The sequence below is a fragment of the Macrotis lagotis genome, chromosome 1 (genome assembly GCF_037893015.1).
Source record: "Macrotis lagotis isolate mMagLag1 chromosome 1, bilby.v1.9.chrom.fasta, whole genome shotgun sequence".
NCBI classification, from domain to species: Eukaryota; Metazoa; Chordata; class Mammalia; order Peramelemorphia; family Peramelidae; genus Macrotis; species Macrotis lagotis.
The window spans coordinates 297,240,674-297,348,798 of NC_133658.1; the positions used below are offsets into that span (position 1 = coordinate 297,240,674).

General features: G+C 38.4%; 2 protein-coding genes and 1 pseudogene across 9 annotated transcripts; 2 read left to right on the top strand and 1 right to left on the bottom strand.

Annotated features, from left to right (window-relative positions):
* Positions 1 to 6,930: 6,930 nt before the first annotated feature.
* On the bottom strand, positions 6,931 to 76,278 carry CD40 (CD40 molecule). Of its 2 annotated transcripts, none has more exons than XM_074211213.1 (9): positions 76,155 to 76,278; positions 14,254 to 14,332; positions 13,770 to 13,895; positions 13,367 to 13,513; positions 12,402 to 12,495; positions 9,762 to 9,829; positions 9,239 to 9,325; positions 9,066 to 9,094; positions 6,931 to 8,015 (listed from the first exon to the last, which is right to left on the bottom strand). In XM_074211213.1, exons 1-9 carry the CDS (start codon positions 76,218 to 76,220, stop codon positions 7,866 to 7,868), a joined length of 846 nt encoding a protein of 281 aa, XP_074067314.1. In that variant the 5' UTR covers positions 76,221 to 76,278; the 3' UTR covers positions 6,931 to 7,865. The 2 variants fall into 2 exon arrangements, with proteins under 2 accessions (XP_074067314.1, XP_074067315.1); XM_074211214.1 differs by lacking the exon at positions 76,155 to 76,278 and adding an exon at positions 19,811 to 20,275.
* On the top strand, positions 37,406 to 37,841 carry LOC141516838 (mitochondrial import inner membrane translocase subunit TIM14 pseudogene; annotated as a pseudogene).
* NCOA5 (nuclear receptor coactivator 5) lies at positions 75,340 to 105,199 on the top strand. Of its 7 annotated transcripts, none has more exons than XM_074211206.1 (8): positions 75,340 to 75,605; positions 83,457 to 86,180; positions 96,512 to 96,997; positions 97,739 to 97,875; positions 98,922 to 99,048; positions 99,887 to 100,086; positions 102,411 to 102,743; positions 103,569 to 105,199. In XM_074211206.1, the coding sequence occupies exons 2-8, from the start codon at positions 86,143 to 86,145 to the stop codon at positions 104,186 to 104,188; spliced, it is 1,941 nt and encodes a 646-aa protein (XP_074067307.1). In that variant the 5' UTR covers positions 75,340 to 75,605; positions 83,457 to 86,142; the 3' UTR covers positions 104,189 to 105,199. The 7 variants fall into 7 exon arrangements, with proteins under 7 accessions (XP_074067307.1, XP_074067310.1, XP_074067312.1 ...); XM_074211209.1 differs by having other exon boundaries at positions 83,754 to 86,180; XM_074211211.1 differs by having other exon boundaries at positions 86,114 to 86,180.
* The last annotated feature ends 2,926 nt before the right edge of the window (positions 105,200 to 108,125 follow it).

Below are 108,125 nucleotides of genomic sequence, written 5' to 3' on the forward strand. Positions count from 1 at the left end.
GGGTCCACAAGCTTCACCAGACTTCCAGAGGAATCCATAGCAAAAAAGAATTAAGCTTTAAAATGATAAATTTCAGAGAAAATACATTGGCAGAACTTTCTCATTGGTAACTCCCTGCATCAATGAAATTATAAGTCAGCTCATCATTGTTGTTATTATCATCATCATTATCATCATCCTTGCAACTGCCCACCCCATAGGCTTTTTGCGAATAAATTCCTTGTCTAACCTATAGCAATAGAGAAATGAGAGATATTACTGTTGATTACTATTCTATCTCCTGATATCTCCTGTTGTATGAGAGAGGATTGGGTTTAAGATTAAGGTCAGAGGGGAGGCTAGGTGGCTTGGTGGATAGAGAACCGGCCTTGGAGTCAGGAGTACCTGAGTTCAAATCCGACCTCAGACACTTAATAATTACCTAACCATGTGGCCTTGGGCAAGCCACTTAACCCCATTGCTTTGAAAAAAAAATCTAAAAAAAAAGATTAAGGTCAGAATTGGGAGAGGTTGTATCACACAGTGATGAGGAAGATGGATTTGAAATCAGAGATTTGGCATTCCAATCCTGGTTGTTCCACTTACTCCCTATGTGAATCTTTGGCAAATGAGGCTTTCTTACATGTAAAATTGCATGATGGGCTACATGGCCTCTAAGGTTCTTTTTAGATCCTAAATCTATGACATAGCTGAGCTTGAAAGCTAGAATCCTAGGGTTCAAGCCCAGTTTTTTACTTTGTGACTGGGTCTATAATCACTTAACATCCCAGTGCTCCAGGCAACTCCCTAGGAACATAAATTGTGGTATAGTTCTTGTTTTGCCTTTGAAATGGGGAGTTCCTACACCAATTAAATCAAAAGTCTGTTCCTCTTCCCCAATTCCCAACCACCCCCACCTCCCACCATGGTTATAAATAAGTGAATATATATATGTATATATATATATATACATATACATATACATACATACATACATATATATATATATTTAAGAATGAGGACTACACACAAGTGGCAGTGGGGAAAGGATAATAGGAGAGATGGTGAGGAATACCCCGGGTTGAAATGAATCAGGAACTTGAGGACTGAAGACAAGATGGTTGGGACTATCTTCGAAAACCAGACTACAGATTCTAGCCATTACTACTGCTTTTCCTTTCAGGAATGATCAAGAGTACATGCCCTGCTACTCTTTTTTCCCCATATAGGGAAAAAGGACTGAAGGGAGCAACTCATCAATCATGAAGGCAAAGAAGCCCAGTGGCTATGGTTACAGAAGATGAAGAGGGTTGGAGGGAGAAAAACCTAGAACTCAGCTTTATAAGGAACTTTTTCATTTCCATCTAACCCTTCCCTCTTTCTGTCTGGTACCCATGACTATTCATTTTTCCTTCCATCTTTCTTTTTTTTGGGGGGGGGGGCAAGGTAATGGAGTTAAGTGACTTGCCCAAAGTCACATAGCTAGGTAATTATTAGGTGTCTGAGGCTGGATTTGAACTTAGATCCCCCTGACTCCAGGGCCGGTGCTCTATCCACTGTGCCACCTAGCTGCCCCCCCTTCCGTCCTTCTTAAATCCCAGACCCTGTCACCACCCAGGAGCCTCTACTTGCTTCATATTAACTCTTACAGCTTGACAACTAAAGAACTAGCAGAAGGAGAAGGGAATTAAAATGAGATTAAAATAAGGACTTGTAGTATGGGAGCTGGGAACCCTAGATTTGAAGTCTATCTTGGCTACTTACTATGTAGAAGATCTTGAGCAAGTCACTTTTCCTTTTCTAGACTTCATTTGGCTCACCTGTGAAAAGAGGAGGTTGAACTAGATGGTGTCCAAAGTCTCTTCTAATTCTGACGTCACTTCTATATTCTAAGGTCCTTCCAATCTCTGAATTCTATGACTAATTTTTCGTCCCCTCCAATCATCAGGGGACAGTAGTGAGTGCTCAGCCTGGCTTGGGTCCATCCCACTGCTGTAGTTTTAATTAGTATTCTAAGGAGAACAGACTCCAGAGGCCCCTGGCCTGTTTGCACTCTGGCCAGCTCCCTCCCTCCCTCTGGCTCCCCAGTTCTAAGTGAGTAATTCTGTCCCCTCACAGGCTCATTTAAGGGAGGGTTGGCGCCAAGTGAATAATTAGTTACATTCAATTAGGCCTCAATGCTCTCCCCTCACTTGGGGGGACAGGCAGACTAATGAGACAGCAAGTCAGATGACAGTAGGGAGTGAGTGTTAAACACTGAAACCCCCAGGCTGGAAGGAAGTGGGCCGAGAGATTTGGGAGAAAGTGGTATGGGAAGGTGAGGGAGAAATTTAGAAAATGGGGGGGGGAGGGCACAGAATCATTATCTGAGTTCACATGCCTATAGGATCTTTCAAATTTACAAAGTACTTTCCTCACAAGAACTCTCTGAAGTAGGAAATGCAAGAGGCATCACTCCCCTTTTTATAGATGAGGAAACTGAGACTTTGAGGTGAATCACCTTGTCCTTGATCCAAACAGAATTAAAGTCCAGATTTACTTATTTCCAGTATTCTTTTGGTATGCCATGATGACTCTCAGTATAGCTCTCTCATTCATCAGTCTCGTTTAGATCATATTTGTAACCTTAATTATCAGCAATTCTCATTGATGTGGTTGATGTGTTAAGATTTAAAACTGGCATGGTTTAAACCTGTCTTGTCTGGGGGAATTCTTAAGCTATTTTGCTGTCATAAATACAATTGACAATCTGTTGAAGTCTATTGACCCCTTCTTAGTATAATATTTTTAAATGCATAATACAAAATACATAGGGTTACAAAGAAAAACAATTTTATTGAAATGAAGATGTAATTTTTTCCCCATCCAAATTCCCAAGTCCCCTAGAATCTGTTTATAAACCCAAACCCAGGTTAAGAACTTCTTATTTAGCTCAATCTTCTCTGGGGCCCAGGGAGGGGTAAGGATTTTCCTAGGTTCACACAGGTGAGTGTGTTCACAGGTGAGTTCACACAGGATTTTCATTCTGGTCTTTTTGACTCCAAATTCAATGAGTAGAAAAGAGCAGTACAGTTAGAGTCAGACAACTACAACCCTGTCTGGATCATTCAACATGCTTGGCTCTCCTTTTCCTTAGCTATAAAATGAGATGACTTGACAAGGCAATTTCTAAGGTTCCTTCCAACTTGAAATCTATGTTCCCTCAGATCTCTTGCCATTATACTGCACTGTCAGGGCCCAAGAATCTTTTCAGGGGATTTCTTTTCCTTCTTTTGGAGACCTCACCATTTCCCCTCTGCTCCAGGATATTGAGATCTACTGCCAACTTGCAAGCCCACAGTTCACATTATTGAAGTTTGTCTTTTAAAAGAAGTAAAAAAAGAGGTGCTCTGAAAGAGTAAGACCAAGTCCCAAATATCCACATAAATCATGTGTCATTTTCAGTCTAGGATCTGAAGGTCATAAGTTTTGCTACTTTCTGACAGTCAAAGGGAGTTGGGGACAGAGGTGTTGATTTTTTCTCTCTTTCTAGATTTCTGCTATTCCTTATTGCCTCAGCTCCTTAGTCTAATAGTTGACAGTTTCTCAGGCAATGGGAAGGCAAGTATTCAAGTGACTTGCCAGAGGTCTAGAGTTCAGCAGTCTTTCAATGTCACAGCCCATGAGTTTCTGAGTCATTTTTCTACTGTGAATGACATTGCTTCTCTTTGGAGAAAGTGAGAGAGACAAAGAGAAAGAGGCAGGGGTGGGGGGGAGAGAGAGAGAGAGAGAGAGAGAGAGAGAGAGAGAGAGAGAGAGAGAGAGAGAGAGAGAGAGAGAGGTGGAAGAGAGAGACAGAGTCAGAGAGACAGAAAGAAGCACTTAATATATTTGTGTGCAGCTATCTGGAGGCAGTTAGGTGGCATGGTGGCTAGAATGTCAAATGCTGTCTCAGACATTTTCCTAGTTGTGTGACCCTTGGCAAATAACTGAGCTTCAGTATCCTCATCTGCAAAATAGAGATAATGATAATATCTCAGGATTGTCATGAAGATCAAATGAAATGATGTACATAAAGCATTTTGCAAATGTAAAGTGCTACAGGAATGTTTTTCTACTGTTGCTGCTGCTGCTCCTGCTACCTCTACTCCTACTACTATTTCATATCTTATTCCCCTCACAAAGTTCTTCAGAGTAGGAATACTGTCCTTTTTTATTTTTGAAGGCAAAAGCACAATCTTACATATATATATATATATATATATGTATATATATATATATATATATATATATATAAAATCAGGCACCTAATTAATGTTGAATTGAACCAACATTAATTATACATACATATATATGTGTATATATATGTACATATATATACACATAAACATATATCTCTTACAAAACTATATACACCTTGAGGGCAAGTACTTACTATGTTTTCTACACATAGTAGAAAGTATATTTCCTGAATTAAATTAAATTTTTACATTTCTTATCTCCTATAAATAGCATAGTAAAATGGAAGAAAGGAATGAAGGATACTAAAAAAGAAGGGAGAGATTGAAAGGAAATAGAAGTAACAAAGGAAAGAGTTGGGAATTGAATAAGTAAAGGGAATGAATGGAGAAAGAACTGGAAACTATAGTGCATGGTAGGTAGATAATTGAGAAAATGGGGAAGATAAGAAATGGGATAATAATAATATCATATTTCTATATTGCTTAGTGATTTTTCTAATAATAACCCTCTGAGCTAAATAATTCTTACCATATCATCCCCCCATTTTGCAGAGGAGAAAACTGAGGTATAAAAAGATGTAAATGGCTTGATCAGTCATATAGCTAATAACTATTAGAACTGAGACTTGATGCTCAAATTTAATGTTCTTTATAGCAAGTAATAAAATCATTCATTCATTTATGTCTGTACATAGTTGTTTTCCACCAGAGGCTATTCTGGGTTAGTGCCTTTCCTCTGAGATTGCCTCAACTTTACATATATCTTCTATGTATATAGTTATTTTCATGTTGTCTTTCCAACTAGATTCTGAGCCCTTTGAAATCAAGGTCTGTTTTGATAGTCTTTCTTTTTATTCACAGGGCTTAGCATAATACCCACACATAGTAGGTATTTAATAATTGCTTGTTGATTTAACTTACTCATTCACCATTTATTAAATGTTTTCCATGAGAGTAAATTAAGTGTCAAAGGAGAAAAGGAAGAGAGATATAAATCAATGACAATAAAAGGTAATTGAAGAATGGAGAAAGAGGGATAGAGAGATGGGGAGATGAACAGGGAGGTTGGGGAGGACAAGAAGAGTAGAAAGACAACTAGTGGAGATCTCCCTCAGATTCAGGCAAAGATCACAAAAAGCTGCAGAAGTACTGTATGACTATAGAGAGAGAAGGGAATAGGGAAGAGGAACCAGGTAAGACCATCAATCCTCTCAAACCTCTTTAATTAATGGTCTAGTCCATCCCCTAGTCTCTTTGGGGGAGTATGGAGAGGATTTTATTCCCAATCTAGAGGAGACAATGGATCCTGCATCTATTGCCAGGGCAGATGGTAGTCTCTCCTCGTACAACTAACCCATCAGAAGGAGGAAAGTTAGGGATCTGCTCTCTGGGTTTGAACTTCAAACTGGGGATCACTTATTAACTTCTCACTCCTGGCCCTCTCTCTTTCCTCTTTCCAGGTTTCTCCGATCCAGTTTCCAAGCTGCCTGCCTCCCTCATATCACTCCCTTCCTCATATAACTTTGTTTTCATATTAAAATTGCATTTTCCTCTCCCCCCAACCCCCATCCCCAACAAGCAAATTCATAATTTTCTGTATCTGAGCTGCTTGGGCAGACAGATCCCTGGGGGCAGAGTCTTTAATAACAGAGGCTGCCCTAGGAAACCAGACATAGTGCCAGAGGGCCCTGCTGTGACACATATTTTAGAAGGGAGGGATTCCTGAGGTTGTGAAGGGAAATATCAGAAGTTAACTACTGTCTCCTCCATAGACTCCAGTTCACCCATCTTCCATACCCACTTGGGCAAAACTTCTTCCAGTTTTTTTGTGGGGGGGCGGGATGTAGGGAGCAGATAATGGGAGAATAGGAAGAAAAAGAAGAAAATAGGGGTTGGAGAGGAGGACTATGGAATGATAAGCTAAGGGTAGAGGAGAATCAGTAGGGCATATGACTTAGACCAGGAAGACACCATTGAGATCATCCAATTCCAACTTTTCATGTCACAAAGAAAGAAATGGAGGTCTTCAGTGCCTAAGGTCAGACTGATAGAGACAGCTGGAAATTTAAATCATATCCAGTGATTCAGATAGAGTTGAGCTCAAATGGACACAAAGGATGGGTTAGTTGATATCAAAGGAGAAATGAACTATTGAATGGCAAGAGATAAAGAACTCCCTATATGACCAAATAAGCTTTTTACTTAAGAGTCAAAAGCCCTTGTTTTAAATATTGACTCTGCTACCACCATTTGTATGACCTTTAGCAAGTCACTCTTCTCTGGGACACTTTCTTCCATTGTTCAAAAAAGAGATAGGAGTGGAAGATCTTGAAGGACCCTACCAATTCTAAAGTCTATTATGCTAAGGAACAAGGGAAGAATAAGAAACCCAGACAGAGTGGGGGGGGCCATAGAGAGCAAAACTGGCATGGATGTGACCTTAGTGCCACCTTCTGGCTGCTGTTTGCTTTACAGCCACCGCCTCCATTAGAGAGTGCAAGACCCAGAGCCAGAGAAGGGACTTCACGGTGGAGTCAGTGGCCCTAGCTTTGGGTAAGTAATCTTCACCAAGGGAGAGAGGGACCCCTCTGATCCAACTCTCCTCGTCCTTTTACTTTTCATCTCAAAACATAGTCTGTAATTCCAGGACTGAAAATATACTTTGAATTACATTTTTTTAAGCCCCATATGGAGCGGGACCCTAAAGTATTAACCAAGATTTCCCAATGAATAGATCAAGACCTTAGATTGGACTTCAAAGTTTTATTTAATCAATCTCCAAACTAAATACAAATGCCAACTCTAATACCATTCCAAGCAATGTGTACACATCCCAATCACCTTTCAGTGATCATAAATAATACTTGGAGAGACAGATAGACTCTGACCTGACCATCACCTCTATGCCTTTCTTGTATTTGTGCCCCAACCACCATGGGCTAAGGCAGTCTTCCCACTTCCCCCCATCTTTTCCCTTTCCTTGGCTCTTGCTCCATCTGCTCCTCCTATCTGGTCACCCCCTCAGCTGGCACTGTAAGAAGATAATGGGATATTACATTTTTATCCTGATGTTCTCCCTGAAGATGGGGAGCAGGACACCATTGCATCCAGCAGCCACAGCAACAACCACTCACTCTACAGCTAAGACAGAGAGCAAGGAAGATGGGAAGACCCTGGGCCTTGAGGTGGAGGCTAAAGAGTAAAGTTTCCCCTGTTCTGCATGGAAGAGATGAGAAAGTCAGCCTTAAGATCAAAAGTACTTTGTGAGATATGTGTATTCATATGCCAGAAATTTCCTCTTGTGGTTTCTGGTGAGAGATGTAGGGATTGTGCCAATGGAAATTCCTTTTCTGATAACTGGACCATTTTCTTTTCTACCTTCCTTATACAAAAGCAGCAGGCCAAGAGGGGAACTCTGGGGCCTGGAAATGTTAAAGTCATTACTAAGGGGGAAAAGTCTCCAGATTCCGTGTACCATGTACTTCAAGGATCAAACAGGAAGCTGACAGTCCCCCAGTCCGTCCCCCACCTATCCCTCTGACTCCAAAAAAACAGCTGCCAGGATTGCTGCTCTCAGGACTCTGGAGCTCTCCCCCATATCAAGATGCCCTGAACTTCAATATCTGGCCCCATTCTGGCCCGGCAGCCCCTTAGGCCCACGGCCTCTCACTGTCCCTCTTGTTCGGAAATGCGACTCTCTTTGCCATCTTCCTGGGTGACTGGCTGGCCCCGCAATAAGGTTTCTTGCACAGGGAGTTGTTCTTCATCCTCCTGGGGACTTTTTTCTGTGTGTAAAGTGACCACTTGCAGGAGATCCTGTTCAGGACAAAGTCATTATTGAGGGCAGCAATCTTTACAAATCAAGTGCTCCCCCTGTGAAACAGAAAGAGTGCATTATGCTCAACGTTTTGGGGTAGAAGAGAAAGGGCTGAAGGTGGGAGTGACGTGCAGACTCCCCTCTCTGTTCCTCATAGTCAATCAAGATCTGCAGTCAAAGTGTGGACAGGATCAGGATTCTAGGTTCCTTTCCATGGGTGCCTCCTGCCCCCTGCTGGCCACACCATGAATCACAATAGCCTTTAGCCCTTTTAGGATGGAATCCAAGGTCATAATTTTTCGAGTTAGAATGTATTTAAGACATGATCTAATCCAACCTTTCCCATTTGAAGAAGAGGAAATTAAGGGCCCAGAAAGTTATGACTTGGCCAAGTTCACACAAGTAGGACACAGCAAAACCAGGACTGGAACCCAAGTTTTTTTTGCCTCTAGATCAAAATGCTTTGCCCCTGCTGAAGCCTCTTCCTCCCACAGATCCTGCCTTTGCTGCCTACCTTAAAGCTTGGGGGGGGGGCGGGAATCACAAGTACCTGACTGTTCAGAAGACTGGAAAATAGCCAGGTACATTAGCTGCCAAATCTTGACACCTGGCTTGCCAACAGCTGTGTCGGGAGCTCAGGTACAAGCCCCAGAAGAAGGAATAAGTAGAGAATTATGGAGCTAAAGAAGATGCAGCACAACCCTTTCATTTTACAAAGGAGATATTGAGGCCTGGAGACAGGAAAGGATCTGTCCAAGGTCACACAGAGTCCAGATTCAAACCCAGCTGGCTCAATTCCCAGCCCAATGTGAGCTTTCTGTTCTACCAGAAGGGTGCTAACAACCAGGTTCTGAGACACAAGGGAAAAAAAAGCTAAACCTACATGGGTGGCCCCTATCCAAATAATAAGAGGATACTGGCCATGACAATAGAAAGGGAAGCCAGTTCTTGTCCAAATGTGGATGCCAGTGACTCATTCTCTCTTCTTCCAGTCTGCTGAACTCTGTTCTAGATTTCAGGAAATAAAACTAACTCAGGAAATAACCTACCTTGTCCTTCTGTTTCTTGAAATTCAAACCTGAATAGGAAATTGGTAGGAGAGAAAGAGATTAAGGTCAAGGAAGAGAGACTACACCCTGTGCCCTTTCCTTTCCCTCCTTGGGTCTTTGTCCCACCTCTCCCCAGGAAAACCTCCCATCACCCAGTCCAATCCCAGACTCACATCTCCAGTGCAGCAAGCCGATGAAAAAAAAGATAATTCCTACTGTGATGGGGACCAGTACCAAGAGAACCATTCGAGATTCAGGACCTGGGGAAAACGGGACTGCAGCAAAACCTCCCCCAGCATCTCCCACTCTAAAATGTTTTGTTCTTCCCATTTTTCCCATTCCTGGTCCACTGCTGTATCTCCTCTACCCCACTTCCCATTCAGAATTTTTTTCTTTCACACAGAATTCTAGAACATCTAATCTGGAAAGAGATTTAGTGATTTTTTAAATCTGACACCCCTCATATTACTGAGGAGGAATCAGTGGCACAGAAAGGTAAAATGACTGGTTCACAATCATGCGACCAGTAATTGGCAGAATCAAGGAACCAGAATCCAGGTCCCATGCAATGTTCTTTCCACTATCTCTCCTTTCTACTCTTTGCTGATGCATAACCTCAATATCTATCTCATCCCTTGCACACACACACTGCCCCCCATCTGACATTAGTCTTCTGCCACTGCCATCCATAATTACCATTTTCACAGCGCACATCAGTTTTGTCCGTCCCCTCCTGAATTTCCACCAGTCCTTTGTCTTTGCAGCTAGACACATGAGCACACACACAAAAGGGATTAAGTTTTTCCAGTTCAAGGGGCTTCAGGGCTAGAATTGGTGGGGGGATCATGATCAATTGAGAAGTCCTTACTCCTCCATTCAAGGAACTATGGGAGATGGAAAAAGATAAGCTATGGTCCCTGTGCTCAAGGACTTTATAACCAAGTGGGGAAAGCAACCTAAATTAATCATGCATTCATAATTATGCAATTTATAAACAGAGATAATGCTGTTCATATTTACAAATTTTCAGCATTTTTCCTCACAACAACCCTATGAGCTAGAAATTGAGATTATTGTCTCCATTTTGCAGATGAAGAAGCTGAGTCACAAACACTTTAAATGACTTGTCCAAAGAGTAAGTAAGTGTCAGAGCCAGGATTCATACATGAGTTCAGATCTCTTGACTGACTTCAAGTCCAGGCCATCCTGTACAGAACAATGCATGATCTAAGAGATAATAGATGGACCATGAGTGTTAAAAAAAAAATTTCAGAAAAGGGAGAAGAGAAAAAAGGATGGTGAAGTCAGGGAAGTCTTCCAGAGGGAGATGAGATTTGATTTGAATCTTAAAGGATAGGCAGAATTTGGAAAGGATTAGGGAAGAAAGTGTATTCTAGGCCAGTATACTACATTATATTATAGAATCATAAATTAAGAACCAAAAGGATCATCTAGTCCAACCTCCTTGCTTTACAAATAAGGAAATAGGCCCAGAGAAGAAGTAAATGGCAGAATCAGGACAAAGATCCTCTAGTTTCAAAATGAGTGCTTTTCTCACTGAATCATAAATGATATTAATAAAATTAGGCTTATATTGATATGTCATAATAAACAGTGAGTTAACTGCATGGGGAGAAGACAGAGGACAGAGGATAATTCTGGGACTTGTGCAGAGTAGATGGGAGGAGGGCACTGAGGACAGGAAGACTAGCCAGAAAACTGCTCTAGTAGTCCATCCATGAGCTAATAAGAAAATAGCCAAGAAACGGGGGAATAACTTCAAGGGAATAACCATCAGTCTCAGGGAGTGACTGAGCTTGGGTAAGGAAGGAAGAGAAGGAATCCAAACAAAAAAGTCTGATTTCATAGAACATATACTGAATTTAGACTCAGGGGACCCAAGTTTAAATCCCAACTTTTCCACTAAATGTGTCGTATTTGGTGAGTTGTGTAACTTCCTTGGAACTCAACTTCTGTTTCCATGAAATGAAAGAGTTGGATAAAATGGTATGACTTCTCTTCCAGATCGAAATCTTACAATCTATGTGAAAGAAGATGCCTTAGTGATTCTCTACCCCTTCCCCAAACCTGCCCCAGAAAGGTCATAAGTGATCTTACAGTATGACATAAATTGCCCATTTTGGAAAAGAGAAACAGACCCAGGAAAGTAAAATGCAGGTCTTCTACCTCAAATCCAGTGCTCTTTCTACTTAAAGATTTTTCCCAAAATGAACTATTGGGAAGAGAGACAGGCTAGACTGACAAGTCCAGAAGACTGAGTAGGATGAAGGGGGCTCTTCCTCACTGGGGACTGATGCTGTTTTCTGGACTATTGTTTCTCTGTCAGAGCACTAAGACACATAGATGTGTCATGAAGATGAGCTAGTATATTCTGAGTTTCTCTCAAACTTTTGCTACTTTGTGAACAGAAAAAAATGAAGGGTGGTCAATGGGATGATAGAGAGAAGGGGGATGGAAGGAAAGGAAAAGTAGGGAAGAAAGGAAAAAAGAAGGGAAAGAAGGAAACAAAAAGGAAGGAAACAAAGAAGAAAGAATGGAGGGAAGGGAAAAGAAGGGAAAGAAGGGAAGGAAGGAGGAAGATTGAAGGAAGAAAAAGAAGGAGGAAGGGAAAAGGGGAGAAAAGGACAGAGGGAGAGAGGAAAAAAAGAAAGTTTGTGTAAAATGGCAGAGTAGTAAGTTAATGTGAGCATAAGCATTATGCTATAACTGAATTTGGAGTAAAAAAGACACACATCTGAATCCCAACTCTAATGCTCACTAGAATGACTTTGAGCAAGAAAGTCATTTCATTTCTTGAGACTCAATATCCACATCTATAAAAAGAGTAGAATCATTTTCAAATAGTGACTAGCTGTGAGACCTTGGGCAAGTCATTTAACCTTTCCCTGCTTCCATTACCTCATCTATAAAATAGAGATAATAATAATAACAGCTGCGTGGTAATTGTTAGGACCAAATGGAATAATATATAAAATGCTTTGTAAATCTTAAGGTACCACAGAAATGAACTGTTATTCTTTATATTATTGTTATTATTATCCCTGTACTATCTGCTTCATAAGGGAAAGTTCTTTATAAACCTTGAAAAATGAAGATGAGCTGTTCTTTTCTACTTGAAAGCTTGGATGTGTCAAAGAACACACCCACACCAGTGGTTGGCTAGGAAGGGTAGAAGAGAAAGACCTTGATATATAGTAATGTGTCTTCAATTTCCCAGGTTTATGTATACCATGGACATATGGCCTAGGAAGCATAGCCCCAAATGAATAAATACTCATGGGCCCAGGAAGCAAGAGAGTCAGGAATCCCCAGTACCTGGTCCAGGGAAGGCACTGTTCAAAGGCAGAGGACACATTAGAGAAAAAGCCTTTCTTGCAAGGTTCACAGATGGTGTCAGTAGAACCTGTCCCTGGGAGAAAAGAAGAAAGCTGTGGCTGTTAGAGACAATAGTAGCCCATGAATATTTACTAAGTGTCTACTACTTATCAGTCACTGTGCTAAACACCAGACCTCAAGGGGCTTACAATCTAATGGGGAAAGATAATACATAAAAAGGAAGCTGAAATATGGGGGGGGGGTGTACTCAACATGGTGAGATAATGTTCTTGTAGTCAAAAGCAAGCAGAGCAACTAATGGCAAATGAAGTTAGCTAGAAAAGTCTAAGCCCTTTATATAGGGAGACCTTCAGCCCTTCAAATAGAAGGGCAAGGCTCCTTAAGTTGTCATTTTGAGGTATATCTGGAAGGTTATTACATCAGGGTGAATTATGGAAGCAATGGCCATTCAGGAGCAAGGGTCAGGACCTGTCTCTTGTCCAGCTGCATCCTGCAAAACTTCTAAAAACCCCCTTCTGTTTTCCCCTTTCCTGGAGCTGGGAGTGGCTGGTATCCCTGGCAAGGGAGACAATGGAAGACATAGATCTAATCCCTGTTGAATGGTGCCAATTTAATGTCTGAGGACCTTCCCTCCCCACCCCAAATCCTCTCTTTTCTTTGGAAGAAGTAACAGGAATGGTAAGTGTGAACTGCCCAGCTAAATGCTGACAGAAGAAACAAAGAATACCTTTTCCCTCCTTAGCTTTGACCCCAATCTTCCTCATTCACTTCCACTTCCTGGACTAGAATCTTAGATATGAGAGACCTTAGAACATAGACTATTAGATCTTGAAGAGACCTTAGAATACAGAATGTCAAAACTGGAAGACCTTTGAAACCATCTAGTTTGACCCCTTATTTCATGAAGAAGGAAACTGAGGCACTGCCTGAGTAGAGACACTCACCAATGTGTTTGACACCAAAGCCTGGCTGGCAGGGGCTATGGCTGCTGCAGCTCTCACACTCTGGGCTAGTGCAGTGAAGACCATCTGTGCAAATGCAGATAGTGTCTTTTTCCAAGGAACCTTCCTCCTGAATCTTGAGATGCAAATCTGAGCAGAGAGGGCAAAGAGGAGCCAATGATGAGTGGAAAAGGGTCATATATCCCTGCCTAGTTCTTTTCTGCAGTAGAATCCATTCCCAACAAGTACAGGTATAGTGGAATACATGGTCTCTCCCTTTCCTTGGTTTCCTACCACCACCACCACCACCACCACATCACACCACCACCTCCATCACCATCACCACTACCTCCATCACATCACATCAAACCACCAACACTACCACCATCACTCTCTGCCAACATACTGGGATCACAGTATTTCTGTTGATGGCAGTATTTATCATGGTTCAAGGAAGACTGGAACTCGCCCTCTTGGCAAGGTTCACACTGGGTTTCACTGTCCTCATTGCAATCAGTGACCAGCTTTGTTCCTGAAAGATGTCACAAGAAGAGAGAGTTCTAGTCAGATAAAAGCCTCATATTTCCATGAAACACTGGGTTTACAGAGCACTTTTCTCACAATGGGCCCTAGGAGTTAGGTAGCACTTGTGGTCAATCAGTTCACAAACATCAAGTATCTACTGTGTACCAACCACTGGGCTAGGCATAACATTGTACCTACTTTAAAGATGAGAAAACTGAGGAATGTGGCAGGAGAGGGTCCACAGGGTTAGTACACATTACTATGCCTATGTATATATGTACCTAAAGTCATATGACTTGTATTTAATAGAGGCAGGATTAGAATTCAGGTCTCTTAATTCCCAATCTAATCACTTTTTCAAATACCTGGGGAGCACTTCTTACAGCAGAGTCCATTCACTAAGTACTGGTTATTCTCACAAGAAATGGATGATTTCATGTGAACCTGAAAAGAAAGAAATCACAAAATTCTCAAAGAAATCACGAGATCAGCTGCCTGGACAGTTTAGTTCAGAGGTGTCAGCACCACCCTGGAGAGCCATGAGAACCAGATTAAAATACAATTGGGAAATATTTAAAAATATAAATTTTGCAACATTACTGACCATAATGTTAATAGCTAATTTTCTAAGTCAATAAATCCACTTAGTCAAAATCACTTAGTCAAAAGTAGTCACACTTTGCCTATAGACACAACCAATTCTCCAGGAGTCTAAAACATAGAGGGAGGACAGATTATATTCAGTAAGGAGAGGATAATATTCTTGGAGTCAAAGCCAAGCAGAATAGCTGATGGCAAAGGAAAAGTCTAAGCTCCCTCTATATAGGAAGACCTTGGGAGGAATTCATTTCTTGGCTCTTCCAGCCCTTCATTCAGAGAAGAAAGGCCCCTGAGGTTGGCTTCTTGAGGCAGATTTGGAAGGCTATTATGTCAGGCTTCTTCGGGCTACAGAAGCAATAACCATTCAGGAGCAAGGGTCAAGAGTAAGGTTGACACCAGCTGACCTGCCCCTGTAGTCCAGCTGCATCCTGCAGGAGAAGTAAACCTCCTTTTCTGCCCCCTTTCCTTCTCTCCATTGATCTCCATACTGCCTTTGAAATGACCCCTTTCTCTTCTCTGCCTTTATTATTTTCTTCAAGGCATATATTCCACACTGACATTCATTTTCATTAAATATGACTTCCTGACTCCCCCTTTTTACTGTCTCTATCTGGCTATCTCTGTCTCTGTCTTTATCTCCATGTCTCAGACTCTGTATGTCTGTCTATACCTCCCCCTACCCCCCACCTCCAAAGCTATCACATTCTTTTATTGGATTCAGCTGAAGTTGATTGAGCTTGTTACAGGTGAGCACTGGCCTTCAAGAAAATATATACATATGTATGTCAGTTAATTACACTTTACAGCCCGTAGCAGAACCCCCAGTGACTTATATAGCAAACTTTGAGAAGATTGACTCAGTAACAGCTTACAAAGCAGATGAGTGCACAGCAAATGTTTGTCCCCTTAGCAACATCAACCATCTCACAGTGCAGACAGTCCTAAAAGGGGCTGGCTAAGAATGTGGGTGGCTAAGCGCAGTCATCCGAACATCCCTGAACTGGAAAGAAACTTGAAGCTCATGTAGTTTGTTTTTTAAATTTTATTTATTTATTTTCATCAATATGCACATGTATATGCTTATCTAGTTTAACTGCATCACATCCTTTATTCTTCTGTCCAGCAACCAATGGCAGAGATCCCCTCTGCAGCATCCCCACAAATACCAATCACTTGCTGCTTGAAGAAGCTAGTGATAGGAGGCAGTCCATTCCATCATTGAACAGTTTATCTGCTAATCTGTTACTAAATTCTTAAAACAATAATAATAGCCAGGATTTATGGAGAAAAATATATATTTATACAGAGATTTAAGGTTTATAAAACACTCTATAAATATTATTTTAACTTCACAACAACCCTGGGAGGTTAAGTGTTGATATTATTCTCATTTTACAGTTGAGAAAACTGAGATTGAGACAGATTAAATGACTTTCCCAGGATCACACAGCTACAAAGTGTCTGAGGTCATATTTAAACTCAGGTCTTCTTTATACCAGATTCCACACTCTAACAACTGTGCCACCTAGTTGAATTTAATCCCTCTTCATATGACAAAGCTTCAAGTACCATATTTAAAGAATGCAATCATGATCCTGATAAAATCCATTCTTCCTCCAAGTTTTTCTCCCCAGTTCTTTCAACCTCAAGAGACAGCTGGTGGCTCAATGGACCTGGAATCATGAAGACCAGAGTTCAAACTCAGATAAGTTTTGTGATTCTGGGATACATAATTCCTGTTTCCCTCAACTGTGAAATGGAGAGAGTAGAAGTACCCACTTTGCTGCCTGACAGGTATATAAATGCTGATTCCCTTTCCTCCAATGACACAGTTTTGAATCTTTTCATGTTGGTTGCCTTCCTCTAGATACACTCAAGTTTGCCAACATTACTCCTAAAATATGACATAGGTGTCCTAGGGAACAAAACACAATGCTCCAGATGAGATCTGACAAGGTAAACAAATGGGACTGACACTAATTCCTGCTTCAGAGTCAAACTACTGATATATTGAGCTTTCAAACTATTGATATATTGAGCTTTTAGCTAATTAAAATCCCCAGGTAATTTTCATAAACAATTGTCTGACCCTATCTCCCTCATCTTATATGGGAACAGGTGAGTTTTTGGACCTAACACAGAATTTTATATCTACATGATGAAACAACATGTAAATAAGTAAATTCAAGAATGCTATAATTAATTTTTAAAATTACCTCAATAGCAAAAGCCTTCCAATTCCTAGTGGATTGGAAGATTGTCAATCAGTAATATTGGGTCTGAAATTTAGGAAAGTGCTCTGCACCCCAAATGGGAAACTGATTAGATAAGTCTTGCAGTCTAACTGGTCTCTAAAATACGGCAGTCTGTGAATCTTCCTATACAGTAATCATTTCAGCTACACACATACCCCATTAGATCCAGTTAGAAGGGACTTTAGGGATCACTTATTTCAACTCCCTCATTTAAAGAGGAGGAAACTGAAACCCAAAGAAGAAATGGAGTTCCAAAGAAATTCATACAGAGTATAAGTAACAAAAGCTGAATGAGAACTGGTTTTCTAACCCTAATTTGAGTGCTCTTTATATTGTATGAGAAAGAATAACTGCTAAAATATTAGGTCACATTTACACAGTTAATTGTATACATTACAAAGGTCTTTCATGCCAATATTAGTATCCCTGTTTTACAGATGAACAAACTGATGCTTGAAGTGGGAATGTGACTTACTTAAGATCATATAACTAACAAGTTTTGTAGCTGAGCCCAAAATTTGTGGTTTCTGACTATAAGTCTAGTGCTATTCAATTCAGCAACAAATATCGTAAACTCCATCATAAAACAGAAAAGAAATCATTCTATGAGGAACCTATGATCAACCATGAGCCCTTAGCTCTGCTTTTCCTGAACAAAATTTTCTCAAGGGGAGTGTAAGTAGCTAAGAATTTTTTCCCCTGCTTTGGAGAATTTGGCTCTCGTCCTGTGACAGAACTTGGAATAGAAGGCTAAGGAACCTTGACCCTACATTTGACCTCTTTTCTTCTGGCCTCTTCCTCCCATGTGCTTTCCACAAAAGCTCTTTCCCCCATTTCTGACTCCACCCTCCCTTCTCTCTACCTCTATTTGCCCTTCTAACTTTTAGACTCCGTGAAAATGAAAGCAGAGGGGTAGAAGTGGCTTTCCCTCTTCTCCTCTCACCAAGCACCCAACTCCTTCCCAGAAATCCTCTCAAGCATGTTTATTCATGTATAGCCATCACCCTAGAGTCTCATAGCTTTACTGCCAACCCTCCCCCTCAATGAAATAAGGTAGAGAAAAGTAGGGGAAGTTATGGGGAGGGCAACACAGCAGACCAGGTACGAGGGGGATTCCCAACCTCCAAAATGAGGAACTATCCAAAAAACTAAGAAGGGTGTGGGTCCCTAATGAATTCCCCAGCGATATGCTTGGGCAATTCTGAGAGACACCAGTATCCTGGGGCAATACTATTGGCCCCTCTGAAAGACAGTATGGTTGAGAGGAAAAAGCCTTCACCTAATCCAATGTAGGCAAGTCACTTCATCTTAATGAGTCTCACTTTCCTTTTATGTCAATTGGAAGAGTTGAACAAAACAGTCTCTAACTCTACCATTTCATGTGTCTTGGGTCACTTCCAGTTCTGTCATGGTATGGTCTAAGAATTAGGAAATTCTGATGTTTTTACAATCTACAGGTCCTTCTAACTCTCACATTATATCTTCACAAGATCACAGATATTTGACATGGATTTTAAAAATCATTCTTAAGATGAAGAAATTGAGACTTAGAGGGGGGAAATGATTTGCTCAAGGTCACACAGGTTCTACATGACAGAACAGGAATTTCAATTTGGGTGTCTGATTCCAAATTTACTGTCCCACTTGATTTTACATTTCCCTCAAAAGTCCCTTTCTAGTTTGGATATTCTATTTCTCCCCGATTTTGGCAATTTTCTAAGACCTTTTCAAATTGAGAGCATTCCAGGATTCCCAGTTTAAAAAAAAAACCCTACTGATGTGTTTCCCTTACTGCCCTAATGTTGTCCCTGAAATTTTACCCATGTCTTTCTTTGAGTTAGGGAGTCATGGGGTATTTCCCTGGGCATTTCCCCTGAGACCAAACCAGTGGTCCTATAAAGATGTAGCAGCCTTGCCTCTCCCAATTTCTTCTCTAAGGAGTTTCAACCCTTCACCTATCTTTCCCTCTATCCACAGAATAGGCACAGAAGGGGAATGCTGATAATACTCCCCCTGCTTGGCAAGGATCCCATAACCATGCAAAGAGGTTGTTACCAGATGCAACAGCATCCTGTATCATGGGAAAAGGACAGGAAACTGAACTTTTTCCACCTCTTCCTATCCCATTCCATTTCCTTTCTGGCCTGGAGGCCAACAACCTATCTGTAACCTCCCCAGTTCTTTGGCCAGTTAGTCTCAGAGGTTTACGGCTGAACTAGACTCCTGGGGCCTACCTCTTTGTCAGCTGAGAGGCAGTCTTGCCTCTTTCTCCTTGAAGTGCCAGTGATACTATCCCCAAGTGAAAATATCCCTCTGGACAGGATGGACATAATACATACTCAAGGACTGGGAAATGAATTGCATCATCTCTACTAAGGTACTCATTGTCTTAGACCCTTAAAACTGACTAAGGGAGTGCTAGATGGGTAGTAGAGCATCAGCCCTGGAGTCAGGAGTACCTGAGTTCAGATCCGGCCTCAGACACTCAATAATTACCTAGCTGAGTGGCCTTGGGCAAGCCAATTAACCCCATCGCCTTGCAAAAATCTAAAAAAACAAAACCCCTAAAAATAAATAAATGATTGATTTAAAAAAAAACTGACTGAGTAGCAGTCCACTGATGAATAAACCTGTTCCCTGGAAGCTGGGGGGGGGGGTGACCCACAGCTCACTCCCCCTAATCCGGCAATAAGAATAGTTGTCTTCCATCATTAGGTCATTTCCTTTCCTTTCCCCTTCCCCCTTCTCCCTATACTTTTTGTTCAACTTTCAGCTTCTTCCCATCTTCCATTAGCTGATCACTTTAAAAAGTAAGTCAAATGTTAAGAGTTGGGAAGGAGGAACTTCAGAGACCATCGAGTCAGTTATTCTCATTTCACAGAAGAAGAAACTGAGACCTAGAGAGAGCACCTTTCGAGATCCTCTAGCACCCATCCAAACTACAACCAGATGGTTAAACCCTTTCCAAAAAAATTCTGCTTTTCTCTCCATCCCATCCCAAGTTTGAGATCCCAACCTAGCCTCCCTGGAGGGAGAAGGGGAATGAAGGAATAGGAAGTCAACTCACGGCAGTGAAAAAGCAGCCCCACAGCAGCCAGATCAGGATCATGGCTGGACTGGATGCGCTCTCCAAGGGAGGTGAAGATCTCTAAGAGCCGGCGGCTAATTATCCCCTACATACAAACATAAACCCCACCCATAACACAGGCGGGGCACATCCAGCCAATCGCAGCTAAAGTTAGAGGGAGCTAGAAACGCTAGAGAGCCCCCTGGCCGAGCCTCGGTTAGACTTTTTTTGTGGATATTCCAGTTTCGGACAGTTTTCCGAGAACCAGTTGAGAGGACTCTTTTCCCAGCGCCCGGAGCTTCTCTCCTCCTTTACTTCCAGTCCCTGTAGTGAAATCCCAAAAGTCAGGAAAGGTAGGAGAGATATAGCCTGTCTATACTCTTAAGAGAGATGAACCGGTAGATCCTCTGTGGGGTTAGGGGCGCAAGCCTGCTCCGCCACCAACACCCCCACCATCCACAATCCCGACAGAACTGAAAGTCTGTACCCGGCCCTCTCTGGGCTCTATGCCAGCTTTTTTAGAGGAAGTCCCCTGGGACAACTGCAGCTGAGAGAGGAGAACGGGGGTGTTTGCAAGGAAAGGAGTTTCCCAAGTCGAGTTTCTCTTTCATTCCTAGGGAAATTCCAAATTAAGTGAGGAACCTGCGAGGGTAAGGGAGGAAACTGTTCTGTGCCCCTCTCTGTCCCAACTCTAAGACTGAAACTAACAGGAAGAATAACTAGATGACATTATTTCAGTAGCATTTAATCCTAGTGTGAAAGTTATTACCTCCATTTTAAAAAGAAGAAAATTGAGGAACAGGGAGAGAAGAAACTGGCTTCTCTAAGTTCATACAAGTAGTCTGGAAGTCAGAACCAAAGCTGGATCCCAGATCTCTTGACACCCAGTTGTAGGAATATGGAATACCTACAAGATTTTGAAACCACAGATTTGGGGAGCTGAGGAATGAGGATGTATGTTAACCTTGTGTGTAATAAAAAGATTGCTAGATTTAAAATGAGATGTTCTGGCTTTGATTTCTTGGATTTCAGTAAAGGGGAGCTGTACTAAGTCACTAGACTTACTAGTGAGTCATTGGGTCCAGTGGCCAGATATGAATCAAACTGGAGAGGGCCCTGGATGTGAAGCAATTGGAATTAAGTAACTTGCCCTCTGAGGTCAAATTTGAACTCAGGTCTTCCTCACTCCAGGCCCAGTGCTCTGTCCCCTGGACCACTTGATTCCCTTCCCTTCTGGTCTTCCATTTTCTCTTTAAAATGAAGGTGGTAAATAAATTTTGCATGATCACTGCTCTAGAAATATAAATATGACTGTATTCTTGATTGTTAAATGAAAGCCTGGAGTTGAAACAAGGAGGGAGTCACTAGTAGTCCATAAAATCTCTTAAACACTCATAATCCTAACAAGAAATCGTGATTATATCTATTCTTCATAGCTTCTGAATCTTTCAGTAAATGTGTATTAAATACCCACTGTGTGCCTGGCATTTTTCTGGAAGCTGAAGAGACAAGAATCAAAGTGAAATAGTCCATGCCCTTGGAGACCTTGCACTATGATAAGAGAGGAGGAAAAACTTGTATGCAGAATCAAAAAAAAAAAAGGCGGTGATTTTTTTTAATCAAACTTGATTGATGTAGGGAATTGATGTAGGGAATTCCTAACAATGAACTTTTCTCTACGAATGTAGGTAGCATCTTTTCTGCCAGTTATAGTTTTTATTGCAATTATTATCTTTATTATACTGAGGTCACCTATATGAGAGGTAGGACTTGAAACCAGGTTTTCCTGTCTATGAAGTCAACTATTTATATTACAATCCCAAAAGTCTGAGTGTAGTTTTAAGTTTCAATCACTTCAGTACAAATGCTACAAATTTACCACAAAATGTGAAAAGTTAATGATTTAAAATTTTAAAATATTGATGTTTCTTATTAAAATCCAATATAACCACAATCTTGTGCTATACGTTGCTCTAGTTCATATTCATACTTTGTACAGTTTCATTACCTGCTGATCAGTGACTGAAAAAATTACATGTGTAATTCTAGCCTTAAGATCATCCAAAAAATGAGAGTTTGATACATATCTGATGGCTTTAATGTGACCCCACAAGAAAAAGAGATGAGGTGACCAAAATGACTAAAAAAAGAGAACCTTCTATGCTTGTTCTGAGAAAATGTCATTCCAAAACTATCACACACAAATCATAAGGTCACAGTTCCCTCTCTTATTAATCTTAAAGATAAATTTTATTAAAAATTCACAAAATTAAATATGTTTCAAAGGAATAGAAGCTTTCAAATTACATTTTCTTAAGTGTTTAGCATTTCTGCTTCTGAAGCTATTAAAGTTTAAAACTGCACTTAGACTTTTTAGACATGCTGTGTGTATATTATACATATACATATAAACAGAGGTGCATACATATACCTACATACAGAATAACTCTGAAGTCTTTAGGAGCATAGATATTAGCAACATTGGGGATCAAGAAAAGTCTCATGTAAGATGTCCTTGGGCTGAACTTTGAAAGGGATGGAGAACACTAAGAGGTGAAGATAAGTAGAAATGACACAGCATGGAGAAATGTTCTGCAAAAAGGTCCAGAGATTGGAGATGGAATGTTATCTGTAAGAGACATGAGAAGTCCTAGGAGTTTGGACCAAGGAAGAATGTGAAAGGAAGTAATATTTAATATGACTGGAAAGGGAAAGAGTTAAAACACAAGTTGTAAAAGTCAAATAGAGGATGTTGTGTTTGATCCTGGAAATGTCAAAGAACCACTGGAGTTTATTGAGCAGAGGGATTGACATGATTACAAACCTGTTTTATGATATTTAATTTGGTAGCTGTGTGGAGAAGAAATTGGAGAAGAGAGAGACTGGAGAAGGGGAAATCAAGTACAAAGCTATAACAACAATCCAGAAGACCAGTAACAAGGACTTAAGTAAGGTGATAATTATGTGGGTAGAGAGAAAGAGATAGATGCCAGAGATGTTATACAGATGCCAACAGATTGGCATCTGACTGAATTTATGAATTTATGGAGAATGAGGAATTAATTAGAGCAGAGGCAGGGAACTTCTGGCCTTATGGCTGCATTGGTCTGCCAAGGCAACTACAGGTGAGACTGAATAAATCTAGGAGCTTTTTAGGGTTGAATTGATTAAAAGTTTGACTACATATAGCCTGTGAATGAAATTATAAATACCCTTGCAGGAAAAAAGTTTCCCCACCCCTGACTCAGAGATTGGGGTAGCTAGGTGGTGCAGTGGATAGAGTGCCAGACTCATCTCCTGACTTCAAATCTGGTCTTAGAAACTTCCTAGCTATGTGACCTCATCTGTAAAATGTGTTGGGGAAAGAAATGGCAACCCACTCCAGTATCTTTGCCAAGAAAGTTCCAAATGGGGAATGGAAGAGTTGGATATATCAGAATAAGAACGAAAAAAGATTGAGAATATGGGTAACTTGAAGGATCTTTGAGCCCTTAAGGAAAATATGAAAGTTGGTAAGAGGGAAAGTTGGTAAAAGGGCATAGAAAGAAGATAATGGGATTTGTTTTGGACATATTGAAATGTTGATGTCTGTGGGACATCCAATTTGAAATAGTCAAAGGCATCTGTTAGTGATTCAAGACAAGAGATATTAGGACTGGATAAACAGATTTGGGGATCATCTATATAGAGATAATAATTAAATACATTGGAGTTTATGAGAACACAAAAGAAAATGTATTTAAAAAAAAGTAAGACCAAAGATTAATAAATAAACAAAGATAAAGCTACAGATAGGTGGCACAGTGGGTAGAACAGTGGCCCTGAAGTCAGAAGGATAAGAGTTCAAATCTCACCTCAGACACCTAATACTTACTTAACTGTGTGATCTTAAGCAAATCACTTAACCCCACTGCCTTGCAAAAGAGTAATAAATAAATAAATAAACAAACAAACAAACCAAAAAAAAAAAGTCTTGGTGTACACCTGAAGTTAGGAAGTGTACTAAGGATGATGATTTAGCAAAGGAAATTGAAAAGGAAGAATCATAGAGGTAAAAGATCCAAGGAAGAGCAATAAAAGTAGATACTTTCTAGCAAGTTTGCCTCAGTTTCCTGAACTGTAATGTGAGACCAGCAATAGTACTTGCCTTACAAAAGTGTGAGGATTAAATGAGATAAAATTTGTGAAAAAAATGAATAACAGAGTGCTTGACACCTAGTAATTCTATAATGTCTTCCCCTCCCCCACGGTGGAGAGAGTATCCAGAAAGAGAGTGTGGTCAATACTATCAAATGCTGCAAAGAGATCAAGAAGGATGAGGACTGAGAAAAGGCAGTGGGTAGCTTTGGAGAACAGTTTTATTTGAGTAAGGAGTTCAAAATCCAGACTGCAAGGGATTGAGAAGTGAGTGAGGAAAGTGTAGATCGCTTTTTCTGACTGTGTAAGGAAAGAAACTTTGGTGTTTGCAGCAGCATGGAAGAGCCATCAGATTAAAAAGAAGAATAAATATTAGAGAGGGGGAAGGATTTTAAGGAAAAATCTGCCATAGAAGCTAGGAGGGAATAGAATTAATTAGAGGAGTTGGCCTTCCTGGTGAGAAAAACCACCTTGTCATCAGAGATTGAGGTAAAGAAAGAGAAAGTGGGGGAATGATATAAAGGAGTTTTCAAACATAAAGTAAGGGAGATATGGGAGCTCATGGTGAATTACTGTTGTCTTCTCCATAAAGTATGAGATAATATCCTCTGATGGGGGGAAGAAAGGAACAAGACAGAAGGAATGATGTGGGAGGTTTAAGGAAAGAAGAGAAAGTCTGGAACAACTACTGTGGGGAAGACAATATAGAGTCAATTAGGAGTCAAGCAGTAGTACCAAGATTGCCTTGTTGCCTTGCTTTTAAACTGACTAATCACCACAGGCTAGGAGATGGATAGCCTCCATGATCACTGCCAATAATCCAGTTTCACCACAAACAATAGTAGCTCTTCTTGTAGAATATTCTAAACAAGGTCTCTTCTTTTCTTTATTTCTTTATTTTTTATTTTATTTATTTTTATTTGTTAACATTTTGTTTTCTAATTATATGCAATAGTGGTATCTACCTATCATTTTTGTGAGGTTTTGAATTTTACAATTTTCCCCCACCCTCCCTTCCCCCCCCCACAGAAGGCTATCTGACAGTCTTTACATTGTTTCCATGCTATACATTGATGTAAATTGAATGTTATAAGAGTAAACATAAGAGTAAATATAAACTCCCCCTCCCTCCCAAGAAGATGAGAGACTTAAAGAATAGAAAGAGAGAGAGAAAAAATATATTTCAGTCTGTGTTCAGATTCCAATGGCTCTGTCTCTGGGGTGAGTTGTTTTCTTTATCATAAGTCCACCAGAGAAATTGCTTCAATATTTTTCCCACAGTTGCTATTACTAGCTGTACCTCCACTCTATTCCTCCCTACTCTCATTTATTCTCTTCTTTCTCTCCTTTCATCCTGGTCCTGTTCAAAAGTGTGTCAAATCTGAGTACCCTCTCCCTTGATCTTCCCCCTCTTCTATCACCTATCCCCCCCTTCCCTCCCCCCATTCCCCCTTATCCCATCCCTTTCTTCTCATTTTTCTCTAGGGTAAGATAGATTTCCGCATCCTATTAAGTGTGTATGTTATTTCCTCTCTGAGCCATTTCTGATGAGAATGAAGGCTCACTCATTCCCCTTTGCCTTCCCCCTTTCTACTCCATTGAAAAAACTTTTTCAGGCAGAGCCAAGATGTCCACAAGAGAGCAACACCTCTTAGAAGCTCTCTCATAAAATTTATAAACTAAGGACTCTAACTAAACTTTCGAGAGACAGAACCCACAGAGGGACCCAGTGGGGCAGTTCTCCTACTCAAGGTAACCTGGAAAAGAGCAGAAAATCTCTGCTCCCTGGGGTCAGAGGGGCAGCCTGCCAGAGGGGTGGCCCACTAGAGTGAAAGAACTTCAGCCTCCCGGAGGCAGCCCCAGGGTGCTGAGAGCTGGGGCTCACAGTAGCAGGGGAGTTTCCTGACCTACGCCCCGGGGAGCACTGGGCACAACTTGGGGGAATGGTGGGGGGACCTGTGCCAGAGGGAGCACATGAAGCCCATCCCCCAGGACACACAGCAAGCAGTGTGGCCAAGGCAGTCCAGATTCAGGAAACTGAAGCAGGTGGGCAGTAAACAGGAGCCCCCAGGGCATGAGCCCATTGAACCTAGGAAGGGGAGTGGAGAAAGAGACTGCCATGGAACAGGACCCTAGTTGTTCTGACCACACTCAGATCCTTATCGAAGTCTAGGCACCCCCATAGAATGGCAGGGCCCCCCCATCTCAGCCATGACAGGGGGGGGCACTTATGGTCATTCACAGACCAGGAGGGAAGACAGAGTCTCACACACTGAGATCCTTGTGGGAGTGTCCCAAAAGCTCAGGAAGCACCTCAAAAACAGGCTTAGGCTGGGAAAATGAACAAGCAGAGAAAAAGTAGGAACACCATTGAGAAATATTTTGCCTGTGAGCCCAAGAAGGATCAAAACACTCAGTCTTAAGATGAGGAAGCACAAGCTCCTGCATCTAAAGACTTCAAGAAAAACAGAAATTGGGCTCAGGCTATGACAGAGCTCAAAAAAGACTTTGAAAATCAAATGAGGGAGTTAGAAGAAAAACTAGGAAAAGAAATGTGAGAGATGAAGGAAAAACATAAAAATGAAGTCAGCAGCTTAGTCAAGGAAATCCAAAAAAATGCTGAAGAAAATAGCATGCTAAAAACCAACTTAGGTCAAACGGATAAAACAGTTCAAAAAGTTATTGAGGAGAAGAATGCTTTAAAAAGCAGAATTGGCCAGATGGAAAAGGAGATAAGAAAGCTCTCTGAGGAAAACAAATCCTTCAGACAAAGAATAGAACTCAGGGAGATTGATGAATTTATGAAAAATCAGGACTCAATACTTCAAAACCAAAAGAATGAAAAATGAGAAGAAAATGTGAAACATCACATTGAAAAAACAATTGATATAGAAAACAGATTTAGGAAAGATAATTTAAAAATTATTGGAATGGGGGCGGCTAGGTGGCGTAGTGGATAAAGCATCAGCCTTGGAGTCAGTAGTACCTGGGTTGAAATCCGGTCTCAGACACTTAATAATTACCTAGCTGTGTGGCCTTGGGCAAGCCACTTAACCTCATTTGCCTTGCAAAAAAAAAATTATTGGAATACCTGAAAGTCATGATCAGGAAAAGAGCCTTGACATCATTTTCAAATAATTACTACAGGAAAATTGCCCTGATATCCTAGAAGCAGAGGGCAAAATAGAAATGGAGAGAATCTACCAATCCCCCTGAGAAAGAGATCCCAAAAAACCAACCCCTAGGAATATTATAGCCAAGTTCCAGAACTCCCAAGTCAAAGAGAAAATATTACAAGTAGCCAGAAGGACACAATTCAAATACTGTGGAGTTGCAATCGGGATCTCACAGGACTTAGCGGCAACTACAGTAAAAGCTCATAGGGCTTGGAATATAATATACCAGAAGGCAAAAGAGCTTAGAATGCAACTGAGAATCAACTACCCAGCAAAACCGAATGTTCTCTTCCAGGGAAAAAGATGGATTTTCAGTGAACTAGGGGAATTTCAAATGTTCCTGTTGGAATGGCCAGAGCTGAACAGAAGATTTGATCTTCAAATACAGGACTCAGGTGAAGCATAGAGATTGGAGGAGAAGGGGAAAATATGAGGGACTTAATGATGATGAACTGCATGTATTCCTGTATAGAAAAATGATAGTGATAATACTTATATGAACCTTCTCAATTAACAGAGCATGTAGAAGGAGATTTTATAGGTGAAGCACAGGAGAAAGCTGAACTTGAAGATAAAATATGGTGTAAAAATGGAGTCAATAGAAAAAAGGGAAATGTAATGGGAGAAAGAAAAAGGAGAGGGGGATAGGCCAAGATATTTCATATAATAAGATTTTTCTTTATTACAATGAGCTATTGCAATGATATGAAAGGGGGGAAGGCAAGGGGGAATGAGGGAATCTTTGCTCTCATCAGAGGTGGCTAGGAGAGGAAACAGCATATATACTCAATGGGGTATAGGCATCTGGAGTAAGAAGAAAGTGGGGGGACAGGGGGAAGGGGGGATGTGAGTGATGGAGGAGAGGATGGACCATGGGGGGAGAGTGGTCAGATATAACACATTTCCCCTTTTTCTTCTTGCAAGGGGTTGGGATTGGATGGCCTGTCCAGGACCATAGGGCCAGGTGGATGTTGGGCCTAAGGGGTGGTAGGGGGGCTCAGGGCCTCTTGGCCCCAGGACCAGGGATCTGTCTGCTGTGCCACTCAGATACCCTACAGCAGAGTCAGAGTGAAAGGAGAGAGAAAATATAGTACATGTTAGTGGAGAAATACGAAAGGAGGGAGTTGCGATCAGCAATGGAAATGGTGGGAAAATATGGAAGTAACTTTTGCCATGGACTTACCATAAAGAATGTGATCCACCCGCAACAGAGTTGTTGGTGTTGGAACAAAGACTGAAGCACATTTTTTATTATTATTATTATTATTTGGGGGGGGTGCAGGGCAAATGAGGCTGTGTGGCCTGCCTGGAGCTGCATAGCAGGGTGACCTTTGGATGTCTAAGGCCAGATTTGGACCCGGGTGCTCCTAGCTCAAGGGCCAATGTTTTGTCCACCACCCTGCCACCCCTACTATTATTACTATTTTATTTTATTTTGGGTCTTTTTTTTTCTTTTTTCGGTTTTTTCAGGGCAGTGGGGTTGGTGTAGCTTGCATATCACACAGCTGGGTGATTGTTGGGTGCATGGGGCCAGATATGGGCTCGGGTGTTCCTGGCTCCAGGGCTGGGGCTCCGTCCATTGCACTACCTGGACATACCTACAATTATTACTATTATTTTTTTTTATTTTAATTTTTTTCTCTCCCCTTTACTTTATTGCTCAAGCGAGTCTATATTTTGGGGGGAGGGGGTATTCTGTTTACTCTTAAACAAGAATATTTTATTAATGTATAAAAAATTATTTGTACAAAAAGAGAATGAATAAATATTTTTTAAAAAAGCTTTCTTGACTCTTATGTGAAATTTCTTAGCTTCTTCATCTCCTTTCCCTTCCTCCCATTACTTTCCTTTATCACCCATTGACTCCATCTTTTTACTATATCATTATATTCTGCTCCTTCCTATGTCCTGTCTATATATGCTCCTTCTACCATCTCTTATAAATGAGAAAGTTCATATGAGTTATCAATATCTTCTTCCCATGCAGGAATACAAACAGTTCAATATCATTAAGTTCCTCATGGTTAATCCTTCTCTTCCACCCCCTCTATGGTTCACCACAGTCCTGTACTTGGAGATCAAACTTTCTGTTCAGCTCTGGTTGTTCAATAGGAAAGTTTGAAAGTCCTTGTTTCAATGAAAGTCTATCTTTTCCCCTGAAAGAGGATGTTCAGTTTTGCTGGGTAGTTGATTCTCGGTTGTAAACCAAGATCTTTTGCCTTCCAGAATATCAAATTCCAATCCCTATAAGCCTTTAATGTAGATGCTGCCAGATCCTGTGTAATCCTGTGGAGCCTCGGTAGTTGAATTGTTTGTTTCTGGCAGCTTTTAGTTTTGGAATTCGGCTATAATATTCCTGGGAGTTTTTCTTTTGGGATCTCTTTCAGGAGGTGACTAGTGAATTCTCTCGATTTCTATTTTACCCTCTGCTTCTAGAATCTCAGGGCAATTTTGCTGTATTATTTCTTGAAAAATGAAGTCTAAGCTCTTCTCCTGATCGTGCCTTTCAGATAGCCAATAATTTTTAAATTATTTCTTCTGGATCTGTTTTCAAGGTTGGTTGTTTTTCCAGTGAGATATTTCACATTTTCTTCTAATTTGGAAGAGTTTTATTTCTTCCTGATTTCTCGCAAAGTCATCAGCTTCCTTTAGTTTCATTCTGCATTTGAAGGAGTTATTTTCTTCAGAGAGCATTTTGATCTCCTTTTCCAGCTGGCCAATTCTGCTTTTTAAGGCATTCTTCTCAATTGCCTTTTGCTTTTCTTTTTCCATTAGGCCTAAACTGGTTTTTAACATTATTTTCTTCAGTATTTTTTGTATATCTTTCACCAAGCCGTTGATTATGTTTTCATGATTTTTCAGCATCACTCTCATTTCTCCTCCCAATTTTTCCTCCATCTCCCTTCATTGCTTTTCAAAGTCTTTTTTGAACTCATTCTTAGTCTGAGCCAATTTTCTATTTCTCTTGGAGGTTTTGGATACAGAAGCTTCAATTTTGTCATCATCTGAGTATGTGTTTTGATCTTCCATGGGACTAAAGTAATTCTCTATGGTCAGATTCTTCTTTTTCTGTTGTTTACTCATTTCCTCAGCCCAAAACAGCACTTCCAAGGCTTTGGGTTTTTGGGTTTTTTGGGGTAGTGGACACCCCACTGGGACCTTTCTTCCTCCAAAGTCTTATGCTCTCTTGCCTGTGCTTTGATATGATCCCTCTGCCCTGGAGCGATAAGGAGGGATCCAACTTGTCTACTTAGTATGGAAGCTCAAACTGCAACCTGGATCTGAGTGTGGGTTAGCAGCAGAGTCCTACCCCAAGGGACTTCAAGCTGTTGCCAGTGATCTCTGGGCTGGGCTGGGCTGGGCTGGGCTGGGCTGGGCTGGGCTCAACTGCACTATGGCCCTGGCTTTTTTCCAACCCCCTGGTCCTGGTGAAACACAACTTTCCTGCAGAACTTCTAAGTTATCTTGGACTGGGAAAAATGTAACACTCAGTCTTTCTGTGGGTTCTGCCCCCTCTAAATTTTGGCTAGAGTCATAATTTGTTGACTTTTGGAGTTAGGGGGTGGGGGGAAGGAATTCCCAGGAAATGCTGACTTCACACTGCCATCTTGGCTCTGCCCCAACAAGGTCTCTTCTTAAATTCACAATCCAATGATGCTAGTAGTCTAAACATTTTTTCTTGTATTTTTCTTGTATAACACCAGATTCAGTATTAAGTGGGAAGCTTTTGAGAATAAAATGTTGAAGAGGAAAAAAATGTTGAAGAGACAAATAAAAAAAAATTTCAATGAGAAAGAACAGGGGAACTGTCTAAAGTTATCATTGGGAATGCATAGTAAATTTGTTTAACCAACCTTAATTCTCAAAAGACAAAATCTATCTATCTATCTATACACATACATAGATATACATACAGTGTGTGCATTGTATATGTATGTATCCACATACATATATACATGCATACATACATAATAAATTTTCCATACAGATATGTATATACTATTTACTAAAATGTGTGTTTAATGGAATTAAGAGTAGATAATAGAAGAGGAAAATATATTTGTTGTAAACAAATTTTTTTATTTTTTCCAATTACATGTAAGAATAGTTTTTGCAAGATTTTTAGTTCCATATTGTGCTCCTCCCTCCCTTCCCTCCTCCCCAAGACAAAAACCAATCTGATATGTGCAATTATATTAAATGTATTTCCACTTTAGTCAGGTTGTGAAAGAAGAAACAGAGCAAGAGGGAAAAAATCACAGGAAGGAAAAACCAAAGAAAGTGACAATAGCATGCTCTAATCTGCATTCAGATTTTCTCTCTTTCTCTGGAAATAGAAAGCATTTGTCATCATGAGTCTTTTGGAATTACCTTGGATCATTGTGTTGCTGAGAAAAGCTAAACTATAGTTGATCACTACACAATGTTACTATTAACTGTACAATATTCTTCTGGTTCTGCTCACTTCACACAGCATCTGTTCATGTAAATCTTTCCAGGTTTGTTTATTTTTTAAATCAGCCTGCTCATCATTTCTTATAGCACAAGAATATTCCATTACAATGAATAATAATTTTTTAAAGTGGCATGATCTTGTAAGAATATTATTAGTAGTATTAAAGCCCAAGATGAACTAAATTTGTGGATGAATGCTAAGAATAACGAAAAGAGCTCTCAGCTAAATTTTGAAGAAAGACAACTCAAAGGATTGCTCAGGTTGGATGAAAAAATTATGATGGATGGTGGAATAAAAGGAGAACTACTCTTTATTATTTAGCTTCTGTTTCTTCTATAAAATAAGAATGTTTTTCTATTGGAAAAGATGAAATATAATTAGTTAATCGGTCATTGGAGCTAAAGATAAATGAGGAGATAGTAAAAGAATACTTGTCTGGAGGAGTTCAAATCACTGGAAAAATACACTCAATGACAATATGGATGAATGAATGAGCACTTAAGTGCTTTCTACATGCAAAGCACTGTGCTAAATGCTATTGATTCAAACCAAAAAACAGTAAAAAGTCCCTGTTCTAATAGGGAGAAAAAGGATATTTCAGTAGCAAATCAAATAAGAAAGCTTAAGAGTCCTAGGGTGTGGCAGCAAAGCAGCTGGATGATACCTTTTCTTTAATTTACTTTCGCTGATAAAATCAGACTTCTTTCTGCTATTGAGCCATTTTATAATAACAAAGTCTTTGGTGGTGAGAACTTTCCCAAATTATTTCTTTCCTTTCTGAAATTCCTATGACCAAAGATGAGACAGGGCAGAAGCCAGATCCTTCTTCAGAAGGTCTGATTTCCTAGACAATGGCTGTAGGGGCTAGGCTGAAAGCAAGTGCTTTGCAGTGATACTATTCCTAGTACTCTTGGCCTTAGATCTAGAGGGAAATGGTAGTGGTAGTTTGATTCACCCAGATGATATACCTTCCTATCTCTCCATCAGGGGACTTTATTGCTTCAGATGGATAGCTTGCCTACCCTGTGCATTACAATTCTGAGGATGACTGGCCCCTTCTCCTCAAGAATTACTCCTATAGAAAATGGTCAATAGTGGAGAGGCAGTGGGAGGATTGGGACATTAATGCATTGTTGATGGAGTTGTGAACTGATCCAACCACTCTGGAGAGCAATATGGAATGATACCCAAACAATAAAACTGATCATACCCTTTGACCCAGCAATGCCAATACTAGGCCTATATTCAGAAGAAATCATGAAAAATGGGAAGTCCCACATGTTCCAAAATATTTATAGCAGCTCTTTTTGTAATAGTAGAGAATTGAAAATTGAGGGGATACTCATCTATTAAGGAATGGCTTAACAAGCTATGGAATATGAATGTTACGGAATAATATTGTTCTATAAGAAACCACAAATGGTCTCTGAAGGACTCTAACGAAGCATGAGAGAAATTAGAGGAATTGATGCTGAGTGAAGGAAATAGAACCAGAGAGCATTGTACACATTAACTACAACATTGTGAATTAATCAACCTTGATGGATACAGCTCCTCTCAGCAGTTGAGAGAACTAGGACAATCCTAGGAGACCTGCTATGGACAATACTATCCATATCCAGAGGAAGAAAAACAAAACAAAACCAAAAAAACCTACAAAAATCTAAATGAACACTCCTTTCACATTTAAAATTTTTTTCTTATGCTTTTCTTTCCTATCTCATGGTCCCCCCCCCCTTAATTCTAATTCCTCACACAGAAAATGACTAATCTGTAAATTGTTAAAAATAAATGTATAATATTCATCAGACTGTTTGCCACTGAGGGGCAGGGGGTGTGGAAAGAGAGAATGAAAAGAAATTATGTGATTTTAAAATATTCATATACATATGGGTGAATGTTGAAAAACTTTCATAAAATATAATTGGAAAAATAAAATAAATAAAATATCAATTGTAAAAAAAGGGATTGTTCCCATGAATAATTTCTTTAGGGATTGGGCTAGAAGCAGTGATGGTCTAGGAGTGGAAATGGAAAGAGTATTGCTCTTCTTCCCAAAGCTCTTAGGATAAGAGTTCTAGGTTATCTCCCCTAGAATCTGAGAGAAAGTGGCAAAGAAGATGGTGTTGATGATTTGACTTGCCTGGTAAGAGTCCTTCAAGAACTGCAAAATGTCACTGCTGAATCACTCTCAGTAACTTTTGAGTGACTACAGAGAATAATAGAGATGGCAGAATACTGGAGAAAGTTAGATGTTCCAATTTTCACAAAAGGAAATGAAAGATTAGTGGATTTGGCTTTAATTTCTAACAAAACTCTAAAATAGTTGTAACCTGTATTCATTCCCTGATCACTTAACAATTTGACTTATTTTACCCAGGATGATGATAATAATTCAGAGAGAGGGACTGGCAGAGAGAGTCTCATGAACACCCTACCCACCTCTCCCATGTTGCACACTAGTACAAAAGGGATGAGATCTGGACATTAGCATATAGGCTAATTTTCTCTTTTGCCTGCTGTCCTAGAGATTCAAATTTTCTGATCACTATGTAGGCCATGGAGAACAGGGGTTTCTTGCCATTACATTGAAGAAATATTAGACTTTTATTAAATATTGTGAAGAAACTTGGCCAGATAGTGCTGCATCTAGAACCTCGAGCTGTCCAGGACTACAGAGGAAATTCAAATCGATTCCAAATTCCAAGATTTTTGATAATTACCATGGCTCCCATCAGGCTGGTAAACTGGAGAAGATTACCTTTCTCACCACTCTTCCCTCAACTTTCCTTGGCATAGTCTCTGTTCTAGAGCTGAGAGTCTGTACACTTTGTTTCTTTTCATTGCCTTGATTTCCTGGCACAAATGGTATGGGAGTTTCCCCAACCACATTAGATAGAACTGAAGAAGAAGAGGAGGAAGATTTTGGGAAAATGACTGGAGGCAGATGACTATGTGTAGGATGGCTTAATCCTTTCATTTCTGCATTGTTCAATAAATTATTTGATCATAAGTTGAGTATTTTAGTCCTATGATTGTTGGAAAGAGTGGAGAATCCAGATACTGAGTAAGGAACAGTAAACTTCATATTGTTAATGTGTTAAGTAATGTATCCTTTCATCCCCAGATTCAATTAAAAAAAAAACAACCAATGCTACTTGATTGAAAATGTGAGCTGTTGGTGATGGGGTAGTAAACTAGGCTTCTCTATGCCAATTGCCCTCTGGTGGCCAGCAAAGCACTGCTCTCTCTCTCTCTCTCTCTCTCTCTCTCTCTCTCTCTCTCTCTTTAAATCTTGCATATATAGTGTTTACTAATTGTTTGTTGACTGAGTGACTGACAAGTTGAGGTATATCTAGAGGAAAATGACCAAGATAATTAGGAGAATGAAGAACCCCAGAATGGTTAACTCCAAGAAGAAAAGGAGAGCTTGGGGAACTAAGATAGCTATCTTCAAATATTTGAAAGACTGTCACATGACAGAGGGTTTAGATTTATCCTGCTTGGCAGCAAGGGTCAGAATTAAGCATCACACAACAAAGAAGGTTATAGAGAGGTAGATTTTATGTAACAATTAATGTCATACAAAAGTAAAATGAGTTTTCTTAGAAAGTAGAAGGACTTCATGGGGGAGGGGGGAGGGGTATTATATGACCACTTCTGAAATGAAATTCCCATTTAGGTATGAGTTGAGCTAGATGGTCTCTAAAATCCATTCCAACTTTGAACTCTTGGATTCTGTGAAGTTGACCTCTACAACCCTTTCCAACTTGAGGACTTGACGATTCAATTTAAAGAAGAGGGAACTGTGGTTCAAGAAGAATATGTGATTTTCTCAAGGTCGAAAAGCCAATTAGTGGCAGAACCAGGGCTAAAATCCAGGTCTTTTGAGTCAAGGTCCAATGCTTTTTCCTCTATACCATGTTTGATTGGACACATCATTTCTCCTTTCTTGACCTCAGTTTTCTTGCCTTTAAAATGAGGGAGATGAACTAGTTCTGAGGCTTCTCCCAGTTGGAGTCAGGTTATGAACAAGTTTTTTGAACGCTGGGTTTTTGACTTTATTTCTGAATCCTCTCTAATCTGTTTCATTTATCTACAATTCTAATTTTTAATCAGTATAGAATGGTTTGTGGTGATTGCCTTATATTGCATTACAATATATATGAGAGCTAAGAATCTTTCCCTATTTTTTTCTACCTTTTTTCATTACTTACTTAAATAACAGATATTTTGGCAATGAATTTTGATATTATTTAATCTAGGTCTGTTAAGTATCCCTTTGTAGTCTGACTGGTATAACATTAAATCTGTAAATTAATTTTGATAGTGTTATCATTTTTATTATGTTGACATGGCCCAGCCAAAAGCACTGAATATTCTCTAGCCATTTGGGTTATTATTTATTTTTTAAGAATAATTTTGTAATTAAATCTATACAAATATTGGGTATCCAATTGTAGACTGATTTCTAAATAGTTTATGGATCTTTGTAGTTATTTTGAATGGAATTTCCCTTGCCATTACTGTCTTCTGTTATTATTGCATAGAAATGACATCAGTTTTTGTAGGTTTATTTTTCAGTCTGCCACTTCAGTGAAACTATTAATTATTATCTTAATCTTTGCTAATTCCCTGGGATTTCTAAGTAAAACATCACAGTATCAGAAAATATGGATAGTTTCATCACCACTTGTGCCCATCATTTCTTATAGCATAATAGTATTCCATCACCACCATATGATGTTAGTCCTTCATTCATGAAGAAGACCTTGACAACAGGGAAATGATGCCTTGATAAGAAAGTAAATTGGATTTGAGTGAGCTCCTCTGAAACTATATGGGTTCAGAGGCCAGATATGAATCAGGATGACTGGAAATGGTCTTGGATGTGAGACACTCAGGGTTAAGTGACTTAACTATATCATTCAGCTAATAAGTGTCAAGTTTCTAACATCACATTTGCATTCAGGTCCTCCTGATTTTAGGGCTGGTAATCTAACCACCGCACCATCTAGCTACCCAGATTCCTTTCTACAATATCTCTGAAGAGAAGTCATCCAGCTTCTGCTTGAAGATTTCTGAGGGGAAATCCTTGACTTTGAGAGGTAGCACCTTCTATTTTTGAACCGTTCTCATTGTTAGAAAGTCTTTCTTTACTTTGACCGGAAATCCGGCTCTTTGCAATGCATATATGTTGCTCCTGATTTTGTCCCATGGAGACAAGCAGAACAATACAGACTTCCAAATACTACAACCTTTTCATCCATTCCCTAATTGATAGGCATCCTCTCAATTTTTAATTCTTTACCATCATTAAAGAGCTGCTATAAATAGAGATAGAGATAGAGATATAGAAACAGAGACAGAGACAGAAATAGAGATAGAGATAGAGATAGAGATAGAGATAGAGATAGAGATAGAGATAGAGATAGAGAGAGCTAGAGATATAACTTTTTCCTTTTTGCTCTTTATCTTTGAGGATCTAGTACTTCAGACCAATGCTTTAAGAAAATCACTTCAATAAATGTATGGAGCATGAAAAAGGGAAAATACATGAGGCAAGAAGACCAATTAGTAAATTATAGCAATAGTCCCAGAGCCAAGTGATAAAGGGCCTGAAATAGAGTGGAGAAGGAGGACAGATATCAGAGACATTAAGGAGATAGAATCAATTAGACTTGACAACTGACTAACTATGAGAAGTGTGGAAAAATGAGGAGCCAAGGTGTTTTGCGGCAGCCGCTGTGGGTGACCCGGGTGTGGGCGCTCTAGGTGCTGCAGGAGCCGAGGCGCCGGGGGTGCAGCAGGGCCGCCGCGGGGCCCAGCCATGGCCAGCACAATGGTAGCAGTTGGACTGACAGTTGCTGCTGCAGGATTTGCAGGCCGCTATGTTTTGCAAACCATGAAGCATGTGCAACCTCAAGTAAAGCAAGCTATTCGAAGTCTACCAAAATGTGCCTTCAGTGGTGGCTATTACAGAGGCAGATTTGAACCCAAAATGACAAAGCGAGAAGCAGCACTAATATTAGGAGTAAGTCCTACAGCCAATAAAGGGAAAAATTAGGTATGCTCACCAACGAATCATGCTTTTAAACCACCCAGACAAGGGAGGATTTCCTTATGTAGCGGCCAAAATCAATGAAGCTAAAGATTTATTAGAAAGTCAAGCTAAGAAGTAAAATTAGTACACAGATAATTTTAAATTTATATATACATCAGTTTATGTGTAGGAGTCCTGATATTTTATAATAACTTCATAAAAGCTGTAATATTTCTTTAAAAAAATGAGGAGGCAAGAATAATTTCAAAGTTGGGATTAGGAATGACTAAAACACTAGATTAAAAATCTATCTTTGGGTGACTAGGTAGCACAGTGGATAGAGCACTGGACCTGGAGTCAGGAGTACCTGAGTTCAAATCCAGCCTCAGACACTTAATTTTTTTATATTTATTTAGTATTTTATTTTCCCCAAATCACATGTAAAAACAATTCATTTTAAAAATTTTAAGTTCCAAATTCTCTCCCTCCCTCCCCACCTCCATTATTGAAAAGGCAATCAATTTGATTATAGGTTATACATATGTAGTCATGAAAAACATTTCCACAATAGTTATGTTATAAGAGAAAATAGACCAAAAAATCCCAAGAAAAATAAAGTTAAAAAAATTTTGCTTTGATCTATATTTAGACTCCATCAGTTCTTTCTCAGATGGTGGATAGCATTTTTCTTCATAAATCCTTCAGAGCTGTTTTGGACCATTGTATTGCTGAGAATAGCTAAATCATTCACAGTTGATCACCTTACAGCTTGAAATGTTCTCTTGGTTCTATTCATTTCATTTTGCAATTAGAATTATCTTTAGCAGAAATAGAGAAGTAAGAAAAAGAAGATGGATTTGAGGGAAAGATAATGAGTTCTGTTTTGAATATATAAGGCTTAAGATACTTATGGGACCTTCACTTTGAAAATATGCAGTGGACAATTGGTGATATGGAGCTAAAGTTCAGAAAAGAGACTAGAGGTAGAATTTTAGACCTGCGATATATTTGTTTATACAAAGTAATATAGGAAAGTACAAATCTAATAGCTAGAAGAGATTAGAAAAGATCTCAAGTAGTAGGTTTGAACAGAGCCTTGAAAGAAGCTAGGAATTTTAAAAAGTAGAAGGGAAAAGTGGTTGTGTTACAGACTTGATCAACCATCTTTACAAAGGCCAACTGATGAAATTTAACTTACTGGGCAAAGGTATCCAGGAAAGAATTAAATGTAACTGCTGCATTGATTGAGATATAAGACAGTATGGAGATTCATTAGATTCCCAGAGAGATTTTTCTGTATTGGGCCACATGTGAGAGAATGTGTCTAGGACAACGCTAACCTCTTTATTAATCAAGTTAACAAGATCAAAAGTTGAGACTTCTATTTTAGCATTGAAGATGTCTCCTTAATGGAGTATAAATTCTCCTATCCCTGAATGTTTGTTGGTCTCCTGAAACATATTAAAGATTATTGATTAACTAAAAATCAATTCATATATATTTAGATATGAGTTTTAAAATGAGGGAGATATAAAGAAAGAACTAGAGCTAAAGAAGAGCTAGAGGTTGCAGAAATTGGATTTTAGGCACCTGGAAGGAAAGCCCAAATATCTACAGGGTCCCTCCAAGGACCAAAAGATAATAGAAATGGAAGCGAATAAGCAGTGATGGAGTTCCTGGGCAGAGAAATTCCAGGACCAAGCTTGCTTAGAGAAAAGATCATGAATTCCTAGATAACCCTGGAATTCCTTAAATAACCCATTTAGAAAGAAAAGAATGTGTCCTTGGACAATAATGAATTTTTGAACCAGGTGAATAAATTCCAGGGTTTCATTTTTCTTGTTGGCTTTTTTTATTTTCTTTAAAGTGGTCGTCGGGGTGGCTAGGTGGTGCAGTGCATAGAACTAGGTGGCGCAGTGGATAGAGCATCAGCCCTGGAGTCAGGAGTACCTGAGCTCAAATCCAGCCTCAGACACTTAATAATTACCTAGTTGTGTGGCCTTGGGCAAGCCACTTAACCCCATTGCCTAGCAAAAACTAAAAATAAATAAAGTGGTCGTAAAGAGTTGAAAAAGATTCACTTAGCTCGGTTTCTCAGAGTTCTTTGGCTTCTCTTCAGTAGCATAGAAGGCAGTGCTAATAAGACAAAAAAGAGTGATAAAAAAACACCCTCTCTAAAGCAGAAATTGGAGAGTTTACATCATAAATCATTGTCTTTGACCAATGTTTGACCTTGACACACATAAAGGGAATGTGCCCAAAAAGAACCTACATCTTTGGTAGTAAACTTTCCATTCCTGGGGATCTTCAACTTGAGGCTGGATGACTACTCCCTGAGGATCCCTGAAACACAGATTTAAAGTTGTAAGGGGGACCACAGGGGGCTGGAGCCAAGATGGCAACAATAGAGGATCCTCTCTTAGGCAGTCTCTCATAAAACTTATAAGCTAAGAACTCTAACTAAATTTTCGAGAGACAGAACTCAAAGAGGGACCCAGTGAAGCAGTTCTCCTATTCAAGGAACCTGGAAATGAGCAGAAAGGGTCTGCTCCCTGGGGTTGGAGGGGCAGCCTACCAGAGGGGTGGCCCACCAGAGTGAAAGAACTTCAGCCTCCCGGAGGCAGCCCCAGAGTGCTGAGAGCTGGGGCTCACAGTAGCAGGGGAGTTTTCTGACCTATGCCCCGGGGAACACTGGGCACAACTTGGGGGAATTGGGGGGGACCTCTGCCAGAGGGAGCACATGAAGCCCAGCCCCCAGGGCACACAGCAAGCAGTGTGGCCAAGGCAGTCCAGATTCAGGAAACTGAAGCAGGTGGGGCTGGTAAGCAGGAGCCCCCAGGGCATGAGCCCATTGAACCTAGGAAGGGGAGTGGAGAAAGAGACTGCCATGGAACAGGACCCTAGTTGTTCTGACCACACTCAGATCCTTATCGAAGTCTAGGCACCCCCATAGAATGGCAGGGCCCCCCCATCTCAGCCATGGCAGAGGGGGGGCACTTATGGTCATTCACAGACCAGGAGGGAAGACAGAGCCTCACACACTGAGATCCTTGTGGGAGTATCCCAAAAGCTCAGGAAGCACCTCAAAAACAGGCTTAGGCTGGGAAAATGAACAAGCAGAGAAAAAGCAGGAACACCATTGAGAAATATTTTGCCTGTGAGCCCAAGAAGGATCAAAACACTCAGTCTTAAGATGAGGAAGCACAAGCTCCTGCATCTAAAGACTTCAAGAAAAACAGAAATTGGGCTCAGGCTATGACAGAGCTCAAAAAAGACTTTGAAAATCAAATGAGGAAGTTAGAAGAAAAACTAGGAAAAGAAATGTGAGAGATGAAGGAAAAACATAAAAATGAAGTCAGCAGCTTAGTCAAGGAAATCCAAAAAAATGCTGAAGAAAATAGCATGCTAAAAACCAACTTAGGTCAAACGGATAAAACAGTTCAAAAAGTTATTGAGGAGAAGAATGCTTTAAAAAGCAGAATTGGCCAGATGGAAAAGGAGATAAGAAAGCTCTCTGAGGAAAACAAATCCTTCAGACAAAGAATAGAACTCAGGGAGATTGATGAATTTATGAAAAATCAGGACTCAATACTTCGAAACCAAAAGAATGAAAAATGAGAAGAAAATGTGAAACATCACATTGAAAAAACAATTGATATAGAAAACAGATTTAGGAAAGATAATTTAAAAATTATTGGAATGGGGGCGGCTAGGTGGCGTAGTGGATAAAGCATCAGCCTTGGAGTCAGGAGTACCTGGGTTGAAATCCGGTCTCAGACACTTAATAATTATCTAGCTGTGTGGCCTTGGGCAAGCCACTTAACCTCATTTGCCTTGCAAAAAAAAAAATTATTGGAATACCTGAAAGTCATGATCAGGAAAAGAGCCTTGACATCATTTTCAAATAATTACTACAGGAAAATTGCCCTGATATCCTAGAAGCAGAGGGCAAAATAGAAATGGAGAGAATCTACCAATCCCCCTGAGAAAGAGATCCCAAAAAACCAACCCCTAGGAATATTATAGCCAAGTTCCAGAACTCCCAAGTCAAAGAGAAAATATTACAAGTAGCCAGAAGGACACAATTCAAATACTGTGGAGTTGCAATCGGGATCTCACAGGACTTAGCGGCAACTACAGTAAAAGCTCATAGGGCTTGGAATATAATATACCAGAAGGCAAAAGAGCTTAGAATGCAACTGAGAATCAACTACCCAGCAAAACCGAATGTTCTCTTCCAGGGAAAAAGATGGATTTTCAGTGAACTAGGGGAATTTCAAATGTTCCTGTTGGAATGGCCAGAGCTGAACAGAAGATTTGATCTTCAAATACAGGACTCAGGTGAAGCATAGAGATTGGAGGAGAAGGGGAAAATATGAGGGACTTAATGATGATGAACTGCATGTATTCCTGTATAGAAAAATGATAGTGATAATACTTATATGAACCTTCTCAATTAACAGAGCATGTAGAAGGAGATTTTATAGGTGAAGCACAGGAGAAAGCTGAACTTGAAGATAAAATATGGTGTAAAAATGGAGTCAATAGAAAAAAGGGAAATGTAATGGGAGAAAGAAAAAGGAGAGGGGGATAGGCCAAGATATTTCATATAATAAGATTTTTCTTTATTACAATGAGCTATTGCAATGATATGAAAGGGGGGAAGGCAAGGGGGAATGAGGGAATCTTTGCTCTCATCAGAAGTGGTTAGGAGAGGAAACAGCATATATACTCAATGGGGTATAGACATCTGGAGTAAGAAGGAGAGAAGGGGCGACTAGGTGGCGTAGTGGATAAAGCACTGGCCTTGGAGTCAGGAGTACCTGGGTTCTCAAATCCAGTCTCAGACACTTAATAATTACCTAGCTGTGTGGCCTCGAGCAAGCCACTTAACCCCATTTGCCTTGCAAAAAAAACCTGAAAAAAAAAAGGAGAGAAGGGGGACAGAGGGAAGGGGTGGGGATGTGAATGATGGAGGAGAGGATGGACCATGGGGGGGAGAGTGGTCAGATATAACACATTTTCTTTTTAACTTCTTGCAAGGGGCTGGGATTGGATGGCCTGTCTGGGACCATAGGGCCAGATGGATGCTGGACCTAAGGGGTGGTATGGGGGCTCTGGGCCTCTTGGCCCCAGGGCCAGGGATCTGTCTGCTGCACCACTCAGCTATCCTACAGCAGAGTCAGAGTGAAAGGAAAGAGAAAATATAGTACATGTTAGTGGAGAAATACGAAAGGAGGGAGTTGCGATCAGCAATGGCAACAGTGGAAAGATATGGAAGTAACTTTTGTGATGGACTTGTCATTAAGAATGTGATCTGCCCACAACAGAGTTGGTGGTGTTGGAACATAGATTGAAGCACATTTTTTATTATTATTATTTTGGGGGGGTGCAGGGGAAATGGGGCTGGGTGGCCTGCCTGGGGCTGCAAAGTGGGGTGATCGTTGGGTGTCTGAGGCCGGATTCGGACCTGGGTGCTCCTGGCTCAAGGGCCAGTGCTCTGTCTGCCACCCAGCCACCCCTACTATTATTACTATTTTATTTTATTTTATTTTGGGTCTTTTTTTTTCTTTTTTTTGGTTTTTGCAGGGCAGTGTGGTTGGGGTGGCTTGCATGTCACACGTCTGGGTGATTGTTGGGTGTATGGGGCCAGATGTGGGCTCCGGTGCTCATGGCTCCAGGGCTGGTGCTCCATCCACTGCGCCACCTGGCCATACCTACAATTATTACTATTATTTTTTTATTTTAATTTTAATTTTTTTCTCTCCCCTTTACTTTATCACTCAAGCAAATCTATATTTTTTGGGGGGAGGGGTCATTTTGTTTACTCTTAAACAAGAATATTTTATTAATGTATAAAAAACATTATTTGTACAAAATAAGAATAAATAAATATTTAAAAAAAACAAAAAAATTAAAAAAAATAAAGTTGTAAGGGAACTTGGCAGTCCTTTAGCCCAACCTCTTCATTTTACATATGAAGAAATTGAGACCAAGAGGAATAAAATGAGTTGCTCTAGAACAAACCTGAGCCCAGGCCCTCAGACTCCAAATCTAAGCTCTTTCAACAATTTTTTTTACTATAGTGGGATTCCTTTTCAGTGTATATTTTAGCATTGAATAGATGACTTTAAGTCCTTTCCAACTCAGAAAATTTGTAATTAAGTTTAAAATGGAATTCCCTGACTTCTTGTCCAGTGCCCTTTGAACTACATTGTGCTGCCTTCTCAATACCTCTTTACATCAATCACAGCATGACCTTAATCAGAGGAATAATGGTACAGCATTTTTCTTTTTAAAACTGCTGTGAAATATGCAATTTTAATTCTACTGGGAGAGGGTGTAGCTATAATAATCTCAGCTATTATTTATTCTTTATTTGTTTGATTTCAAAATTGTGGCCTTTGCAAAATTGCCTTGGAAAGCTGGTATACAGAATTAAAACACTAATTATATTATCTAAAATCTAGCATAGCAATTAAAGCAGCTGAAATTAACACATTATAAAATAAATAGTAGCCTTAGGGTTGCCCCATGGGGGGAAGACCCGATAAAAGAAATAAAAGTTATTTTTATACACTTATACAGAGGATACATATGCAGGGGAACACCCATCTCTGCCAGATGAAATCTTTCCCTACTCTGTGATGGTAGGACCAGAGCAGAATCAAGCTAAAGATGAAAAGGGCTTTGCTCCAAAGCAGTGGTAGCAAACTCAGATAGAAATGATATCACCAAACCATATATAAGAAAGCATATCGATTTAGAAAATCACATGTTAATATTTATGCTTAACTGCATTTTTATTTATTTTGTTATTTTAATCTGGTTCAGATCATACTCATTGATATTGCCAATTGAGTGTTTGCCCCAGAGCACCTACATCTAGTAGGAGAACACACTCACTTGCCCCCAGTTCAATACCTTCCTTCTGTCTTGCCTTAAAATCCTCAACTGTGAGGGAGGAGGAAGGGAAAGAGAAAAATTTGGAACTCAAAATCTTACAAAAATGAATTCTGAAAATTATTATTATTATTACATATAATTTAAAAAAATAAAACACTATTAAGACAGAAAAAAATCCTCTACTCTGCTGCTATGTGGTATAAGTCCTCCTAGGCCTCCATCCCTCTATGGTCCTATTATTGCAGTGCCCAGTATGGGTCAGACATTCCCCTAATCTCTTGTGTATATGAGGAATGGTCTTGGGGGGGGGTATTGTAACCAGTCTCTCCTATAATAAAAGTTTTTTTTTTCTGAGCTACCATTCATGTCTTTATTTTTGTCACAAGTGAAAAAATTCATTGTCATGGCTCTGTTAGGTACTGTGTTTTATTTTATTCTTGTTAGTAGAATTTAAAACTTAAATAGACCTCAAAAGTCACCATTTTACAAAAGAGGAAACTGAAGCCTAAAGAGGTTGAACAAATTGCCCATTGTCATATGGGAAGCAAATGACAGAACAGAGATTTAAATGGAAGCACCTTAATGCCAAATACAGGGAGAAGAAAGGGAAGCAGTGTCAGATTTTATATCCTTGGGCTCAAAGATCTCTGCAGATGTTGACTGAAGCCATGAAATTAAAAGATTCTGGCTCCTTGTAAGGAAAGCTATGCCAAATCTGGACAGCATACTAAAAAGCAAAGATGTCACCTTGCCAATATAGGTACATATGGTCAAAGCTATGATTTTTCCAGTCACAGTGTATGCCTGTGAGAATTGAACTTTATAGTTCCTTATGGAAAAATAAGTGCCAAAGAATCAACACTTTCAATTTGTGGTGCTGGAGAAGACTTTTGAGAATCCCTTAGACAACAGGGAGGTCAAATCAGTCAATACTTAAATACATTAATTCAGAGTATTCACTGGAAGATCAAATACTGAAACTGAAGCTTAAATAATTTGGCTACATAATCAGAAGTCAGGCTCATTGGAAAAGACCCTGATGCTGGGAAAGATTGAAGACAAAAGGAAAAGGGGAAAACAGAGGATTAGATGGATAGACAGTGTCATGGAAACATGAACTTGGACAGGTTTTGAGTGATAGTAGAGTGTTATGTTCATGTTGTGTTATGGTCTTGTGTTATGGTCCATGGGATCACAAAGAGTTGAATATGACTGAATGATTGAATAACCACAAAATCCTGATGCCAAATCTGTCTGTTGCTCTTCCTTTGTACCATACTATTCCTCAACATTTAAAAGAGAACTTGTATGTAGGGGTAGCTGGGTGTCACAGTGGATAGAGCACTGAGTCAGGAGGATCTGAATTCAAATCTGACCTCAGACACTTAATAATTGCCTAGCTGTGTGACCTTGGGCAAGTCACAACCCCATTGCCTTAAATAAATAAAATATTTTTTCAAAAAGAGAACTTGTATACAGTTGGTATTTAATTATATTTTTTATTCTGAACTTAAACATGAAATAAAAGGAACATTTCCATATACAAAGTAGAATAGAAATAACATTTCAGTGAAACTATAAATATCTTCTATATGCAGTTTGCTTTTCCATTTAACTATATAGCAAATGCAGTCTATAACTTTCAAAGGTGTCCTTGTCTGTTTCCTTCTATCCTTTTCTATGCATTAAAAAATGTATAGTTTCTTTGAATCACCTTCTTTCTTTGGCCTCCTTCCTTTTTACTTTTTTCTTTTTTCTTTCTTGAAACCCTATCAGTCTCCCCCTACTTCCTTACTCTCCCACATATTTTAAAAAAAGAAAAGAAAAAGAAAGTCCTTGTAAAAAAATCTGCATAGTTATGCGAAATAAATTCCTACCCTCTTTCTCCCCCCTCCCTCAAAAAAGGCTCATTCTGTAACTGACTCCATCACCTCTCTTTTAGGAGGTGAATAGTCTGTTTCATCATTAGTTCTCTGGAATCATTTCATTTAATATAGTTCCTAAGTCTTTCAAAGTTGTTTTTCTTTACAGTATTGTTATATAAATTCTTCTCCCTTTCATACACACACACACACACACACATACACACACAAACACATGAATTGCTTCACTCTGCAATAGCGCATACAGATATCTGGTCCTGGATTTCTCTCAAGCCTTCTTTTTTGTCATTTCTTACAGTGCAATAATATTCTATGTTTTGGAAGCAGATCAACCCTCCCCTGTTCCTTATTCCCTGTTGCTTATTTTAGAAATATTAAGAAAGCATTTAGAAGAAAACTAAATCACCAGTACAAAAAATGAAAAGGGTAAATGTATAGCCATTGAAACAATTCTTAGAAGTTATTTTGCTCAGATATATACTAATATATCTGATAATATAAATTAATTGGATGAATATTTATTGAAAATGTAAATTGCCTACATTAATAGAAAAAGGAATAAAATATTTAAATAACTCTACCTTTAAAAGAAATTTAACAAGCCATAAATGATATCTTTAAGAAAAAAACACATGACCAGATACAAGAAAATTCTACCAAATATTTAAAGAACAAGTAATTCTAATATTTTATAAACTTTTTTGAAAAGTAAAAGAGTCATACCAAAGTCTGCTAATGACACAAATATGGTTTAATACTTACGACACAAATATGATTTTGGTACCTAATACAGGGAGAGCAAAAATGGGAAAAGAAGACTATAGACCAATTTGCCTAAGTTAATATTGATGAAAAATATTCTACTTTTCACAATATTTTTCCAATTAAATATAAAAATAGTTTTACTGCTTCCTCCATTCTCCCCAAGATAGCAAGCAATCTGACATAGACTATACATGTAGAATCATGTTAAATCATGTTAAATAATATTGGTCATATTGTGAAAGAAGAATCAGAACAAAAGGGAAAAAAACACAAGAAAAAAATTGAAGTACAAATAAAGAAATGTGAAAAATGGTATGCTTTGATCTGCATTCAAACACCATAGTTCTTCTCTAAATATGGATGGCATTTCCCATCTCAAGTCTTTTAGAATTATCTCTAATTGCTATCTTTCTGAGAATAGCTAAATCTATCATAGTTGATCCTCACATAATTGATCATTACACATAGGTACAGTGTTCCCCTACTGCTTACTTCACTCATCATCAGTTCATGTAAGTCAAGGTTTTTCTGAAATACACCTACTCATCATTTCTAAAAGAACAATTGTGTTCCAATACATTCATATACCATAACTTGTTTAGCCACTGTTGTTGGGCATCCCCTCAGTTTGCAATTCTTTTACCACAAAAAAAGTTGCTACAAATATTTTTGTCCATGTGTGTCCTTTTCCTTTTTTTATGATCTCCTTGGAATACAGACCTAGTAGTAGTAACACAATGTTTTAGATCTTTGGGAATAATCACAAAATGCCACCAGTAATGCATTAGTTCCCCAATTTTCCCACATACCCTCCAATATTTATCATTTTCTTGATGCAAAATTATTAAATAAAATACCAGCAAGGAGTTTACAGAAATATATGACCTGACTGTATTTATATGTGTAATGCAGAAAAGGCTGGTTCAGTTCAATATTATGAAAACTATAAATATAATTGATCGTATCAATTTTAAAAACAATAAAAATTACATGATTATATCACTAGACATAGAAAAAGGTTTATTTGGGAGTTATGTTTTTATTTTTTTATAAACTACAACACTAATACTAGAAAGCATAAAAATAAATGGAGTTTTTCATGAAATGATAAGTAGTATCTATCTAAAACCAAGAGCTAACCTTATCTATAATGGGGAGTAACTAGAGGCCTTTCCAGTAAGATAAGGTGTGAAGCAAAGATGACTATTATTCAATATTGTCCTAGAAATTCTAGTTATAGAAATAAAATAAGAAAAAAAGATATTGAAGGAATAAACATAGGGAACAAGGAAACAAAAATTATCACTTTTTTCATAGATGGCATGATAGTATAACTTAGAGAACCCTAGAGAGTCAACAAAAAATCTAGTTACTATAATTTACAACTTTAGCAAAGTTGTAGGATATAAAATAAATCCAAACAAATCACCAGCATTTCTATCTAATAGCAACAAAATTCAGCAGGAAGAGATATTAAGAGAAATTCCAAGTCAGGTTAAGAGAGGTATAATCTATTTTATTTGTTAATCACTCCTGGCTCAGAGTTGGGTCTTTTTGGTGAGAAATCCCTCTTAACTTATGGTAATGCCATAGTTATATTTCTATATTCTAATATTCTAATATTCTATATTCTAATATTCCTATAGGGGTTTTTGTATAATGTGTGGTTGAGAACAAAGGTACTATATATTCCCTATGGGAAGTTAATTGCTTATTGATATTTTTCATATGTAATTAAATTATTTAAAGCCTCAAACCCCCTAAAGTTATAGAATGTTTCATTTTTATCTAAATAGCCCTTTCTTTTATTTTTCATTATCTCTTATCTTTCCTTTTTAAGAGCATCCATTTGGTAAAGTCTAAAAGGGGCACAAACTCTAACATATATAAAAGATACAACGAAATGGTATCAGAGTTCAAAGAACTAAAAAAAGTTTACTTACAGGTGGGGAGATTGGAAGTGATTGGATAGTCTAGGGGGATGTATACTTTAGAGGGGGAACTAAACAAAACTTCAGAGCATATACATTTTGACTTTGTCTCCTCTCCCATGTTTCTTGTTTCTTCTTCTTAAAATGTTATTGGTGAAAACTAAACATGTCTTTCTTCCCAGATAAATTTGAATTTTAGTAGAGCATAGAATTTTGAACTAGAAGGGACCTCAGAAATAATCATGTCCAATCCCCTCACTTTACAAATACAGATGAGGATACTGAGGGCTAGAGAGTATAAAGGGACTTATCCAAGATTATATATAGAAGAATGCAGAACTTTGATTTGCATCAAAGTCCTCTCATTCCAAATAATGGTAAAACTCACAATAATATAGTGCTATAAGATTTACCAAATCTTTACTACAATAACCCTATGAGCATACCTACTCTTCTACTTACTACATGTGTGAGCTAAGCAAGTTACTTCTTCCCTCTAATCATTGGGTTTCCTCATCTCTAAAATGACTTGGTTTGGCTGATTTCTAAGGTCCATTCTTATCCAAACCGATAAAGTGAATTCATCTGGATAATTTATGTCACAGAAATATTATTAGCCAGGGTGGCTAGGTGGCACAGTGAATAAAGCACCGGCCCTGGAGTCAGAAGTACCTGGGTTGAAATCTGGTCTCAGACACTTAATAATTACCTAGCTGGGTGGCCTTGGGCAATCCACTTAACCCCATTTGCCTTGCAAAAAAAACCTTAAAAAAAAAAGAAAGAAATATTATTAGCCCCAAATTAGGACTTATTCAAAAGGGTGAAGGCATTTGCCCAAGATCACAGATCTAGTAAGTATCAGAGTTAGCATTTGAACCATGTTTCCCTGGCAGCTAAGTGGAGCCAGGGATGGAGCATGAGGCCTGGTGTCAGGAAAATTTGACTTCAAATCCTATCTCAGACATTTACTAGTGTGTGGGCAAGTCACTTAACCCCTATTTATCTCAAGTTCTAATCTGTAAAACACACTGGTGAAAGAAATAGCAAACCACTCCATGGGGCCACATGAAGTTAGATATGTCTAAAGGACCAAACAATAATGCTTGATACAAACTAATGTGCATTTTACTCTACCATTTTTAACTCTGTACAAGATTAAAGCTGAAAAAAAATTAATTGCTAATGATGAAAGTCAAAGAACTGTGACAGGTGAAAGGGAAGATGTGGGAGTTTAGGGGCCTATTTCCCTATGACTCTAGAATTCATTTACTATGAGTGGAAAGAAATGCTGGGGACATAGTTATATAAAAGGATTCTTTGTTCTATTCTTACTCTTTACACCGTGACATTCATGTGGAGATCATTTTCAACTTCACAGCTCTTCAGTGGTTATAAAACACATCATTACCTCATTCTTATTGCACTAAATTTATAGATCATAAGACTAGTTTGATATTTACCAAGTTCATCATTAAGAGTTTTAAATGAATCATTTCTTCAGAATCCCATTCTGTTCCACCAAGGTGATAGAAAGTGAGAAGAACGCTAGATTTGAGTTTGAAATTCTGGGCATTCTGAGCTCTGCCAATTACTGACCAGTATGAATAAGTTATTGGCATGTCTGAGCCTCAGTTACTTCATCTATCAAATGGGGAGAATAATATAGATATTACTTATCTCAAATTTGTGAGAAAAGTTCATTGCTAACCCTCAAGTATTGGTTATTGGTATCACCCACTTCATCATGAAATCTTTTAGGAACAAATGAGATATTATATGTAAAATGCTTGTAAATCATAAAATATTATGTAAATGTCCATTATTAATAATAACAGTAATTTCTAATACTATTTAGCACAGCCCACCTCCTGTCCTGGTCTAGTAACATCTTGCTGGCAGGTGTTTTCCACTGTATCTTTGTATCCCCAGTGCCTAGTCCAGTGTCTTGAAAATAGCAAGTACTGTTATGGAACACTATTGTTCTATTAGAAACCAGGAGGGCTGGGAATTCAGAGAAGCCTAGAAGGAGTTGAATGAACTGATGCTGAGTGAGATGAGCAGAACCAGAAGAATACTGTACACCATAATAGCAACATGGGGTTGATGATCAGTCTTAATGGACTTGCTCATTCCATCAGTGCAACAATCAGGGACAATTTTCAGGTATCTGCAATAGAGAATACCATCTGTACCCAGAGAAAGAATTATGGAGTTTGAACAAAGATCAAAGACTGTTACCTTGAATTTAAAAACACACACATTATTTTATTATGCAATTTTGCTATCTCTAATATTTTTTTTTCCTTAAGGATATGTTCTCTCTCAACACATTCAATTTAGATTAATTTATAACATGGAAACAATGTAAAGACTATCATACAGGCTACTGTTGGGGGGGGAAGCAAGATTAGGGGGAAAATTGTAAAATCCAAAATTAAATAAATAAATAAACAAAAAAAGAAAATAGCAGGTACTTAATAAGTATTTGTTGAATTAATAATTAGCCTACATTGAAACAATGATTTAAGATCTGCAAAGAACTTTATAAATATTTTGAATCAATGACTATAGAATGATAGAAAGCTTATATGAGGGTTTATCATTTCCAGGGACAAACTATGGTTCATGTACAAAAAGGCTGAACAAAAATAAAAATCAACCCATAAAACATTGTATAGTAATAAAACTAATGCTTAAAGGGATCTCATTAGTTCCAGTACTCCTTTCACCAGTATATCATGGATTCTCAACATTTTGAGACTGTATGCTATTCTTGTACAAATTTTATAAGTCTTTGCTAGAGGATCTTATTGATATACTGGAGGCTTTCCTCTATTTACTTTACTGTTTTATAGATGTCAATGAAGTACTGAGGCTGACCATTAGGTGTCCCTCCTTCTAACTGCATGACTGGCTCATTTCTTCTTCCAGTTATGCATTTTTTTGATGATATCTTTTTAAAGGGTATTTTAGTAGGTTGAAATTTATTAATTTTTTTCATTTGCTAGTTAGGTGTTTTATCACATCATATTTCATGTGTAATTCATGACTTAATATGGCATAGAAAATGACCTAGATATTTGAAAATATTATACTAGTGAAGTTAAATGATCAGCTAGCTATCACAGTGGATGGCATGCTGGGCCTGGAGACAGGAAGATTCATCTTCCTAAATTCAAATCTGGCCTCAGATTTGAATTTTTTTTCTAATTCTTTCTAATTTTTCTAGTTGTGTGACCCTGGGCAACTTTCTTAACTTGTTTGCCTCAGTTCTTTATCTAGAAAATGAGCTGCAGAAGGAAATGGCAAACCACTCCAGTATCTTTGCCAAGAAAACCCAAAATGGATTATGAAGAGTCAGTCCCAACTGGAAAATGACTGAACAACAATAATGAAGCACAAGCTCTGGCAGTTTTTAGTTTTTTTGCTATTAAGCTGGAAAGGCTTTACATAGTCCTCAGACTAGATACAGAAAGGCTCATCATCAAAAGATTGCTATGGCTATGCTTGAAAAATAATAATTGATAGCTAATAATAAAAGTTTGCATTAATATAGTACTTTGAATTTAGCAAAATGTTTTTACATATATATTATTTCACTGTATACTTAATATACTGGAAGTAGATGCTATTATCCCCATTTTACAGATAAGGAAACCAAGGTAGACAGAAATTAAATATCTTGCCCAATCATATAGTTAATAAATATCTGAAGCCAGACTTGAACTCAAGTCTTTCTGTCTTCAGATTCAGAGCTCTATTCATTGTTCCCCCTGACTTACCCACATTATATAATACTCAGATTTACAAAGTACCTTTCACAAATCAATACTTATAAGGTAGCACAAGTATATTATTTTATGAATAAAGAAACTAAATGACCTACCCTGGGTAAGAGTGGGTACAAGAGGCAAGATTCAAACCCAAGACTTCTGACTCTAAATCTAATAATCTCTCCTCATTTCCATGCTGTAACAACAAAAATGTCAATAAAATTTAAGAGCCCAAATCATTGGTAGTTTATATGTTTATGTTTAATTCATTTGATCCCTACAGCCATCAAAGCAAGGTTCAGACAAAGAGAACCTTGAAAAGTTGACTTTCTTCCTCATGATTTTTCCTGTTTGCCAAAGGCCCTAACCTAGGGCCTTCATTTAGACTTGTCCTGAAACTATCCATTCTTCCCCATTCCCTGCTCTGAATACTCTCTCCCTTAGTTAATTGTCTCTAAAAAAAAAAAGTTGTGAAAAACAGTGGAAGAGTTCATGACTAAACAAGAGTTTCATAGAACATTAAATAGATAATTGTGATTATATAAAATTAAAACAAGATTTTGCACACATAGAACCAATGCAGTTCAATTTATATAAGCAAGAAATGATGGCGGGGGGGGGCATTAGGCACAATGAATCTTTGAAACAAGTTTCTCTGTTTAAGGTCTATTTCTAAGATATATGGGAACCTGAGTCAAATTTATAAGAAAAAGAGACAGTCTCTAATGGTCAAAAGATATGAATAAGCAGTTTTCAGAGGAAGAAACTCAAATTATCTATAACTATGTAAAATACTAATAATCAGAAAAATGCAAATTTTAAAACATCTCTTAAGGTACCACCACACATTTATCAGATTGGCAAAGTTGACTAAAAAAAGGAAAATGACAAGTCTGGAGAGGTATGGGAAAACAGGTATTTCAATGCACTGTTAGTGGAACTATAAACTGGTCCAATCGTTGAAAAATAATCTGGAACCATATTCAAAAAAATATTAGAGGGCACATATCCTTTGATTTAGCAGTATCACTAAGGCAATACCCCTAAGGAAATCAAGGAAAGAAGAAAAGAACCCATTTATAAAAAAAATATTTACAGAGCACTTTTTTTGGTGGAAAAGAATTGGAAGTGAGGATAACAAGTTATAATATACAAATGTTACAAAATATTACTATATTATAAGAAATGAAGGGGATGGTTTCAAAAAATCTATAAAAATCTTGTATGAACTGGTACAAAGTGAAGTAACTAGAACCAATTTATACAATAACAATGATATTGTAAATATATTCAACTTGGAAAGACTTAGGAACTCTGATCAACAAAATGACCAACCAATTTCAAAGGCTCTAGACAGAAATTTGATAGACTCAGAGGACAGACTGGTACACATTTTCTTCTTTCTTTTTTTTTTTAACATAACTATGCAGGGATGTGTTTTGCATAACTATACATATTTGGATGCGAGAGGAAGAGAAGGATAGGAGGGAATTTAGAACTTAAAATTGAATTAAATTAATTTTTTTCCTAAAAAAAGACATAGACCTGGTACGAATTGTTTGGACTGTGCAGAATCAAGGTGAAATGTAAAACTGGGTATTAAGCATTAAACTCACAAGAGATTATAACAGTAATTTTAAGTTACTGTATAACTTCATAATAGTAGTGGTAAGTAACTGCATCTTATTTTACATTTTCTTTTAATGTTATGCTTGAGAGAGCTTTTGTCTTAAGCACTTCTCTCATGTGTAGGAAATGACTATCTCATCCCTGATAGAAAAGAAAATTAATAGATTCACTTACTCTTCCTGGTAAAATCTACATGTCAACAATAAGGCATTAACAAATAGAATGATTCCGATGGTGGAATTTTAGGCATCTGACTGGAGACTGGTAAACATTTGGGAGGGAACAGCACTGCATTTGGCATCTGGGTACTCTACCTATCTATCCATTAGACCTCCATATTATTTTATTTAATTCACAGCAGCATCATGGAAGGTCACTGGCAATCTGGAGAACAAATAGTGACAAGGAATGGATTCAATACCATGTCACATGAGGGTTAGTCATAGGAATTTATGTTTGATTTAGGGAAGAGAAAACTTGGGTGTCATAATTAGTATCTTTAAATATTTGAAGGACTATCCTCTGAAGAGGCATTAGATTTGCTCTGCTTAGCACTTGAAGGTGGAATTAGTACCTTTGAGAGGAAGGGAGAGATATTTCAGCACAATTATATAATGAAAACTCTCTGAAAGTAAAATATGCATCCTTGGGAAGTAACTCAGTCTCTGAAACTGCTTGGGAAAGCTTTGGTGACCACTTGAAATACTGTAGAGGAAGGTTAAGTTGGGAGAAAGGGGAAGATCACAGAAATTAGGACTTGACTGGACCCTTAGAGTACAATCCTCTATTTTTACTGATAAACTGAAGTTCAGAGAAGTTAAATGTAATAAAAAAAGGGAGTTTCCCCTTCCTTTCCCAGATTTAGATAAAAACAAGATTTAATGGTGATCACACAACAGGAAGTGTTAAATATGTAAATAAGATTGGTTGTGACTCTGATTCCTTTTCAAGCTGTGAAGTTCTTTGAATTAAGAAAGGAAAATTGTGACTGACCATCCAAGCCTGTGGGAAATTTTGGTAGCCAGAGGAATTTTAGCAGGTCGGTGTTAACTCAAGCGACTGGTTCAGTGCTGGAGGACAACAAATTTCAGATATGAGTTGGAATTCCAATTTCCTCTCTTCCTCCCACCTTACCATTGACCACATCAACAATAAGATTATATGAATAGCAGATAGTACATATACTTGGGATCTAAGAGAATAGACGTAAAAGGACAGAAAGAAGTACTGAATATGGAATCTTCAGAGCCCAAAGAGCCACATCTAAAGGAAATTTCATGAGAACTCTACAGAAAAATTAAAAAAAAAAGTTCCAAGAATTGTGAGTTGTAAGCTAATCTTTTGACATATGTGTTCTCTACATGGGTACCTGTTGTTGTTTGCTTGTTTGTTTTTTGCAATGCAATGTGCCTAAGGTCACATAACTAATCCATAGATTGTCTGAGGCCAGATTTGGACTCAGGTCCTCCTAACTCTAGTGCTCTATCCACTGAGTCACCTAGCTGTTCCACCTCTCTATCTTTGTACTTCAGATATGCCAAGTCTTCCTATGGACACTGTGTATATTTATTGGAGACTGTGAAGCAGAATTTGGGAAGAATGTTTAACATCAATTGTTCTTACTACACTTAGTAAATACCCTTTTGAAAAGCTTCTTAAATCTGATGAACAATCAGAATGCTAGTTTGTGAGCATCAAAACAAAAATTCAAGTCCCCAAAATTATCCCTACAACCTTGAAATTAATGACAGTCACATTCTGGAAACCCAACTCTTAAATGTGAGTGGAACTGCATAAGTAGTCACAGAAAAAGGTACTAAAAATGACTTCTCAAACATCAGAGTTTGACTCCAGGACCTTAACTCTAAACCCAGAGGGTCTTTTCCTGATATTTTTAGATGCCTCTAACACATCCCTTCAAATTCTGAGATCCCATGATTTTTGTGATTAGATGTGAATTGGAGAAGTGGAGGGGTATATGATAACTCTGATGTAGCAGCTACTCAAGATTCCTAAGGCCTACCTATTGTCTTTTTGGGGTGGGGGTGGGGGTTTATGTTTTTGCAAGGCAAATGAGGTTAAGTGACTTGCCCAAGGCCACATAGCTAGGTAATTATTAAGTATCTGAGGCAGTATTTGAACTCAGGCACTCCTGACTCCAGGGCCAGTGCTCTATCTTACTGTACCACCTAACTGCCCCAGGCCTACCTATTGTCTCTTGGGCTGTTTACTTTTAAATGGTTCTCCCTATTCCATACTGATTCATCACTAAATCCAATATGAACTCCACTTATGATGCCTTGAGTTTCTCTAAACTAAAAGTTTTTAATTATGCATGTTTGGCACATAGGGATGCACATAATAAAGCTGATTGAATGAACAAATGAATATTAAATAAGTATATAGCACCTCAAAGATGCTGGTCTAGTTAAAGGCACAAACTTTGCCCAGTGACCATAATTTGCTTTCCTGAATGAATTGCTTGACCTATAATTCAAGATCTTGTTTTATAGAGGAGATTCAGTTGCCTACTCAGGTTCAGTTGCCTACTCTCTGAAATAGGGATTCCATTCAGAGCATGGATAGAGTTTACAATACCTGTTTCATTCATAAAACCTGCATCTGTGATTTCATTGATATAGGAAACACCTAGAAAGGGAGTACCTGAGGAAGAAATTCCCTCTACCAATGCAAGTCAATACTTTCTTTGTAATTTATATTCCTAGACTTGCCTAGAGCACTGAGAAGTGAAATGATTTCATAGTGTCACTCAATTAGTATGTGTCAGAGGGAAGACTTGAATCCAGGTTTTATTGTCTTCAATTCCAGTTCTCTATTCATTACATCACCTTGTCTCTTTTATACCTATGAAACATGAAATACCTGTGCCTGTTCTGTGCAGGCCTCTACATTATATGCTAAGAATGAAACAAAGTTGCCTCCTAAAATACCCCTGCCCTCAAAGAGCTTATAACAAAAAATTACCAATGCTGCTAAAATTAGAAGGGAAGAGTAACAGAGGTAGAAGAAAAATGGGAAAAGAAAAGAGAATCATGAAAAAAGAGTCACCAGTTTGGAAAAAGAAAGCAACTTCTTAAAAAACAGAATCAGTCCAATAGAAAAGATACAAAAACTAACTGAAGAAAAATAATTCCTTAAAAAATTATAATTGGGGGGCGGCTGGGGGGCATAGTGGATAAAGCACCGGCCCTGGAGTCAGGAGTACCTGGGTTCAAATCCGGTCTCAGACACTTAGTAATTACCTAGCTGTGTGGCCTTGGACAAGCCACTTAACCCCATTGCCTTGCAAAAACTTAAAAAAAAAAAAAAGAATCAATCGAACATAATCAAAAGAATGAAAAACTAGGAGAAAATGTAAATTACTCATTGGAAAAATAATTGACCTGGAAAATAGATCCAGAAGAGAGTTTAAGAATCACTGGATTACCTGGAAGCCATAATTAAATTGACAGCCTGAATATCTTGCTTCAAGAAATTATCAAGAAAATTGCCCTGACATTGTAGAACTAGAGGGTAAAAATAAACAATGAAAGAATCCACCAATCCCCTCTAGAAAGAGATACCAAAAAGAAAACTCCCAGGAACATTATAGCCAAATTCTAGAACACCTAGGTCAATGGAAAAATATTGTAAGCAGTCAGAAAGAAACAATTCAAGTATTGGGGAGCTATAATTAGGATTACACAGGATTTAGCAGTTACAATTTTAAAAGCTCAGAAGTCATGGAGCATGATATTCCTGATGGCAAAAGAGCTAGGACTACAGCCAAGAATCACCTGGGCAAAACTGAGTATAATACTTCAAGGGGGGAAAAAAAGGTCATTCAATGAGGAAGGCTTTCAAGTTTTCCTTAAGAAATGACCAGGGTTGAACTAAAAATCTGATTTTGAATATCAAGATTCAAGAGAAACAAAAAAAGGTAAAAAATGAAAAACAAAAGGAATTTAATAGAGCTAAATTGTTTACATCCTTACATAGGAAGATTATACTTGTAATTCTTAAGAACTATATCACTAATTGTATAGCTAAAAGGACTATATGGATAGAAGGTGTGGGTTTTAGGTGAATTTCAAAGAATAACACAAAAAAATAATTAAAACATGAGAAAAAGAATTACACTAGGACCAGAAGGAAACAAGAATACAGAGATATTACAGTGGAAGAGAAGATGAGAGGGTGGGTGTTTGGCATCACTTGAACCTTACTGTCATTGGAATTGGCTCAAAGAAGGAATAACAAACACAGTCAGTTGAGTATAGAAATCTTTCTTAGCCTTTGGGAAGCAGGAAGGGAAAAAGTTAAGTAAGATGGAAGGACTGACAGAAGGGAAGGCAGATTGGGGAAAAGAGTACTCAGAAGCAAAACACTGATGAGGAGGGAAGGGTGAAAGGATAAATAGAAGGAAAATATAGGGTACAGTTAGTAATCATAAATATGAATGGGAATGGGATGAACTCTCCCATTAAACAGAAGTGGATAGCAGAGTTGATCAGAAACCAGAATCCTATAATAAGTTGTAAAAAAGAAGCAGATTTAAATCAGAGAAAGACAAACAGAGTAAAGGTTAGGGGTTGGAGTATGTTTCACCTGATTAAAAAAACATGGATTGGGGGTGGCGTAGTGGCGTAGTGGAGTCAGGAGTACCTGGGTTCAAATCTGGTCTCAGACACTTAATAATTACCTAGCTGTGTGACCTTGGGCAAGCCACTTAACCCCATTGCCTTACAAAAAAAAATAACAAAATTTTTAAAATTTTAAAAAATATATGCACCAAAAGGTATTGCAAGCAAATTCTTAAAGAAGTAGTTAAGTGAGTTACAGGAGGAAAGAGAGAGTAGGGGACCTCAACTGTCCCTTCTCAGAAGGGGGACTCAGATGATTAATCCAATCAAAAAATAAACAAGAAAGAAGTTAAGGTGAATAAAACAAGAGTGGTTATAGTAAATGCACACTAACTGTACATGCAGCACACAGGCTCCTTTATAGAAGATCATGTGGGAAGTACTACAGTGATAATATGTGTATAACTACATAGAGGACATAACTCAAACACATTTTAAAAGTACATTCATATCCATAGTACCAAGCAAGCAAAAAGCAAATAATAAAGCAAAAGCAGCTAGTAACATCAATAGTTTTTTATATAAAATACAGTTATTGAAAACCTCTGCACTGCATGGATAGCCAAAGTGTGCAGTTATAGGCCTCCAATTTGCAGTATCCTGATGGAATTTTGAAATGACTAGAATTAGTTCTAATCAGTGCTGACACTCCTCAGGGACCAGGATATCCTCCTTCTCTGAATCTGCTCTGGTTTGCTGAAGTTAGATTAGAAGATTTTAACTCCTTTGTGACCAATACTGTATTTTCTTTGCTAGTACATCCAACATAAATGTGGTTATTTAATCCATAATTATAACAAAATGTCTTATGTCAGGTTTTCATGTCCCCTATGCTCTTGTTCCTCTAACTCTCCAAGTAGAAGAGTATTTGGCATTGCTCCATATTTCACCTGCCTGTCTCAAGTTCTGTGACTGCCACTGAGTTCTGATGGAGCTATTGTCTTTTGCTTCTGAGACCCACTCTTAAGAAAGTCTGAAGTCTGCTGAGGCTAAGATCTGTGGATTACATTGACCTTTGAAGCTCAGGTGTACCTGTCTCTCCTCAGTCACTCCTGGCAATTATTTCTGTGTCTGCATAGCTCTAATGAGAATCATGTAACAAGTCCTAGCTCAGTCTCTGCAGGAAAAATTTTCCACATTCTTAGGATCCACACCACCAATCTCTATCAGTCATTGTATTCATTAATCCACTCTAAAGAAGAATTCATCAGACTTTTCTTCTTTGCAATAAGCAGGAGTGGAGACAAAATGAACATAATTTTCTAATCTACCCTCTTCAAACATTTCAGCTAAAGTTGATACATTTCTGCCAAATAACTTATGGCTTCACCTCTTTGAAGTTATTCACTGTCACTAGGCTTTCAGTCTCATCATTTTGTCTGGCTCAGGGGAACTCCTAATGTCCCAGGTGCAATCTTGCCTAACACGTTTCCCAGAATTGTTCTCCTGAGGGATATGGTTCATATCCAGAGAAAATGATAATTTGGGGCTACAGTGTCTCCATACTAGAGGGAGGTATGGTCTTAGCTGTTACTCATAGATGAAGTGGAATTCTTGGATTTAATCATGAAATTCAATCTCTCTATAGGAATCTCTGATTACAAGAGGTCCTACCTCTAAATAATTTCTCACTCTCAGAGTGTGCACAAGTCTAGAATTTCTAGGAATGGCTTCTTGCTGTCAATTCCCTCGGGTATATCTGTGGTCAAAATCATCAAGCAGGATTAGAAAAACTTCCTGAGTTCCTTCACATGCCTTAACATCAGTGGTCTTAGTTATTCATTCTTCTACTTCTTTCACTTTTCTTCCTAATTTTCTTAAAATGTCCTCAGTTTTAAGATCTGGATCCACTTCTATTATTAGGAAATCTCTATGCTTTTCAATTGCAAAAGCAAAACAGAATCTTTTACCTTACCTTAGCTTTCATGCCTTTTTTTTTTTAAGTTTTTGCAAGGCAATGGGGTTAAATGGCTTGCCCAAGGCCACACAGGTAATTATTAAGTGTCTGAGGCCAGATTTGTAATCCTGACTCCAGGGCCGGTGCTCTATCCACTGCGCCATCTAGCCGCCCCTTTCCATGTTTTCTTAAGATTACTCCATGTGTGCCTATATAACATACAAACATTAATACAATTAGAATCAATGGGTGGCTCAATGGATAGAATGCTGAACCTAAAGTTCTAAAGACCTAAGTACAAATCCAGCCTCAGGTGCTTGCTAGTTGTATGATCCTGGGAAAGACACTTAACCCTATTTAACTCAGTTTCCTCAACTGTAAAATGAACTAGAGAAGGAACTGGCAAATCACTCTTGTTTCTGATATGAAAAGCCCAAATGGGAAAAAGAAGAGTTGATCATGACTCAAATGACTAAACAACACAGTTAATGCAATTAATAAATGTGAAGTATTAAAGTAACAATTATCTACTGGATTACTATACTTTGCTTAAGCAATATAATTGTACAACAAAAGACACAAATTCAAAACTTGAAAACAGTACTAGTGACGTTTTCATGTAGCAACATATAGCAATTAATTATATACTTTTAAGGAAGACAGGTTATCAATAAATTCAGCACCAGTATAACAGTAGAATAAAGCCAAGTCAGTATAAATAGGTTTGTTTCACCTCCAAAAAAAAACCCATTGAAATAAAAATATAAAAATTAAGATATAATCAGGAATAAAAAAATTATCTGGGGCTAAAAAATTCTATGAAGAAAATATAAAAGAAAAAATGCCAACACAATGTGTTTTCCATAATGAAAAACAGAAATAGACATATTTGTTACTGGGGTTTTATTTCTCTTCCTTTTTTTTATTTTTATTAAAGATATTATTTGAGTTTTACAGTTTTCCCCCAATCTTGCCTCCCTCCCCCCATTCCCACCCTACAGATAGCACTCCGTCAGTCTTTACTTCGTTTCCATGTTGTACCTCGATCCAAATTGGGTGTGATGAGAGAGAAATCATATCCTTAAAGAGAACAGAATTCTCAGAGGTAACCAGATCAAACCATAAGACATCTGGGTTTTTTTTTTCCGAATTAAAGGGAATAGTCCTTGAACTTTGTTCAAACTCCACAGCTCCTTATCTGGATACAGATGGCACTCTCCTTTGCAGACAGCCAAAAATTGTTCCCAATAGTTGCGCTGATGGAATAAGCAAGTCCTTCAAGGTTGAACATCACTCCCATGTTGCTGTTAGGGTGTACAGTGTTTTTCTGGTTTTCTCTTTCTTTTTCAATGGAGAATTAGAAGATAGAGGGAGAGAAATTAAATTTTTATTAATTGAAGAAAAGTAAATTTAATTAAAATAAGAAAATATAAAACTAACAAAATTATCTTGTTCAACAGTACATATAATAATCCACACCCATAGTCTCCTATATCTCTACTGATGACAGAAGTATATTCTCTGGAAGAAAGACTGGTTATTACAATTAGGCTTTCACATTTTTGGAAATCATATTATTATAGACCTTATTTATTTTGTTCTCCTGGATATGTTTTATTATATAATCAATGCACATTATTTTTTCCCATATTTTTCTGAATTGTTTACATTACTTTATAGGTGCAAAAATGTTCAATTACATTTATAGTCAATGTATTCATCCCTCAAGTGAATGCTCCAATCCATGGAAATTCACTTTTCCAATGTCTTCCTATCATAGAGAGTACTACTAGATTGTTTTGGTACATAGGAGACCCTTTTGTCCTTCTTTCCTTCCTTCCTTCTTCCCTTCCTCTTTCCCTTTTCTCTTTTTTTTTCTCTCTCCTACTTAGGAGGTACGCTCAGTAATAGATCACTGAGTCAAAGAATATAAACAATGTAATGACAATTTTCACATAATTTTGCAAGGAGATACTGAGTTTTTGTGTTGGCTAGAATACTGAATGAAACCCAGGCTTTATCAAAGTAGCTATTACAAGCAATTATACATAATAAAAGCAAGAACATTTCCACTTCCAGGTTGTCCCTTTATCATCATATTCAGTAATCTCTTCCTTTGAAGTTCACACAATCCATGTGAATCACTGAAATAAAAGTTTAGTATGTGGTATCCACAGATCTCTAGGACAATCCCTATCTTCATGAATTCAATATCTGGTTCATAGACTTTCCTCAATTCTTACCCTCATACTTGAGGATTTTAACATATATATTGATACTCCCTCAAATATCCTAATTAATGTCCTAGTTCCTAAATTTACTCATTTCCCATTACCTACTTCTCCACCCTTCAGTCACATGCAAAAATTGTTACACCCTAGATCTTGCTGTTATCCACAAATGTGCCACTTCCATTTGCATGAACTCTAAAATTCCCTTATCTAATCATAATCTAGTCATTTCATCTCATCCTGACACCTCGGCTCTGTTCTTCACCTTCACTGTGACCTCAGGTACCTCTATCCCTCAGTTCTTTCCCCAAGTGATCACCTCTACACTAGCTATACTCTTCCCTATCTCATCCCCTTGGTAAATCAGCTCAACTCTCAGTTCTTTTGAGAACCTTGCCTCCTTATCAGTGATCTCTCCTGGCTAAGACTCAATTTTGAATTATTCACACTATTCAATGCCTTTGTTTCTCTACATGTACTGCTAAATGAAGTTGAAGAAAATAATGAAACTGTGCTAACTGGGTCAACTACAATTTATATGACATAACTGGAAGGTCAAAAGGTGAGACCAGAAAGCCCTCAGTTTAAGGATAGCAATGAAGGCAAATGGAATGTAAAGCTATTTATTGAAGGAAGGAACAGCAGGCTGGGTCAGAACAGACTCCAGCAGTGGGTTGTTGGGGAGCACACTTTTTATAGGTTATATAATATAGGAAGAAGTGTGGTATGTTTTCCATAGGGACTAAGAGTCCTTTGGGCTCTCCATGGAAGATGCATTTTGTTTGGGGATGTCAAGATGAGATTGAGAGTTGTTTGGAGGTTAGGATTCATTTTCTCAAGAAGCAATACTCAAGCTCAACTGGACAAGAGTGAAACCAGGTCTGGATCTAACATTTCAGTCTTTTTTTTTTAATATATATTTTTGCAAGGCAAATGGGGTTAAGTGGCTTGCCCAAGGCCACACTGCTAGGTAATTATTAAGTGTCTGAGACCAGATTTGAACCCAGGTACTCCTGATTCCAGGGCCTGTATTTTATCCACTATGCCACCTCGCCACCTCGCCACCTCCCTAGTCTTTTGTTTTAAGGGATTAGGGTCTGTTAGGGATTAGGTGGGAGAGCAAGTGCACTTGCACTGGTCAAGGGAAAATCCCTTACATGCAAAGACTATGGGAGACTGAATAGCGTCTCTGAACGATAAGGGTTACTAACCCCACATCATTCTTGGAGGGTTTCTAGCTGTTGTTTCTAGCAACACACCATGATGGGGATTTCTAACCACAAAAGAGATGAGGAAATGCTTCATGGGAATCAGGATAATGGTACAATCTTTGGTGGCTGTGTCCTGCTGAAGAGAGGTATTATAGGGCATACAGAAAGGTCAGTGGAGGCTTATAGATCAGAAGGAGGCCGCAGCTTGATCTAGGGAAACAGGGTGTGACACAGAACTCAGAATTTTGATTTGAGAAAGCTATTTTGCAATAATATTGTGTGGAAGGGCCTAGAGAATCTTTGGACAGTAAGGAGTAACAAGGGAGATTCACAAGGGTCACAAGTCTCAGTGATTTTGCAGAACAAAGTAGATGTCAAACAAGAGGACAAGCAAAAGCAGAAGCACTAGGGGAAACTTAGCAGAGTTCATCAAAGATCTGTTCCTTTTGAAGAGAAAATGAGGGTCTTCATTTTGTGGTATTTTCCATGATATACTTTCCATGATATATTCAATTTGTGATATTTTCCATGATATACTTACTCCACAATCCAAGCTACTGGGAGTTAATAATATGCATACAGTATTATCAGAAAGTAAAAGCAACAATAACAATATAAAGTTTGGAAAACAAAATCATATTCCATGACTTTGGTAGCAGAATCAAAAAACTAGCATATATTATGTAATAGCAACCTAATCTAGGTAGTACTAGTCTTATCAGTATGTAGGGGAATATTGTGTGGCAACAGGACATATTGTGCATGGACTCACATCTTTTATTGGCTACTTGCTCTGATTTGGGATATCTGCTAAAGAGAGGAAAAATTGGGACATGATTAAAGCAAATCAAATTAGTCCTTGGTAACTCAACCCATAAACAGCAGGATCATTCTTACCTAGGTAAGTGTCACAGTTAATACTCAGCAATGCAGTCATGGCTCAGGAATAAACAGGTGGGAAACAATCCTTTTCAAAGAGCATAATGGGAAATTAATCCAGAAGGGGTCTGTGTCGAACTGAGACCAAAGATTGTTCTTTCAGCTGTTTCTGGACACCTCTACCTGTAATAGTTTAGGTTCATATTTCCTCTAAGTAACTTGTGACCTTAGCCTTAAGAAGTTCTTCCAAATGGTAGATTACTAACTGAAAGATCCATCAGACAACACCCAAAGTCAGATCTTAGAATAAATTTATCAGAGTCCCAAAGTCTTTTACTCCAAATAACAAACTCCACCACATACAGCTTAAGGCTAGATACAATTGTTTTCTCTCATGGGTTGCTATATGCAATAAAAATTTACCAATTCAAACATATATAAGAAAGTTCACTTAAAATTCATTACTTTTGTTTTCTTCTACAGTTTTAATTTGTTCTGGTTAAAGACAAAATCATTAAAAAAAATAATTTCTGTATGAGAAAGGAACTTACAGGTCTACAACAAACCAGGTTCAGTGTTTAGAAATTGTATGACTAAAGGTTCATTTCTTAGGACTAAATGAACTTGCCCATACTGCATCAACAGATTCTGCAAAGGAAGGAGCTGGATTTGCTGTCTCTGCTACCCACCTATTTATCCTATAGTGGGCTATATTCTTTAACCTTTATATTTCAACATTATAATAATGAGATCAAACAATTTACTTCTTCATAAGGGATAACAAACAGTTGCAGACAAAGTATAAATTCTGGGTATAAAAATAAAGAGCTCCAGAGTTTTGAAAAGGTGATTTTAGAGAGGATCTTTTTTTAAAATTTATTTTCATCCATATGTACATGTAGATTTTTAAGTTACTAAATTTTCTTCCAACCTCCCTTCCTATCCCTCTCCCCTCAGTGGAAAACAGTCAGGTTAGCATTGTACATACATATTTTTATAAACATGTTTACAGATTAGTAATTTTCAGTATGAGAAATTAGGATTAAGAAAAAGAGATATATAAGAAATAATTTTTATAAAGTGTTCATCAGATTCTGAATGGTTGTTCTTTTGTGTGAGTGTTTTGTTTTGTCTTTCTTCCTCTGGATGGGGATAATACATCCATAGCCAGTCTAATTTAGTGAGGATCCTAATCCTACTGAAATAGAAAAAATTTAGTAACATTTTTAAACAATGACCTTGTGATAGGTGCTGCATGTATTCCTTCCAAAATCAATATAAGATTACAAAATAAGTTTCATAAAATTCATGTTAATTGATTGATGGAGGAAGAATTACCTCTTTACTATGGTTAAATAAACATGCTAAAATAGTAGTAATTAGAAAATTTAAATGGGGATTTAAATTTAAATTTGGTTTAGCTCTTTAGGTAACTCCAAGAAAACTATGAACCTTAAAATTATGAGACTCTTAAAACATAGGGTTAAAAGAACATTAATAGAAAAAATATATGGATTAGACCTGAAATTTTTATTCTCTGGGATTTACCATTAACCTATAGGTGGAGGCCATTCTTGTAATGACCAAACCAAGCTGAGGGAGATCAGAAACCTTACACTGCAGCTAGCTGAGGGGAAACAGAATATATATAACAAGAGTAGACAAAAACCTTAAACTTCCCTGGAGACTATTTTATTTGATATAAAAAAAAAACCACATTCTTCTACAGTGTTATCTTGCCTTATATTTTTTATAAGTTCGAGGGGCAGCTAGGTGGCATAGTGGATAAAGCACCCGCCTTGGAGTCAGGAGTACCTGGGTTCAAATCGGATCTCAGACACTTAATAATTACCTAGCTGTATGGCCTTGGGAAAGCCACTTGAACCCATTTGCCTTGCAAAAAACCTATAAATTCAAGTACTAGGAGGGCAAGGCAAGTACTCCTTTCAAATTTTAAGGGACACATTCCATTCCTTACAATAGCAAGCTTTGACTAGGAATATAGTTATAAAAACTTAATAGTAATTATTATACTTTGACAAAACATAGAAGCAGTAATGGGAAGTTGGGATTATCACCATGCTTTTTTTTAAAAATATAAACCAATTAAAATAACAGAGTCTTGTGCAAAATGAAGTTTAATTATTGTCACTAGTCATAAATCAAAATTAGTATTGTAATAGTAGAAATTAGAGAATTTAATCAGTCCTTACATGTACAAAGGGGATAATAGATAATAGATATTTACATCTATCTCTCAGGGTTGTTCAAAGAAACACATAATTGTAAACTGCTTAACAAAGTGCTTGGCTTGTTTAAAGGGTAAGTACTATAGTGTTCAGGTCTTATAGGAATACAATTGAACAAAATGTTATCCCGTTTATAGGTACTTCTTCTAACTGGCATGGAATGCTAACAAAAGTTATAAATTATAGACAACATTTTAAAAATTACTAAAAACAGGCTTAAGCAGCTTTTTAATATTTAGTATTTTATTCTTCTGCAGTTACATGTAAAAAACAATATTTAACATTTAACAATATTAAACTTTGAGTTCCAAAATCTCTTCTTCCTCCCTCAACCCACCCCTCATTGAAAAGATAAGCAATTTGTATGTGTAGTCATGAAAAACATTTATAGTCATGTCATGAAAGAAAACAGACCCCCCCCAAAAAAAAACCCAAGAAAAATGAAGTTAATAAATAAATAAAAAGACCCTATGCTTCAATCTATATTTGGTACCATGAATTCTTTCTCTGGGAACAAATAGCATTTTTCATCATTTCCTCAGAATTGACTTAGATCATTATATTGCTGAAGAACAGCTAAGTCATTCACAACTGATCTTACAATATTACTGTTACTATGAACATGACACATTTCACTTTGTACCAATTCATATAAGTCTTTCTAGGTTTTTCTGAAAGCATCCTGAACATCATGTCTTATGCACAATAATATCACAATTTGTTCAGCCATTCCCCAATTGATGGGTATCCCTTAAATTTATAATTCTTTGCCACAGAAAAGAGCTGCTACATTTTATAAATTATTTCAGATCCTTTTCCTTTTTTAAAAATCTTTTTTAGAATACAAACTTAGTGCTAGATCAAAGAGTATCATGTTTTCATAGACTGTTGAGCATAGTATTTTTCCTCCATTATTTTCTTTTTCCAATTTCATAGTTTTCAACATTCATTTTTGTGAGATTGAGTTCCAAATTTTTGTTACTCCTTTCCTTCCCCTTCTTCAAGACAGCAAGTAATCTGATATACATTTTAAAATCATTTACTTATTAGTCATGTTGTAAACAAAGAATCAGAACAAAAGTGATAAAGGCCACAAGAAAGAAAAAACAAAAATTTTTAAAAATAAAAATATGGCAGCTAGGTGGCACAGTGGATAGAGCACTGGCCCTGGAGTCAGGAGTACCTGAGTTCAAATCCAACCTCAGATACTTAATATTATTACTTAGCTGTATGGCCTTGGGCAAGCCACTTAACCCCATTGCCTTGCAAAAAAAAAAAACCCTAAATAAATGAACAAATAAATAAGTAAATAAATAAATGAAAGTCTTTGATCTACATTCAGATTCCACAGTTCTTTCTCTCGATGTAGATGGTATTTTGCATCATGAATCTTTGACTATTGTATTACTGAGTAGAGCTGTCTGTCACTGTTTAACATCACATAATATGGCTGTGAATGTGTACAATGTTCTCCTGATTCCACCCACTTCACTTAGCATCAGTTCATTTAAATCCAGGCTTTTCTGAAATCTGCCTTTAAGTATAGTTTTAAGCAACTTCAAGACACAGAAAAAGCCTGGTACAAGCTAGGCACTACATAAACTATTATGATTAGCATGAAAATGCCAGAGGTAATAAGATAAATGACTTTCTATAAATTGATAAATTCAAAAGGTATTTAAATTATTATCCCCTGATGGCGATATTTTAAATACAAAATAGTCAGGAAGCTGTAAAACAAGTTTCTTCCTCTTTTCAATCTGAAGTTATATTACAAATATGTGTTACATGATTTTTTTTGAACTAGAAAATAATAGCAAATTGCTGTTGGGAGAAAATCATGGTAAAATTAAAAAAAAAATTTCCCCTAATCATACTTCCCTCTCCCCACCCCCCACAGAAGGCAGTCTGTTAGTATTTACATTGTTTCCATGGTATACATTGATCTAAGTTGAATGTGATAAGAAATCATATCCTTAAGGAAAAAAAATAAAGTATGAAATAGCAAAATTACATAATAAGATAATGTGGTTTTTTTTTTAATTAAAGGTCTTTGTTCAAACTCCACAATTCCCAATCTGGACACAGATGGCACTCTCCATCACAGATATCCCAAAATTGTGTCTTATTGTTGTACTGATGGAATGAGCAATTCCATTAAGGTTGATCATCAATGCCAAGTTGCTGTTATGGTGTACAATGTTCTTCTGGTTCTGCTTATCTTGCTCAGCATCATCTCATGCAAACCCCTCCAGGCTTCCCTGAATTCCCATCCCTCCTGGTTTCTAATAGAACAATATTGTTCCACGACACACATATACCAGTTTGCTAAGCCATTCCCCAATTGATGGACATTCACTCAATTTCCAATTTTTTGCCACCACAAACAGGGCTGCAATGAATATTTTTGTACAAATGTTTTTACCCTTTTTCGTAATCTCACATTTTTGTTGTCCTTTGGGCATAATTCCAAATTACCCTCCAGAAAGGTTGGATGAGTTCACAGCTCCACCAACAATGTATTAGTGTCCCAGATTTCCCACATCCCTTCCAACATTGATCATTGTCCTTTCTGGTCATATTGGCCAATCTGAGAGATGTGTGGTGGTACCTCAGAGATGCTTTAATTTGCATTTCTCTAATAAGTAGTGATTTAGAGCAATTTTTCATATGACTATGGATCGATTTGATTTCCTCATCTGTAAATTGCCTTTGCATATCCTTTGACTATTTGTCAATTGGGAAATGGCTTGGTTTTTTTTTTTAATTTGAGGGGACAGCTAGGTGGCGCAGTGGATAGAGCACCAGCTCTGGAGTCAGGAGGACCTGAGTTCAAATGTGGCTTCAGACACTGAATAATTACCTAGCTGTGTGGCCTTGGGCAAGCCACTTAACCAAAAACTTTAAAAAAAATTGACTCAGTTTTCTGTATATTTTAGAAATGATTTTTTTCAGAAATACCAGTTGTAAAAATTGTTTCCCAGTTTACTACATTTCTTTTGATCTTGGTTACTGTCATTTTGTCTGTACAAAAACCTTTTAATGTAATCAAAAATGTTAACATTCTCTTAGGAAATCTTTTGTCTTTAAGGTTCCTTGGGACGAGCCTGTGACTAAGTATTTGAAACTGTGCACCACGGTCCTTTGAGAGACTAGGGCCTTTCCCATCCAAAGTGGAAAAATGAAACTTTTGAATAATAAGTGAGTATTATTTGGGATCATTTGGAAAATTATCTTTTAAAGCTATCATTGAACCACTGCATCCAATCAACTTGTGATGAAGAGGAGGAAATGGCAATACAATACTAAAAAGGTCTTGGGTCTGGATGACTGAGAAAGGCAAGCCACTCTTTCTCAGAACTTGTATCATCAAGTATACTTTTTTTAAGCTCATGGTGGGGGAGGGGAGGTCACAAGGTTTGATATAGTCCTGCAAGCAAAAATGGTTTACAATCTCAATGGCAGCTTGTGTGACAGTTCACTTGTCCAACTTGTGCAACTTTATTTATTCTTTTAGGTTTTTGCAAGGCAGATAGGGTTAAGTGGCTTGCCCAAGGCCACACAGGTAATTATTAAGTGTCTGAGGCAGGATTTGAACCCAGGTACTCCTGACTCCAGAGCCGGTGCTTTATCTACTACGCCACCTAGCCGCCCCTATAGTTACTTCTTAATTGAATTTATAATTAAATTTGGATTATAAATGTGCACTCCTATCATCTCTAGATAATAAATCAGAGACTGGTGATTATATTTTAGTCATCATTGTATGCCCATAGCACACTACCCAATACTCTGGGCAGCTAGGCAACTCAAGAGATAGAGCATCAGATGAGCAGAACCAGAAGAACATTGTACCCTAACAGCAATGTGGGGGTGATGGCCAACCTCAATGGACTTGCTCATCCCATCAATGCAACAATCAGGCACAATTTGGGGCTATCTGCCATGGAGAACACCATCTATATCCAGAGAAAGAATTATGGCATTTGAACAAAGACCAAAGACTATCACCTTTAATTTAAAAAAAAACAAACCCATTATCCTATTATGTAATTTTGCTATCTCTTATACATTATTTTTCTTCTATAATGATATGATTTCTCTCTCATCACATTCAACTTACATAAATGTATACCATGAAAACAACGTAAATACTAACAGACTATCTGTCTGGGAGAGGGGGGAGAGAAGCAAGATTAGGGGGAAAATTGTAAAACTCAAAATAAAAATCTTTCTTTAAAAAAAAAGAGCATCAGACCTGGAGTCAGGACAAACCAAATTTAAATTTTACTGTGTGACCCTGGAAAAATCATTTAACCTCTATTTGCCTCAGTTGCTATGTTTGTTTTTGGGTTTTGCAAGGCAATGGGGTTAAGTATCTTGCCCAAGGTCCCACAACTAGGTAATTATTAAGTACCTGAGGCTGGATTTGAACTCAGGTTCTCTTGAATCCAGGGCTGGAGCTCTATCCACTCCACCGCCTCGCTGCCCCAGTTTCTGTAACATAATAATAGTACCTATACCTCACAGGGTTGTTGTAAGATTCATTAGAATATTTGTAAAATGTTTTAACACAGTGCCTGGCACATACTAATTGATACATAAATTGCTATTATTATTATTATTATTATTCCAATGTGTTGAATGCTTCTTTTTAAAAGTCTTCATTATTTAAAATCTATAGAATTTTCCATTTGATTTCTTTTCTTTTCAATAATAATAGAATTAAGTTTCATGTTTAAAAATACTTCAGGGGTGGCTAGGTGGCACAGTGGATAAAGCACCGGCCCTGGAGTCAGGAGTACCTGGGTTCAAATCCAGTCTCAGACACTTAATAATTACCTAGCTGTGTGGCCTTGGGCAATCCACTTAACCCCATTTGCCTTTCAAAAAAAAAAAAACTAAAAAAAATACTTCAGAGGCCATTGAGTTCTACCTAAAAGTGAAAATAAACAATATACCTAACAAGTTGTCATCTTTACTTTTCTTTGAAGTCTCAGTGAGGGGTAACCAACTTGCTTCCCAGGCAAACTTTTCTTCAAAGTTCAGCTCCAAAGTCAATGTCTGTTTTGGTGGTATCATTGAGAAAAAATTTAAAATAAAAATACAATAAATAAAAGTTAACATTAATGTGTAATTTTCTAAGTCAATAGGCTGTCAGCAAGAATCCTCTAGTACAATTTTAGTGGTTTCCATTTCTATTTCAATTTGATATCACTGCTCTACAGGAAAAAACTTTTCCTGATGTCTTCTATTGCTACTTCCTACTTTTTCTTTTCTTCAGAGAATACTTACTTTCATGTGCTCTCTTCCTTCTTCATTTCCGGACATTTCTGGAACAGCTTTGTTGTCTGAATTTTCCTTTCCCTGAACTCATTTGACTTTTCTTAGTACTTTTGGTCAGTGGAGAATATTTCCAGTTTTCATGGGAATCTTTCAATCTACATTTATCCAGGGTTCAAGATCAGACAATCTTCTACAAGCACTTATCTTCAGCATTTGACTTCTTCAATCTTTTTTCAACTACGTCAGATGTGTCCCAAATGATTTTTTAAAATTTATTTTATGTGGTCCAGACCTTCTGGTCTATCTTTATGAGAAGGCAAAATGAACCCTAGGCTCTCGGTAGGGCGGTAGATAGGTAGATTCTGATCTCTCAGGCAAAGCCAGCTCTAGAGAATAGTTTCTTCAAGCTTGAGTACTTCTTTCTTTCTTTAAGCTAAATTCCACAAGTCTTTCTCTTCTGCAGGTTATTGCACTCTTCAAGTCCCTTCACTAAGATTTTGTTGTGGCCCATAGATATTACAGAGATTAATCAGAGAACTCATCTAAATAGCTGGGTGCTATTCAAAACACAAAATCCAGAAACCTTCCTAATTAGAAGGCTTTCATTTAAAGCAGACAATATAAAGAAACTCTTATTACAATACCATGAACAAGACTGCATGACCATACACAACTCACATTAATCTGAAAATACCAATTTTATCATCTATAAAAAGAGAAGATGCAATTTAATTCAGTCCTACTACAAGCAAAAAACCCCCAAAACTCGGGGCAATACTGAGGACAACAGAGACACAAAGTGAAATATGCAACAATATTTTTTCGACATTGTTAAGTGGTTTACATCCTGTTGGAGGATATAACATGTATCCATATTAATACAAAGTAATTTAAAGGTAGACAGTACCTTTTGAAAGTTGCTAGAGATTCTGAGGAGGAAGTGCATTACAGATTAGGTAAACAAGATGGGCAAAGGCTAAAATGGGGTTGAACTAAATGACCACTAAATTCTCCATCCAATTCTAAACGTTCTGTGTCCTGTCTTTTTTGACATTCTGTGATTGTTATGTATGAATCTCTTCCAGTTTGATATAGCTCTGAAGTTTTTGATGGAAGGGATATTTGGATTCAAACTTAAAAACTCTCAGAATTCCTTGCAGAGCTCTCTGGCCCTCAAGCTTTATCGTCTGTCAAGACAGACTAGAAAATCTCTAAAGATACATCAAGATCCAAAATTATGTGTTCCCAAACACCGATTTCCTACCACACTCAAAGAATGTAAACAAAGGATATTTAGATTAGATTGGAATCTATTGCTTCAACTTGCCTTACTCTAAGATCCTATTAAACCAAAAAATCACAGAATTTAGATCTTATTACTCCAACCTCATTCCTCCTCCATTCACGGAGAAGTGAGCCATTCAAAGTGATAAATGTTAGCGACAGTCAGTTTCAAACAAAAAATCTAATGCTTTTTGTTATGGAAGGAGTGGTTAGACTCAAAAATTGGAGAAAATATTTTATGGAAAGGGTTAGTATAGTATAGAGGAGGAGGTACAGGAAGAACCTGAAATAGTTCCTAAGTTTAAGATTAGATGTTTTCTTAAAATCCTATTAGCTCGAAACGAGATGACTGGAGACAAACATGAAGGTTTAGAGCTTCAAGGAACTTTGGAGATCACCTAACTCAACCCCACTTGTTTTTTCTATTTTTTTTTTTTTTTTTTTTTAGTTTTTGCAAGGCAAATAGAATTAAAGTGGCTTGCCCGGGGCCACACAGCTAGGTAAGTATTAAGTGTCGGAGGCCCAATTTGAACTCAGGTCCTCCTGACTCCAGGGCCGGTGCTCTACCCACTGTGCCACCTAGCCGCCCCCCAACCCCACTTATTTGAGTCTCGGGGAGATAAAGTGATTTATCTAGAACACTTTTCTATGATCCTATACCCCTAAGGCCCAGTTTTTAATCTGATCCCATCCCACTCTTTCATCATCACAATCCTGGAGAAGGCTGGAAACAGTCAAAAAACTGCGCGCAAGGAAGGCTAGTGATTTTCACGTCGTACATCGAAAAATCAAGTCTGCACACAGGTCCAAACGCAAACTAGGAAGAACATGGAGCACCGGCCCTGGAGTCACGAGGACCCGAGTTCAAATCCAGCCTCAGACACTTAATGATTACCCAGCTGCGTGGCCCGGGGCAAGCCACTTAACCCCATTGCCTTGCAAAAACCTAAAAAAAAGTAAAAAAAAAAAAAAGAGGCGTGCCATCGTGGCCCTTGGGGGAGGAGCGGCCGGAGCTCGTGGGGACAACGGCCGCTCCCAACCGCCCAACTGACGCGGGCGCCGCCCCCGCCCAATTACACGCTGGGGGCGGGGCCGGTAGCCCTCGGGGCTTCCGACTCGACCTGCCGTAAACCGGCGTCGCCTCGCGACACTGCCGCGCGCCCGTTACGTGCGCGGCCCCCGGGCCTCTCGTCCCCCTCCCCCCGCCCGTCCGCCTCCGACCCCACTCTCCGCCCGGGCCGCCATTCTCTCGTGCCCGCGCCGGTCGGTTGGTGGCGCCTTTGTCCTACGACGGACAGCTACGGAAACGAGAGCGGAGGCCCCGGCGGCCCGGGCGTGCGTGACGGCGGCGGTGGCGGCGGCTGCCCCCGAGGAGAAGAGCGGCCGGGCCGGGCCGGGCCGGCGGCTTTGGTAGCGGTGAGTGACGGGGACAGGGCGGAAACCATGCTGCCAGCCGGGGGCTACGCGGTCCCGGCTCATCGGACGGCCAGGCTGGGATGGGAGGATGAGGTGAAGGGAGAGAGGAGCCCGTCCGGCGCGCGCCTGCGCTCCCCGCCCCCCTTCCGTCTCCCGGGCTCGGGCCTCGCGTCTCCGGCCCCGTGCGCGCCCGCGCGCTGTCCGCTCCTTCCCTCCGCGTCGCCGCTTTGCGCGCTCCTGCCGCTGCTCCTTCCCCGCCCCCCGGCAGCGTGGCGCGCGGCGCGCCGGGCCGAGGCCTGAGGCGTCGCAAAGGGCGGAAGGAGCGCGCCCCCCCCCCCCGCCGCCGAGCGCGCGCCTCCGCCGCCGCGCGCCCCCGCGCGCCCCCCCCCCCCCCCCCCCCACCGCCGCCGGCCCCAGGCCCCTCTCGTCGCTCGGAGCGCTGCGGAAGCGCCTCGTGATCAGCGCCCACGATGGCGGGTGCCAACAGCGCTGTCGCCCCCGGCCGGCACCGCGGAGAGCGCGCCCGGGGATGTCGGCTCGCGTACTTACGGTACTGCGCCTTGGACCGAAGCTGACGCGAAGAGCTCTGCGGCTTTGAACTTGGGAGACGGACATGATGACGTTTGCTGCCTCAGTCAGGCCGTGCTGTGGAAACGGGACGCCCGGAAACGCCGAACATCAAACAGATGGCACTTGTCTTGTTGGCATATAAACGACCGGATGGTTTCCGCCTAGTGCCCGCACACTCCTTTCCCCATCTCTCTCTCTCTCTCTCTCTCTCTCTCTCTCTCTCACATCCTTGGGATTTTTTTTTTTTTGAAGTTTACTATATTCTTGAACGGGCAAGTCCCAGACCAAGTTTGTAACTTCTCATGGAAATGACCTTCCTAGAAGCCATGTTCAATGTTGCACGCTTATGAAAGCCTATTTGTTGGAGCTATTTAATATGTCTAGCTTTTTCATAGCTGATAGATTGTTCAAGTTTGAAGGAATGTCAAAGGCCATTTGTTCCTTTTCATATATATATATAATATATATATATACATATATACATAAATTTGATTTGTGCTATATTTAAGTTTTTTAATAGTCTGATATAATAGATGAATAATAAGGTTTCTATTCTAAGTGCTTTCATTTTTCATTAAAGTTTTGTAGTTTCTGTATCAGACTGAGTGAAGGGAAGGGGAAATAATTTTTTCCTAAGATAGGACTAGGTAATGACTGCCTTTTAGGGATTTCTTTTATTAATTCAATATTCTTTTGAGATAATGGTATAGTGTTTTGATATAAGAACTGTAAAAGACTGAGGTCACCTCCAGAGTTTCTAAATAGCTTCCATATGTGAGGAGAAATCAGACTTTGATTTCATTCGAGAGGCAGTTTCAGAACTTTGTGGGAAGAATCATCTTTGGTCAGCGATTTGGGAATTATGACCTACCCTTTCCTTAGAGCAAAGAGTTGATATTTAGTCTTTTTCAAAAAAAAAATCATAATTTTCTCTACATTAGTGGTCTGCAGGTGGCAATGCATTTCTGAGACCCTGTTAGTAAAATTTACTTTTAAGAAAAGTAAGACTTGGGAGAGGATGATTAACATATGCTTTCCTTCTGTTTGCTTACTTGTGTTTGACCTTTAGTATGAAAAATGAAATAATCATCCCAAAATAAAAAATTCACACGATTCACTAATGAAGAGAATTTTTACCTTCTGGTTTTAAGTGATAATATCACATAAGTGTGAGCAAAAGGTTTGCCCTGTGAAATAAGTGTGTACCAGTATCCTAAAGTCTGTGAAATGAAATTTAAGTGAATTGACTTTTAAAAGAATAATTATCTCATTCCCCCAACTCTCCACATCCATTTTTACTGATTGGTACTAATGAAGAGAGTAAAACACTTTCTGAAAAAGTAACAAACAGTACAATACAAAAGAGAATAACGGCACAATATATAATGTCAGAATGCCTCTGCTTTTTCAGATAATTTTATTACCACCCAAAATAAATATTTTCACGTTGTCATTTTTCCCTCCTTTGCTAAATAGAGAAATTGAATAGGTCAGCTAACACTTGTTCTTTTTTACATTAAGGAAACAATTGCCCCAAAAGAGGTAAAATTCTACTAAAATTTAAGGATGTTTTTCTTACTTTGTCTTTTTAAGCATTACTTTCTATAAAGTTTAATGTCTTTTGACCTGGGCTAGTACAATGCATGTTTTTAAAAAAAAACTGTAAAGGAAAATAGCTCCTATCAAGGAAAGGGTGAAGTTAATTTGGATGGAAATTATTGAATTTTTAAAGGCTAGTTTGAACCTGTAAATCAAGGGTGAGAACTGCATGAAATTTTAACTTTAAAGGAAAATATTTTTGAGATAGGTAATTTATGTTAAAAGTAGAATTGACACAGGAAATGTATTCTTTAAAATTACTTATGTTGAGAAAGTTGATTGTCTCTTTTACACCCCTATCCCAAAAAAACTGCTTTAAAAGATATTGTAGGTTTTGTACATTAAATTTATAATTTGTCAAATAGCTATAATAACTTTTGTTACTAGTACTCATGGATTTTTAATCCAAATAATAAAGGATGTAATTTCCTTTTTGTCTTCATCTAAATCCCATTTGTGCATCCCCTGTGTCAGGTAAAGATAGATTCACAGACTACTAAAATGGTATTAATACATTACCTTGATGCCATGTTATTATGCTGTTTTATGATTTCTTGTGTGGTTTATGGTTTCTTAGGGCAAGTTCACATTGAGTGCAGAACTCAGTTCTACACAAGAAAATGATTGAAATAAAGGCAGTAAATTGTAATTATAACAATAGAAATAGAAGAGTGGATTGTAATTATATTTGTAATGTTACTTAATCACAATGTGCCAGGTTTCCAATTTAGAATTGCAGTTCTGGTTCATGAATGAGTTTGTGTAATTGGGTTTTGAGCAAAAAAAAACTACAAAAATATTTTTTTAATAGTTTTGCAGTTAGAAGTATCTTGAAATACATTTACCTTCAAAAAGGAAGAGACAAGATAAGAGACTTGATCATATTAGAGTTCTTTCAAAATAGTAAAAGCTATACAGGTAGAAGTAATTTCTCCAGGATAAACAAAAATCTCCTTTTTTAGGTATCTTATTGCTTCTTAAATTAAATTATTTCATCCTCTGGCTCTAGGTATTTAAATGCATTTGGCTACTTTCACTTTCTTAAATTAAAAAGAAAGAAGACCTCCTAGTTTATTAATTTTAGATTTGCTCCTATTTTGCTTCTAGTAGCATGAATGGAGTGTTATGCATGTCTCAATTTTTGTGAAGAGCTGCATTTGGTTCTGAAAACAACATTGTCTCAAAGGAGCAAGAAGAGCTCTAAATTGATCAACAAAACCCCGTGACAACTTTGACTCTTGGAATTTAGAGAAAATTTTAAAGACAAATTATCAAAATGTGGCAAGATCAGTGGTTAGTATTTTATTTTTTGCCATTTTATGGCTGGGAAGTCAAAAAAGGAAATTTAAAATTTTAATACATACCTAAAGAGTACTTTTAGGGGTGGCTAGGTGGCATAGTGGATAAAGCACCAGCCCTGGAGTCAGGAGTACCTGGGTTCAAATCTGGTCTCAGACACTTAATAATTACCTAGCTGTGTGGCCTTGGGCAAGCCACTTAACCCCGTTTGCCTTGCAAAAAAAAAAAAAACCCTAAAAAAAAGAATACTTTTAAAGTCTATCAGATGTAATTGAAGAGATTATTCATAACCAATCTTTTTAGAACACTAATATGGTTACTCTAGCTTGTGTTTAGTTCTTTCACCCTGGATATTTAGTGCTTCCATTGTCTTTGAAGATGTGTGAGCTTTGCTGTCTATTTTAAGTGCTTTCATTTTCCATTAAAGCCATAGTTATGGCTTTTGTAGTTTCTGTATCAGACTGAGGGGAAGGGAAAATAATTTTTCCTAAAATAGGACCTTTCAGAGGAAGATATGTCAGCTGCATAGAGTCAGAGGTAGACAGATGTAAAGAATGAAAGCTACTGTGTCATTTTTCAGTTGTATCTGACTCTTTATGACCCCACTTGGGTTTTTTCTTGGCAGAGATATTGGAGTGGTTTGCCATTTCCCCTCTCCAGCTCATTTTACAGATGGGAAAACTGATGAGGGCAAACTGGGTTAAGCTATTCGCTCAAGGTCACATAGCTAGTAAGTGTCTGAGACCTGATGGGTCTTTCTGACTTCAGGTCTGGCTTTCTTTTCACCTCACTCCCTAGCTCCCATAAAATGAAAGCTAAGTAGCTGTAAAATTAAGTCTTTTTTTTCCCTTAATAGTCTGATATAATAGATGAATAATAACTTTGACCCCATACCTACTAGAACTGTCCCTCTCTTTCTCCCTGTTTGAACTGATGTTCCATCAAGGCACTAATAATTCATTGGAAGATTTCTTGCTTTTTTGTAACTTACAGTAATACATATAAAAATCTCATCAATTTGACTCATTAATTCTGAATGTTTATATAGAGGCCATGCAAAGCTCTGAAAAAAGTTTGCTGAGAAAATAGAATAAATGAGATTGGGGTATGAAGTATAGTTTGCCAATTAAAGAAAATAAGCTTTTCTACCCTTTTGGGGCACACATGTGCACACTATAGGATTATAAATTTAGAACTAGAGGAGACTTTAAAGGTCTAAGTGCCGAAATGACCTACCCGAGATCACACAGCTATTAAGTGGCATCCCTGAGACTTGGGTCTCCTGACTGCAAATTTAGTGCTCTTTCAAAGCACCCTATTACAACTACTGATATGTTAATTATAAATTATGCTACATAGTTCCCCCAAGGAACTCTACTTATCCCATCCATGATTTGTTGTCCCAGTTGAGTTACTGGAATATTTTAATATTAAATTATGTTACTCATTATTGATTTATTTTTCCAAAGTAGTGGAGGTTTATCATATCACTCTTCTTATCCAATCATTTATGCTATGAGGTGGGACAGATAATATTATCCACATTTTTGTGATTGAAAAAGCAAGATAAAAAGACATTAAATAACTTAACCTAGGTCGTATAACTGAGAATGCCCTCATTCTCAGCACACACTGTTTTCATTAGGAAAGCAAGACAATATAATAACAAAATGATAATAAAAGCTTATGTTAAGAATATTTAGGTGAATAAAATAGCAATAACAAAGAAAGGAGTAGAGGAAGCAATAGATAATGGTTTAAGTAAATATGAATTCTACCTATAGATATAGATGTTGGAACTGCCTATCATCATACAGTTTAGACAGATCAGTATTCCCTAGAACCTTTCAGGAATAGTAAAGAGTATTTTTCTTCATTTATCTATGGAAGAATGAGGTTACTTTTGTCCAGTTGCAGTGGATATATTCTTTTGTAGGAGAAAAGTCAGGCAAAATAGATTGAATGAAACTTTAATGCTGGAGTTTTCCAAGTGTAAGGAAACCCATACAGGTGATGATGGATGTTATTGTTATTGCTGTTGTGATGGGTGATTGTGGTAGTGGTGGCAATTTACTTTTATAAAGTGCTTAGTATATGCCAGGCATTGGGCTAACCATAAAGGAAAGGAAGATTTGGTTGATGAGAGTATACAGTACATTGAATAGACATCTAAATATAGAATGAATCAGGTCTATTTTCTGGGGAAATTAATAGAAGGAAAGTAATATTCTTTGGAAGTCATTTCTTGCTCCCCTTATTTGGAAACTTAAAATCTGTGATAGTCACTTTCTTGACAACATAATTTTCTTTTTTTGTGTGCCAAATGGTAATATCTTTCTCATCACCCTATCTGATTTGAATGATTTATGATTACTAAAATTTCATTCTTTTCTAATGAGTATTTTGGGGTAATTTTATAATTGTGCTATTTATAGCATGCCTAGTAATGTTACAATGGCTAGGTGGTGGTGTTGTCCCCGGGCATTGATTCCTATACTCCCTTTACTACTATTATTTCCTGCCCTCAGTATGTTTCATTGCTTAGGAATTTATGCTGTATGAAGGAAAAGGTCCAGATTTTGGAGGCAAAGAAGGGGTTACCTTTGTTAAAGGCAACTGGACTAGGTTAGGTAAATAGCTCTCATACTTACTACTTCATGCAATATACATTTTTCACATACAGATTTGTCTAGAGACCACCATGTGAAACTTAACTAAAATAGTAGTAAAAAATAAAGCCATATGAATAATGAATCTTTATTTGGGAGTTTTCACCCTTTTTTGTGTACTGCAAGCATTCATCTCCTTCCTGTTCCGTTGATCTTTCAAATTATTTTTGCATTATGTATTTCTATGCGACATTGCTTGAATTGGTGTGTTTTTTGTTTTTTAAAAACACCACTTAAGTTTTCAGAAGGTCACTTGAAAATAGACACATATTTAATCCAAGACTTTGCACCTTCACATACATTGGTTTTGAATGTCAGTGGGTGGTACAGTGGGTAGAATGCTAGACCTGGAGTCAGGAAGACTCATCTTCCTAATTTCATATCTGGCCTTAGATACTTCCTAGTAGGTGACATTGGGCAAATCACTTAACCCAGTGCACCTCAGTTTCCTCATCTGTGAAATGAACTGGAGAAGGACATGGCAAACCACTCCACTCTCTTTGCCAAGAAAACTCTCAAATGGGAATCAAAAAATCAAGCATGACTGAAAAATAACTGAACAACAATTTTGTTAGGCCACTTAAAAAGTTGAGTTTGTTAGAGAGAGAATGGCAACCTACTTGTTCTGAGGAACAGGTGGTGGTAAAGGTAGAGAGGGAAAGGACAGAATTCTTTCCCTTCTTACTTAGGCAAGTATCTTTAGCTCATCTTTGACACATCCCATTATGTTTTGCTCTTCCTGTAAGTACTTCAAAATAAAAACTTCCTTCCTCCTTTACTTCTCCCTTCACCCCTACATTAAATTCCCTCAATAGTATAGATCATCCTGGCCTAGGTAGATGTTGAAATTGAAGGAATCTAATTAAAGGAATTCACATCAAAACCCTTTAACTAATCTAAGAGGTTTTACATTTAAAAGTAAACCCTTTTTGCAAAACTTTGTTGGCATTATAAAACCAATGTAGGACAGATATTTTGAGGAGGAATGGAAAGTAAATCTTTCTGGTTCCTGAATCTTGTCATTTTGGAGTCAGTTCTCTTAAACTGATTTTACTTTTCGTGATTTACCCCATTGTTCTTCCTTTTAAAAGCCTTCAGATTATCTAAAAACCCAGTGAGTTTTTTTATTCCTAATTGTAGACCCCTACTTCTTAAAATCCCCCCCCCCAAAATGTACATCAGTCTCCAACTGGAGAAAAGTCATGTTTGATTTGTCCAGGTCTTGTCTTTTTCCAGACAAAAAATTTGCTCTTGATAAAATTTCCCTGTCTACCAAGTCTTGAATAAAGGATGGACTATTCAGAGCACAGAAAATGATAAATTGGGGTATCTATATTAAGACCTAGTATGAGGGGTGGCTAGGTGGCATAGTAGATAAAGCACTGGCCCTGGAGTCAGGAGTACCTGGGTTCAAATCCGGTCTCAAGACACTTAATAATTACCTAGCTCTGTAGCCTTGGGCAAGCCACTTAACCCCAATTTGCCTTACCAAAAAAAAAAAAACAAAACCTAGTATGCTACTTTTAAAAGTTTATTTATCCTTGATTCCTACAATGAAATATGGAAAGTTGTTTTATAGAAGAAGCACAGAATAACCCAGACCAGCCAATTATATTTCCTAAATTTGGGCTAACTCATAGTATCTTCAGCCTGAAAGGAAACTTTAAAATCATCTAGACTAATCCCTTTATTTTGTAATCCCTTTATTTTGCAGGTGAGGAAACTGAGGCCCAAAGAAGGGAAGTAACTTGACTCTTGTTTACTACCTGGTATATTGCCTTTTCATGTAAAAGAAAATGTTTTAAAATTTATACTCAACTCTCAAAGGTAAATTGCTATTCAAGTTATTTAAAGATACAAAACTTGTAAAAACACTTAAATGTTGGACTTTAGAAGCAATGTTTAAAATTTTAGCATTCTTCAAAATATTTATTTCAGTCTCACTAGAAGTACTTTTGCATTTAGGCAATATAACACACTTCTTTCCATTTTTTTTTCCACCCAACAACAGTGGGCAATGGGCAAAATTAATGCAATGCTATCTTCCATACAACTGATTGGTAGAAGAGCCAGCCAGAACACAGTTTGCTGACTCCCAGACTTGAGCTCTATTGACTCCTTGTGAACCTCAATGTGTCTGCCTATAAAACAGCATTCTCATTCCTGTCCCCTGGCCCTATCTCAACAATGGTGTTCTACCCTGTAAGTTCACTGTGCACAAACAGCCTACTGTGCAGAAGATCCTAGGAAACCCCAGGAGCCACTCAGGAAAGGAAAGTTGCTTTCCGAATATAAGGTAGGGATAGGTGAGTGGTGGGTAACTGTCCTAATGGGCCAGAGATGGAGGGTGGAGGGATATAGTATGAATGGAGCCACTGGAAATGTTCAAAGACTAACTAGTTATTAGGATATTAAGAAGAAATTCCTATGTAGGATGTATTTTCTCAATAGTTCTGTGACAAGGTAAGGGTTTGGATCAGATAATCCTAAAGTTTCCTTCCAATCAGAGTCTATGATTCTACATTATTCTAAAGTTGGTATCAATAAGAGACATTCTAGACTGAATAGAAGTACCTGTTGTAATTTAAAGAAAAACAAATGTTAGCACTATTTTTATCAACCCATCACCTAAATATTCATCTAATCCAGAATTTTAGGTGCCTGCAGCAGAATATAGCTCTCCTTTTATAGTAGATGTTTTCACAATTGCAAAAATACTTTTAAAACTGGTGAAGTGGTGAAGATAGATTCCTATCTGAACCTTCCCTATGCTACAATGTAGTAAATAAAGTAAATGAACAGCCCTTCCTATCTGTAGTCCCTTCTTCCTAACAGTTAAGTAATTCTGATGGCCCATTTCCCTAAAGAATGTCAGAATATTCAAATCTAGAAATAAAAGGACTCAAAGAGCTGCCAATTGCAAGTTTGTAAAGGCTTGGTCCTGAGTATTATTGCCTTAGAAATATAGCCAGGTGATACTAAATTTAAAAAGAAAAATCTACCTTCTATTTTTGGTGAAATGTACTTCTGTTAAGTTAATTCTATTATCCTCAATTTTTTTTTACATCAAAGGGCTATTGACCCTTTTCCCCCCCTTAGAGTTAGTGGAGAAAGCAAATTAAGCAAAAATCAAATTGCAGTCATGTATATTGAAGTGACCTGGAGAACCTAACACAAAGTTAGTTACGTTCTTTATAGGATCTTAAGACTACATTATTCTCAATTCAAGAATTTGGATAGGAATTTTTAAAAAAAATAGTAATTACATTTTGCATCATAGCTTTGTGATAATATTTGACATTATATATCAATATATAAATAATATTCAATAATATTCTTTTAGTTGTCCCCATTTGTATTAAGGAAACAAAATTTTCTCACATGATTGACATTATTAAACCAGTTAGTTATCTCAGATATAAGCAAACTGTGAGTTCCATTATTGTTTCATTGTATACTTGTCTTCTGATACGTCATCATTTCTCAGCTTCTCCAGTGTTTTCATTATCCATATGTTACCAAGCAGTTTTTGACTGACCACGTTAGTATGTCTGTAACTGCATGATTCTATGTTAGTCTCCTTTTGTACTTTATGTACTGTATCTATGTCAGGTTTTCTGATGAAAACTTACCTAAAGGAAAATTTTTGATGAAGATATTAATTTCACTATTATAATTTATAGTATTTATTACATTACCTGGGTCTGATATACGAAATGCACTTGAGTTGAAAGAAAATCCTATGACTGGGCCCTTGAAAGTTCATTCTTGATTGTAAAGGGTATTGAATTTTAGAAGATAATAGTATTCCATTTGATAAGTTAATTAGCTTTATTTCTGCCTCTCATTATGGGAATTTCTTTTCAATGGTAAGGCAGCATAAAACATGAGAAATTCCTGATAAGCTGGGTTGCTTGCCTTCTAAAACATTGTAAGTTTTGAACTGATTCTGGTCAACCATCATTTCTTGGTAACAAAAAATTTGCTTAGCCCTTTGTTCTTTTTTTTTTTACTCTATTAAAAACTTAAAAGGCCTTCAAAGCCAGTCAATCCTAGGGCTGGTAAAGGGGGGTTTAAATTCCACCCTTCAGGAATTGTGGCTTCAAGATTTGCCACAGTGTTAGTCGTTTAAAGAATTAGATTTGCCCAAGTTTCATACTCATTGTAAATCTGAGGGCCATTCTTGATCAAGTCATGACATTGTACTGCCTTAATAAAAATTGCCCAAGTGACAATGTGTCTTTGCTGAATGGATTTTTCTTGCACCATCTGTTTGGCAATTGTATTTTTTTGTTGCTCTCATTTGAAATGTGCTGATGATCTTGTTTTTATTCCGTAGCATTGAACAGATGGGTTGATTATTCTTTTCAGATATTAATAAGGCAGCGGAAAGAAGAAATATGAATACGGCTCCAGCAAGACCCAGCCCAGCACGAAGGTAAAGTACCCTGAAGCAGCGAATTACCCTGGGAGAGTCGGGCTTTGGGGAGTTAAGCCAAACTTCATCCACCAAGTGTCTCTTCTTCCCTTTCCCCCCAACAAATCAGAGGCGCTCAAGTGAACAGTAAGAACATGAACCATGTGTGAAGGGCCTTGCTGCTTTTTTTAAACATCAGGAGATGCAGAGGAAGCTTTGTGTGTCCGGTGCCAAATCCAGCAGCGAAGTTCAGCGTGCAATGAATGTTGCGCGGGATTTGAAGAGGACAAACTACTGTTTGTCCCTGGCTCATGTCTCACTGGCAAACCTCTGCATCTATAAGGATTGCTTGAGGTCTTCAGTGTGTCCCATGCTGCCCTGCTGCACAGTTATCACTGTTTCATCTCTTCATTCTTAAAGACTGCTAGTACAAACTGGTTTTATGAAAAGCACAGCTTAAGAGGGTGCTGTCCCTGTGTTACACATCCTTTTTTCATGCACATTTGGGTTACCGACTTGGAAATGAAATCCACCAGCTCTGTCAGAACCTCTTTTGGAAATGCAGGGCATTTTCCCCATTCTTTTTCTCCTCTGGGAATATATAAAAGATATGTTCTTGATGTGACTCTTCAGGACATAAGCATATGTTCCTATCTTTGTCAAAAAAGAGACTTTAATTTTGTTATCCCTTCTACCAGAGTAGGATATATTGTATCTTCTCTGCCTCTACAGCTCTCAAGTGCAGGCTGTATTTTCAGTTTTGTTGTGGACTGCAGATATATTCATGCTGGGTGACTAAAGGAGTCAAGTGAATATTCTATATGGATTTTTGACTTTGAATCTCAGCTGAGCTTACAATAGTAAACTTAATGCCACTAGTATTTCAATATATGAAGGGATACAGTGTATCCCTGTTTATTCAGTTAACAATATAGGTCACTATGTGTTCCTTAGCTTAACTGAATACATTGAACATACCATTTTGGAGTAAAAGATTCTATATGTTGTCAGCTTCACTTCACAGATGGAACAATTATTCTGTGGTTTTGTATGTGCTCAGGGTCAGATTTGAGTGTCAGGTGCAGAGTACGTGAATAAATTCTATATGTTCCCATGCTATACATTTCAAGAATCCTCTGGATACATGGTTATGCTTCAGAGATCAAGTGCTATTGTAAGTACAATCACATTGCTACTGTCATATCAATATGCCCTTGTGAGTTGATTGCAGAGTGTTAACAAGTACTCTAGTTATACAGATCTGGGTATACATCGAAATGCTTATTCAAATACACTTATTGCACTATAGACACACACACACACACACACAGAGTGATCCCTAATTTTTTTATCACCAAATTGTTTTAGTTCCTGTATCATTACCATACATGTTCTTTTATCTGGTCATTATTACCTCTCCTTTCATCCCTCCCTATGTCTTCTTACCTTGATAAATTTGTTCTCCATCAGCTAGTTACTCCACCCAATTTTTCCTAGGCTTTCATCACTGCTTTGGCCTCTCCTTGTTTAAAAATCTTGACCCTATATTTAATCATTTTATTTCCTTTACTCTTCCTCCTTACCCTTTCATTACTAATCCCTTTTTTAACCCCAACTTAAAATTAAGCTCTCTAATCACCTCTTCCCAAATACTTGTTGCTGAATAATGATGAAATCATGGAATTCTGCTGAATGGTCTATTCCAAATTTAAGTTATCCATTCTCAACTGAACTCTTGTCATGCACATCAGTATTCTTACTCTTTCCTAGTTGACTCTATCCCTCACATAGTCTGAAACAATACATTCTTTTTCTCTCCTCCAACTTTCACAATCCCCTCACCCTCAAAAAACAAAAACAAATAAAAAAGACCCCTCTCCTCAGCAGAGGACCCTGATAAATACTTCACCAAAAAAATAATGTCCATCTATTGCAAACTTTTACTTCATCCCAACTCTATATTCCACATCACCTCAGTATTTTTCTATTCTCTTCTTTCTTAAAAGAAGTAGTCTTTCCTAGCATATACAGCCCATCTATTTCTTTTTTTTAATGCTATGTTAATCATTTTTTCAACTGCATGCAATTCCAACAGTCATATTTTTGCAAGGTTTTGAGTTGCACATTTTTCTCCCTCCCTCCTTTCTTTCCCCCCTTCTCCTGACAGAAAGTTATATGATATAGATTATACATGTATAATCATGCTAAACATAGATCCATATTAATCATGCTATGGTAGAAGAATCAAATCAAAATGGGGGGGAAATGATAAGACACTTTGAAGATAATAAGTTTTGGTTTGCATTTTAATTCCACTTTCTTTTCTCTGAATATCAATGATATTTTCTATCACAAGTCTTTTATAATTGTCTTTGATTATTGTACTACTGAAATGAACAAATCTATCATAGTTGATCATCACCCAGTGTTGTTATTGCTGTGTTCAATATTATTGATTCTACTCATTGCACTCATCATCAGTTGCAAGTCTTTCTAGACTATTCTGAAGTCCTGTCCCCCATGATTTCTTATAGAACAATAATGTTCTGTCGCATTCATATAGCACAATTTCTTCAACCATTCTCAATTGATGGGCATCTCCTCAATTTCCAATTCTTTGCCACTACAAAAAGAGCTGCTATAAATATTTTTGGACATGTACAATCCCTCTATTTCTACCTTGATCCCATCATCTTCCTCCTCCAGGCACTTGCTCCTTAAATCATCCATTCTGTCTCTCTAATATTCAATTTCTTCTCTTTCTTTTTTTTTAAGATTTTTTTTTTTCGCAAGGCAAATGGGGTTAAGTGGCTTGCCCAAAGCCACACAGCTAGGTAATTATTAAGTGTCTGAGACTGGATTTGAACCCAGGTACTCCTGACTCCAAGGCCGGTGCTTTATCCACTACGCCACCTAGCCGCCCCGAATTTCTTCTCTTTCAAAAGGTCTTTGCTTGATCCCTCCATCTCCTCAGATGTCATGTCTTTTTATAGTAAAATTTCTAGTTTTTTTTTAAAAAACAACCTATTTATACTCATCTCCATTTTCTTACCCATGGCTTTAGTTTTTAACTTCTATATAGATGCTTCCCATATTTAAAAAACAACCTATTTATACTCATCTCCATTTTCTTACCCATGGCTTTAGTTTTTAACTTCTATGTAGATGCTTCCCATATCTATATATCTCACTTCACTGTCTCTTCCTTGGTCTTGCCCTACCAAGTGCTTTTATGAAATCTCCAGCTAGATATTCCAAAGACATCTCCAACTCCACATCTAAAATGGAAGCCTTACCTTTTCCCCCACACTATTCCTGTTAGTAGTGAATTGACAGTGAAGTCTCAGACTTGACTGTCACCTACTTACTTTCCCTCACAGCCATGCTATTATAGGTTCTATAGCCATAATCTGGCTCACATTCCTCCCATTTTCTCCCATTTCTCTTCATGCATGGAGCTACAAACCTAATTCAGATTCCTATCCCCTCTCCCCTGAACTGTTGCAAGCCTGTTCTTCCAACCTTCAGTCTCTTCCCTTTCCAAAGTGATATTTCCAAAGCACAAGTCTGGCCATGTCAGTAGCCTGATAAAGAAGCTCCAATGGCACCAAATTCCTTCTTGAATGAAAAAAGTTTCATTATTTAACTTTGAAAGTTTTTCATGTCATAGCTTCAGCTTTCCAGCCTGATTGTGCATTACTGTCTTTTCCATACACTCTTTTATCTTCTGACCAGTCTAAGCTGCTTGGTGTCCCTTGTACACAGCATGCACCTGTCCCCATACCTTTGCAGTGACAATTTTCTGTCAAAAATGAACTCTTCTTATCAACTCCACCTCCTTGAATTTCTAGCTTCCTTCAAAACTCAGTTCAAATTCTACTTCTTTAAGAAGCTTGCCCCCACCTAAGTTGCTAGTATCCTCTCCCAAGAATTATTTGGTATATATTTTATTGTTCTGTTTTCTCCCTACCCTTTGAATATAAGTTCCTTGAAAACAGAAACTCTTGTTTTTGTCTTTATATATCCCCAGAGAACAGCATAGTATTCTAACACATAGTAGGCATTTAATAAATGCTTGTGAATAAATGAATGAATGAAAGATGTATACTATATATCTTTTCTGTGCATCATAAATATCATAACTAAATTTTTAGGCATATATGAGACCACTACAAAACCTCAGCTAAACTTCAGTAAATCCAATTTATATTTGCTTTTGTTTCTTACATCATACTTCTTGCAGTTGTGCTACAGATGTTAGTGGGCACATATGTTTTCTTCCTACTGTACTTTACAGTCCAAGTAAACATGACATAGGTGGATACAGAATATATCCTGTCTGTATGGTAAAATCAAAGAGTTCAAGTGGAAACTGAGTATATGGTTGCCAAATAATTGAAAGTAGATATGTGGGTCCATTTTTCAAGAAACACTAATTGATAAAGTTTATGTCCCTTGATCTGAGTGACTTATGGAGGAATTCCATTGTTCCTTTTAATGTCACTGATTACACTGCAGAATATTCACACTGTGTCAAAGGGAGATAAGATTCCCTTCCTTTCATCCCTAAGTGATAAAATCACTATGGTGGTTGGTATCTATGTGTGTCACCTACAAGACAAAACAATAAGGGACATTGCAGAAGACAGCATGCCTCCTGTTAATATGGTTTGAGAGGGATGCTAGGTATTAAAGTTATTATTATTAATGAATGTTTAACCAAATTTTCTATCTTATCCCATTGATAGTAAATTGTCCACAAACATTGACTGTCAGGGAAATAGCTACATAGGTCGAAATCCTTTCACCAGAATATTAATGCATTTCATCCTGGCCTTAAATGTACCATCATCAGTAGAGGGAAAGTAGTTTTACATTTTTTAAAATAACCAAAAATAGGGGCAGCTAGGTGGCACAGTGGATAGAATACCAGCCCTGGAGTCAGGAGGACCTGTGTTTAAATCTGGCCTCAGACACTTAATAATTACCTAGCTGTGTGACTGTGGGCAAGTCACTTAACCCCATTGCCTTGAAAACAAATATATGCAATGTTATTTAGAAACTGCCTTTTAAAATTAATCCTACCAATACTTACCAAATTAAGTGTGTGTCCATGTAGATCACCACTGCATTTCTCTTGAATGTCATCTTCCTAAGAAATGAGCTTTCAATGAAGTTTGGGGGCTGAGGTAGCAGAAGAAATAGACCTGCTGTTTTATTACAGTAAACAGTAGGGACAACTGTGCTAATTCAGATTCCATTAAGAATCAGTCTTTCCTCATGGTAATATGTTGCTCACTGGGCTCCTCAGCAGGCTGTCATAACATGATGCATTTTTAAACAGTCATGCTGATTTGGTGCAAAAAAAAAAAGAGGAATGTGTTTATTCACCAAAATCCTTTCTGAAAATACCTGAAAAGAAAAAGCGAATGCTAATAGCAAAGACTAAACCTTCTCCTTTAATTAATTGTGTGGTCCCCAAAGCTAAACAGATAAAGGAATGTATTCAAAATAGAACCTCTAAATAATTGGGTCACTATTTTTGTCATTAACCTTAAGAATTCTGAATTATAGTGATATCTCTAGTGCCGTGGTTAGTCTCGCAAAGGATTTAGTCACTTCTCTTATCATCTCTACTTCAGATGCCTTCTTCCAACCAAAGCCCACAGTTATCACTGAAGACACTGAAATGTTGACAGGTACATTTGGTGTAGATTTTTTTGTGCCTCAGGATCCCTACTCCTTGATTATTACTACTTTCTCTCATAACAAAAATGGTATGCCATTTGCTACCTCTGCTGAACCAAGAGTACTTGTTTATGTTGGAACTTCATTCTTTCTCATTTTTTAATAAGAAAACTATATTTAAATACCAGAGCATCTTTGTTTTGTAAAGTTATCTTGTTTTCTTAAAAATGGTGAAACAAACTCCAGTAATTACAAAAACTTTCACAAGATTGTCGCCGCTTAAAATATCTAAGGTGAGCTGGACATCTGCTAGCTCATCTTTGTGTTATGTAATATCTCCTGAGTGAATCATAGGTACATATTGCCCTCTGTTAAGATTTGTTCTAATCATCTTGACTGGAAAGCTGTACTTCAGATGATTCTAGGCTACATGAGGGGTGGTTCTTTGTAATAAATTCAAGACAGAGCCAAATCATCACTGAATCAGATTTAGACCATTTGGTTCCCACTTGGGATTTAGCACATCTTATCATAAGTGATAAGGTGTCAAATAGTAATGCTTATCTTCAAGGATTGGGCATTAACACTGGAAATACAAAGTAAAGGCAAGGACTGTAATGATATCAAGTACACTCCATTTTCCTCAAGGATTTCCATATGACCCTAAGAAGAAAACAAAATTATCCTTAATGTCATATTTGGATTATTTTCTCTCTTCACTTCATCTTATTTTAATTTTGGAAAATATGTCAAGAATGTGTCAAAACATCAAGAATCATGGAGTTTGAAGTTTTCTTTCATCAGAGCACCAGCTTATATAGTTTGAAGAAACTCTTGTGATTTATTACCACCAGTTCCTTGATGTGAGGCAGCCACATCTATAGGTAGTCTTCATGGTTCTTTACTACTGGTGTGTTGTCTTCTGTCCTGTAGAACTTTGATAGAGCAATCAATCCTCAACAAATGCCATCTAAATTTAAAATGATGAATCCAGCTGAGAGACCAAGAGATTTTAAATTAATGCATGGAGGAAGACCAGTTTTCTCCCCAGAAAGAAAACCAGCATACTTGTGACTTGCAACATTGGAGAGGACTTAAAAGATTTATTAACATGTTCCCTTTCTCCAAATCATATCTGTATTCCTGGTTTCAAATGGAATTATGCAACTTTGTGACAAATAACCAAGCATAGAAGACAATCATTGTGAAAGTTGTATTTGTGATGAAGCAAAAGCCCGAATAATAAAGGAAAATTTTCTTGGGATGTAGGACAGGGAAAGAAAAGCTAGTTTTCCATGGCAAAGGAATACATGATATAAGGTGGTAAGCAATAAGAAGTGAAAAAGAAGACACTGGCTTCAGCACTTTGCTCTCTTTCCTAAAGGATGAAGAACTAGAAATCTTGGATATGATACTGAAAGCCCTGTTATAACTATTCTGAAGCATCAATTCATTTCTCAACAAAAAGAAGATCCAAATGGCATCCTAAGGAGGATCATCAATTAGTGCTTCCCTTTATATTCTGGGCCTTTAGGAACCTGAGTGGAAAATGCAAAAAGAAATGGAAAATATCTACCACTACAAAAAGGGACAACTTAGGCTGGCAGCTTGGGGTTCTCTCATATCTGTCCCAGTCCACCAAAATGGACATTACAGCTCCCCTTGGGTAAAAGGTGTTCCTTTTCTTTTGAATAGTAGGGAATTTGGGACATAGTTCTGGAAGTGATTTTTTTTTAATCTGCTTATATCTGGTCTGTGTAAGTTTCAACCCTGAACGTCTGTAATCATTTGTCTCTCTCTTTAGCCTCCAATAACCTTGTACTTGAAGAGGAGATGCATTTGTTTCTTTTACTGAAACACCTCTAGTATCATGGGATGATGTTGTGAACCTTATTATGCTTAAGAAACCTGCTTTTGAACCACTTGTTATCTAAGGTCAAGTCTCTCACATAAAAAATTTTATTCTGGTGACACTTTGAATACTGCACATTGTAGTTCCCTTATTGTTACCAGTGTTCTTGTTTTGAAAAAGATTTAGGGGGTGGCAGCAGGGGCCATTTTGTTCTGAGTTGGTTTTTTTATTTGTTTGGGTTTTAAAGTGAATTTAAAGCTTTTTTTTGTCCCTGTTTGTAAAGCAAGCTTGCATGCTGTTTATATTCCAAAAGGAAGAAAATGACTTGCCTTTCCATTTTAGAGTAAAATTTTCCTTTCCATTACCCCCATTACTCCTTTTCCTCTTTCCTATCTTTCTGCTGTGACTATTAACTTTTCTACCTTTTTACTCAGCAAATAATTGAGGGAAGCATTAGAGGGTTGTTTCAGATGAACTTTAAAAATTCTTGTGCTAAGGGGAGGTCTTATCTGAAGCCTGAACCCATTATTTGGGAATCTGGGCTAAAATCATCCTCCAGAGAAGGATATCTAACAGGTAAGTGAGATATTTCCTTGGAGTCAAAACTTTAAAAATTAACATGAAGATATTTTTCTTTTTCCTAATGTTATTTGCTGTTGTACTGTGAAAATATGAAAATTATACCCTCCCCCTCTTCTGGCCTTTTCTAGCCTTAAAGTCGGATGTTTGACTCTGTGTATGTTGAATGTGTTTCTGTGGTCTGTGGTCTGTGGTCTGTCAGGTTAGTGATCTCTGAGTCCTGGGAGCCAGCCGGGAATACTGAGAGCTGTTGCCAACTCTAATGACTGCTTGCAAACACTCCCCAGGGTGGGTTTATTCTCCAATTCATAATGACTTCAAAACACTCTGCAATTGCTTCTTCCCACTGGGCCCTGAGTGTTTGCCCACATTTTGTTCTTTATCAGTACCACAGATCACAATGTGAGAGCTTGCCAGGACTGATAGAGAGTAGGCAGGGGCAAGAACCTTTAGGATGAATGAATGGATGGATGGAAGGAAGGATGGATGATGGATATGCAAAATAAAAATTCATGTTTATGTATCTTCACTTAATTACCCTAATATTCTTTTATTATTTTTGCATTAACAGGTAATATAGAAATACTAGCAAATCTCAAAATACTTGGACGACCAGTGCTTATCTTAGAATTCCATTTGGTATTTTGTTAGTTTTTGCCCTGTAGTCTATTCTTTGTCAGTGAAATGAAATTCAAGTTAACATGCTAGCTGTTATATTATCAACAAATATTTTTAAGTACCTGCCAAGCTCTGTGCTAGGGATGGAAAGAAAATATAACATTCTTGCCTTTGAGAGGCTTACCAGTACATAAGAACTCATATATAAAATGATAACATTACAAGGACTCATGCTAGGTCATCTATAAGTGCTGTCGAGATTAAGTACCACCATCTTACTATAGGAATTCAGAAGAAGGAGAAATTTCTAATAACTGGATTGGGTAAGACTTTGTAGAGGAAGGTGAGTTTTAAGCTGGGCCTTAAAAGGAAAAATTAGGAATTAGACGAAGACTGTGATTGAAGAGAAAGGGGGTAGAGATTATCCCAGAAAGGAGAAACAACCTGAGCAAAAAGACAGAAGTGGGAATACATAGATTGTGTTTGAACAATGAACAGAATTGTTCGCTTGTTTAAGTAGTTTACAAAATTAGAAAGGTAGAAACCAGAATGCAGAGTAAGAAATTTGGGGATTTTAGAATAGAGGGTTGTATATGAAGGCAGAATATTTCAAGATTTATTTTGTCTAGAATCAAGTGAAGAATGAAAACTGCTTCAAGTGGTAAACAAGTTGTTTCAGTAGTGTAGACATGAAAAGATAAGTCTTAACTAGCTTGATGTGAGTGGAAAGGCAAAAGGAAAGGATGGATAATCACAAAGGAAAGATCCATCAGACTGGATAACTGAATGTGGAGTAGGAATGATAAATTAAACAGAATATGGAGAAATTTGAGCCTTGATGAAACAGAGACAAATGACAATGAAATGGAAAAGTCTAGAAGAGAGTGAGTTTGAGGTAATGATTCAATTTTAGATGTGTTACATTTAAAATGGTGGTGGCATATCCAGAGAGAAATATCTTGTAAAGAAAACCCACTTGGAGTCACCTATATATCTCTGTGGTATGATAAAAATCATTAGTCAATTCATAGAGATTAGTGCTCCATATAAATCTTTACCTGAAAGCTGCACAAATCTACATTGTCAGTACATAAATTTATGTGTCACCTTACAGTAATGTGGAGAATATATTTGTAGTTCTATTAAGTTCTATTATTACTTTATATTTTCTTTTAAGTTTAGTTTGGTTATACCAGCAGATAGTTTAGCGTTAATATCTTCTACTGAAGACAATCATCACTCACAAAATGGGTTTTTCATGATCTGCCTAGTGGGCATAAAATATTCTTTAACAAAATTGAGTATTTGGTAATATATAACCTCTTTTATCAATTTGTCTCTTTCTTTTCCTTGTGAGGCTCTTATTCATACAATCCTTCTTATGGGCATTTTGGGTTTTTTCTTTGCTCTGTCAGAACTCTGTGGACTATATATGATCAAATGGGGAGACTGTCTTTAAAAATCCAGCAGTGTCCTATCTACTCTTGTCTGTTTGCTCTAATTTGAAGAGTAGACTTTTTTGGGTGGTGTCAGTTTGGCTATACCAGGTATATAAGAGTTGAAGGGCCATTGCTGTCTTTTTCATCACAGTACTTTCCTGCTCCCTTCCCCACAGGGATCCATATGGTTTTGGAGATGGTCGGGATGCAAGACGGGATCGGTCCCCAGTTCGAGGCAGTCCAAGGAGAGAACCCAGGGATGGCAGGAATGGCCGAGATGCCCGAGACTCCAGAGACATTCGGGACCCCAGGGATGCCAGAGACATTCGGGACCCCAGGGATTCTAGAGACATGCGGGACCCCAGGGATTCTAGAGACATGCGGGACCCCAGGGATTCTAGAGACATGCGGGACCCCAGGGACATGAGGGACCCAAGAGATCCCAGAGAAATACGGGATCCCAGAGATATGAGGGATCCCAGAGATGCCAGAGACATGCGGGATCCTCGAGATATAAGAGATCTCAGGGACCTTGGAGATCCTCGAGAGCTGAGAGATCCCAGGGATATGAGAGATCTGCGTAATATTCGGGATGCCCCACGAGACCCTATGTATGACAGATACCAAGATGTGAGGGATACACGAGATCCTGTCTATAATAGGTATGTGGCAATTTTATATGATACTGGTAAGATCTACTCTCTATATAAATCCTAAGGAGGACATTATACACATGCCTTAGCACTTTTGGAACCAGGAATAAGACAAGACTATAGATGTTTGTTCTTACATAATGTGCTTGTCCCCACTGTAAGCAGGAACTGTCCCTTGTAGTGGTGGGAACTCAGTGAATACTTTCCTAGTTTATGAGGAAACATTCATTATAGATGAAATGAACTACATTTCTATTTATGTGAGGAAAAACCCTGGGTGCTGATTATATTGTAGAAAGTAGGTACATTGGGGAAATAACAAAAGTAACATTGATATCGCTACTTATTATTGGAGAGGACTATGGCATAGATAATAGTGTTATAAGGTTTGCCAGAAGCATTACAAATATCTCATTTGAACCTCACAATAACGTGGGAGATAGGTGATATTATCCACATTTTACAGGAGAGGAAACTGAGGCAGACAGATTGATTTGTCCTAGGTCATGCAGCTAATGAATGTCTGAATCTAGATTTTGAACTCTGGTCTTCCTGACTAGTCCAGTGCTTTCTCCCTTGCGCCTTCTAGCTCTCTCTCTTACTAGAGAACCATACAGCCTTTCTTATGGATATTCTGTTCTTTCTTTGCTCTGTCAGAAATCTGACCTATGTATGAAAAAATGAGGAGTCTGCTTTTAAAAATCCATCAGTGTTCCAGTTTAACTCTTGTTATATTTATTTACTTTGCAGGAGAGAAGAATCATATGACCGTTACCTGCGTATGGAAGAATATTACAGAAGGAAGGATGACACTTATTTTGATCGTTACAGAGACCACTTTGATGGACGAGCTCCCCCAGGCCCAGAAAGTCAGTCCCGTGCTAAAGGTTGAGTAGCTTTTCTTTAATAAAATTCATTCTTGTCCCATTTTATGCAGATGAAGTAAGATAAAATAGTGACTGAAGTTCAGCAGCATGACAAACTTAATAACTATTTATTGGGGATAGGCTAAGAAGAGGGAAAGGACATCATTGTGTTTCTAGATGGTGTCTCTCTGTGTCTGTCTACAAGTAACTTAGAGTCTGATAATGACTTTTGAGAAGTTGAGAGAGGAGTTAGTAGAATGCTTTTTAAAAATTTCAACTTGACTCTTAGTGGTCATTCTTTTTTTTTTAATAAAAGAAAGATTTTATTTATTTTGAATTTTCAATTTTTTCCCTAATCTTGCTTCCCTACCCACCCCCCACAGCCCCACAGAAGGCAGTCTGTTACATTTTTTCCATGGTATACATTGATCTAAGTTGAATGTGATGAGAGAAAAATCATCCAAAATATAAGAGATAGCAAAATTACATAATAAGATAATGGTGTGTTTTTTTTTTTAATAATAGTAATAGTCTTTGGTCTTTGTTCAAACTCCACAATTCTTTCTCTGGATACAGATGGTATTCTCCATCGCAGATACCCCAAAATTGTCCCTGATTGTTGCACTGATGGAATGAGCAAGTACATTAAGGTTGATTATCACCCCCATGTTGCTGTTAGGGTGTACAATGTCCTTCTGGTTCTGCTCATCTCACTCAGCATCAGTTCATGCAAATCCTTCCATGCGTCCCTGAATTCCCATCCCTCCTGGTTTCTAATAGAACAATAGTGTTCTATGTACCTATACCACAGTTTGTTAAGCCATTCCCCAACTGAAGGACATTCACTTAATTTCCAATTCTTTGCCACCACAAACAGGGCTACTATGAATATTTTTGTACAAGTGATGTTTTTACCCTTTTTCATAATCTCTTCAGGGTATAGACCCAGTAGTGGTATTGCTGGCTCAAAGGGTATGCACATTTTTGTTGCCCTTTGGGCATAATACCAAATTGCTCTCTGTTTTAGTAGTCATTCTTAAGCCTTTCTTTGACTTTGTCCTTAACAGAGCGTCTGAAGCGTGAAGAGCGGCGTAGAGAAGAACTATATCGTCAGTATTTTGAGGAAATCCAAAGGCGCTTTGATGCTGAAAGGCCTGTAGATTGCTCTGTGATCGTGGTCAACAAGCAAACAAAGTAAGAGGCTCTTCGGATACCTCTTCCAAGTATGGTCCAGTTATTTGAATGTTAGGAAGAAATCTAAACTTCAAGTTAGATATAGTGCCATATGAGACATGGGCCATATAGATACTGGTGATGGTGTGCCAATCCTGAGCTCCCCGACACATTCTGCCATGCTGAGAGTCATACATCCTGTGCTCACTGAGCATCTATCACTGAGCTCAGCAGAGATCAAAGACTTCTTTGTAAAGGGCCATGACCTTGCAAAGCTGCTAGTCTTCAGTGGCAAAGCAAGAGAGTTCACTGCTGTGCTGTGCTCAGCTCTGTTTAACATTCTGCTCATCAAAAGACTGAGTATCTGCTGTGGGGCTGAAAGGAAAGAAAAGGGTGTGGGCTATAGATTTGGTCATTGCCATGTTATTTTTCATGAAGTGCCTAGAGAATGGCTTCTCATATTGCCTCATAATTTGACATTAAAGAGCTTATTCCAAAACGGTGACAAAGAGAAGTTGAAACACCAAGCAGCAGGCAGACTCCATGAGGCATTATTAAAAAATGTTCACTTTTTAACTGTGCATAACAAGTTATGGAAGGTAGAATAGGAGCTGTGAGACTTGAGTTTGAATCCTAGTTCTGCCTCTAATTCATTTTGTGAAAGTCTTCATTTCCTTTTCTCTAAAGTCAAGTGGTTTGACTAGATGGACCTTTAAAGCCCTTTTCCATTCAACAACAAAAAAAAAAAAGGTTTGGTATAAAGGGTAAAGTGGAAAGTAGAGTCAATTCAAGAGCAAAGTCTTTTAGAGATTTGTAGGCCATAAGTATATAAACCTAATGAAGCTATGGTTATTTCCAGAGACTATGCAGAGTCCGTGGGAAGGAAAGTTCGAGACCTAGGCATGGTGGTAGACCTAATTTTCCTCAACACAGAGATGTCACTCTCACAGGCCCTGGAGGATGTTGGCAGGGGGGGATCTCCTTTTGCCATTGTCATCACCCAGCAACACCAAGTACATCGCTCCTGTACAGTCAATATCATGTTTGGTACTCCACAAGGTATGTCTACTAGTTACAAGTTATAGGTCAGCCAGTCAGATTGATGATTTTATTCCTTCTGTTACTTATCATGCATTATTCCATAAACACTAGCAATCAGGATCAGAAGTAGAAGGGAAAGGAACTTGGTAAAAATGATAATAATTTCCATTTCTGAAATATAGCCAGCAAGGACCTGATTTTGATGGTTTGTTAAATAATTACATGATATGTTTGGAATGAAAGCAACAATAAGTTCTTTAGATGATACAAGGGTGGGGGGAGGGCAGGGAAGAGGGGAAGGATATAGAGAACATCCTTCTCTGACCTACTTTTTTCCTCATCTATAATGAGAGTTTCATTAGATGGTTCCATCTAGCTTTGACGTTTTATGTAGGCTGAAGTTTTAAATCTGATATTTTATCATGTACCAGTCAAAACGTTTCTTCTCTTCAGAATATTTCCTTCGTTTATGCCAGTAATTCACAGGAGTCTATCCCCAGAAAAGAGTTCAGCTGATTGAAAATTTTATCCCTTGACTGAATAGTCCCTATAATATACAGGACTATATTTAAGAGACAGTGTGGTGTGGTGGGCAGCTAGGTGGTACAGTGGATAGACTATCAGACCTAGAATCAGGAGGATCTGAGTTCAAATATGACATCAGTTACATTTTAGCTATGTAACTCTGGGTAACTCAATTAGCCCTGTTTGCCTCAGTTTCCTCATTTGTAAAATGAGTTGGAGAAGGAAATGGCAAACCACTCCAGTGTCTTTGCCAAGAAAATCCTATATGGGGTCTTGAAGAGTTGAATACTTCAGAAACAATTGAATAACAACATGATATAGTGAGACCCCCACTGGATTTGAATCCCAGCTCTATCATTAACTGTGTGATTATTAGGCAAGACATTTAACCTCATTGACCTCAGCCTGCCTTTATTCTTCCAGTTACTAATGACCTTCCCCCTTAGAACACATAACAGAATTTTGTTTTGTAGCTCCATAATGTTTGTGTTATGTGATATTGTATAGTATCTGTGTTGCTATCATCCACCAAACTATAAGTTCCATGAGGGCATGGACCATCTAAACTCTGCTCCCTCACTCCCACCCCCATTCCCAGCACAGTGCTTTAGAAATTAATAGTTTGCTGTTATTTGGACAATAGGCTTTACAGGAGTTCAGGAAAAGAGATTGTTGTTGACTATATTAAGAGAAGGCTTAGTAGGAGCTAAAGCTGGATCTTAAGGAAAGATGGAATTTCAATAAATTGAAAGAAGATGTTTCAAGGAGAGTAAGTAAGAGCATGAGACAGTCCATGACATTGGTTAAACTTTCTTTTATATTTATCTCATTCATATCATAGTTATTTTTGTATTTGACCTCCAATAGATCAGAAGCCTCTTGAGAGCAGAATATGGTTTCTTGGTCAAATTTTGGTAGATATTTCCTCCAGTTATGAAGCACTATTTTTTCCCCTTCTCCTCCCACTGGGGAAAAAAAACCCAGCAACAACAAAACCCCCAAATTCTCAAATTTACCCTGTCCAAAAAATGTGTCTGTCTCTTTGGAAGCAGGGTCTTTGTTGTATCTTTTTTATGTTCAGTACTTTGTGCATAGCCCTTTACATAGAAGATGCTTAATAAAAAATTTTTTGACTGTGAATCCCTTCCCAGTCTACCTCAAGGGCTAGAAGAAAACTCTCTGTAAACAGAAATGTTAAAAAAAATAGCTATTTTTTTTTTTCATTTGATTACTGCAGTCTTTCTACCTACCTTCCAAGGAACAGTTTAGATCCCACAAAGCCACGTCAGGGTGAATGAGTGGGTTAAGTTGACATTTTAATCTTAAAGAATGCAGTTAGTCCTAATGGAAGGAGTCAGATATTTGATTCAGCTCATGGGCTAGTGGCAGGAGGGGGCTGACATCTGAACAGAAAAGAAGAAAAGATATTTCAAAGAATCTGAGGACAGAACATTCTGCTTCTGATCCCCTAAGAATGCATTGGCCCTGGAAAGGCCTCCTGCTTTCTTTCTACTTGCTCTCATTGATAGTGTAACTGTATATCTATTTGAAATTAGTGGCAGATAGAAACAGAAGTTATTTATGTAACTTTGACTTTTACCATTAACCCTTGAGCCAAAGAGATATTGACACCCATTTCCTTGCAAATCTCATCCAAATTTATCTGGTCTCTCTTTGCTCTTTGTCTTTCCCATCACTATAATTATTTTCTTGTTGGTTTAGGGTCAGGAAAGACAAGGTGGAAACCAGCCCTGAAACTACTCAGAACTGTCAGTAGGAGGAAATAGCTCAAGTGCGTGTGTCGTTCTTTCTCGCAGAGCATCGTAACATGCCCCAAGCAGATGCCATGGTGCTGGTAGCAAGGAACTATGAACGCTACAAGACAGAATCTCGGGAGAAGGAACGAGAGGAAATCGCCAGGCAGGCAGCCAAGATGGCAGATGAGGCCATTATGCAGGAAAGGGAGCGAGCAGCAGCAGCAGCTCCCATGGAAGAGGGGGTACGAGGAGGCCACCCACCTGCCATCCAGAGCCTCCTCAATTTACTGGCTGATAACAGGTACCTCACTGCTGAAGAAACAGATAAGATCATTAACTATTTACGTGAGCGGAAGGAACGACTTCTGAGGAGCAGCACAGACCTTCTGCCAGGTGAGCTGTGCAGCAGGGCCAAGGTGACGTTCTGACTCTGAATTGCTAATCTCCAGACTCAGATAGGAAGGGTGGCCCTGACCCGTATTCTAGGGGGCATGGGTCATCCTGTATAGTTAAGCAAAACAAAAGCACATTGGCAATGTCTGAAAATGTTTGCCTCATTTCACACCTCTAATCCACTGTCTTTGCCAAGAAGTGGAAACTCGCTTCACCACTGCATTGATCAGAGTTCTGAAGTCTTTCAAGGATGCTTTCCTTTACATTATTGTGGTTGTAGTGTAAAATGGTTCTTCTGCCAACCCTGAACCCTGTTCTCCTTACTTAGCTACATATATTCCTGATGGAAAAGAGAGGTTTGCTTTGGTATATAACCACCAATTCTGATCCTTCAGTTAATGTTTTGGAAGAGACAATGTGGTGTAGTGGAAAGAGTACTGGATTTGGAACCTTTATTACTCCCTTTGTGACCTCATACAAGTCACTTAACTTCTTTGGACCTCAGTTTTCTTCATCTGTAAAATGAGCAGATTGAACTTAGATGATCTCTAAGGTCCCTGCCAACTCTAAATCCTATGATACTATGATAGAGGATGGCGCTGAGGCTATCAACTTCTTGGGCCCACTCCAGTAAGTTTCTTGGGAACTGGGGTGCCTTTTAAAAGCAACAAAGTGGGCCAATCCTTTGGGGAAACTGGAGCCATAAACTTTGTAGATGAATAATATAAATGTTAAGTATACCCCACACTTCCCTTCCCTCTGCCTCTTGGTACCCCGCCCTTGCCTGGGACTTGAGCTAGAGCCCTTTGTTTTCTGTCTTTTCAGCTACTATTTCCCGCCAACCCCTTGGGGCGACTTCGGGCACTTCACTGAAATCCCAGTCCAGCCTGCCTAGCCCCCAGCCTCTCCAGAGCAGTCAGGCACTCCCTCCGGCTACACCAGCTCCAGCATCAGCCCCTACCCCACAGCAGGAGCTTCAGGCCAAAATCCTCAGCCTCTTTAATAGTGGTGCCGCCACTGCTGCAGCAGCAGCTGTTGTGGCCAACAGCAGTCCTACCCCTGCCACAGCTCCCCCAGCAGGCACACAGAACCAGAATTTTGCCACCATGGCTAACAACCAGTCTCAGCAAAGATCACAGGCCTCAGGCAACCAGCCTCCAAGTATCTTGGGACAGGGAGGCTCTGCCTGCAACGTAGGCCCCAGGCCCGGGGCTCCATCTCAAGGGCTCTTCGGCCAGTCTTCCAGTCGCCTGGCACCTGCAAGCAATGTTGCTGGCCAAAGGCCAGTGTCCTCCACATATATCAACTTTGATAATCCGAGTGTACAGAAAGCCCTGGACACCCTGATCCAGAGCGGCCCTGCCCTCTCTCACCTGGTGAGTCAAACCACAGCACAGGTGGGACGATCCCAAGCCCCTCTGGGATCCTACCAGAGGCATTACTGATGCTACTCTGTCAATCCCACTCTCCCTTCATCCCCACTCCTCCCTCCTCCACCCATTTACCACATTTTTAGAATTTTCCCAAGGGTGTTCCATCCACCTGACTACATCCATATTGAGTGTCATGAACCTTTCCTTCCTACACCCAGCTTTGTTACTGATCTCTCTCTGTGGGCAGAGTTTGGTAGACTCCAAGATGTATGGAGCAAAAGCGTTTATGTCTGAGCTGAGTTGGCAATTGGGCATTCCTTGGGCTTAGGGAATGAAGGAGTTGAGGCCTAGGCTTGGCCCGTCCTTAGGGCAACTGAAATAAGTTTCTGCCCCATTTAGTTTGGAATGTCATTTGTTTGTCATGGTCCAGACCCATTGCCTCTGCTCATTCAAACCTCCACCAGCCTCCTTAGGAGGCAGCATTGAAAGGAAAACTTGCCAATTTAACACAGTGCAAACCTATATTCTGCAAAACCTACTCAAGAGGAAATCAGGAAAGCGGTTGGCAGACTGGGTTTGAGTACACATCATGTCACTTCCTCCTTCCAGAGAAAGAGGCAAAAGAAGGAGAGAGGCCAATTTGGTGTTTAATAAAATTTTTCCCCAAGGTTAGGGGAAGAAGTTGGTCACTGTGTAGCCCATGAAAGCTTATTAACCAGGCCATTTCAGCCTGTTCGGGGGGTTTTTTGCATTTAACATACCCATCCCCACAGACCAAATAGCTCCACTCACTAACAGTTTATCCCAGATTGTAGGTCCATCTCTCCTTTCACTGGCGTAGAAGCTCTCCCATGGGTGGTTATAAGGTGGAGGATGGTAAGGAGCCTATAATATAAGCAAATGCAACTCAAGAATCTTGACCCTGGAATTCCTTTTTCTCAGATTTTTTTGAGGGAGAACCATTAGCTTGGAGAGGCAGACTGTTCATCTCAACCCGGTTGTTTGTTTTTTTTTTTTTTTTTTTTGAGGAGAGGAGTTGTGGGCAAGGGAATAATTTAAGGGCATTTGTCCTAGCAATTGCAACATATCATGGTATGGACACCCAACCTTCCATTCCCAAGTTTTGAGCCTGAATGAAATTGTTGGTAGGAGAGCAACTGGTTTTGGCTCTCTGTTGGCACCAAAGGAAGCTGCTCTTTCCTTGGGGACATGCTCATTTCACCTCTTGAGTCCAAAGCCTCTGGGGCTTGGGAGGGCCAGGAGTTGGACCTCTAGCTGTGCCAGGGCCTGCAGCTATTTAAACACAGTATAGAAAACTTAAGGTCCTTTAGGTGGCAGCTTTTTATGTTCCAACCTGTTTGTGTTATATAGCGGGGTTTTTTTTCTCTTTGAAACTCTTGTGTTGTTAATAAGATAAGAATATTACTTTTTAATTAAAGAAGAAAAATGTAAAAATTGTGTCTGTCCTATTGGATGGTTTTCAGTCTGAATATCTGAAATGGATCTCTTTGGGACATCCCACCATGGAGTCAAATGATGGTATCAATGATTATATGACTTCAAATGTTGCATTTTCATAGTATTAATATCCTAAATGCCACCTTTTAGCTGCCTTAGCCAACCACCCTACCATCCACACAGGGTCAGCTGCTGTCTCTGACGGGACTACACCAGAAAATGCTTTTAATTTCTGATGTAGCTCACCTAGTAATAAACTCTTAATAAGCACCTGGGGCAAACATCTGCTGGAGAATTATATTTTATACTTAAAACATTTGTGCAACAATTATAGCTTCTTTTACATGATTTCCATACAGACTCTACTCATATCCTTTTGTGCTAGGAAAATAATTTTGGATTTTGTGATTCCCTATTCTTTTGCAATGATTAAGGGAAGGAGTTTCCAGTGCCTAATTTCTCACCTGTCTGAACAACTTCACCATTTCATCCTGACCACTCAAAAAGCAGTTTAATAGAATCTTGAGCTAAAAGGTACTTTAGAGATTATGTTGTCCAGCCCCTTCTAATGAAGGAGGAAACTGAGGCTCAAATAGGAGGAAGGAACTTGCTTTTAGATCTACACAACTAGCTTAGAGTGAAAATTGAACCCAGATCTCCCAGTTTCCAGTCAATGCTCTTTCCACTATATCATATTTATTTCTTCAATGCTTTTGTTCTTTGTCCAACTGGATCTAAACTGGCAAGATAGTTGAGTATCCAGAGAAGAAAGACAGCGTAACTCTGGGCAAGGGAACTATTCAGATCCTATGACCCATTAGTATGAAAGTCTGTGCCCTTAAAGAAAACAATGTTTCCCTGAGTACCTGCTCTGTTCCCTTTTCTTTCCAAAATCAACTTGAGACACTGCAGGCCATGAAGGGTGTAATAAAATTCTTTTTATTGCATTTTGTGCAGACAAGAGTCTAAAAAATTAATACAGTAAAAGCTATAAAGCATTAAACAGGAGCATTCAACGATTGAAGAGAGAACCAACCCCTCCCTTTTAATATTGGCACAAAAAACACAAAGATAAATACTGAGAAGGAATGCTGAATACCCAAACACTTGCACAAAAAATTAAAGGCAAGCCCAAGAATAAGAATAATAAATACTCTGGTTTTGGTTTGCAACCTGTCCTATTTACAAAGTCTTCAAACTTCTTTGCATTGCCCTGCACAGAGATCTCTAAACACAAAAGCATACTAGTCACTACAAGGCTATTGAAATATTGCACTCAGAATAAAAGTCACTTGGATGGACATAAAACATCAAGCTACAGTGATTATAAAGGTAATTTAATGAATGACTTGTGGGAACATTCATAACAAATATATTGCACATGTAGCACAGAAAAGGGAGAGGGTTTTTCAGGGGTCTGAGTTGTCATCCACAGAAACTCAACCCATGGGGCTGCTGCTTACTGCTGGGATCTTAGGTCTTGCCAGCTGGGGAGCCCTGATTGATGTTGGCACTGCCTTTTCTTCCAACCATCCTTGGGAAAAGGTCAAGCAGTTTGTTTCTAGGACTGGTCTATACATGGACTTTTTATTTTTTCAAGCCGTGTGGAGTTCTTACTTCTTGGTCATTTAGTGAAATCTGACCTGGGAGTTCTATCTCCATTCCTGATCAAACCATCTCCCTCATCCACCATACATTTCCCTTGGTGTCTTACTAAACTGTTTTGTCTCAGGCTGGAAGGGGAGGAAAAGAGGAGAGGAGGTCAAACAAGACAAAGGTAGTATTCAGATGGTCTTAGTCAGTTCCAGTACCCTACTGGCTCCCGCACAAGTAAAGGAGGAAAGTACTCTCACAAAACGAGAGGGGATAGCTCTAGGTGCTCCTTGGAACATTTATTCTGAAAACCTGGCCAGAAAGGAATAGAAGGTGAGGGGTGGAGTTGCTGTGTCTAAGGATGCCAGTAGGGGAGGCACTGCAGTCACAGAAGTCAGCGAGCAGGAGCAGGACAAATGAACATGCAGTGCCTTCTGTTCAAATGGGGCCCTCTCTGGGGGGAGGTATGAGGAAGGGTGGCTAGCAGGGTCAGGTCTCACAGAACCACAGCTCCATATCTGGTAACAGGTGAGGACAGATAAGGGCTAGAGGAGTAGTTAGAGATGTGGATGAGGAACAAGAGCCAAAAGGAGAATAATTTTGAGTGTCTGGGCAAGAAACAAGTGAAATTCCAGAGTAGAGCACATTCAGGCGACCTACCTTCTTACTCCCTCTGAAAGTGGAAGTCATGCAGGAGGAGAGAGCACTTGGCCCCGAGTTCTGCTGCCCAAACTACTACAGCAGGGATCGACCAAGTTCGTGTTCCCTGGAGGAGAACCTGATAAATGGAGGCAGGTGCAAGGACCATATCGGGAATCTGATCCCCCTACTCCCTCAACTTCCCAAGAAGGAAGCGATCCCAAGTCCCTGAATCACTTGGGGGCAGATTCGCCGGCATTTATTTCGAAAACCTGGCTAGAAAGGAATAGGAGGGGAGGAATTGTGTCCAAGGATGCCA

Coding starts and splice junctions, on each gene's coding strand:
- NCOA5 (XM_074211206.1), top strand. CDS start 86,143: ATGAATACGGCTCCAGCAAGACCCAGCCCAGCACGAAG. Junction 97,876..98,921: donor AAGTCAGTCCCGTGCTAAAG/GTTGAGTAGCTT, acceptor TGTCCTTAACAG/AGCGTCTGAAGCGTGAAGAG. Junction 102,744..103,568: donor CAGCACAGACCTTCTGCCAG/GTGAGCTGTGCA, acceptor CTGTCTTTTCAG/CTACTATTTCCCGCCAACCC.
- CD40 (XM_074211213.1), bottom strand. CDS start 76,220: ATGTCCGTCTCCCAAGTTCAAAGCCGCAGAGCTCTTCGCGTCAGCTTC. Junction 14,333..76,154: donor TCGGTCCAAGGCGCAGTACC/GTAAGTACGCGA, acceptor CTTTCTTTTCAG/GTTCACATGAAATCATCCAT. Junction 13,896..14,253: donor CTGTAAGAAGTGCTCCCCAG/GTATTTGAAAAA, acceptor GACATCTTTCAG/GAACAAAGCTGGTCACTGAT.